The following is a 144,179-nucleotide window of genomic DNA, read 5'->3' as shown; positions in this document are numbered from 1 at the left end:
GCACTGTATATAGACTGTATTTTCTTCAAGGCCATCCTATTCAACTATTGCTGTACATATACTAGTCTATCCTACATATTCTTCAGATAGACTATGTAGTATATCTGTACTACCTATACTGTTCACAATGTCTATACATCCAATCATATACAGTACCAGTCAAAAGTTTCGACACACCTTCCATTTGGAAGACCCATTTGTGACCAAGCTTTAACTGATGTCTTGAGATGTTGCTTCAATATATCCACATATTATTCCTACCTCATCATGCCATCTATTTTGTGAAGTGCACCATTCTCTCCTGCAGAAAAGCACCCCCACAACATGATGCTGCCACCCCCATGCTTCATGGTTGGGATAGTGTTCTTCGGCTTGCAAGCGTCCTCCTTTTCCCTCCAAACATAACGATGGTCATTATGGTTAAACAGTTCTATTTTTGTTTCATCAGACCAGAGGACATTTCTCCAAAGAGTACGATCTTTGTCCCCATGTGCAGTTGCAGATCGTAGTCTGGCTTTTTCATGGTGGTTTTGGAGCAGTGGCTTCTTTCCTTGCTGAGCGGCCTTTCAGGTTATGTCGATATAGGATTTGCTTTACTGTGGATATAGATACTTTTGTACCGGTTTCCTCCAGCATTTGCACTTTTCGCACCAAAGTACGTTCATCTCTAGGAGATAGAACGCGTCTCCTTCCTGAGCGGTATGACGGCTGCGTGGTCCCATGGTGTTTATACTTGCGTACTATTGTTTGTACAGATGAACGTGGTACCTTCAGTCGTTTGGAAATTGCTCCCAAGGATGAACCAGACATGTGGAGGTCTACAAAAAAAATGTCTGAGGTCTTGGCTGATTTATTTTGATTTTCCCATGATGTCAAGCAAAGAGGCACTGAGTTTGAAAGTAGGCCTTGAAATACATCCACAGGTAGACTTCCAATTTACTCAAATGATGTCAATTAGCCTATCAGAAGCTTCTAAAACCATGACATAATTTTCTGGAATTTTCCAAGTTGTTTAAAGGCACAGTCAACTTAGTGTATGTACACTTCTGACCCACTGGAATTGTGATACAGTGAATTATAAGTGAAATAATCTGTATATAAACAATTGTTGGAAAAATTAGTTGTGTCATGCACAAAGTAGATGAAGTAGTTGAAAACGAGTTTTAATGACGCCAACCAAATGTGTGTAAACATCCGACTTCAACTGTGTGTATATATATATATATTTATATTTCTTCTCCGAACTCCGACATTGCTTTTCCTAATATTTTACTTTTTAGATACGTGTGTATTGTTGTGTATTGTTAGGTATTACTGCACTTTTGAAGCTAGAAACACAAGCATTTCGCTACACCCGCAACTACATCTACTAAACATGTGTTCCTGGCAGTTCTGCCTATGGAATAGCTGAAGGACTGACCCCTGACCTCTACTAGGGCTGTCCAAGTCTCTGCCTGACATGGATGCCTAGATCTCCTGCTAGGCTGGGTGGTCACAACAGTACACAAATATGACCCCAGCCCCACAGAGCAGATACTGTGGGAACCAAATCTTGCTGGTTGAGCTAACAGTGAAAGATAGCGCAAGAGAGACCTCAGCAAGCCATAGACCTTAGCTAGCCCCTGACCAATAGCCTACAGTATACACTATAGGGTAGATACTGTTCCATAGCCTACAGTATACATTATACTGTAGATACTGTACATATGGGCAATTCCACACCAATAAGGCCCAAAAATAGTTTTGGTATCTCAGGTTGCTGTGACAATTCTCATATAGAAACTTAATTGAGATGAAGGATGTTTGACATACCTTTTACATTTGTATAACACATATTTTTTGGGGGATGAAAGTGGATATTTTAGGTCATTTTTAGACCTATACATGGCTCCTTTAAGACCCTTATGATGCGTAAACTATACATGATGCCGACACACATAACTGCACCACATATCACACTTTCACAAAATGCTTGAAGACATGGCTAAAGGTCAATCAGATTTGTGAACATGGTCCCTAGCTGTGTGTTGCCACTCTCCATGTTGTCTGTTGTCTGTAGCTTGTGAGGTGTGGAAACACTTTGTTGCTTTTATGAATTTGGTCTTGCTGCTTTTTGTTTTATGCTGCTCTGTCTGTATGCTACGTCTTGCTTGTCCTATGTTGCTCTGTCTGTATGCTATGTCTTGCTTGTCCTATGTTGCTATGTCTTGCTTGTTCTATGTTGCTATTGTCTATATTGTAATTGTTTTTAATAACCTTCCCAGGGACTGCGGTTGAAAATTAGCCGGTTGGCTAAAACCGGCACTTTTACTGAAATGTTGATTAATGTGCACTGTCCCTGTAAATATAAAAATAAACTCAAACTCAAGATCTTGGTGTCATTTATACTCCTAGAAGGGTTGGTTGTTTATCAGCAAAACTGGTGGGTGTGCAACTACGGGGTAAGACAAACTCAGTTAGCTTAAAATTGTTGACAACATGTAAATTATATTTTGTCTCCAATGTTTATTGAAAACATATCAAATGTGCATAATGAGCACTTGTTGTCTCTCAAATACAACGCTACAGTTGTCAGTTAGTTAGGGAATTTCTGCCATATTAGCACTGACATGACATCAGTCAAAGCATTTCAAAATTAGACATAGTATCAAGAACAAGATAAAAAAAATGAACTGAAACGAGCCACCTACAATTCCCCACATGACAGATTCTTGTCATTGTTGCTAGCTACAGCACCTTCAGAAAACATTCACTCCCTTTGACTTTATCCACATGTCATTGTGTTCATGGGATTGTGTCAACAATCTACCCAAAATGCTCTGTAAACTCAAAGTGGAAGTCAAATTATACATTTTTTTATTAATGGAAAATAAAACACTAATATATATTGATTAGATAAGTATTCAACCCCTTCAGTCAATACATGTTAGAATAACCTTTGGCAGCGATTTGGGGTCTTTTGGGGTCTTTTGGGGTAAGTTTCTAAGAGCTGTGCACACCAGGATTGTACAATAATTGCATTGTACGATATGCACATTTTTGTCAATATTACTTTAGTGCCTTATTACAGACAGGATGTATGTTTTTGATTCCATTTTACAGGCCGCCTTCTCTTCACTCTGTCCTTTATGTTAGTTTTGTGGAGTAACTACAATGTTGTTAATCCATCCTCAGGTATCTCATATCACAGCCATTAATCTCTGTAACTTGTTTTAATCACCATTGTCCTGTACCTTACACCCTCTCTTGATTATTGACCCCTGACCCTGACACTGAGCCTGCCTGCTGTCCTGTACCTTACACCCTCTCTTGATTATTGACCCCTGCCTGCCTTGAACTGGCATTTGCCTGCCCCTGTTTGAGGAATAAACTTTTGATCCCTCAACACTGTCTGCACCTGGGTCATACCTTAAAACGTGATACTAGCTTAGTATCTAGTCTGAGGTCCACAGCACAACCCCCGCAAACAAAGTTTAGGATTTGCTCCATTTCCTACTGAGTCTGGACTATTGATTTGGAATATTTCAGAGACAGGTGTTGTCTTGTCCCCATGGATTGGTGTACTTACTTAGTGCCTAATAATCAATAACCTACCGAATGAGAGTAGAGTTTAGTTGCTAGCAGTACAGCTTTGTATTAGGAGAGTGTAAACAGACAGGTGTGAGTGGTCTCTACTCTGCAGATACGAGCTGGAAGGGTATGGGAAAACTCCACTTAAGACAGGGAAGATAAAGGGAAATCATTGCAGCATACAATGTCAAGTTGGAGCAGATGCAGTATACTTTAGCAGAAAGGAAAGAGATGGCACTTTAAGTTAACATCTGGTCTGTGATGTTTTTACAGTCCATTTCACTAGGTCTTAATGTATTACTGCATCATCTGGCAATCATTGCTTTCAGATCTTATAGCTACTTTCCAGATTTCACAGGGCAATTTTCTGTCTCCTACTGTAAGCCTGGGTGATCCCTGTCAGCACCCTCTCCTACTCCTCTACCCCCCCCCCTACAGCTTCACCCCCTACAGCTTCACCCACTCCTCTTCTCACAGGCCTTCACCTTTGCAGCTATGATGGAAGCCCAGCATGGCTAGAGAGCGCTCTCTCTCTCAAACCCTTACGTCCCTGCTTTCTGTATCCAATATGTTCCCAGTGGTCACAGTTTAAACCTCTCTCTGGGACCCGTTTGTCAGGGGAGTGCTGGCTGAGGGAGGGAGGGAGGGAGGGAGGGAGGGAGGGAGGGAGGGAGGGAGGGAGGGAGGGAGGGAGGGAGGGAGGGAGGGAGGGAGGGAGGGAGGGAGGGAGGGAGGGAGGGAGGGAGGGAGAAGAGGGTTGTTTTTGGTGGACACTTCTAGGGAAACTCCGAGCCAGTGGCCTTTGGGTCAGAACTCATTGAAGGAGTGAAGGAGAGATGGTATAAAAAGAGTAGACAGACAGTGAGAAAGAGAGAGAGGGGCCAATCTTTCAGAAGATTGGATATACAACCAGCTGGTGTGCCCGGAGGAACGATACTAGGATAACTTGACTAGGATAACTTGTGCGTCTTCTCAGGGCCCGTACACTCCTTCGCTCTTCAGAGTCTCCATGGCCATGCTGATGCATTGCTGGGTGTGTGTGATTGCTCTGTCACTGACGATGACCACAATCAATGCCTTACAAAGGTAACCATTTTTTTTGTGTGTCTCACTATATGAAGTCTACTCTGCAATGTGTTATGGTCATCTGTGTTATGTTCCTACGATGTAATGTTACCTACGATAGACAGCAAAGGAGGTTGAATGGATACTTGGGTGTATTTTATCCATTTAAACCAGCCTCTTTTGCTTAACTAACTCAATAGAGAATGTGTATTTTTGGCAGAGCTGTAGAAACAACAATGTCATACTGACACGAGGACACATGGTCTTATATCACCAAATGGTCCATGATTGCAGACTGGATTGTATAACCCCACCCCTGGTCACTCCCTATATATCATTCTATTGGATGGTCTTTCCTTACCATTGTCCTCTCTGATCAGGATCAGTCTGAAGAAGATGCCCTCCATAAGAGAGACTCTGCATGAGATAGGCGTGTCCCCAGCCCAGTTCTTTGCTGAATTGGCCCAGAAAAGCAAAGATGACCCCTCCACCAGCAACGGGACCACCCCCACCCCCCTCACCAACTACCTGGATGTGAGAGACCACCTGCACACATTGCACTGACAACACATAGATGCAATTGACATTGGATTAGCACATAAATGAGAGGACACGAAACCTATGCCCAACTCAGTGGTGTAAATGATTCATTGCTTCCTCTTCTCTCTTCTTCTCAGGCCCAGTATTATGGGGAGATCAGTATTGGTTCTCCTGCTCAGATGTTCAATGTGGTGTTTGATACAGGCTCAGCCAACCTGTGGGTGCCCTCTTACAACTGTTCCCCTCTCTACACTGCCTGCTGTAAGTACACACACACACACACACACACACACACACACACACACAAAACATGTATGATTGCGTCACCAGAGATGATGATGTTCCCGGATGATTATGACTCAGTGACCTTTGAACTCTCAGTTACCCACAACAGATATGATGCCTCCAAATCCCGAACACACATAGAGAACGGGACAGGTTTCTCCATCCAGTATGCCTCTGGAAACGTCAGAGGGTTCCTGAGTGAGGATGTGGTTGTGGTGAGTGTAACGCAACACCTCAACAGGAAAACAACCTTCCTTCTCTTTCTCCTAGTCTGTTTCCTATCACCTATTTGTATTGTCCTTTTTAATGATCAAATTTGGGAAATAATAGTAGACTTGCCCATAAGTAGTGGTCTACAGTAGGATCATCTCACTGGGGGAAAACCTTTATCTAGGTATTATGGAACAACATCTTACTCTGTGCTTCCTCTAGGTGGGTGGCATCCCAGTGGTCCAAGTATTTGCTGAGGTTACAGCCCTGCCTGCCATCCCCTTCATCTTTGCCAAGTTTGATGGGGTCCTGGGGATGGGCTACCCCATCGTGGCCATCGACGGCATCACCCCCGTGTTCGACCGCATTATGTCCCAGCACGTCCTCAAGGAGGACGTCTTCTCTGTCTATTACAGCAAGTAGGAGATATCACTATCACTGTTCATATACGGATTATTTCTCCACATACACAAATAAGTACTTTTAGAATCTGTGAATTAGTCCAAAATATGTTTTTCTTCTCTCAGAGACCCAATGCACAAACCAGGTGGAGAGCTAGTGCTGGGAGGGACAGACCCAGACTACTACACTGGTACCTTCAACTACATGGGCACCCGTGAGGCAGGAAAATGGGAGGTCAACATGAAAGGGTGAGATGAGAAAGTTGTATAGGTCTGTGTGCATGTTGTCTGTCGCTCTGTGTGTCTGTTGGTCTGTGCAGGTGCATTTGCATGTATGTATGTATAGGTGGAGGCAGGTAGCCTAGTGGTTAGAGCGTTGGACTAGTAACCGGAAGGTTGCAAGATCAAATCCCTGAGCTGACAAGGTGAAAAGCTGTCGTTCTGCTCCTTATCAAGGCAGTTAACCCGCTGTTCCTAGGCCGTCAGTGAAAATAAGAATTTGTTCTTTAACTGACTTGCCTAGTTAAATAAAGGTAGAAATAAACGTGTGTAATTCTCTTTCTCTACCAGGGTGTCTGTGGGGGAGGAGATGCTGTTCTGTAAGGAGGGCTGCATGGCTGTGATTGACACAGGCTCCTCCTACATTACAGGCCCTGCCTCTTCTGTGTCTGTACTGATGAAGACCATTGGAGCCACAGAGCTGGCAGAGGGAGGGGTATGTACATCACAAATTGGGCAGATTTGATTATGCTGCTTGTCACCTGTCTATGGCCCAGTGACGTGAGCCGGCAAAAGCTGTGAGGGAGGAGTACCCACCTCAAATCAAACAGTAATCTGCGCCGCTCGGTCATGTTGGCAGCATTGTGCATCGTCCATAAAATATATGTTTTTATTTTTCTATCAAAAGCAATCACCTTTGCATGTGAAAACATCCTATTCGTTACTCCACGTGCTCCTACGTCACTTCTGTTTTGAGCAGAGAGCCAACTTCTCAGTGGGCTTTGAACGGGGCACCTGGCCTGTGCTCTGGAGGCAGCCCTGTTTCAAAAAACAAATGCAAACAACCGCGCAACCGCGCAAACAACCGAGCAAAACACGCCCAGATTAATTGAATCCCCTCAGCCAGTCTCTTAAAGGGGCAATCTGCAGTTGAAACAATAATAAAGTATTTCCCTGACACTGTTTCCATAAAAAGCTAAGGGATTATCCTACAAAAATATAACCCCTCAAGTTTAAACCATGTTTTGAGTCTATACAGTGTTTGTTTACATTTAATTTATTTACAAACATTGGAATAAAACAAGGTTATATTTTGACTTCTGATGGGATATGACATGAACTAAGATCATGAGGCATTTATAAGTAAAATGCTTCAAGAATCAATGGGTAGGACCTACAAATTACTAATTTATAACTACAAAAAATGTATGTAGCAACTGCAGATTGCCCCTTTAACCTATCTTATCTTCAGAGGGGTATTCCAGAAAGATGGTTTAACAAATGCAGGATTTCCTGAACATATCCGTCTTGTCTTAATCAGCTGAGGGAGTCCCGGATTTCTTGGTTCCAGAATGGCTGCTTCTCTATTAAGTTATTAGGCCAAGCGAAGTGCAGATTGGTTGATCTGACAACTGGCAGGTTGTAGGCAACATTCAAAAAGGTCCTCATTTCGATGACAGAAAAAACGATAGAACTGGAGTCAAAAGACAGAGCCCAATATTTCACAAGTCTAGAACAAGAAACAAATGTGACAACATGCAATGAATATGATCACATATTTACCAACGAAAGTAATATATCCGCGACAGCAAAAGCCAGAGGGAGCCTCGCAGAAAATTGGAGCCAGGGTAAGTGCGCAAAAGAAGTAGCACGATTCCAATATCTAAGAAGCTTAGCTTACACACATGGGTAACATGTTTTCACTTTATAGAACACGTTTATTGTAACATTGATTCTATAGCACCAATGACGTTGGGAAAATCTGCAGGATGAATTAGGCTGTTTATCATGTTGCCTATGTTTATTGATTTTGAGATTAGCAGAGCTTCCCTGGCAGTCAGCCTACTGTACCTGCAATTCTGTAAAAGTCCTCCTTGATCATATGGACAGCTTGATGGCCAGGGAATGCAACAAAGACATAAAAAAATAGCTCAGCATCGCCCATATTGTACCTGAAACTTCCAGTGGGAAAAAAATCGCAACGCAATACACAGAGTTTGTATAGTCAAAGCAAAACAGCGTTGGGTTACATCTGCTATATATGGGTTGAGTAAATTGACCAGATATATGAGTGATTGTGCTGAAAAACGATAATATTCAAAGATAACATCTTCAGAATGATCTAAAGGATCTATTTTGAGGGCCAATAATTAATTTACTTTGTAAAGCACGGCAAACAATGCAGGCTCCGATGTCAAGTTGATTTTCAAAGAAAGGACAGGCCATAGTGACAAACAGGAATCTGATTTTACGGATAAGTCCCGTATTCGTTCACCAGCATAGGCTAAGATCACGTAACCTAGTAGGTAGCAGATTCACTTCAGCGCATTTGTTGCTATGGTCTCTGATCAGGCTCTCTTTCAAGCTCTTTCTGGAGCCGTAAATTCTGGTTTGACAAACCTCCTTAAGTCACTAATCCGGCTTTCTGGAATACCCCTCTGGAGTGGACTAAGCTGTGTTTTTTGTCCCCTTTTCAGTACACTGTGAACTGTGACCTGGTAAAGTCCTTACCCAGTGTCACCTTCCACCTGGGAGGCCATGAGTACTCACTCACTGAAGGAGACTACATCTTATGGGTAAGCAACATGGAAACGAGCACGACTGGGATACAGGTACAGGGTGATTGTCTTTGATACCTTCGCAGCTATTATGTCATGTTTATTTTGGACTTATACCATGGCAATGTTGAATACTCATTTCTGATTGGCTTAAAGGGCATTCTAGAATGTACATTATTTCCCTATAATGCACGGTATATCAGCACGGCAGAATTCAATGGCTAGTTCATTCTCACAGCAAAAATTTAATTGAAAACATTAACGTTATTGCATTGTTGAATTTGATTTTCATAATAGCAAGCTAGGACGTATGGTTTGGTTAGATGAACTCGCAAGTCTGTTTGTTTGGTTACCAAGTCAACTACTACAGTAAACTTACTAGCTACTTCATAGATGTTGAACACGCTTACAAAAACAATATTGTAGTTTTGAAACGGCAGTAAAAGTGCAGTAACTGCAGTCAACTGTGGTATTTTGGACGCGATAATAGCAGAATAGTGTAACTGCAGTTATTACTGCACTGCAACTGCACTTACACTGCAAAATTACTGCAGTAAAAAAGAACAGTTATTTTGGATGTCACGAGTCCGACCGAGGGTGGCTCACCTTCCCGGTCGGGTGGCGTTCGGCGGTCGTCGTCGCCGGCCTATTAGCTGCCACTGATGGTCTTTCCTCCCCCTACTTGTATGTTTATTGTTAGCACCTGTTAGGGAGTCATTAGTGGGGCTTTATTAGACAGCCGGCCCGCCTGTTTCTTTGTGCGGGATTAATTATTGTGACCTTCGGTTCTGTAGTAGAGGAACATGTTTGTTCCTGGTCGTGTATTCTACTGTACTATTTTCGTCCTCCGTGTTTGGGGCATTTGGTTTTGAGCACCCAGTGTTGTGGGAGTGCATTAAAGAGCACCGTATTGCACTCTCCTTTCTAGGTAGAGTGTATGTCTATGGTTGCCTAGATTGGTTCTCAATTAGAGGCAGCTGTCTATCGTTGTCTCTGATTGGGAACCATATTTAGGCAGCCATATTCTGTGGGTACTTTGTGGGTGATTGTTTCCTGCCTTTGTGTTCTCTGCACCAGATAGGACTGTTTCGGTTTTGCCACGTTTGTTATTTTGTGTTTGTGTAGTGTTCATGTTATCGTCTTTCATTAAACATGTTGAACACGAACTACGCTGCATTTTGGTCCGAACACCTGCTACACCTCTTCAGACAAAGAGGAGGAAATCAGCAGTGATATTTACATACAGTTAAATTCGGAAGTTTACATACACTTAGGTTGGAGTCATTAAAACTTGTTTTTCAACCACTCCACAAATTTATTGTTCACAAACTATAGTTTTGGCAAGTCGGTTAGGAGATCTACTTTGTGCATAACACAAGTCATTTGTCCAATTGTTTACAGACAGATTATTTCACGTATCACAATTCCAGTGGGTCAGAAGTTTACATACACTAAGTTGACTGTGCCTTTAAACAGCTTTGAAAATTCCAGAAAATTATGTCATGGCTTTAGAAGCTTCTGGCTAATCAACATAATTTGAGTTAATTGGAGGTGTACCTGTGGATGTATTTTAAGGCCTACCTTGAGACTCAGTGTCTCTTTGCTTGACATCATGGGAAAGCCTAAAGAAATCATCCAAGACCTCAGAAAATAAATTGTAGACTTCCACAAGTCTGGTTCACCCTTGGGAGCAATTTCCAAACGCCTGAAGGTACCACGTTCATCTGTACAAACAATAGTACACGAGTATAAACACCATGGGATCGTGCAGCCGTCATAATGCTCAGGAAGGAGACGTGTTCTGTCTCCCTAGAGATGAATGTACTTTGGTGCAAAAAAGTGTAAATCAATCCCAGAACAACAGCAAAGGACCCTGTGAAGATGCAGGTACAAAGTATCTATATCCACAGTAAAACGAGTCCTATATCGACATAACCTGAAAGGCCGCTCAGCAAGGAAGAAGCCACTGCTCCAAAACGTCCATAAAAAAGCCAGACTACGGTTTGCAACTGCACATGGGGACCGTACTTTTTGGAGAAATGTCTTCTGGTCTGATGAAACAAAAATAGAACTGTTTGGCCATAATGACTATTGTTATGTTTGGAGGGAAAAGGGGGACGCTTGCAAGCCGAAGAACACCATCCCAACCGTGAAGCACGGGGGTGGCAGCATCATGTTGTGGGGGTGCTTTTCTGCAGGAGGGACTGGTGCACTTCACAAAATAGATGGCATGAGGAGGTAGGAAAATTATGTGGATATATTGAAGCAACATCTCAAGACATCAGTCAGGATTTTAAAGCTTGGTCACAAATGGGTCTTCCAAATGGAAAATGACCCCAAGAAATCTTCCAAAGTTGTGGCAAAATGGCTTAAGCACAACAGAGTCAAGCTATTGGAGTGGCCATCATACAATTCACCCAACTTATTGTGGGAAGCTTGTGGAAGGCTACCCAAAATGTTTGACCCAAGTTAAACCATTTAAAGGCAATGCTACCAAATACTAATTGAGTGTATGTAAACTTCTGACCCACTGGGAATGTGATGAAAGAAATAAAAGCTGAACTCTATTTGTGTCTGCAGCAATCTCAGTTTGGAGAGGACATATGTAGCGTGACTTTTAGGGGTTTGGATGTGCCGCCCCCTACTGGCCCTATCTGGATCCTGGGAGCCAACTTCATCGCCCGCTACTACACAGAGTTTGACCGTCGCAACAACCGCATAGGCTTCGCCACAGCAGTCTGACAGGATCCGTAGCCACCAAGCTTTCACTCTCTCTTGCTCTTACTCTTTTTTTACTCGCTTTGTCTTTGTTACTGTCTTTTTCTATCAGCCTCTATTTCTCCCTTACACTCGAACTATATCATTCAGTTTTTCTTTCTCTCTTTTTCTGTGACTCTTTATCACAGAGCCTGCCCTCTTGTCCATATATTTTTTACAGTTCTTGCATTCTGCCATGTCAAGTAATAATTTTGATTTCAATCTGTGCCAATTGCACTCTTCTACATAATTGTTTTTAGTTGACGATAATTGACGTGCTGATACCAACACTGGACTTATGTTGTGTTATATACTGTATCACATGGAATGCTGACTTCACACAGTATCACATTGCAGCACAAATCCTCACTTAATGTCCGACCTCATATCTGCATTGTCATGACGTAACACGAATAAAGCTTGTTTAATGGGAAAGTCTATGTTTTTGTTGTCTGCAGTCGAGGAATACTGTTTGCACTCTATGTTATCAGAATGACTGTCTTTGTCATCATAGGTAAAAACCAGCAGACGACGAAGTGTTGCTCATTCACCGACCACAGAAACACAAGCATATTTTTGGGGAGTTTGGCACCCACATGAAAAAATAATAGTTTACTATAGAATACTACAGTACTTACTATAATTATGTAGTAAACTGTATATTACTGTACTACACACTGTAGTATCCCTCGATTATGTGTGGCACTACTATAGTTCCTTAACATTTACTATTGTTCCTCAACACAGGGTGCATGCTTTGAAATATATTTTGTATTGTGTAGTAACTACAATGTTGTTGATCCTTCCTCAGTTTTCTCCTATCACAGCCGTTAAACTCTGTCACTGTTTTAAAATCACCATTGGCCTAATTTTGAATGCCCTGAATGGTTTCCTATCTCTCCAGGAACTGAGTTAGGAAGGATGTCCGATTTCTTCATAGTGACTGGGTGTATTGGTACACCATCCAAAGTGTAATAACTTCGGCATGCTCAAAGGGATATTCATTGCAAAGAAAAAGCCATATCTCATACTGGCCAATACAAAAAAAAAGATTAAGATGGAAAAAAGAACAGACACTGAACAGAGCTATGGCTTTTTCTTTGCAACTCTGCCTAGAAGGCCAGCATCCCGGAGTCACCTCTTCACTGTTGACGTTGAGACTGGTGTTTGGCGGGCACTATTTAATGAAGCTGCCAGTGGAGGACATGTGAGGCATCTGTTTCTCAAACTAGACACTCTAATGTACTTGTCCTCTTGCTCAGTTGTGCACAGGGGCCTCCCACTCCTCCTATTCTGGTTAGTGCCAGCTTGCACTTTTCTGTGTAGGGAGTAGTACACAGCACTGTACGAGATCTTCAGTTTGGTGGCAATTTCTCGCATGGAATAGCCTTCATATCTCAGAACATGAATAGACTGACGAGTTTCAGAAGAAAAGTCTTTGTTTCTGGCCGTTTTGAGCCTGTAATCAAACCCACAAATGCAGATACTCAACTAGTCTAAAGAAGGTCAGTTTTATTGCTTGTTTAATCAGAACAACAGTTTTCAGCTGTGCTAACATAATTGCAAAATTATTTTCTAATTAGCCAAATAGCCTTTTAAAATGATAAACTTGGATTAGCTAACAACTTGGTGTAACGACGTTCTTCGTTTGTTGAGAGAGAGTCGGACCGAAATGCAGCGTGGTGGTTACTCATGTTTTTAATGAAAAAAAGGGACGATACATGAAATAACTAATAAATACAAAAACAACAAACGGAACGTGAAACCTAATTACAGCCTATCTGGTGAAACTACACAGAGACAGGAACAATCACCCACAAAAGACAAAGCGAAACTCAGGCTACCTAAATACGGTTCCCAATCAGAGGCAACGAGAATCACCTGACAGCTGATTGAGAACCGCCTCAGGCAGCCAAGCCTATACAACACCCCTAATCAGCCGCGATCCCAAATACAACAAACCCCAATACGAAATACAACACGTAAACCCCTGTCACACCCTGGCCTGACCAAATATATAAAGAAAACACAAAACACTAAGACCAAGGCGTGACAGAACCCCCCCCCCCCCCCCAAGGTGCGGACTCCCGGACGCACCTCAAAACCAAAGGGAGGGTCCGGGTGGGCGTCTGTCATTAGTGGCGGCGCCGGCTCGGGACGTGGACCCCACTTCATTAATGTCCTCGTTCCTCCCCTTCGCGTCCTGGGATAATCCACCCTCGCCGCCGACCATGGCCTAATAGTCCTCACCCACAACCCCACAGAACTAAGGAGCAGCTCGTGACTGAGGGGCATCTCGGGACTGAGGGGCATCTCGGGACTGAGGGACAGCTCGGGACTGAGGGGCAGCTCGGGACTGAGGGGCAGCTCGGGACTGAGGGGCAGCTCGGGACTGAGGGGCAGCTCGGGACTGAGGGGCAGCCCGGAACTGAGGGGCAGCCCGGAACTGAGGGGAAGCCCAGTACTGAGAGGAAGCCCAGTACTGAGAGGAAGCCAAGTACTGAGAGGAAGCCCAGTACTGAGATGAAGCTCAGGTAGGTAGTAGGCTCCGGTAGATCCTGGCTGGCTGGCGGATCTGGAAGATTCAGGTTGACTAGCAGATCTGGAAGATTCTGGTTGACTGGCGGATCTAGCTGCTCTATGCAGACTGACAGCTCTGACTGCTCCATGCAGGCTGACAGCTCCTTGCAGACTGGCAGCTCTTTGCAGACTGACAGCTCTGACTGCTCCATGCAGGCTGACAGCTCCTTCCAGACTGACAGCTCCTTGCAGACTGACAGCTCCTTGCAGACTGACAGCTCCCTGCAGACTGGCCTCTCCTTGCAGACTGACAGCTCTGACTGCTCCATGCAGGCTGACAGCTCCTTGCAGACTGGCAGCTCCTTGCAGACTGGCAGCTCCTTGCAGACTGACAGCTCTGGCTGCTTCATGCAGACTGACAGCTCCTTGCAGACTGACAGCTCCCTGCAGACTGGCAGCTCCTTGCAGACTGACAGCTCTGACTGCTTCATGCAAGCTGACAGCTCCTTGCAGACTGGCAGCTCCTTGCAGACTGGCAGCTCCTTGCAGACTGGCAGCTCCTTGCAGACTGACAGCTCTGGCTGCTTCATGCAGACTGACAGCTCCTTGCAGACTGGCAGCTCCTTGCAGACTGGCAGCTCCTTGCAGACTGGCAGCTCCTTGCAGACTGGCAGCACCCTGCAGACTGACAGCTCCTTGCAGACTGACAGCTCCTTGCAGACTGGCAGCACCATGCAGACTGACAGCTCCTTGCAGACTGACAGCTCCTTGCAGACTGACATCTCTGGCTGCTTCATGCAGACTGACAGCTCTAACTGCTCCATGCAGGCTGACAGCACCCTGCAGACTGGCAGCTCAGGCTGCTTCAAACAGGCAGGAGGCTCCGGCAGCGCTGTAGAGAAGGAAGGCTCTGATAGCGCTGAACAGGCGGGAGACTCCGACAGCGCAGGAGAGGAGGAAAACGCTGGCTGCGCTGAACAGGCGGGAGACTCCGACAGAGCAGGAGAGGCGAGGCGCACTGTAGGCCTGATGCGTGGTGCGGGCACTGGTGATACTGGAGCGAGGACACGCACAGGAAGCCTGGTGTGGGGAGCTGCTACCGGAGGACTGGTGTGTGGAGGTGGCTCTGGATAGACCGGACCGTGCAGGCGCACTGGAGCTCTTGAGCACCGAGCCTGCCCAAGCTTACCTGGCTCGATGCCCACTCTAGCCCGGCCAATACGAAGGGCTGGTATGAACCGTACCGGGCTATGCACCCGCACTGGAGACACCGTGCGCTCACTAGCATAACAAGGTGCCTGCCCGGTCTCTTTAGCCCCCCGGTAAGCACAGGGAGTTTGCGCAGGTCTCCTACCTGGCATAGCCATACTCCCTGTAAGCCCCCCCCCCAATACATTTTTGGGGCCGACTCTCAGGCTTCCATCCGCGTCGCCGTGCTGCCTCCTCATACCAGCGCCTCTCTGCTTTATCCGCCTCTAGTTCTTCCTTGGGACGGCGATATTCTCCAGGCTGAGCCCAGGGTCGTTTTCCGTCCAGTTCCTCCTCCCATGTCCAATTCTCCAAGTGATGCAGCCTCTCCCACTGCAACTGCTCTTCACGATTAGCAGGGAGAGTTGGCTCAGGTCTGACACCCGACTCAGCCACTCTCCCTCTGAGCCCCCCCCCCCCAATACATTTTTGGGGCTGCTTTTCGGGCTTCGCTCTGCGCCGCCGTGTCTTTCTTTTCTCCAACTCCAATCGCCTATAGCCCTCTTCGCACTGCTCCAGCGAATCCCATGCGGGCTCAGGCATTCTCTCTGGGTCGGCCGCCCACCTGTCGATTTCTTCCCACGTCGTATACTCCATAACGTCCTCCTTTCGCTGCTCCTGCTGTCGCTGCCTGTTACCACGCTGCTCGATCCGTATGTGGTGGGTGATTCTGTAACGATGTTCTTCGTTTGTTGAGAGAGAGTCGGACCGAAATGCAGAGTGGTGGTTACTCATGTTTTTAATGAAAAAAAGTGACGATACATGAAATAACTAATAAATACAAAAACAACAAACGGAACGTGAAACCTAATTACAGCCTATCTGGTGAAACTACACAGAGACAGGAACAATCACCCACAAAAGACAAAGCGAAACTCAGGCTACCTAAATACGGTTCCCAATCAGAGGCAACGAGAATCACCTGACAGCTGATTGAGAACCGCCTCAGGCAGCCAAGCCTATACAACACCCCTAATCAGCCGCGATCCCAAATACAACAAACCCCAATACGAAATACAACACGTAAACCCCTGTCACACCCTGGCCTGACCAAATATATAAAGAAAACACAAAACACTAAGACCAAGGCGTGACACTTGGCCATTGGAACACAGGAGTGATGGTTGCTGATAATGGGACTCTGGAAGCCTATGGAGATATTCCACCGTTTTGTAGCAACAAAAGTAATTTCCAACATTAGCAATGTCTACACTGTGTTTCAGATCAAATGTATATTTTTTTAATGGACAAAAAAAAACACTTCTTTAAAAAACAAGGACATTTCTAAGTGACCCCAAACTTTTGAACGGTAGTGTGTGTGTATATATATATATATTTCCTGAGCTTTCCTATGTCTCCTAGATATAGGACAGACACTTCAAAACCTTATTCCTTATGATACTATTTTGGTCTTTTTTGCCTTTTATGAATGTGTAAGTCAATGTTTTTCTATGGGCTATACTAAAAGCCAAATTCATATATTTTATATATATTTTTAGGATACCTAAAAAGCTTAGACTTTTAGAGGTTAAACATTATTATTGCACAGAGTGAGTCCATGCAACCTATTATTATTATTATTATCATTATTATTACTCTTGAACTTGCCATAACAAAGGGATTGAATACTTAACTCAAGACATTTCAGATTTTCATTTTGTATTAATTTGTACACAAAATCTAAATGTAATCCATATTAAATGCAGGTTGTAACACAAAATGTGGGAAAATCAAGGTGTGTGAATACTTTCTGAAGGCACTGTATACCACATAGTTGAAAACCTACTAGGCTATAGGCCTACTGCAAATTATTGTTGTTTGTTCCTGAACTGGCCGAATGTCAGAGCTATCCTTCAGCTATCCATCAGCACCACAAGGTTCTGCTTTAATTAATCATTGCACGATCCTGGTGCTATCCTTTCAGCACCACAAGGTTCTGCTTTTATTAATCATTGCACGATCCTGGCGCTATCCATCAGCACCAGAAGGTTCTGCTTTAATTAATCATTGCACGATCCTGGCGCTATCCTTTCAGCACCACGAAGTGCGCTCCAATAACACCTCATCAATTTATGTTGCATATGCCTAATAGTCATACTCATTACTTATTCTTGTAATAATAATAATATCACTTCTCACTATGGTGCTCATTTGGTAAAGTCCGATCAAAGCTGAATCAATGTCTAGCAAGATCACAGAAGGATTCATTTACATTTTACATATCAGAATATAATGTAATACCAATACCGTTAACAATACTGTTACACCAAAAACACTTAATTTCCAAATTGATTTTAGGATGGTTAGCTGAAGCTGAATAGTCCCCCAAAAATCTAATTTGCCAAAACTCAACAGAGCGTGTGACTTGGCAGGATATATGCTTTGATTGAAACAAAGTACAAGAAAGGCTAATAGTTTAACACCATCTGCTCTAATTCGCTCACGAAACAGTCATCCAAGATGATAAAAATGCATATTCCCATGAAACTGATTGAAAACAATCAAATGATTGGCATGGAGATGCATTTTGGACATTTCATGAAGAAAGTTCATTCACGATTGACAGTGATGGTGGCTTATTTTTTTTAATTAGGCCGCCTATGCCTAACTTGGTGTTTGAGTGTATTAAAAATCTAATTATTGAGACAATATGTGTGGCATAGGCAGACATTGCAACTGGAGAATGCATTTTATGCATATTCTATAGTGATAGGAAATTATGACATAATTAACTTTTTTTCTGCACTACACTGTAGATAATGACAGTGAATACTATAGTATTTCTACCATAAGATAGTATTTTTTTATGTGGAGAAGTCCCACTCCTTTAAAAAAATGTTTGATTTGTTGAAGAGATAATTAAGTGTTGGAAAGACGAGGAAGTTTAGGGGAGGGTGAGTCAAAGAGCAGTGAGCTGGATTCAAACCCATGCCGACTCTGGCATACATGTGTGCTGGGATCAGCAGCTGTAACCGCTGGACCCCACTGGCCATGAACACAAGCATAATGTCTGTACAGAAACAATCCAGACGTATTCTATTTTGAGTCCCATTATTAATATGTCTGATCTTCTGAAGTTGAGCTAGAGATGAATTGATATCAGACTGTGTCTTAGTTCTAAATTCTGGCAGCCTTAGGTCTTGCACAATGTGTTGATCTAATGTGGCACTGATGGCGTGAAAATAGCACACATTGTATGGATGTAAAAACCGGTTGAGTGATTTATCCTTGTTCCTGCTGTTCCTGCCCCTCTGAAGATGCCTTTCACAGTGTGGTGTCTGAATGTTCATCCTTATGTCATCATATTCTCACTCTATGTTCTCTCTAATTTCTCTCTCTTGCTCTCTCTCTCGCCATGCACCAGCTGGCTGGGTCATTATTCAGAAAACATATATTAGCATGTGTTTTTTCCCCCTATTTTCCCACCGTTCATGGGGGTAAGTGGGGTGAAGTAATTCAACATCAGCTAAACTTAACATCTACTGTATTGTAGAGTGATTCCTCTGAAACAAAACAGTACAAGATGGAGATGATATCCTCGTGGAAAAGATGGCCATTTCAGTGTACATCTCAACCACAACGGTCAGAGGTCATGATCAATCACAGGTCGGAAAGGTCATGCTTAGCAAACTGTCCCTGGAGGATGACATTGAAAGTGAAACATAATTACATGAAGACAGACTGTTCCTGTATTTTTAACCTCAGTTCTAGCAGAGATAAAAACAATCATTGCTGTCATATTCATTGAGAACTATTGTGGGGTTGTTTTCAGAGGGTGGAGGTATGTACAGTGATAAACTTTAAACAATGCTACCTTATAATGTTACTTACCCTACATTATTCATCTCATAGGCAATGTCTGCCTATGCCACACATATTGTCTCAATAATTAGATTTTTAATACACTCAAACACCATATACTGTACTCATCAACTGCATCCTTATGTAATACATGTATCACTAGCCACTTTAACTATGCCACTTTGTTTACATACTCATCTCATATGTATATACTGTACTCGATACCATCTACTGTATCTTGCCTATGCTGCTCTGTACCATCACTCATTCATATATCCTTATGTACATATTCTTTATCCCCTTACACTGTGTATAAGACAGTAGTTTTGGAATTGTTAGTTAGATTACTTGTTGGTTATTACTGCATTGTCGGAACTAGAAGCACAAGCATTTCGCTACACTCGCATTAACATCTGCTAACCATGTGTGTGTATGTGACAAATAAAATTTGATTTGATTTGATTTGATTTTTTTTTATTTTTATGCAGGGTATGGAGACAATAAAGATACCTAGACTGGAAGACAAACAACAGTTTCCTTGCCCTCAACCCAGCACGTCCATTGTTTAACTTTAAAAAAAGTTTTGCGGTTAAGGTGAAGATATTAGCACTGCTACTTTATAAGGCACATAACTATTCTTATTCTCTGCATGACACTACAAAACATCTACATAACACTACATTTCATTTCCCACTACATCTGTGGCTTTAGAATGGAAAGACGTGTTATGTTTGACATAATGAGGAATGAAATTGCCAAAGGTAATATACTCAGGTATAACCTGGAATATGCTGGGTTTATGTACTGTAGTCTGCATTACACATAGAAGAACAAACCATATTCCATCTCATCAATTCCCACAGTGGCATCATAAGGACTTGAACAGGAACTGTATGTAATCAATGGAATAGATACAATGCATCTACAAAACCAATCAGATTTGAACAGCGGGCTGCAAAGATGTAGTGGCCAGTCCATGGTCAGTGCAGCTTTAACACACCTGATTAAACAATCCATGGCCTAGATTATAGACCCTGATTAGTTGATTATTTGAATCAGATGTAGTGGCCGGAACACACAATGGCCCGTTCTTGGACCTGGATCGGTCACCCGGGCTCAACACCCAGAGTTAAAGCAGAGTGCTAAAGATTCTGCATGATCTCTTCCTTTTGTAAATTATATAGCATGAACTTGAGTCATTACTGGAGTGTCTCCATTGTGTTCATACATTTTGCTCTATTTTTTAAATGAGCCAAGTTGAATTTATAGAGGAATCCATAGATATCTCAGAGGAGATGATGCTTTATAACTGTTAGTAAAGAGGCCTAAAGGAGTTGTAAGTTGAAATCCAAGGAGAGTAAAGCTCTCAAGAGACCAACACCAAAAGTTTGGATGATGAACAACAGTGCCATTGGCAGACACAGCAGCTCCATTGGATTGTGTTAGAGATGTATGAGTTATCCTCTCTTTGTGACCAGAGTGTTTTTTTTGAAAGGCAATAACCTTTGAGTTCACTCGGTAGCTCTTATTTTTCTGAAGAATATGTCATTAAATGTTCGATGTCTCAGATACAGGGAAGCAGGAGACCAAAAGGAAGCAACAGCACTAAGCTCTGGTTGAAAGATAACTAACATACCCATAGGTGGCACGAAGGGCCCCCTCAGATTTGTCATGTTTTTGAATTTTTTAGATGTTAAATAAATTCCTAAACAAACATTTTAAACCGCAGTATTTTGTGCAGGGGCCAGACTGATTGTACCAAGCAAAAATAACTTCCACTTAATCTAGCTAGTAAGTGGTTCCTTCAAAGGTGCACCACAAAGTAAAGATATACCAACCAGGAAGCTAGATACTCTAGTGCGTGCAGACAGTATAGTTAGTGGAGGAGGAGAGAGATTGTAGAGTAACAAACACAGCATTTGATTTGATTTTAGCTGCCGGTGATGGGCAGGACTCGTAGGAGGTGTGTTTGTAAATGAATTTGATCAAGGTATGTAAATCATATTATTTTTTATATATTTTTTTGTATTTTACCACCTTTATCTCCCCAATTTCGATCTTGTCTCATCTCTGCATCTCTCCAACGGGCTCAGGAGGTGAAGATCGAGTCATGCGTCCTCCAAAACTTAACCCGCCAAACCATGCTTCTTAACACCTGTCCCCTTAAGCTGGAAGCCAGCCGCACCAATGTGTCAGAGGAAACACTGCTCAACTAACGAATGCAGTCAGCCTGCAGACACCCGGCCTGACACAAGGAGTCGCTAGAGTGCAGTGAGCCAAGTATAGCCCCCTCGGGCAAACCCTCCCCTAACCCGGACGACGTTGGGCCAATTGTGTGCCGCCCTATGGGGCTCCCAATCACTGCCGGTTGTGATACAGCCCGGGATCAAACCTGGGTCTGCAGTGACGCTTCTAGCACTGCAATGCAGTGTTAGACTGCTGCGCCACTTGGGAGGCCTATTGATTCCTTATTGATGTTTTGTTGTTTCTCTGTAGTACTAGCCACCTAACAATTTTATGAAGTTGGCTTTAGCTAGCCAGCTAGATAGGTTCCCAATCTCCCAACCACATAACTAGCTGCTAATCCATTTCAGGCTGTCAATCAAATTAAAGTAGCTTGTCTAACTATCTTAGCTGGCATGCCTGCTGGCAACGTTGCTAGATTTTAGAAAAGCAAGAAATTACAAAATGTACTGAATGAGACTCATTCCTTTCAATCTCTTTACACAGATTTTAACAGATATGCAGAGAAGCATATTTGATTTATAAAAAATAAACAAAAGAAACACCAGTCAGGAGGAAATAGACAGCTCAAGAGGTATGATTGGATATGCAGAAAAATACTTGGTTTAAATGTAATCTGGGACCTTATGATCATTTCATAACATTTGTGAATGAATGATGATGCCATGATATGTTGCTGTATTGATGGTGTGTGTTATGATCCCATGCACTGTGTTGTAATGTGGATGTAATATCCTCGGCATGTTAGTGCAGTATATTGATATGTGTGATTTACAGTCAGAATGACACCCTGATTAAAATGACAATGGATCAGGTAAAGAGGTATGTTTATACAAGCAAAAATGCAGGAAAAAATGTAATAATTCCACGTTGGTTAAATGTATGTAATTGAAATGACATGGAAACAATGTTGATTCAACCAGTGTGTGCCCAGTGGGTTAAACGTTTTGGCTCAACCTCAAACTCAAAGAAATGCAAACTGGCATTCTTAATGGTAAATAAATCTGAAAGGGATCGTAAAAAACACCATGTTTCAGTCAATGTACTTTCACCAGGATTTACTTTATTTTCTCTGCCAGTTTCTTTGGCATGTTAACATCTATACTGGGAGAGCTGAAATGTTAAAGAGAATTTCCAATGTCCAGGAATTTACTATAAAATATATGGCACAATGTGTGGAACATCTGTAAGGCATTATCGCCATACTCTACCTGTGTATCTGTGAAGCACTGTGTCTAAGTGTAGTTGCACAGTGGTTCCAAACGTTTATTCTGTGCAGGGAACCAAGACCACCTAAAAGCTTTTAGTTATCTAGAAAGCTAGACCAATAATTTGTCTCAGGTCATGACACACCAGTGGTTATTGGAAAACACCAAGCTGAGATATGGGGCATAGTTTCCTTTGGACCATATGAGAAAGAGCAGAAGGAGGGAGGTCTTAAAATAGTTTCTGAGTTACAGCTAAGGCAGGCAGTCACACTGTGAGCTGTAGACCTTTCGGAGGGGAGTAAAACCACATCACTCCATGCCGGGAGAACCTCGGCTCCATCCATGTCAGCTTCTCTTTTAGTGCATGCCTTACTAGAGGGATTGATCAGGACTAGAAGAGGAGAGACTCATCATCTATCTGCGCCAATGCTCCTGACAGAGGAGTCTGGTCTTTTCTATTTTCATAGTTGAGCCAGATGACCCTTCACGTGTCAGCCCACATTCAGTGCAAAACCAAGGTAAGAGATGCAGTTACTTCTCCAGGAAACAATGGTCTTGTGAAGGAAATCTGTTGTCAAAACTGCCTTTGACATTGACAGTATTCTGTTTAATTCGTCTACAGTTAAAATTAAAATAAAACAATTAAATAATCTACAGTATGCCCCTCATCTTCACTTTTTTTGTTGTTGTAACATTTAAAGATTTTTTTTTTTTTTACTGAGTTACAGTTCACATAAGGAAATCAGTCAATTTAAATAAATAAATTAGGCTCTAATCTATGGGAATACAGATATGCATCTGTTGGTCATAGATACCTTAAAAAAAGGTAGGGGTGTTGATCAGAAAACCAGTGACCACCATTTGCCTCATGCAGCGTGACACATCTCCTTCGCATAGAGGTGATCAGGATGTTGGTTGTGGCCTGTGGAATGTTGTCCCACTCCTCTTCAATGGCTGTGCGATGTTGCTGGATATTGGCGGGAACTGGAACACACTGGTGTACACGTCGTTCCAGAGCATCCCAAAAATGCTCAATGGGTGACATGTCTACTGACTATGCAGGCCATGGAAGAACTGGGACATTTTCAGCTCCAGGAATTGTTGACAGATCCTTGTGACATGGGGCCATGCATTATCATGCTGAAACATGAGTAGATGGCAGTGGATGAATGGCACAACAATGGGCCTCAGGATCTTGTCACGGTATCTCTGTGCATTCAAATTGCCATCAATGAAATGCAATTGTTTTTGTTCTCCGTAGCTTATGCCTGCCCATAACATAACCCCACCGCCACCATGGGGCACTCTGTTCACAACATGCACCTCAGCAAACAGCTCGCCCACATGATGCCATACACATGGTCTTCGGTTTGAGGCCAGTTGGACGTACTGCCAAATTATCCAAAAAACAACATTGGAGGTGGCTTATGGCAGAGAAATTAACATTCAATTCTCTGGCAACAGCTCTGGTGGACATTCCTGCAGTCAGCATGCCAATTGTACTCTCCCTTAAACCTTTAGACATTTGTGCCATTGTGTTGTGTGACAAAACTGCACATTTTACAGTGACAAGATGCACCTGTGTAATGATCCTGCTGTTTAATCAGCTTCTTGATATGCCACACCTGTCAGTTGGATTGATTGTCTTGGCAAATGAGAAATGCTCACTAACAGGGATGTAAACAAATTTGTGCAAAACATTTCAGAGAAATAAGCTTTTTGTGCATATGGAAAATTTCTTTGATATTTTATTTCAGCTCATAAAACATGGGACCAACACTTTAAATGTTGCATTTATATTTTTTCTCAGTGTAGTTTGGTTTTTCAGGCTGTACATTTTCAGATTTGTCTCCAATGGGTTTAAAATTAATAGACTAATAGATTAACTACTGTTGATCAAACACGGCATGGATGGTTAACTTCACATCATATGACTATAATGTACAGTACTGCATGAATGTGGATCATCTGTATGGAAGCTCATTGATTTCTCTGCAGGAAAGGTCTATTCAATGATCCACTGTGTAACAAAAACAAAATATGGGTTCAATATTAAAGACTCATAGAAACAAAGTCCATTACGAGCTAGGAAATGTTATGTTTAATATATTATTTAAAGCTAGATTCCGCAGTTGAAACAATAACAAAGCGCACACCCTGCCTCTGTTTTGGTAAAAAGTTGAGGGACGGTGCTGGAGAAATGTAACCACTCTCAAATTCATAGACAGAGCTATGGATACCAGGACTGACCATACATCATATAACAATTATAGTTGTGCCATGTTTTGACACTACAGTGTTTACATTTACGTTGTATAAAAAAAAGGGGGGGGCTTATTTTGGGTTCTGATGGGGTATAACACTTGAACTAAACTCATGAGGCATTTGTAAGTTATATTTTTAAAGAATCAATAGGTATATACAGGTAACTGCCTAAATAAAGTCTTAATAGGGCGTTGGGCTCCCAGAACAGCTTCATTGCCATAGATTGTCTGGAACTCCATTGGAGGGACTCAACACAATTCTTCCACAAGAAATTCCATAATTTTATGTTTTGTTGATGATGGTGTAAAAAAGCTGTCTCATTCATCACTCCAGAGACCCCCTCTTTCAAAGTCAATGAGATCTCTTCTTCATCTCTTCTTCTAACCATGGTAGCCAAAATATTTGCTGAAATAACTCAGGAACCACACCTGTGTGGAACCATCTGCTTTCAATATGCTTTGTATCCATCATTTACTCTATACTTTATTTTGGCAGTTATCATTATAAGTCAAAAAATGTATGTAGCAACAAAGGATTCTAGCTTGAACATATAACATATTTTTTTAATTCAAAGATGTCAACACATTTTTTACTCTCTTATTTTTCTGTTCACAAAGCTAATGCATTTCACCACTGGTTTCAGGTGTGTCTGTGTGTTATAGTGTTCCTGAGTCTCTCCTTGACCATGGGAGACCCTGGTCCGTGCAGACACTCCATCACCAGAGATCACCTGCTGACCATAAGACGCCTGGTGAGTAGTACAGCTGGAACGAACAATAGAAAAAAACATGAACACATTAAAGTTGTATAAAACTATTATAATATCAAAATAATTATACATAACCAAGAGTGATTTATTGGTGAGATTTCCAGAAATACATTTTTGATCAAAGTGGAAAAAACTGTGGAGAGTATATCACTGTAAGAAGCACATTAAACTCATGGCTAGAACCATTAGGCATTCATTGGGATTGTTGAATGTACAGCATATTCCTGTCATGAATACAAAATATCGAAGTTAATATATATTTAATTAATGACTTCTGACAGATATTTTGGTTTCTGTTTTAAATAGATAGAGAACCAGTTGCAGAGTGGATGCTCAATAACCTACACATTCATTGAGCGGAGAAGTTTGGTAAGGTCATTTTTATGCGTCATGTGTAGTGAAAACATGGGACATCATAGGCAAATTCACAAAGAACATTAGTTTATGCCTTATGCTATTTTTTATTGTTTTTTACTTTAAGAAAAAATAAATTATACGAAAGGTTATTTGAGAATAGTACCAAAAAGTATCCAATGTCCACCACATAATGTATCCTAAAAGGACTGTAAAAATAAGCATTACCTATTAGCATTATGGCTAGGTTAATCTCACCCACCAGCCGACTCTATGCGGTAGCAATTGCACGTGGGGATGAGGTTATGGCTAGGCTAGAAAAAGTCACTGATATCAAACATACTTCGTATCATAACTAACATGAATATTGACTGCTCTTCTTCCATTCCCTGACAGAGTAAATGTTGTTATGTGAAAGCTGCCCTGCCCTGGATCTTGGAGCTACTGACCAGCCACTTTAGATACACCCAAGGCTCAGACAACCACAGCTACGTTCTGTCTCTGACCTGTCTCATCCACAACATCTACTCTCAGAGATGTGTACCACAGATCAACGAGGAGCTAGAGGTGAGGGCCGTTTGATGCAGAAGATATCTCTTGAATAACAGCCTAAGTCAGGTGTTTTAAAGAGGATTTAAGGAACTTAATACTAAGCTCATAAAACTCTTGTATTGATAGGACATGCATCCCATGTACATTTTTACCAACATTCCTCTCTGACTCTATTGTTGACCAGGATGACCCAGTGAGCTTTGGGATGTCATTCAGCAGCTCCCCATCAGAGGCCCTGGGGAGGGTCCAGGATGTCCTGTCTGAGTACTGGGAGCTGGTGACCACCAGTGACTCCCCGGTAGACTGGAGCTGTGAGAGGGAGTACAGAGACACAGAAGAGCCCCCCACAGTCCTCCCTACAGCTTTCTCTCTGACTACAGGTGGGCAACTTCCTCAAGGTTCTTTACAGGGTCCCTGGCGAAGGCATAAAACAGGGAATTTCATTATTATAGAATATAATAATACAGTATGGTAATTTAGCAAAGTAGCTTACAGAATCAGACCCACTGTCCTCGGTTGTTGTATGCTTGAACTAGCCGAGCGATCTGATTATCTTAACCTTACTTGTCCATATTATAACTTGGCTATTATGACCTGTCTCGTCATCCACAGTCAGCACTTTTTGGGACTCAGAGAAAGCCCCTCAGACTGGTCTAGATGGAGCCCAAGTTGGAGACCTTAAGTTTGATTTCATGGTCATAACGCCATCAGTCTGTGGAGGAATGATGTTCATATTCACTCTCTATTGCCTCGTAAAACACAAGGTAATAATACATACTTACAAGTTACATATACATTGTGTTTTAGTCATTTAGCAGACGCTCTTATCCAGAGCTACTTGCAGGAGTGAGTGCATACATTTTCATACTGGTCCCCATGGGAATTGAACCTGCGCATTACAAGCACCATGCTCTACCAACTCAGCCACACTGGACCACGTGTGAGTTGAAGTTAGCCTTTTACTGCTGTGGGCTAAATCAGGGTCACAGAGTGTTTCTTGGTAGTCTTAAACACATCTACTTTGAAGCTAAAGTATACACCTCACACACAGTCTTATGGTCTTAAGAAAATAAGACACCTGTATCATGTCAGATAGAGAGTTGAAATTGATTCAATTTTGAGTTTGCATCCCCATATTACACTTTATGTAGATCACAAAAGACTGAAATATAACTCACCCATTTGACCTATGTCATTTGACCTAAACATCAGATTTTCGGCATAGAAAAATATATAATGTTTATATAATGTTTATTAATTAATTCATATTCATAACATTCCACCCATGTGATTTGGTCATTTGACTGCAGGAATTAATAAACAGCATTGAAGACCCCTTCTGTGTTTAAATTGAGTATTACAGTAAAAAAGGAATAAAAAATTAAAAGCAAATTGACACATTTGTTTATTTGTGTGATTTTGTTCCACCACAGATGTTCCACAGTACTTATCATCACACATCACAAGTGTACCAAAACTCAAGGTAAAGTGTTACACAGTATCTAGAGTAATCGAAACAATGCAAGATGATGACAAACAACACATTTATGTGACTTCTAATTCAAAGTTTTACTTGTTACTTATAGTTTGCATAAAGATATTCAGGACATTGAGATGCAGGTGCAATAAAGTGAGTATAATGTTCAGTCTATCTATCATCTGTCAGTCTGTCCATGTACAGTATCTGCTGAATACTGAATACTCCTCTTCTCTGCCAGAACGCCATAAAATACAGATTGCTACAGATGGAGGAGCACATCTGGAGATGAGGATTTACATGAAGCACTCATCTCTGATACACACAGTCCAAGAGTGTTACACATTCCATAGACAGTCTTTTTCTGGCCTGCAGGCACCATAAGCACTATCAATGGATTTGAATGGACCTTCTCTTTTAGAGAAGGCTATGCAAGTAGGCTATTCAAGCAGGGGATAGTGTGTACAGTGCATACAGTGCATTCAGAAAGTATTCAGACCCCTTGACTTATTCCAAATTTTTATGTTACAGCCTTATTCTAAAATGTATTAAATGATTTTTTCCCCTCATCAATCTACACACAATACATCATGACGACAAAGCGAACACAGGTTTTTAGACATTTCTTACTTGCATTATTATTCAGACTCTTTGATATGAGTCACGAAAATTAGCTCAGATGCATCCTGTTCCCATTGATAATCCTTGAGATGTTTCTACAACTTGATTGGAGTCCACCTGTGGTAAATTCAATTGGTTGGATATGATTTGGAAAAGCAAACACCTGTCTATATAAAGTCCCACAGTTGACAGTGCATGTCAGAGCAAAAACTAAGCCATGTGGTCAAAGGAATTGTCCGTAGAGCTCTGAGACAGGATTGTGTTGAGGCACAGATCTGGGGAAGGATACCAAAAAATGTCTGCAGCATTGAAGTTCCTAAAGAACACAGTGGCCTCCATAATTATTAAATAGAAGAAGTTTGGAACCAACAAGACTCCTTCTATAGCTGGCCGCCAGGGGGTAAACTGAGTAATCGGGGGAGAAGAGTCTTGGTCAGGGAGGTGACCAAGAACCTGATGGTCACTCTGACAGAGCTCCAGAGTTCCTCTGTGGAGATGGGAGAACCTTCCAGAAGGACAACCATCTCTGCAGCAGTCCACCAATCAGGCCTTTATGGTAGAGTGGCCTGACGGAAGCAACTCTTCAGTAAAAGGCACATGAAACAAGATTCTCTCGTCTGATGAAACCAAGATTGAACTCTTTGACCTGAATGCCAAGCGTCAGGTCTGGAGGAAATCCAGCACCATCCCTACGATAAAGCATGGTGGTGGCAGCATCATGCTGTGGGGATGTTTTTCAGTGTCGGGGACTGGGAGACTAGTCAGAATTGAGGCAAAGATGAACGTAGAAAAGTACAGAGAGATTCTTGATGACAACCTTCCAATAGGAAAATTACCCTGATCACACAGCCAAGACAACGCAGGAGTGGTTTCGGGACAAGTCTCTGAATGTCCTCGAGTGGCCCTGCCAGAGCCTGGACTTGAACCCGATTGAATAAGTCTGCAGAGACCTGAAAATAGCTGTGCAGCGACAGTACCTATCCAACCTGATAGAGCTTGAAAAGATCTGCAGAGAAGAATGGGAGAAACTCCCCAAATACAGGTGTGCCATGCTTGTAGCATCATAGCCAAGAAGAGTAAAGGCTGTAATCGTTGCCAAAGGTGCTTCAACAAAGTACTAAGTAAAGGGTCTGAATACTTCATAATATTATTTATTTTTAATATATTAAATACATTTAAAAAAAAATGCTTTGTCATTATGGGGTATTGTGTGTAGATTGATGGGAAGGAGGGAAAAATGTAATCCATTTTTAGAGTAAGGCTGTAACGTAACAAAATGTGGAAAAAGTCAATGTGTCTGAATACTTTCCGAATGCACTGCATATTATGCACATATACATACATATATACAGTAGTTGAAGTCGGTAGTTTACATACACCTTAGCCAAAAACATTTAAACTCAGTTTTCACAATTCCTGACATTTAATCCTAGTAAAATTTCCCTCTCTTAGGTCAGTTAGGATCACCACTTTATTTTAAGAATGGGGAATGTCAGAAAAATAGTAGAGAGAATGATTTATTTCAGCTTTTATTTATTTCATCACATTCCCAGTGGGTCAGAAGTTTACATACAAATACTCAATTAGTTAACTTGGGTCAAACATTTTGGCTAGCCTTCCACAAGCTTCCCACAATAAGTTGGGTGAATTTTGGCCCATTCTTCCTGACAGAGATGGTGTAACTGAGTCAGGTTTGTAGGCTTCCTTGCTCGCACATGCTTTTTCAGTTCTGTCCACAAGTTTTCTATAGGATTGTGGTCAGGGCTTTGTGATGGCCACTTCAATACCTTGATTTTGATGTCCTTAAGCCATTTTGCAACAACTTTGGAAATATCCTTGGGGTCATTGTCCATTTGGAAGACCCACGTGTCTCCAAGCTTTAACTTCCTGACTGATGTCTTGAGATGTTGCTTCAATATATCCACATAATTTCTATTCTATTTTGTGAAGTGCACCAGTCCCTCCTGCAGCAAGGCACCCCCACAACATGATGCTGCCACCCCCGTGCTTCATGGATGGGATGGTGTTCTTCGGCTTGCAAGCGTCCCCCTTTTGCCTCCAAACATAACGATGGTCGTTATGGCCAAACAGTTCTATTTTTGTTTCATCAGACCAGAGGACATTTCTCCAAAAAGTACAATCTTTGTCCCCATGTGCAGTTGCAAACCGTAGTCTGGCTTTATATGGCGGTTTTGGAGCAGTGACTTCTTCCTTGCTGAGCGGCCTTTCAGGTTATGTCGATATAGGACTCGTTTTACTGTGGATATAGATACTTTTGTACCTGTTTTCTCCAGCATCTTCACAGGGTCCTTTGCTGTTCTTCTGGGATTGATTTGCGCTTTTCGCACCAATGTACGTTCATCTCTAGGAGACAGAACGTGTCTCCTTCCTGAGAGGTTAGACGGCTGCGTGGTCCCATGGTGTTTATACTTGTGAACTATTGTTTGTACAGATGAACGTGGTACCTTCAGGCATTTGGAAATTGATCCCAAGGATGAACCAGACATGTCTTGTCGTGGAAATTTCCTCTATTTACCAAATCATGGGAGCAAACCACACACACAAGTCAGAGTTAGTTATAATTATATAAGCTCTATAGCATTTTGACTTTCAACAGTTCAGTATCTCTAACGAAAAGTTGAGTCCCCACACAATGGCAAAATGGGATCCTTTATAGCAAAGATCACACATAGTCAGACAGCATAGACATAATTCATCGTTCAGCTTTGTCTCCTTTCCCAAACCCCAGAACCATAAACCAATCCTCCAAATCAACAGGCATATATCAAATTGTCATTTAGATACAACCAACTCAAAATACAACCAAACCTGGACAAGCTCACGGAGAGGAGAGTGAGGCTATAGGTTAAGATAAAAGGGAGCATAAGAATGATTCCAGACACTGCCACCCTCCTTTACCCACTAGAAAAAGGTAGGGAGTAAAAGATATGTTTTACACATGATGACACTTTGACCTCTCCCCTCTCGGCGGCCCATGCAACTTAGTCTTGACATAGAACAGATAACTGCAACCTCGCCACAGTATTATACAAAAATACCATTCTGATGAGAATTAACTTACACACATTTGATGAATATAAAACATCTTACATATGTTACCAACAAATTCTGAATCTTCCACGACAGTCTACACTTTTTTTTGAGGTCTTGGCTGATTTCTTCTGATTTCCCATGATGTCAAACAAAGAGGCACTGAGTTTGAAGGTATGCCTTGAAATACATCCACAGGTACACCTCCAATGGACTCAAATTATGTCAATTAGCCTATCAGAACCTTCTAAAGCCATGACATAATTTTCTGGAATTTTCCATGCTGTTTAAAGGCACAGTCAACTTAGAATATGTAAACATCTGACCCACTGGAATTGAGATACAGTGAATTATAAGGGAAATAATCTGTCTGTAAACAATTGTTGGAAAAATTACTTCCGTCATGCACAAAGTAGATGTCCTAACCGACTTGCCAAAACTCTAGTTTGTTTCGACACACCTACTCATTCAAGGGTTTTTCTTTATTTTTACTATTTTCTACATTGTATAAATAATAATGAAGACTTTAAAACTATGAAATAACACATGGAATAATGTTAAGTTTTAAACAAATCAAAACATATGATATATTGAGATTCTTTAAAGTAGCCACCCCTTGATGATATTCTTTGCACACTCTTGGTATTCTCTGGACCAGCTTCACCTGGAATGCTTTTCCAGCAGTCTTGATGGAGTTCCCACATTTGCTGAGCTCTTATTGGTAGCTTTTCCTTCGCTCTGTGGCCCATCTCATCCCAAACCATCTCAGTTGAATTGAGGTCGGGTGATTGTGCAGGCCAGGTCATCTGATGCAGCACTCCATCACTCTCCTTTTTTGTCCAATAGCCCTTACACAGCCTGGAGATGTTTTGGGTCATTTTCCTGTTGAAAAACAAATGAAAATAACCAAACACCGTCACACCTCCTCCATGCTTCACGGTTGGAATTACACATGTAGAGATCATCCATTCACCTACTCTGCGTCTCACAAACACAGCGGTTGAAACCAACATTTTCCAATTTAGACTCATCAGACCCAAGGACAGATTTTCACCGGTCTAATGTCCATTGCTCGTGTTTCTTGACCCAAGCAAGTCTCTTCTTATTGGTGTCCTTTAGTCGTGTTTTCTTTGCAGAAATTTGCCATGAAGGCCTGATTCACGCAGCCACCTCTAAATAGTTGATGTTGAGATGTGTCTGTTACTTGAACTCTGTGAAGCATTTATTAGGGATGCAATCTGAGGTGCAGTTAACTAATGAATTTATCCTCTGCAGCAGAGGTAACAGTGGGTCTTCCTTTCCTGTGGTGGTCCTCACGAGAGCCAGTTTCATCATAGCGCTTGATGGTTTTTGAGAGTGCACTTGAAGAAACTTTAAAAGTTCTTGAACTTTTCCACATTGACTGATCTTCATGTCTTAAAGAACTGATGGACTGTCATTTGTCTTTGCTTATTTGAGCAGTTCATGCCAACATATAGACATGGTATTTTACCAAATAGGGCTATATTCTGTATACCACCCCTACCTTGTCACAACACAACTGATTGGCTAACACACAATAGAATATAAACTTTTAACAAGGCACACCTGTTGAAATTCATTCCAGGTGACTACCCCATGAAGGATGTTGAGAGAATGCCAAGAGTGTGTAAAGCTGTCATCAAGGCATTGGGTGGCTACTTAGAAAAATCTCAAACTTAAAATATATTTTTATTTGTTTAACACTTTTTTGATTACTAGATTATTCAATATGTGTTATTTCATAGTTTTGATGTCTTCACTATTATTCTACAATGTCGAAAAACATAAAAGAATAAAGAAAAACCATTGAATGAGTTGGAGTCCAAACGTTTGACTGGTACTGTAGATGTGGTAGTGGCCTGGAAACTCACTGAGTCCTTTATACACAGTTGCATAGCACTTGAGTAGCTCTTCCTTGAAGCATGGCGGAGCATGGCATGCAACTGTTACAACTTTTCTGATGAGGTCAAGCTACACACAGGCCTCTCTGCCTAGTAGTGGTGTGTCAGTTGCATCTGTAACATAGAACTAAAGATGGGCTTGTTTGTGCCGTGTGTGCACTTGCAATGTCATGATGCCCTTTGGTTAAATTTGGGTGCCTCCATAGGCTATGAGTACAGTATCAGTCTCTCACTTTGAATTGCTTGGGCAATTTGTCTGCTATTGCTTGTTGGGAACACATTAGCTTCAGTTCCTGTGTCTAACTTAAAGTTGACCGTCTGTATCCCTTATACACAAGTTTGTGTGCCAGCCAGCATCTTATTTGTGTGCTTGTATCACTGCATTTATGTAACAATCTTTTGGTTGCTATATGATTCCATATCTGTTATTTCATAGTTTTGATGTCTTCACTATTATTCTACAATGTAGAAATTAGTAAAAACAAAGAAAACCCTTGAATGAGTAGATGTGTCCAAACTTTTGACTGGTACTATATATATATATACACTGTCTATATAACTTGACTTAAAACCCATATTTTCTAATAATGTCTATGGTGATTGATGTGCCTTTGTCCACTATATAAAAAAAACTATTTGTTGTTTCAAATCAATTAAATAAATTGTACCATTATATTGCTTCCAGTTTTTTGATTGTGGGGGGATTGATGTCAGGTCATCCAGAATGTTGCGAACTTGCTTCAAAACAGCCAATCAACGAGCTCATTGACACTTTAAAAGCCATTTCATAGCCACTAAATCCTTTTGGTCTCACCACTTTATGTTACCTATTTAAAAATGTTTAAGCCTAGCCAAGGGCAGGCTTAGTGATTTGGAGGCCCCAATTTTAATGATAGCGTTCACATAGGAACTCACTTGGTGAAGGCCACAGGACTGAAAATGAACAAATTCAATAACCAATGTCTCTGTCACTAACTAATACAGTCATGGGTGGTAACTCTACACTTCACTCGAAAAGGCTAGGCACACTGGGAAATATGTAAATTAGGTTTTACACCATACAGTTTAAAACAACACCCCAAAACAAGTTACTGTAACACTACAGGTGTTACCTTCCTTACACTGACAAATTGTAACAACTCAACCCTAAACCAATGTTAATTTAACACTGAAAGTGTGGACCCATATAGGCACTGGATCAGTGTTAAATGTAACACTCTTAGTGCTGATTGCAATCAGAGAGAATTTGCTGGATAACTGAAAAGACTTGAAATGCCCTTCACTCGTAAATGTCTTTGCATCCCCACATAGAACAGGGTTGGGCAATCATTTTGACTTGAGAGCAACATCAGGATTTCGGAAGAACGACCAATTCTTAAATAAAAGTTTTTCATTGTATGACCTTTTTAAACACAGATATAAACTGCAACCAAGTTTCTATTTTCATAAGGCTAATTCGAAAATATGTCAAATGACTTGAACATGGGAAAGGTGTGACAATTTCAATTTGCATCAAAAAGTTTGTGAAATGCCTCAAAAAGGTAGGCTAATGGAAAGTTAGGAAAGATCAAATCAAATTTCAAATCAAATGTATTCATTAAGCCCTTCTTACATCAGCTGATAGCTCAAAGTGCTGTACAGAAACCCAGCCTAAAACCCCAAACAGTAAGCAATGCAGGTGTAGAAGCACGGTGGCTAGGAAAAACTCCCTAGAAAGGCCAGAACCTAGGAAGAAACCTAGAGAGGAACCAGGCTATGAGGGGTGGCCAGTCCTCTTCTGGCTGTGCCGGGTAGAGATTATAACAGAACATGGCCAAGATGTTCAAATGTTCATAGGTGACCAGCAGGGTCAAATAATAATAATCACAGTGGATGTTGAGGGTGCAACAGGTCAGCACCTCAGGACTAAATGTCATTTTGCAACATAGCCGATCATTCAGAGTATCTCTACCGCTCCTTCTGTCTCTAGAGAGTTGAAAACAGCAGTTTTTGGGACAGGTAGCACGTCCGGTGAACAGGTCAGGATTCCATAGCCGCAGGCAGAACAGTTGAAACTGGAGCAGCAGCACGGCCAGGTGGACTGGGGACAGCAAGGAGTCATCAGGCCAGATAGTGTCACGTTCTGACCTTTATTTCCTTTGTTTTGTATTTATTTAGTATGGTCAGGGCGTGAGTTGGGTGGGCAGTCTATGTTTGTTTTTCTATCATTTGGGTATTTCTATGTTTCGGCCTAGTATGGTTCTCAATCAGAGGCAGGTGTCATTAGTTGTCTCTGATTGAGAATCATACTTAGGTAGCCTGGGTTTCACTGTGTGTTTGTGGGTGATTGTTCCTGTCTTTGTGTTTGCACCAGATGGGACTGTTTTAGGTTTTCTCACATTTGTTGTTTTTGTTATCTCTTGTGTAGTTTCTTTATAAATTAAAGAATATGAACAACCACCACGCTGCGCTTTGGTCCGCCTCGCCTTCAGATGAACAAAACCATTACAGATAGTCCTGAGGCATGGTCCTAGGTCTCAGGTCCTCCAAGAGAGAGAGAGAGAGAAAGAAAAAAAGAAAGAGAACATACTTAAATTCACACAGGACACCGGATAAGACAGGAGAAATACTCCAGATATAACAGACTGACCCTAGCCCCCCGACACATAAACTACTGCAGCATAAATACTGGAGGCTGAGACAGGAGTTGTTGGGAGACACAGTGGCCCCATCCGACGATACCCCCGCACAGGGCCAAACAGGCAGGATATAACCCCACACACTTTGCCAAAGCACAGCCCCCTCACCACTAGAGGGATATCTTCAACCACCAACTTACCATCCTGAGACAAGGCCGAGTATAGCCCACAAAGATCTCCGCCACGGCACAACCAAAAGGGGGTGCCAACCCAGACATGAAGATCACATCAATGACTCAACCCACTCAAGTGACGCACCGCTCCCAGGGACGGCATGGAAGAGCACCAGTAAGCCAGTGATTCAGCCCCTGTAACAGGGTTAGAGGCAGAGAATCCCAGTGGAGAGAGGGGGACCGGCCAGGCAGAGACAGCAAGGGCGGTTCGTTGCTCCAGAGCCTTTCCGTTCACCTTCACACTCCTGGGCCAGACTACACTCAATCATAGGACCTACTGAAGAGATGAGTCTTCAATAAAGACTGAAAGGTTGAGACTGAGTCTGCGTCTCTCACATGGGTAGGCAGACCATTCCATAAAAATTGAGCTCTATAGGAGAAAGCCTCAGTTAATAATTGTGTGTAGAAAAAAAGATATGCATTGTTTTCAATGGCAGGCATTCACACCATTGTTTTCAATGGCAGACATTACATACCTTTCAGACCTAGACCGTAGCAAACAGTTTCAAAACTTATTGCAATGGAAACCATTTACTCCACGAGTTTCTATTAGGCAAATTCAGGTAGGTCCCTCCCGATTTCGTTCTGTTTGCTCCTGTTTGGTTTGTTTGGTTCCTAGTGGATTTATGCTTAACGGTTCCACGGAACAATAGACTGTTAGCCAGCACTTCTCGTAGATCAGTGGTTCCCAACTTCAGTTGGCCTACTGGCTGTGCTGTTGTACTACTGGCACTAGTTTCCCCCGAACACTTTTTCAAGAAGCCAAATACGTTTTTATTTCTCCATTGCCTGCTGCTTACATGCCCCACTAAAACATGGTTGAGTGCATTTCACACACTATCATAGAAAAAAGTCTTCTGTTCTGTACTGTAATGCAGTGTGCCCCCCCCCCCCCCACCTGGGGACCAGGACCGAATTTGGGAAACCCTACTATAATGTGTGGTACAAGTGTATAACATATTGTCAGTGTGCATGCCATGGTATGAGTTTTGTGATGTGTCAATAATCTCTCCATTCCTGCTCCGTTATGAGTAGTGGGAAAGCATTCCTATAATTTGTTATGGCACTGCTGTGTGTTAGAGATTTAAAGCAGCTGTTAAAGATGAAAAGAAGAGCCTTTGACAGTCCCAATATGATTTAGTTCAAATATGTGGAAATTGGTCCCAGAATAAGAGAAGTATTGTCTGGAGAGCTGCCCACCCTCTGAGTGAGCGCTTTAAGGGGAAGCATGAAGGAGAAGGCAGAGTAGCAACATGGGGCTGGTTTTGATTTCTGCAAACAATGAGCTGGTAGAAATCTAATTCAATGTGACAGGCAATTAAGTGTTTTTTAAATTTCTATATGACTCTACTAAACACTGTTTAATTGCATTACCCTGGGTTGGTCAGGCTTAAAGCATGTAATTATGTTTCATTACTTTAAGATCCAAACATGTTTTTTGTCTCTGATTATCCATCATCGCATATCTGGTGAATCCATTATTATCAATGTGGACACGTTGTAGACCTCGAGACCTCTCTGAATCATGCTGGAGATATACAACACGATGGAAATCACATATGCCGACCCAGAAAACAAGACACTGGCCGAGGTGATGAAAACTTTTGAAAACTGCTGTGCACCACGCAGGAATACTGTGTTAAATGAACGGGCAGGTATTGACAAGTTTGTAACCGAACTGAGACTGAGTGCAGCTCTGAGTTCAGACACTGAGGATCTAATGCTAATGGGCAAAATTGTGTTTAGCGTCACAAATTTAGCCGGCAGCATACCACCCTGCAAACCACTGCTGGCTTGCTTCTGATATGCTAACCAGGGTTGGGTCTGGATGGGAGACCAGATGCTGCTGGAAGTGGTGTTGGAGGGCCAGTAGGAGGCACTCTTTCCTCTGGTCTAAAAACTATCCCAATGCCCCAGAGCAGTGATTGGGGACACTGACCTGTGTAGGGTGCCATCTTTCAGATGGGACGTTAAACGGGTGTCCTGACTCTCTGAGGTCATTAAAGATCCCATGGCACTTATCGTAAGAGTAGGGGTGTTAACCCCGGTGTCCTGGCTAAATTCCCAACCTGGCCCTCAAACCATCACGGTCACCTAATAATCCCCAGTTTACAATTGGCTCATTCATCCCCCTCCTCTCCACTGTAACTATTCCCCAGGTCGTTGCTGTAAATGAGAACCTGTTCTCAGTCAACTTACCTGGTAAAATAACGGATAAATAAAGATAGTGGACTAAGAGAGAAACGTACTCCCCATTTCAGATTTAACCCTAGCTAAGGCCATAGATGTTTGTTGTGCAAAATAAGTTACATCAGCTCAGGCTAAAGCCAAGTCAGCTATCAATAGCACAGAGCAGTTTCTGCATGCTATGGAAAAAAAGTTCAGCCATTTTTAGCAGTCACGGGCACATTCAGAACAAAAGCAGGCCGGGCGGCAGACACAGACTCAACCAGCGAGCAGCAGACAAAGACTTGAGTCCTGCATTCAATGTTGAGTGTAAAAAATGTGTGAAGAGAAATCACTTTGCAGCTGTGTGTAGGTCAGGGACAGAGGTTGTTCCCGTTGAAAGATGTCAAGGAAGTGGACATGTTGTTCATAGGTGCAGTAAAACAAGCACACAAATGAGATGCTGGCTGGCACACAAACTTGTGTATAAGGGATACAGACGGTCAACTTTAAGTTAGACAGGAACTGAAGCTAATGTGTTCCCAACAAGCAATAGCAGACAATAGCACCCAAATTAAATCAAAGGGCATCATGACATTGCAAGTGAACACACGGCACAAACAAGCCCATCTTTAGTTCTGTTACAGATGCAACTGACACACCACTACTAGGCAGAAAGGCCTGTGTGCAGCTTGACCTCATCAGAAAAGTTGCAACAGTTGCATGCCATGCTCCGCCATGCTTCAAGGAAGAGCTACTCAAGTGCTATGCAACTGTGTATAAAGGACTCAGTGAGTTTCCAGGCCAGTACCACATCTACAGTACCAGTCAAATTTTTGGACTCTTAACAAGAAATTTGTGGAGTGGTTGAAAAACGATTTTTAATGACTCCAATCTAAGTGTATGTAAACTTCCGACTTCAACTGTATATATAGTTTGGACACACCTACTCATTCAAGGGTTTTTCTTTATTTTTATGTTTTTCAACATTGTAGAATAGTAGTGAAGACATCAACACTATGAAATAACACATATGGAATAATCAAAAAGTGTCAAACAATATATATATTTTATATTTGAGATTCTTCAAAGTAGCCACCCATTGCCTTGATTACAGCTTTGCACACTCTTGGCATTCTCTCAATCAGATTCAGATTCCTTCATTCTTGAAGGAGTTCCCACATTTGCTGAGTTGGCTGCTTTTTCCTTCACTATGGATTCCAACTCATCCCAAACCATCTCACTTGGGTTGAGATCGGGTGATTATGGAGGCCAGATCATCTGATACAGCACTCCATCACTCTCCTTCTTGTTCAAATAGCCCTTACACAGCCTGTGTGTTTTCAGTCATTGTCCTGTTGAAATTCAAATGATAGTCCCACTAAGTGCAAACCAGATGGGATTGCATGTAGCTGCAGAATGCTGTTGTAGCAATGCTGGTTAAGTGTGTCTTGAATTCTAAATAAATAACCAGCAAAGCACCCCCACACCTCCTCCTCCATGCTTCACGGTGGGAACCACACATTGAGAGATCATCTGTTAACCTACTCTGCGTTTCACAAAGACACAGTGGTTGGAACTAAAAATCTCAAATCTCAACAGACCCAAGGACAGATTTCCACCGGTCTAATGTCCATTGCTCATGTTTCTTGAGACTAACAAGTCTCTTCTTATTATTGGTGTCCTTTGGTAGTGGTTTCTTTGCAGCAATTCAACCATGAAGGCCTGATTCACTCAGTCTCCTCTGAACAGTTGATGTTGAGATGTGTCTGTTACTTGAACTCTGTAAACCATTTATTTGAGCTGCAATTTCTGATGCTGGGAACTCTAATGAACTTATCCTCTGCAGCAGAGGTAACTATGGGTCTTCCTTTCTTGTGGTGGTCCTCATGAGAGCCAGTTTCATCATAGCACTTGAAGAAACTTTCAAAGTTCTTCAAATTTTCCACTTTGACTGACCTTAATGTCTTAAAGTAATGATGGACTGTCGTTTCTCTTTGCTTAAAAGCTGTTCTTGCCATAATATGGACTTGGTCTTTTAACAAATAGAGCTATCTTCTGTATAACACCCCTTACCCTTTCACAACATAACTAATTGGCTCAATTGCATTAAGAAGGAAAGAAATTCCACAAATGAACTTAACAAGGCACACCTGTAAATGTAAATGCATTCATGAAGCTAGTTGAGAGAATGCCAAGAATGTACAAAGCTGTCACCAAGGCAACTTTGAAGTATCTCAAATATTAAATATATTTTGATTTGTTTAACACTTTTTTTTGGTTACTACATGATTTCCTATGTGTTATTTAATAGTTTTGATGTCTTCACTATTATTCTACCACCCTTGAATGAGTAGGTGTGTCCAAACCTTTGACTGGTACTGTACATTGTTCCAGAAGTCCCTCCTGTTGTTCATGGATGGAGGAAAATCCCATAGGCTGTGCTTGACAGGCTGAAAGAGATATTGGACCATCAAGAGCAGAGGGGTGTGGTCAGCAAAGTAACAAAACCAGCAGCGTGGGTGAGCAGCCTAGCCATAAGAGGGAAAAAAAGTATCTTGTAGGGTGTGTTTGGATATTTACGGCCCGATCAAGGTTATACAGCACCAGCACCTGTCCATTCCCACCACAGAGGATGTGCAATGCAATCTAGCAGGCAAGAACATCTTCACTCTCCTAGATGAGGAGGGGTATTGGCAAATCAAGCTGGATGAAGAATCAGCTGATCTCTGCACTGCCCCAGAAGACAGAAAAGGTCTACAGAGGTTACTGGGTATGACACGTTTCCTATCCCAGTATATCCAAGATGAAGTCACACTCACTGCAACACTCAGAATGCTCCTCGGGAAGGACATGGCATGGCAGTGGCACCCAGAACAACAAGCAGCACTGGAGGGACTGGAAAAAGACTTCCCCACTTTCGCCGCTGCTGAAATTCTTCAACCCACAGGAAGAGATTGAAATACAAGCTGATGCATCCAAAGATGGACTTTGAGCTGTTCTGATGCAAGGTAAACAGCTTATAACCTTTACATCCAGAGCTCTGTCTGGGGCAGAACAAAATTATGCCCAGATAGAAAAATATCTCCTGGCAATCGTTTTTGCACTGAAGAGGTTTCACCAGTATGTCTATGGTATCTCATTCAAAGTTCAATCTGACCACAAACAACTTGAGGCTTTAATCACCAAGTCCATTGGAAAGGCACCTGCCCGTTTTCAAAGGATGCAGCTTCAAATACAGAGACGTGACATTCACATCATCTACACCCCAGGTATAGACATGAATAGCAGACATGCTATCAAGGGCTGTACCCCAGATTGCCACACATGAAGTGTGACCTCAGTGACGAGAAAGCCATTTATGCAGTGTCCACACATCAGCCACTGGAGGGTGGTGTTACGCAACAGATGAGAGCAGTCACTGACACAGACAGTGAGATTCAGCTGCTGAGGAACCTGCTCGAAGATGGATGGCCAGACAAGAAGAAAAGTGCACCACTGAAAACACAACTCTACTGGCACATCAGATACTCTTTACATTGAAGATAGACTACTCATGGTAAACAAACGTATTACCATTCCCAAAGACTAGAGCTGAGGTCCTTAAGAGGCTCCACATTGCACATCAGGGCAATCAATGCTCTTTAGCGCATGGCAGAGCTCTCATGTATTGGCCTCACTGATGATGTACGAATGATGGTCGAATCTTCCTGTCAAGAAAAGCTGTCCAACAACAAAAAAGTAACCACGGCCTACCACACAAAGTGCATGAAACTTTATGGCTGAAGAACATTGCCGCTGATATCTTTCAGGCCACTATCAGGTGCTGAGTCTGTCAGACAAGACATCAGGTACTGTCATAGCAAAGTTTAAAGCTGTGTTTGCTAGGCATTGTACTGCAGTTGAACTGATTGCAGACATTGTACCCTTTTCAAGTGCTGAGATGGCTCAGTTTGCAAAAGAGGGGTTTCAAAATCCTTACTTCTAGTCCAAGGCTGAGAGGACCATTCAGTCAGTGAAAAACATCCTCAAGTTGACAGCACAGACAGGTGTTGACCTTCACGCAGCTTTCATGAACCTGAGAAACAGACCTGTCACGGGTCTGCAGTACTCCCCTGCTCAGCTACTCATGGGACATGTCCTACGCTCCAACCTAGCTACAAGTAAAGCAGCCCTTCAGCCAGTGACTCCCAAAAATGTCTAGCCTGGCTTGAAACGCAGACAGCTGCCGCAGAAGACAAGCTATCAGAAAACGGCGTCACCGCTTCCTTCGTTTCGGGAGGAAGAGAGAGTGTGCATGGGGACGACAAAAGGATGGCAGCCGGCAACAGTGGTGAGAATCAGAGATGAACTGAGATGGTACGATATCATCACACCCACAGGTGCATGCTACAGAAGAAACAGAAAGCATCTCAGACCTGGCAAAACAGCGAGGTACAGGGACAACGAAGAAGTCACAATCACTGACTGATTCAGGCCAGGAGGTTGAAGAGGCGACACAAAGAGACACAAATGAACACAGACAGATCCTGACAAATGACAGAGCACCAGAACCGTCTGTCATAGAGACTCTCACCAGAGTAGGTAGATGTACTAAACTACAAGCGAGGCTACAGGACTATGTGCTAGAGTGAGTCAGAGGTAAAGCCTGGTATTGTAAGTGAAACTAGAGCACCAGCTACCTTTGACTCTACAGCAGTATTAAAAATAATATATTCTTGTAAGCTCTAGTTAAGAAGGGGATGTAATATATGGAGTTTAACAGACAATCAGTATCACTCGAGGTTGAGGGTCAAGGGATATGTAAATGAGCGGTCTTGCAGTTTGAAGTGTGCCTGTGTGCACAGTGTTAATTCATGAAGTTGAGTCTGTGACAGTAGGAGTGAAGCTTTTGGAAAAAGTGGACACACCCTTGCCTTTTGGCTGATCCATTTGTGGTTTCAGGGACAGTGAAACAGAGTTAGGTGCTGTGGAATCTGTGAGTGTAACCAGAAGTGGTCTTGTGATAACTGTTTTTGTTTCTGCTCGTCAAGGCACTCCGCGTTAATCGAATGGGGGCAAGACATGTAAATTGTTTTGCTCTCAAGAAAAGGGTGCCATTGAAAGGAGTGATTACTGGGGTAGCAGTAAATGTAAAAGTTGACCAACTGATGGGGAAGATTCCCAGTGTTTGTGATGCTCGTCATTTAGTGCGACGCAGTCAGGGTGGCGTAATTGGGCAAACAGAAGAGTCATTGCCTTTTCTTTTGAGTTTTGATGTTGAGTCTTTGCCCGACAAAGTGATGTTAGGTGAAAATAAAAACCTAATATAACTCAAACGGAAAGCATTTGCATTTTTGCGCAGTCCTGTATAAGTTATCCTGTATGAGCTTTTGTGCCGAATGCATTACGTTGTTACAGGTGTCAAGCTTATGGGAATGTGGCAGCAGTGTGTAGGAGGGAGATTACTAGGTGTGAAGGGCATGAGAAGGGCATGAGACAAGGGAGTGTGTAGCATTGGGGAAAGTAGTGGAATGTGTTAATTGAAGGGGTGCCCATGCGAGAGAGGCAGGTTGAGGTTTCCAGGGTTACATTAGTGCAGACGTTGTCATATCCTGAGGCAGTGAAGAAAGTAGAGGAAGACGGGTCAAAGGGAGGGATCCTGAGAGGAGTGGAGTGAGAAGTAAACTCAGCAAAAAAAGAAACGTCTTCTCACTGTCAACTGCGTTCATTTTCAGCAAACTTAATTAACATGTGTAAATATTTGTATGAGCAAACCAAGAATCATCAAGTAAGACAAACTGAACATGTTCCACAGACATGTGACGAAAAGAAATGGAATAATGTGTCCCTGAACAAAGGGGGGGGGGGGTGTCAAAATCAAAAGTAACAGTCAGTATCTGGTGTGGACACCAGCTGCATTAAGTACTGCATTGCATCTCCTCCTCATGGACTGCACCAGATTTGCCAGTCCTTGCTGTGAGATGTTACCCCACTCTTCCACCAAGGCACCTGCAAGTCCCTAGACATTTCTGGGGGGAATGGATCTAGCTCTCACCCTCCAATCCAACAGGTCCCAGGTGTGCTCAATGGGATTGAGATCCGGGCTCTTCGCTGGCCATGGTGGAATACTGACATTCCTGTCTTGCAAGAAATCACGCACAGAACGAGCAGTATGGCTGGTGGCACTGACATGCTGGAGGGTCATGTCAAGATGAGCCTGCAGGAAGTGTACCACATGAGGGAGGAGGATGTCTTCCCTGTAATGAACAGCGTTGAGATTGCCTTCAATGACAACAAGCTCAGTCCGATGATGCTGTGACACACCGCCCCAGACCATGACGGACACTCTACCTCCAAATCGATCCCGCTCCAGAGTACAGGCCTCGGTGTAACGCTCATTCCTTCGACGGTAAACGCGAATAAGACCATCACCCCTGGTGAGACAAAACTGTGACTCGTCAGTGAAGAGCACTTTTTGCCGGTCCTGTCTGGTCCAGCGACGGTGGGTTTGTGCCCATAGGTGACGTCGTTGCCGGTGATGTCTGGTGAGGACCTGCCTTACTACAACAGGCCTACAATCTTTTTCCAGCACCAGTCTAGTAGGTAGCAGTAATGCAAAATGTATTGGACGCCAACTGCCATTAAACCTCAGAAGAAGAAGAGTGTCAATTCTTCTTAGACCTGGATGATTTCCTTCACTGGTAGGCTTACAAGGTAGCCCCTTCACCCACAACAAACTGAGCGCTATAGTTTTGAATTGTGGTGTTATGGTTTACAAGTTAAATCAAATCAAATGTATTTATATAGCCCTTCGTACATCAGCTGATATCTCAAAGTGCTGACCCAGCCTAAAACCCCAAACAGCAAGCAATGCAGGTGTAGAAGCACGGTGGCTAGGAAAAACACCCTAGAAAGGCCAGAACCTAGGAAGAAACCTAGAGAGGAACCAGGCTATGTGGGGTGGACAGTGCTCTTCTGGCTGTGCCGGGTGGAGATTATAACAGAACATGGCCAAGATGTTCAAATGTTTACAGGTGACCAGCATGGTCCAATAATAATAAGGCAGAACAGTTGAAACTGGAGCAGAAGCACGGCCAGGTGGACTGGGGACAGCAAGGAGTCATCATGTCAGGTAGTCCTGAGGCATGGTCCTAGGGCTCAGGTCCTCCGAGAGAGAGAAAGAAAGAGAGAAAGAGAGAATTAGAGAGAGCACACTTAAATTCACACCGAATAGGACAGGATAAGTACTCCAGATATAACAAACTGACCCTAGCCCCCCGACACATAAACTACTGCAGCATAAATACTGGAGGCTGAGACAGGAGGGGTCAGGAGACACTGTGGACCCATCCGAGGACACCCCCGGAGAGGGCCAAACAGGAAGGATATAACCCCACCCACTTTGCCAAAGCACAGCCCCCACACCACTAGAGGGATATCTTCAACCACCAACTTACCATCCTGAGACAAGGCTGAGTATAGCCCACAAATATCTCTGCCACGGCACAACCCAAGGGGGGGGCGCCAACCCAGACAGGATGATCACATCAGTGACTCAACCCACTCAGGTGACGCACCCCTCCCAGGGATGGTATGAGAGAGCCCCTGTAAGCCAGTGACTCAGCCCCTGGAATAGGGTTAGAGGCAGAGAATCCCAGTGGAAAGAGCGGAACCGGCCAGGCAGAGACAGCAAGGGCGGTTCGTTGCTCCAGAGCCTTTCCGTTCACCTTCCCACTCCTGGGCCAGACTACACTATATCATATGACCCACTGAAGAGATGAGTCTTCAGTAAAGACTTAAAGGTTGAGACCGAGTTTGCGTCTCTGACATGGGTAGGCAGACCGTTCCATAAAAATGTAGCTCTATAGGAGAAAGCCCTGCCTCCAGCTATTTGCTTAGAAATTCTAGGGACAATTAGGAGGCCTGCGTCTTGTGACCGTAGCGTACCTGTAGGTATGTACAGCAGGACCAAATCAGAGAGATAGGTAGTAGCAAGCCCATGTAATGCTTTGTAGGTTAGCAGTAAAACCTTGAAATCAGCCCTTGCCTTGACAGGAAGCCAGTATAGGGAGGCTAGCACTGGAGTAATATGATCAAATATTTTGGTTCTAGTCAGGATTCTAGGAGCCGTATTTAGCACTAACTGAAGTTTATTTAGTGCTTTATCCGGGTAGCCGGAAAGTAGAGCATTGCAATAGTCTAAACTAGAAGTGACAAAAGCATGGATTCATTTTTCTGCATCATTTTTGGACATAAAGTTTCTGATTTTTGCAATATTACGTAGATGGAAAAAAGCTGTCCTTGAAACAGTCTTGATATGTTCTTCAAAAGAGAGATCAGGGTCCAGAGTAACGCCGAGGTCCTTCACAGTTTTATTTGAGACGACTGTACAACCATTAAGATTAATTTTCAGATTCAACAAGGATCTCTTTGTTTCTTGGGACCTAGAACAAGCATCTCTGTTTTGTCCGAGTTTAAAAGTAGAAAGTTTGCAGCCATCCACTTCCTTATGTCTGAAACACATGCTTCTAGCGAGGGCAATTTGGGGCTTCACCATGTTTCATTGAAATGTACAGCTGTGTGTCATCCGCATAGCAGTGAAAGTTAACATTATGTTTTCGAATGACATCCCCAAGAGGTAAAATATATAGTGAAAACAATAGTGGTCCTAAAATGGAACCTTGAGGAACACCGAGATTTACAGTTGATTTGTCAGAGGACAAACCATTCACAGAGACAAACAGACAGATAAGATCTAAACCAGGCCAGAACTTGTCCGTGTAGACCAATTTGGGTTTCCAATCTCTCCAAAAGAATGTGGTGATCGATGGTATCAAAAGCAGCACTAAGGTCTAGGAGCACGAGGACAGATGCAGAGCCTCGGTCTGATGCCATTAAAAGGTCATTTACCACCTTCACAAGTGCAGTCTCAGTGCTATGATGGGGTCTAAAACCAGACTGAAGCATTTTGTATACATTGTTTGTCTTCAGGAAGGCAGTGAGTTGCTGCGCAACAGCCTTTTAATTTTTTTTTGAGAGGAATGGAAGATTCGATATAGGCCGATAGTTTTTTATATTTTCTGGGTCAAGGTTTGGCTTTTTCAAGAGAGGCTTTATTACTGCCACTTTTAGTGAGTTTGGTACACATCCGGGGGATAGAGGGCCATTTATTATGTTCAACATAGGAGGGCCAAGCACAGGAAGCAGCTCTTTCAGTAGTTTAGTTGGAATTGGGTCCAGTATGCAGCTTGAAGGTTTAGAGGCCATGATTATTTTCATCATTGTGTCAAGAGATATAGTACTAAAACACTTGAGCGTCTCTCTTGATCCTAGGTCCTGGCAGAGTTGTGCAGACTCAGGACAACTGAGCTTTGAAGGAATACGCAGATTTAAAAAGGAGTCCATAATTTGCTTTCTAATAATCATGATCTTTTCCTCAAAGAAGTTCATGAATTTATCACTGCTAAAGTGAAAGCCATCCTCTCTTGGGGAATGCTGCTTTTTAGTTAGCTTTGCGACAGTATCAAAAAGGAATTTCGGACTTCCAGTTTGGTGTGGCGTCATTCCAAATTTCTGGAAGCTTGCTTCAGATCTCGGGTATTTTCTGTTGTACCAGGGAGCTAGTTTCTTATGAGAAATATTTTTAGTTTTTAGGGGTGCAACTGTATCTAGGGTATTGCGCAGGGTTAAATTGAGTTCCTCAGTTAGGTGGTTAACTGATTTTTGTCCTCTGGCATTCTTGGGTAGACAGAGAGAATCTGGAAGGACATCAAGGAATCTTTGTGTTGTCTGTGAATTTATAGCACGACTTTTGATGTTCCTTGGTTGGGGTCTGAGCAGATTATTTGTTGCAATTGCAAACGTAATACAATGATGGTCCGATAGTCCAGGATTATGAGGAAAAGATCCACAACATTTATTCCATGGGACAAAACTAGGTCCAGAGTATGACTGTGACAGTGAGTGGGTCCAGAGACATGTTGGACTAAACCCACTGAGTCGATGATGGCTCCGAAAGCCTTTTGGAGTGGGTCTGTGAACTTTTCCATGTGAATATTAAAGTCACCAAAGATTAGAATATTATCTGCTATGACTACAAGGTCCGATAGGAATTCAGAGAACTCAGTGAGGAACGCTGTATATGGCCCAGGAGGCCTGTAAACAGTAGCTATAAAAAGTGATTGAGTAGGCTGCATAGATTTCATGACTAGAAGCTCAAAAGATGAAAACGTCATTTTTCTTTTGTAAATTGACATTTGCTATCGTAAATGTTAGCAACACCTCCGCCTTTGCGGGATGCATGGGGGATATGGTCACTAGTGTAGCCAGGAGGTGAGGCCTCATGTAACACAGTAAATTCATCAGGCTTTAGCCATGTTTCGGTCAGGCCAATCACATCAAGATTATGATCAGTGATTAGTTAATTGACTATAATTGCCTTTGAAGTAAGGGATCTAACATTAAGTAGCCCTATTTTGAGATGTGAGGTTAAGACTTCTGTTTATACATTTATGAAGCCCCTTTAGGATTTTCCTTTCTATTTTGTATATATGACTTGAAGTTTATATCAATCAATGCCAGGGGGATAAGAAACCTGTTGAAGAGGAAAGCTTTTTTGTTTTGTAAGCACTGCAATGCAGAGCTTGTATCCGTTCAAGAAACGCATCCATGCAAAGACAACTATAATTTTGGGAAAAATCAGTCGGCCAATGACATTTTCTTTGTCCACGGGACAAATCATTCAGCTGGAGGTTAACATTTTAGCACACAATTTCAAAGGGAAATGTTTGTTTACTCGAATGAACACCAATGAACATTGGCTAGTAGCAGTTATCAACCACGTGTAATGTATATGGAGACTGTTCTAGTCCTCCAAATGACTTACTTGGTCCTGGTCAGTCACTGGATAGGAGACCAGATGCTGCTGGAAGTGTTTTTGGAGGGCCAGTAGGAGGCACTCGTTCCTCTGGCCTAAAAAAATATCCCAATTCCCCAGGGCAGTGATTGGGAACATTGCCCTGTGTAGGGTGCCGTCTTTTGCCGTCTTTTTTTGCCAAAGCCAGGACATAATTGACATAAGGAGTGTTAAACCCCTGGAGAGAAATAGAGATCATTCACTACAATCACAAATTTACTTGTGGGTGATAACCTCTAGCCTTAAAATACTGCCTGCAGTCCTGACAGATCATAAAGTCGTATGGCTGACTGTAAGAATTTGAAGTAATGATGATAAGAAATACTCTGGTGGTTATTGGAAATTGAATAACTCATTTTTATTGCATGATGATTTAAAACATGATTAAGAATCTCATTTCTATTTAATGGAATTTAGCTACCTCTAATGCAGAATATGGAAATATTGGGAACTGCTGAAGTTTTTTATCCGCTCAGCCTGTATTACTTATGGGAAACAGCTTGCTTTAAGAAGGAGATGTGAGGTAGCAGAGCTCTCTAAGAAAATTGCTGATATCACAGAGAATGAACACCTTGATGTTAATGAGAAACCTAAATTGAACCATTTACAGAATCAACGAGATACATTTTATGAGGAAAAGGCTAAATGAGCTTTTATAAGGTCCAGAAAACAATGGTTTGAAAAAGGAGAAAAGAACAGTAGATAAAAAAAATTTGGGAAAAGAGCATAGGGGAACTCAACACACTAATTGAAGATTATTGGGCTAACCGCTGAGGATAGAGAGTTGTTATCAGACTTTACCACTAACTTTTATGAGAATCTTTACTCCATAGATATCAATTTAGAGTGACTCTAAGGATCTCCTTGATTCTACAGAGAATGTAAACTCGATTAGTGAAGAATTCAATTGGTCTTGCTGTCAAGATTTAAACACTATTGACATCCAATATGGGATTACTGTCATGATTACTCAATTCAAAAATGTAAAATCTCCAGGCTGTGATGAATTAACCTCTGAATATTACAACATTTTATGGAAATAGCACAATTTTTACTTGAAACCTTTGAGGCTATAAAGAAGAGAGCTGCCTCTCTGAAGCATGGGGCTATTAGTCTTATACCTAACCACACAAGGATGAATTATTGATCACTGGCGTTCAATCACACTCCTTAATAACGACTACAAAATGATTGCCTCAATATTCGTGAAAAGGTTAGAGTCAGGCTTGAATGATCTGATTGATGAATGTAAATCAGGGTTTATGAAAGGGCGTCATATATCTAATAATCTGAGGCTGGTGTTAGATTTGGTTGAGTATTGTGATCTATTGCATGACTTCCCTGTTATCTTATTTTTGGATTTTCAGAAAGTCACAATTTTATCTTTGATTGTCTTAAGCATTTGAAGTTTATTTTTGTTGTTGATCCTATTAGAACTCTGTATAAATCCTCTCTAGGGTACAACATCCAGTGAGATTGCATAGCGACAAATTCAAATACAGAAATACTCATTATAAAAATTCAGAAAACAAGACATATTTTACATAGGTTTAAAGATGAACTTCTTGTGAATCCAACCACGGTGTCAGATTTAAAAAATGCTTTACGGTGAAAGCATACCTTACGATTATTTGAGAACATAGCCCAGCAGACAAATCATTACAAACATTAACCAGCCAAGTAGAAGAGTTACACAAGTCAGAAATAGAGATTAAATTAATCCCTTACCTTTGATGATCTTCATATGGTTGCACTCAGAAGACATTCATTTTCTCAATAAATGTTCCTTTTGTTCAATAAAGTCTCTTTATATCCAAAAACCTCCATTTTGTTTGCCTGTTTTCTTCAGTAATCCACAGGCTCAAACGCAGACAAAAAAATCAAAATTGTATCCGTAAAGTTCATAGAAACATGTCAAACAGTGTTTATATTCCATCCTCAGGTTGTTTTTAGCCTAAATGATCTATAATACTTCAACCGGACAATAACGTTGTCAATATAAAAGGTAAACAAGAAATGCACTCTCTCGGGATTGCGCATGAAAAAGCTCTGTGACACGTCAGGGTCCACTCATTCAGACTGGTCTTACTCCCTCATTTATCAGAATACAAGCCTGAAACAATGTCTAAAGACTGTTTACATCTAGTGGAAGGCATAGGAACTGCAATTTGAGTCCTGCGTCAATGGATACTGTAATGGCATTGAATAGAAAACTACAACAACAACAAAAAAATACTACTTCCTGAATGGATATTTCTCAGGTTTTCACCTGCCAAATCAGTTCTGTTATACTCACAGACACTATTTTTAACAGTTTTGGAAACTTTGGAGTGTTTTCTATCCACATCTATCTTATATGCATATCATATCTTCTGGGCCCGAGTAGCAGGCCGTTTAATTTGGGCATGCTTTTCATCGAAAATTCAGAATGCTGCCCCCTACCCTAGAGAAGATAATGGTGGAAATAGCTGTATCAAATTCTGTCATGGAACATCCTCAAGGTTTAACATTTACAAAGGAATAAAACAAGGTTGTCCAATCTCACCTTTTTTGTCTATCAAATAAGGCTGTGGCAGTCATGAAATTTTGTCAGCCAGTGATTGTCAAGCAAATAATTGTCGAGCTCACAGTAATTGTCTGGTAATTAACATAAACACATTTAGTATCTCCTGGCTTCCACACATATCCTCCAAGCCATTGAGGCTATTTCATCACATTATAAGCGCAGCAATGCACACATGGCAGTACACTATAAGCGCAAATGTTCCATTAGGGGGAAAACACAATTATCAAAAGTGACCGCAAATGCCTTTATGCATGTAATGCTTTGATTATAAAAGTTGCATTTTTATGGTGAAAATGATCTTCCCCAAACTTGTTTATGTACGCCAGTTACACTCTAAACCTATTGTAAAGTGTATTAATGTGCTTAATTTTAAGAAGTTATTTGGCCACTATAGTTGTGATACAAACCTTATCAAAACATATAAGGCTATGCATCATGAGGTGTGCGACTATGATTAAAAGTCACCAAAAAAAAATCTGTCTTATGCTGGGCTTCATTCACAAGTGACAATATATAATTCACAAGTGATAGGCTAATATTTTCCCCCATCAGACTATTGAATTAATCTTGTCTTTATATATACTAAATAATATATGTCTAAAATTTGTTTTGAAATTAGAATGGACCATTATCATGCACCTGTCTCGAAACAGGGGCAGCATGAAAAAATACATATCATCTAAGCACTTAAATAGTGAATGGAGGACACTTTTCCCGTGTTTAATTTTCATGCCAACCAGGTAGGCTGTATTCCTGTTGTAAAGATTAGCAATGTGCTTCATATTAGGAAAGTTGAAAAATAAATATACAGTAGTAGGCCTAGCCTATAGAAAGCTGATGGGATCTTCCTCTTTTTAGTAGAGGCCATCACTGTTTTCTTGCACAATTGCATAGACTATAGAAATGTTGCCCAACATGAACTCATGGGCTCTCATGAAGTGTTTGATTAGATTTTCAAACATATTTACAGAGGGACAATAAAGCGCTGAGTACCAGGCAGTTAGCAAGTTTGGTAGGCTACTAATGACTGTCAGCAGCATCAGAGCTTGGACTAAACAGTCACGTGGAATTCGACTTTGATCTCAGGCCCTTCCTATGAACAATTATATTTTCTATTAAAAAGTCTTAAAAATTAATACATTCTTTCTACAGTTTATCAGCGTACACCCAATGTGTTCTCCCTCTTGATGATGCTTATTATGCATTACGGTTGAACCAAAAGATTACATGTAACGAAAATGTTATGAAATTGGAAACAATTAAATATGTTAAATTATTTAAACAATCATGTATGCTGATGCTAATCTTACGCTAATGCTAACAAGAGCCTATAATTATGAAACACCACTCACTATTTTCATTGGTTTGTCTACATAACCTGGTTCAAGCATTCATGACATTATTCTGAAGAAGGCACAGTGATGCCAAAACGTTTTACCAATAAATTAGAGTAAGTTCAACAAAAAAAGAAACGTCCCATTTTCAGGACCCTGTCTTTCAAAGATAATTCGTAAAAATCCAGATAACTTCACAGATCTTCATTGTAAAAGGTTTAATCACGGTTTCCCATGCTTGTTCAATGAAGCATAAACAATTAATGAACATGCACCTGTGGAACGGTCGTTAAGACACTAACAGCTTACAGATGGTTAGCAATTAAGGTCCCTGTTATGAAAACTTAAGACACTAAAGAGGCCTTTCTACCGACTCTGAAAAACACCAAAAGAAAGATGCCCAGGGTCCCTGATCATCTGCGTGAACGTGCCTTAGGCATGCTGCAAGGAGGCGTGAGGACTGCAGATGTGGCCAGGGCAATAAATTGCAATGTCCGTACTGTGAGCCACCTAAGACAGCACTACAGGGAAACAGGACGGACAGCTGATCGTCCTCTCAGAGGCAGACCACGTGTAACAACACCTGTACAGGATTGGTACATCTGAACATCACACCTGCGGGACAGGCCAACAACTGCCCGAGTTACACCAGGAACGCACAATCCCTCCATCAGTGCTCAGACTGTCCGCTGAGAGTCTGAGACTGTCTACTGTAGGCTGAGAGAGGCTGGACTGAGGGCTTGTAGGCCTGTTGTAAGGCAGGTCCTTACCAGACATCACCGACAACAATGTCACCCTTGGGCACAAACCCACCATCGCTGGACCAGAAAGGACAGGCAAAAAGTGCTCTTCATTGACGAGTTGCGGTTTTGTCTCACCAGGGGTGATGGTCGGATTCGCGTTTATCTTCAAAGGAATGAGCGTTACACCGAGGCCTGTCCTCTGGAGCGGGATCAATTTGGAGGTTGAGGGTCCGTCATGGTCTGGGACGGTGTGTCACAGCATCATCAGGTCGCAATTGTAAATGAGAACTTGTTCTCAACTTGCCTACCTGGTTAAATGAAGGTGAATTTTTTAAAATTTAAATCATCGGACTGAGCTTGTTGTCATTGCAGGCAATCTCAACGCTGTGCGTTACAGGGAAGACATCCTCCTCATGTGGTCCCTTCCTGCAAGCTCATCCTGACATCACCCTCCAGCATGACAATGCCACCAGCCATACTGCTCGTTCTGTGCGTGATTTCCTGCAAAACAGGAATGTCAGTTTTCTGCCATGGCCAGCAAAGAGCCCGGATCTCAATCCCATTGAGCACTTATGGGACCTGTTGGATGGAGGGTGAGGGCTAGGGCCATTCCCCCCAGAAATGTCCAGAAACGTGCAGGTGCCTTGGTGGAAGAGTGGGGTAACATCTCACAGCAAGAACTGGCAAATCTGGTGCCTCCATTAGGAGGAGATGCACTTGATTTTGACCCCCCCTTTGTTCAGGGACACAATTATTCAATTTTTGTTAGTCACATGTCAGTGGAACTTTTTCGGTGTATGTCTCAGTTGATTAATATTGTTATGTTCATACAAATATTGACACATGTTAATTAAGTTTGATGAAAATAAATGCAGTTGACAGTGATAGGCCGTTCCTTCTTTTGCTGAGTTTATATGTATACAGAGTGTGTGACTTTTTGTTTTCATATCTTACAGTTTATTCGTCATTTGTCAGCAACTCTACATTAAATAAGTTTCTCTGTGTGTGCGCCAGCTCGTGCTCTTTATTAGACAATAATCCAGCTGATTGTAACATCTCTGAAATTTATACTGTAACCTACATCGGTGTAAAGATCACCAAAAATCTCAAGACTGAATTATCTTAATTTCAATCCTGTAACTGACTTGATAAAAAATAATATTTTCCTCATGGTTAGGGAAGGGGCTTTTAGCCAAAGCTGAGGGGCTATCTCGTGCATTCAATCTTTTTTCATCTATTGACATTCCCAAATCCACTTGCTGTACCTTAGACAGGCTATTGTACAACTTCATATGGAAAAACAAGCCACATAAGAAAAATTTCGGAGGGCTTCATTGTTTACGACAATGTTTTACATAAGACCAAATCCAGGTGGTGAGTCACATAAATCGTACCATACACGCTTTGCCTGCACCCCTTTCCTGAAAGCCTTCAGGTAGAAACATCATGGCATTGCCCGTTGCTGATCTAAAGCAAATAAGGCACAACAGAGAGGGGGAAACCAGGACAGATCGGACCCTTTTTTTGCCTTCAATTTTTGCCTAAAATGACATGCCCAAATCTAACTGCCTGTAGCTCAGGACCTAAAACAAGGATATGCATATTCTTGATACCATTTGAACGGAAACACTTTGGAAGTGTGTGTAAATGTGAAATTAATGTAGGAGAATACGACACATTAGATCTGGTAAAAGACAATACATTTTCTATATAAAAAAAACTATCTTTGAAATGCAAGAGAAAGGCCGTTATATCACTTAGGAGTCCAAGTACAATTTCTATTTTGGCCACTAGGTGGCAGCATTACATGTGCAAAGTTTTAAGACTGATTCAATGAACCATTGCATTACTGTTCAAAATATTGTATAAGTCTGCCAAAATGTACCAAATTGGTCAATTGATACATTTTCAAGTACATAACTATAGACAACACACAAAAATGATAAGGTAATACAACATTTAAGTTTACACACTCCCAAGAATTTCATAAATTATGGATAATTAACTTCCCTACATAAAAGACGAATCTTCGCACATCTAGATGGGGTGGGCTGGCCAGACATACCAGGGGTTCAAACTGTAGAACTCATTTTTTAAATATTTAAAAAATATATATATTTCACCTCTATTTAACCAGGTAGGCTAGTTGAGAGCAATTCTCATTTACAACTGCGACCTGGCCAAGATAAAGCAAAGCAGTTCGACACATACCACAACACAGAGTTACACATGGAATAGACAAACATACAGTAAATTATACAGTATAAAAAGTCTATATAGTGTGTGCAAATGAGGTAAGATAAGGGAGGTAAGGCAATAAATAGGCCATGTTGGCGAAGTAATTACAATATACCAATTAAACACTGGAGTGATTGATGTGCAGAAGAAGAATGTGCAAGTAGAGATACTGGGGTGCAAAGGAGCAAGATAAATAAATAAATACAGTAAGGGGATGAGGTAGTTGGATGGGCTATTTACAGATGGGCTACGTACAGGTGCAGTGATCTGTGAGTTCCTACATTTGAAAATAAAAATGGATTTAATCAAACAAAACTATGCTACATTTTATCTCTGGGACCCTCAGGATGACAAATCAGAGCAAGATTACTGAATGTAAGTACATTATTTACCTTCAGAGGGGAATGTATCAAACCAGTTGCCGTGATAACAGTTTTTTGTTGTTGTGTACTCTCCTCAAACAATAACATGGTATTTTGTGACTGTATAGCTACTGTAAATTGGACAGTGCAGTTAGCTTAAATTCTTGTTAGTATTTCTGCCCATATAAGATATGTCTATGTCCTGGGACATGTTCTTGTTACTTACAACGTCTTGCTAATCACATTAGCACACGTTAGCTCAACCGTCCCGCAGGGGACGGACGGACAGACAGACACACAGCGCCGCCAACACACAGATGGGATTTATCGTCTTGGCTAGGGCTGATATGATGTATTACATGGTTGTGGAAAGTTTTTTTTGTAATGAGAGAGTGGCTGGGCTGCAGCTGGGGAGGAAGAGAGGGGGATGACCGAGAGAGGTAAGAGGGCTATTTACACCATGCAAAAAAATAATAATCTAAAACCCCTCTACAGTTCAGTCTGAAAGAAACACTGCAAAAGAGACTAGGGAGGGAGGGACTGCCTCCAAATAACAGGCTGGTAGGTTACTGTATTTTAATGCATGTTTATTTCCATTCATGAAAGTATGTATTTAAATGAAAGTGATTGTTTGTGGATAAACATACTTGGAGAGTTAGAATTTTCATTGAGCCAGTGAAAGGCTTTCAGAATGTGAGTAATGGGCAACATTCAAGCTTTATCAAATCTTGATTTTACGGTCCTGTCTCAGGTAATTCGTTATTTACAAGTGAATACCACTATGTATTAAGTACCAACAGATACTTTCTAGACTACAGTTCAAAACAATTGGTTTCAACACAATTGCTAAGTATTTGGTGGAAAATAATGGTGTTAATTTCAATCAATAACAAAGAAAAAAATATATTAATGGATGAAGTGCTTTTCCTTCACTCTGCGGTCCGACTCATCCCAAACCATCTCAATTGGGTTGAGGTCGGGTGATTGTGGAGGCCAGGTCATCTGATGCAGCGCTCCATCATTCTCCTTGGTCAAATAGCCCTTGAGGTGTGTTTTGGGCCATTGTCCTGTTGAATAACAAATGATAGTTCCACTAAGTGTAAACCAGATGGGATGGCGAACCGCTGCAGAATGCTGTGGTAGCCATGCTGGTTAAAGTGTGCCTTGTATTCTAAAGGAATATAAGACAGTGTCAACAGCAAAGCACCCCCACACCATCACACCTCCTACTCCATGCTTCACGGTGGGAACCACACATGCGGAGATCATCCGTTCACCTACTCTGCGTCTCAAAAAGACACGGTGGTTGGAATCAAAATTCTTACATTTGGACTCAACAGACCAAAGGACAGATTTCCACCAGTCTAATGTCCATTGGTTGTGTTTCTTTGCCTAAGCAAGTCTCTTCTTATTATTGATGTCCTTTAGCAATGGTTTCTTTTCAGAAATTCGAACATGAAGGCCTGATTCACGCCTGATTCACGCAGTCTCCTCTGAACAGTTGATGTTGAGATGTGTCTGTTACTTGAACTCTGTGAAGCATTTATTTAGGCTGAGGTACCCCCCCACAATTGCAGTGCAACTTCACTATTATTCCACAATGTAGAAAATAGTAAAAATAAAGAGAAACACTTGAATGAGTAGGTGTGTCCCAACTTTTGACTGGCACTCTAGGTCCTGGATGGCAGGTCAGATGCTGAGCAGTTGCCATACAAGGTGGTGATGCAACCAGTCTCTCGATGGTGCAGCTGTATAAAGTTTTAGATTTAATTTCCTGCAATTCTACACATTTTGCCATAGGGTTTAGACAAAATATTGCAGTTTCAAAGCAAATTTCATGCAATTCTACTAAATTTGCCATGGAAAAGAGAAAACATTTTTCAGTTTTACAGGTAATTTCCTGCAATTCTACACATTTTGCCATAGGAAGGAGACAAATGTTTGCCGTTTTTAATATGATATCAGAGTGAGTGACTAACAAAATCAACGGGGCCCCCCCGTCGACCATGATTACTACAAGTTTAGTTAGCTGGATAGAATAACTTACCAATCATATTTTTTTTGCTGACGTGTTAATTGAGTGTCAGTGACTGGCAAGAGGACAACTGCTGATGCAAAACCAAATTTCACCTTGGTGTATTTCTACTATTCTAACTCCCAACAGTAAGTTGGGGGAGAAGGGGGGTATTGATCCGCAGGCCTACAAAAGGGGTCTGGATGTAACCACACATCAGGGGACATGGCAATAATGACATGGCCAAATGCAACAAACATCTTATTATGTAAGCCTCTTGCTTGAAGTGTTGAACTGCATTACATTACAAAAGGATTCACACACCTTGAATGTAAAAATGTTGCGTTAAAGCCTGAATTTAAAATAGATTACATTTACCTTTTGTCACTGGCCCTCACACAATACCCCATAATGTCAAAAGTGGAATTATGTGTTGAGAATTGTCGTTGTCAGTAAGTATTCAACCCCTTTGTAATGCAAGCCTAAATAAGTTCAGGAGTAAAAATGGGCTTAAGTCATATAAGTTGCATGGACTCTGTGTGCAATAATAGTGTTAAACATGATTTTTGTATGATTACCTCATCTCTGTACTTCACACATACAGATAATTGTAAGGTCCCTCAGTTGAGCAGTGCATTTCAAACAGATTCAACCACAAAGACCAGGGAGGTTTACCAATTCCTCGCAAAGGGCACCTATTAATAGATGGGTATAAAAAAAAGCATAGATTGAATATCACTTTGAGCATGAAGTTATTGATTACACCTTGAATGGTGTATTAATACACCCAGTCACGAGAAAGAAACTCAGTTGCCGGAGAGGAAGGAAACAGCTCAAGGATTTCACCATGAGGCAGATGGTGAATATAAAACAGTTTAATGGCTGTGATATAAAACTGAGGATGGATCAACATTGTAGTTACTCCACAATACTAACCTAATTGACAGAGTGTAAAGGTGGAAGCATGTACAAAACATAAATATTCCAAAAACATGCATCCCGTTTGCAATAAGGCACTAATGTTATAAAGCAAAAAAAATGTGGCAAAGCAATTTACTATTTGTCCTGAATACAATGTGTTGTTAATGTATTGGATTTTCCCCAAACAACATGAGTACCACCCTCCATATTTTCAAGCATAGTGGTGGCGGCATCATGTTATGGGTATGCTTGTAATCGTTAAGGACGGGGGAGTTTCAGGATAAAACAGAATGGAGCTAAGCACAGGTAAAATCCCAGAGGAAGACCTGGTTCAGTCTGCTTTGCACCAGACACTGGGAGATGACTTCACCTTTCAGCAGGACAATAACCTAAAACAAGGCCAAATCTACATTGGAGTTGCTTACCAAGACAGTGATTGTCCCGAGTGGCCGAAAATGATCGTCAAGCACTGATCAACAACTAACTTGACAATGATTGAAGAATTGAAAAAATAAATAAATGTGCAAATGTTGGAAACCTCTTAGAGACCCACCCAGAAAGACTCACAGCTCCAATTCCTGCCAAAAGAGATTATAAAATAGAAACAGGGGGTGAATACTTATCTAATCATATATATTTTTTTTTACAAGTGAGAATACTGCTTGCACTTTGACATGTTTTGACATGATTATTTTGTGTTGGCCAAAAAAATCAAGGATTGTGAATACTTTCTGAAGACGCTGTATAAGAGGTTGTCTTTCCATCTCCATGACAGCAGATGGTGGTACAGGGCTGCACAAACAGGATAATGTCCTGCATTGGCACAGTTTGACATCAAGGCTACTTTAGGATTGTGGCACAACACCACCAGTCACACATCAATCAACACATTTGAACGGATAAGGGATTTTATACAAGTTTTAATCCAAAAGACAGCCAGTGCTACATGTCATATGTGTACTGCCATACCACTATGCATTACAATGGTGCCCTTACACTCAGTGTTCCCCATCACCTAACACAGCAGAAACCCAAAACATTATTGCTGCTGCGTGGAAACTAATAGTGACACTTGTGTTGCATAGTTCATTAGTGGGAATTCACTGAAAATATATTTAAACAATTGCAATCAGGATAATTGTGAAGTAGGCTACAACATCTGTGGGATGTGGTGATTTTGTGATCTCATGGTTTGGATATTTGATAACAATGTACATTTGCTACAGCCAAAGTGGCTTGAATATTCCCCCACTGTCATCACACTGGGAAAAATTTAAATTTGAGATTAGTGCACAGACCTTGAACTTGTGTCAATCATGCATAACCTCAATGGGAGATAGATGTGTGTGAAAAGTTAGGCTCACAAATATCAAGTAAGGATTTTTCCCAATGTCCTCAAGGCACAGTCTTTCTAAACAGTCAGTCCACTCTAAAAAAAAATATGGTGACTATAACTTTGGCTATGGGTGCGTTGGCTAAGAAATCAAACCCAACCAACAATGAAAACACAGTCAACTGCAGTCATACAACTTAGAAGTCCAATCAAAACAAAATCAGAGAGTTCAGGGCAACAAAAACCCCACACAACAAATAGAACATGTATATTGTTGGTGTGAGGTGTTAATAAGTATATAAAATGAATGACAACTAAAGGAAGAAGAAACTAAAGGGCATCCTATTAAACAAAGAAAAGTGATGCTTCCTCCATTGTGTAGAGTTAACCAGTGCAAAGCAGAAAAATATTATGGATCCACAGTATAACTGGAGAAGCATTCAATGTTTTCATGGCAGTATCATCTGAAGACCCACAGATAAAGTTAGAAAAACATGTGGCCAATACCGAGGGGAATCAACAATGATAAAACACAGAACAGAGCTGGGTCAAGATACTGGATTAGTTACAGTGCAGTCAGCTTGCAGTGATCAGCAACAACGACAGAAAAACCCAGTACATCACCGAGACGTGACGATAAACATCTGATCTCTATGTGGACAAAAAAGCAAATGAACAAAATGGTTCTTTACCTTGAATGGCAAGGTGGGGGAAAAAAACAACATTAAAATGGGGTAAAACGATGAGAATAAAACAACTAAAAAGGAAGTTCAAAAAACTGGAAAAGTAATATTTCTGGAGATTCAGACTTTCACCCTTTAAATAATCCCTGTTTGCCCTATCAGCTCTCTTTCACCGCATGGAAGGGCATGTGCGGTGTAAGTTATTTTGTTTCATAGGCCCGGTGGTTTAGTGGCTGCATTGTTTGCTTTCTTCCTTCTCTTAATCAGCAGCGGATTGGTCGAATCCTCGATGGTCTTGATTTTGATTTGCTCATAGTCCACTCTCATGGTTGCCAGGGCACTTGTCATTTCCTCCTAGTAACAACAATCACACCATTAGCAAATCACATAGAAACAATTATACATAATGTGTAAAGGACCAAGAACATCCAAAGGAGCAAATGTGCAATTATGTAGATAGAAGCAGACCAAAACACTGTATTTTGTACAGTCTATAGTAGGATATTGTTGTTTTCCAAGTTAGATGCAGAAAGAATGCATTCACATCACTGCAGTGCCAGTGCTCACCTTGACCTCCTCCCAGACGTCCTGCTCCTCCTGCAGCACGCGACTGGTATGGAGAGGGGTCTGAGGGACCTCCATAGACTGCTGTAGGGAGACCAGCTTAAGTTAGCGCATTGCTTTGGAAAAAGCATTGTGTCCAATCAAGGAACATGAATATAGGATCAAATTGGAAATGTGAAAAGTATTCAGCAACTCTAGGGAGGTCAATTATTACAAAAAAACATGTTGTAAAAGAATATCCTGGTCCCATACCGTATGTGGTTTTATGGTTGCCAAGTTACCATTACTGTGAGGCAAGTTTCTTTGGTATGTCAAAGAAGCGAAACAGAGAGGAGTTAGCACAAACAGACTGGACCACCAGGCAAGAAAAGGATGTGATTGCAGCAACATAATATGCTACAACAGCAAATGTGTCGTGTTGACATCACATGGCCAGTTTAGTTTAGTTGACTGAGGAATGTGATTGTCATTAGGACTTCATGCGGTGGTACTTATGATTAACTTCATCCATGACGCTTGTATGTTTCTTTTTATTTGATTTATTTATCCATTATTTTACCAGGTAAGTTGACTGAGAACATGTTCTCATTTACAGCAACGACCTGGGGAATAGTTACAGTGGAGAGGGGGATGAATGAGCCAATTGTAAACTGGGGATTATTAGGTGACCGTGATGGTTTGAGGGCCAGGTTGGGAATTTAGCCAGGACACTGGGGTTAACACACCTACTCTTACGATAAGTGCCATGGGATCTTTAATGACCTCTCAGAGAGTCAGGACACCCATTTAATGTCCCATCTGAAATTAGTATTTTTTTTAGACCAGAGGAAAGAGTGCCTGGCCCTACAACACCACTTCCAGCAGCATCTGGTCTCCCATCCAGGAACTGACCAGGACCAACCCTGCTTAGCTTCAGAAGCAAGCCAGCAGTGGTATGCAGGGTGGTATGCTGCTGGCAATTGTAATGTACAGTGGTGTAAGAATATTTTAGGATAATACACACAACACAGAGGACTAGAGGTCAATAGGAAATTAACGCTCAATGGAAATAGTTGATTTTCAATTCAACATCTGGTTAGAATCTGTGTAGGGGTTTCAGTTCTGGATTCATGTGGCAAGATCTCATTGGTCAGAATCGTCCATACATTGAGCCTATAACAGAATAACTTGTTTTTTGGCCATTGGCCCAATTTTACTGCAAGGAATTCTAATTGGTCAATCAAAGGCTCAGGTTAAGGGTTATAAATTACCTCCTGTGTCTTTGTTCTGTGGAGAATCATTGAGGACAGGGAAGAATGAACATCGACCATCTATTTCCCAGCATAACATCTATGATTTTCTCCCCCTGATTTGCCTTGGGGGCTGTGTTATTGAAGAATAACATCAACTGCTAACAGTGGGTATAGAAAGTCACCACCACCTTTCAAAATGTTCACCTTTTTTGCCTTACAGCCTGAAATTTACAACACAAAATGTGACTTTTTCCAGCTTTATTTACACACAGTAACCCACAAAATCCAAGTGATTTATGTAATTTTTACTCTGAAAATTAATCACTTGGATAAGTGAACACCACCCCCTTAGAATTGCAATTGCAAACTTGAAGTATAACCAACCATCTTCCAGATCACAAATCAAGCTAATTGGCTTCTGTGGTCAATTGTAGTGACGTTGATTAGTTCAGAATAAAAGGAGTTGTTCATAGAGGACTCCACTGCTTAGTAGTACAATTCAAAGCAAAGAATCCACTATGGGCGAAAGGTACTTTCAAATGATCTACGAGATAAAATTGTGGAAAGTCGGGATTGATATAAAAAAAGTCAAAGGCTTTGTCTATCCCTCGGAGCACAGTTAAGACCATTAGTAAGAAGTGGAAGGCGTATGGCACCACCCAGACCCTACATAGTTCAGGCTGTCCCTCCAAACTGAATGATCGGGCAAGGAGGAGACTGATCAGAGGCTACCAAGAAGCCAATGGCGACCTTGAAGGAGCTTCAGGTCTTTACGGCAAAGACTGGTCAACGTGTGCATATGACCACAATATCACAAGCGCTCCACAAATCTGGCCTCTATGGGAGGGTGGCAAGAATAAAACCCTCCTCAAAAAAAGCCACATCAAGTCTTGTTTGAGCTTTGCCAAAAAGCACATTGTAGATTCTGAGGCCAAGTGGCAAGAGGTGCTAAGGTCAAAACCCAACATCTTTCCACCCAAACAACCCCATGCCTAGAGTAAAGCTTGGCGGTGGCAACATCCTGTTGATGGGGTGTTTCTCTTCAGCAGGGACTGGAGCACTTGTCAGAATAGAAGAGAAAATGGACAGTACAAAATACCGACAGATTCTTGAGGAAGAACTGCAGCCCTCCGCCAAGAAATTGAATATGGGAAGATGGATCGCATTTCAACATGACAAATGGCCTAAAGCACACTGCCAAAGTAACAGTACAGTGGCTGAAGGACAAGAAGGTGAATATCCTTGAGTGTCCTAGACAGAGCACCGACCTAAATCCCATTGAAACTCTGTGGAATGACTCGAAGAGTGTAGTCCGTGAACGGTCACCATGCAATTTGTCTGAGTTTGAACAACTCTACAAGGAAGAATGGGCAAATATTGCACAGCCTACGTGTACAAAGTAAATAGAGGCATATTCAAAAAGAGACTCGTGGCTGTAATTCAAGCAAAAGGTGGTTCCAAGTATTTACTCAGGGGGGTGTTCACGTATCCAAACAGGGTATTTTACTGTATTCATGTCAATACATTTTCTAGATTTTTCCCCCCACCTCGATATTGTGGGTTACTGTGTAAAAGCCGGAAAAGGTCTCACTTAATGCATTTTCATTTCAGGCTGTATGGCAACAAAAAGGTTGAAGATTTTGAAAGGGAATAATAAATATCACCAACAATTTTAAATGTGGTGTAAACCAAATGGTAAGGAATAATTGTTTCCCTCTGCTGCTGTCTTGGTTGGACCAGGCCCCTCTGAAAAATATATGTTTAACTCAATGAGACTAACCTAGATAAATTAAGGTTAAATAAAAATGTAATATGATAACTTTTGAGAATTGTGAAATTCCATTCAGAAAAAAACAACCATTTATTGCACTCTTCTGTTGTCTTCTTGTGGTCTAGTTGCATTGAAAGTTGCTAGTGAATAATCAGTATGCATCTTCATAACAATCGACAACGACTGCATCATGGTCCAACTGCCTGGACTATAGGGATAACAGAAGGGTGGTGTGATTACATTGATCCAGGGGTGGTTCATGAACTCTGTGATGCTCATCCTCTGGGTGGGCTCAGTCTTCAGTAAGTGACGGATCAACTGTTTGGCTGGGAGAGAGAAAACACAGGAAAACAGTTAGTTAAGCAATTCAGGTAATTACCATCAAAGTCAAGATATCATTTTGAACCCAGCCCATATACAGTTGAAGTCAGATAATTACATACACTTAGGTTGGAGTCATTAAAACTAGTTTTTCAACCACTCCACAAATTTCTTGTTAAACAATAGTTTTGGCAAGTCGGTTAAGACATCTACTTTGTGCATGACACAAGTAATTTTTCCAACAATTGTTTACAGACTAGATTATAGATTTACAGACAGATTATATCACTTATAATTCACTGTATCACAATTCCAGTGGGTCAAACGTTCATACACACTAAGTTGACTGTGCCTTTAAACAGCTTGGAAAATTCCAGAAAATGATGTCATGGCTTCAGAAGCTTCTGATAGGCTAACTGACATCATTTGAGTCAATTGGAGGTGTACCTGTGGATGTATTTCAAGGCCTACCTTCAAACTCTTTGCTTGACATCATGGGAAAATCAAAAGAAATGAGCCAAAACCTCAGAAAAAAATTGGAGACCTCCACAAGTCTGGTTCATCCTTGGGAGCAATTTCCAAATGCCTGAAGTTACCACGTTCATCTGTACAAACAATAGTACGCAAGTATAAACACCATGGGACCACGCAGCCGTCATAACGCTCAGGAAGGAGACACGTTCTGTCTCCTAGAGATGAACGTACTTTGGTGCGAAAAGTGCAAATCAATCCTAGAACATCAGCAAAGGACCTTGAGAAGATGTTGGAGGAAGCAGGTACAAAATGATCTATATCCACAGTAAAATTAGTCCTACATCGACATAACCTGAAATGCCGCTCAGCAAGGAAGAAGCCACTGCTCCAAAACCGCCATGAAAAAGCCAGACTACGGTTTGCAACTGCACATGGGGACAAAGATCGTACTTTTTGGAGAAATGTCCTCTGGTCTGATGAAACAAAAATAGAACCTTTTGGCCATAATGACCATTGTTATGTTTGGAGGAAAAAGGGGGAGGCTTGCAAGCCGAAGAACACCATCCCAACCGTGAAGCACGGGGGTGGCAGCATCATGTTGAGGGGGTGCTCTGCTGCAGTAGGGACTGGTACACTTCACAAAATAGGTGGCATCATGAGGTAGAAAAATTATGTGGATATATTGAAGCAATATCTCAAGACATCCGTCAGGAAGTTAAAGCTTGGTCGCAAATGGGTCTTCCAAATGGACAATGACCCCAAGCATACTTCCAAAAAATGGCTTAAGAACAACAAAGTCAAGGTATTGGAGTGGCCATCACAAAGATATGACCTCAATCCTATAGAAAATGTGTGGGTTGAACTGAAAAAGCATGTGCGAGCAAGGAGGCCTACAAACCTGACTCTGTCAGGAGGAATGGGCCAAAATTCACCCAACTTATTGTGGGAAGCCTGTGGAAGGCTAGCCAAAACATTTGACCCAAGTTAAACAATTTAAAGGCAATGCTACCAAATACTAATTGAGTGTATGTAAACTTCTGACCCACTGGGAATGTGATGAAAGAAATAAAAGCTGAAATAAATCACTCTACTATTATTCTGACATTTCACATTCTTAAAATAAAGTGGTGATCTGACCTAAGACAGGGAATTTTTACTAGGAATAAATGTCAGGAATTGTGAAAAACGGAGTTTAAATATATTTGGTGCATGTAAACTTCCGACTTCAACTGTAAATATCTGTCTTCTCTCTCTCTTACCGTCCTCTGACACGTCAGACCACTCTGGGTTGGGGAACTCGTACTGTCCGTTCCTGATGCGCTTTTTCATCCCAGGGGAGATGGCCAGGCCGTGGTTAGAGTAGAAGGGAGGATATCCACACAGCCTAGGTGGTAGGAGGAGAGGAGAATATATAAGAACCACGTAAGGTCGTACATCTTGTACAGCGCAGTTATTGGGAATTGATTCATGCTGTCAAGCTATTTTGTATCACTTACAGGATATACATGATAACACCCAGAGACCACATATCACAGGATTTGTCGTACTTCTCTGGACCAAGAACCTCAGGGGCTGAGATCAAGGAGAGGAAATACAGACTCAAAATACATTGAAGCCTTATATTTTATGAACTTAATAATCAATGCCACTGAAATATTCACAAATAATTATACTAACAGGGTAGGCTGTACTATTAAACCAGTCAGTAAGACTGAGTTGCGTGCCCTTACCAACATAATAGGGTGTGTAGCATGGCGTTGCCAGGGAGTTGAGTGTGGTGATTTCTTTGGCAAACCCAAAATCGGTTAGTTTGAGGAGTGCATCTGGTTTTTTGGAAGTGTACAACAGATTTTCTGGCTGATGGACGAGAAAATAGCATAATTATTTATTGGACTGAACATGTACGCAAAATAAGAGATGTTTAGTGTAATTCTGTTCATTTAATCACCAGAGTCTTTACCTTAATGTCTCTGTGAGCGATGTCAATGGCATGCAGGTACTGGATAGCTTCTCCTATACTCTTCATGATGTCAGAGGCCTCTAGACGGGGTGGGAGAGAAGAGAAAGACCGAGTTAGAGGCATAACTGAGAGAGTGAACAGAGTTGAATACCAGCGGAGTGAAGGGATTAGAGGTCGGCCGACTGATTTTTAAACGCCGATACAAATTGGAGGACCGAAATAAGCCAAAACCGAATAACCCAGACGATTTTACATACATACATACATACATACATACATACATACATACATACATACATACATACATACGTACAATTACAAAAATACTGAATGAACAATGAACACTTTATTTTAACTTAATATAATACAGAAATAAAATTAATTTAGTCTCAAATAAATAATGAAACATGTTCAATTTGGTTTAAATAATGCAAAAACACCGTGTTGGAGAAGAAAGAAAAAGTGCAATACGTGCCTTGTAAAAAAGCTAATGTTTAAGTTCCTTGCTCAGAACATGAGAACATATGAAAACTGGTGGTTCCTTTTAACATGAGTCTTCAATATTCCCAGTTAAGTTTTAGGTTGTAGTGCAGAAAGCAGAGATTGTCTGCATGCTCCACTGTCAGTCATAAAATTATCCCCACCTCACTGAACACTCTCTCGCTTGGGACCGAAGAAGGTGGGGGACAGAGAAACTTCTTTACCAGTGGAGCGAGTGATTGAAGTCTGTCCTCATTCTGCTTCCGCCACTCCAAAGGCAAGCCACTCTTTCTGTCAATGACAGGCTCTGTGAGGTAACGCTCCAAATCCATTTCAAAACTTCACTGGACTGTCCTATTGACTTCCAACGATTCTAGTGTAGAGGCTGTCCACCAGACGGACTCTTAGCACCTGGATCTGGGTCCTCCTCTTCACTAGTCCCTTCTGCTGTGGCTCTGGGATTTGGTTTCTTAGAAGGTCAGATTTGTTCTTCAGCCACTCTTTTGCTTTCCCTGAGGTGAAGGCGAAGCTCTAGTAATGTGGATCCAGGACAGTTGCCATCACCAGGGACTTGGTCTGCTCGGCCTTGGAGAAGCACCTTGTCAGACTGTCCAACATGGTCTTCCGTAAAGTTGATGCCTTGCAGCTTCAGCACCAACACACCGGGGATGATCAAATCAAATGTATTTATATAGCCCTTCGTACATCAGCTGATATCTCAAAGTGCTGTACAGAAACCCAGCCTAAAACCCCAAACAGCAAGCAATGCAGGTGTAGAAGGTGGCTAGGAAAAACTCCCTAGAAAGGCCAAAACCTAGGAAGAAACCTAGAGAAGAACCAGGCTGTGGGGTGGCCAGTCCTCTTCTGGCTGTGCATGTGGCTGCATGCGGCTGTAGAGTTGGAGTGGCACATCTCCAGTGTCACCTCCTCCATAGGTGCCAGAGTCTTAATTAGGTTAGAGACAATTTCCCACTGTGCAGCAGACAAACTGCTGATGTGTCCGTATTCACCTGCATACACATTCAGTGCACGCCTCTGTTCAAACATCCTCTGCAACATGTGTAGTGTTGAGTTCCAGCGAGTTTGAACTTCTTGGATGATGCTGTGTTTGGGAAGGCCAAGCGCTTCCTGAATGACCCTCAGCCTCTGTTTGGCCAGTACAGAGTGGTCAAAGTGAGTTGCACAGCTCTTCAACATGGCAATAAAGTCTAGCACAGCTCTGACTGGATAGGCCATCATTGATTACAAGCTGTAGGGTGTGTGCACTGCAGCTGAAGTCTGGAAGCTCTGCCAGTCTCATACCTTTCACCATGTTTGCCCCACTGTCCCTGAGGACCAGCACTACACGTTCTGTGTGGATTTCACAGTATTACAACATGGTCAAAAACATCTCTGATGTAGTTTCCTGTGTGTGGTCCAATCGTAGTCTTGACATTCAGCACAACCTGCTTTCTTGTCCAGACATTGTCAATAAAATGTTGAGTAAGGCTCATCAGGGATTCTGTAGTGCCTGACCCGCAGTCAGTTGTGAATGCCATGTGTGGAGCATTCACTGGTGCCACCAGATTCTTCGCAACTCTTTCATGCGTTTTATCTAGCATTTCTGTGGAGGTAGAATCTTTCATCTTTGATCCTGTGCCAGGGTTCAGCAAGAGTAATCAGCCACTGAAAACCATCATCTCAAAAATGGCTTCATCCATCTTCTTGGCCCTTGGGTCTTTTGTCTTGCCATTTTGTTTGTTTATTAAAAAGTTGTAATATTGTAGCCTGCGATGTGTCTATCACCTTTTCCTTGTGAAGAATTTGTATTTGCTTTTTTCATCACTGCTTCCTTATGAGCATTTGGATGAGTGTTCTTAAGGTGATTCCAGTTTGGTGGTATTCTTTGACCTACATCTTTCTCACAAATAAGACACCTTGGTTTCCCTGGTGCCAATTCAATGTAAAAGTCCCACACTGGTGCTCTGCTTTTCTCTGCCGCCTGTAAAATTAATATAATCGTACACACACGCACAGTCTCTGCAGTGACAAGGATACTGAAGAGTCTGCTTAGGAGATACAAATACTCTCAACTGTTTGAATAATAAAACTATAGTTTAAGTTACCTGTGGATGAATGTTGAAAACAAAAACTAATTTCTATATGCACGAAATCCTATTTTAATAATAATAATAATAAGAAGAAGAAGAATTGACTACAAAATTGTGACTCATAATTCCCATGACACCTTCCAGCAAAATCTTCATTCATTTATTCCATAGGATATTTTTAGATTCACTTCAAATAAGGTCTGTGTTTCTTGTAGGCTTACACCACCTTGCCAATTTGATAACTGTGTAGATATCCATAGGACAAGGTAACTCTGATCAATATTGGCTAAATATAAGCAAAGATATTTTTTTTTTGTAGAGTGGAGTTTATGAAAACATAATGACAAACGTTACCTTATATTTGCGAGATTTACACGAGCATCAACATGCTGAGGTGGTTTAAGCCTACACGAAACACAGACTGTAATTGAAGTAAATCAAGACATTCCCCACAGAAGGGATGAATGGTAAAATAACAAAGGAACCCCTTTCAAGTTCAGCTGCAAGTTACTATAGGAATTATGACATGTCAACTATTTCTCTCTATACCATTTGTATTTTATATACCTTTGACTATTGGATCTTATAGACACTTTAGTATTGCCAGCCTATTCTCGGGAGTTGATAGGCTTGAAGTCATAAACAGCGCTGTGCTTCAAGCATTGCTAAGAGCTGCTGGCAAATGCAGTAAAGTGCTGTTTGAATGAATGCTTACGAGCCTGCTGCTGCCTACCACCGCTCAATCAGACTGCTCTATCAAATCATAGACTTAATTATAATATCCTAAAACACACAGAAAAACGAGCCTTTGGTCATTAATACGGTCAAATCCGGAAACTACCATTTTAAAAAGAAATGTTTTTTTCTTTCAGTGTATTACCGAAGCGTTCTGTATTTTATCGAACGGGTGGCAACCGTAAATCTAAATATTTCTGTTAACATTGAAGGTTGTGCAATGTATGTCATAAGTACGTAAAATTCTGGCAAATGAATTACGGTCTTCGTTGGGAAGAAATGGTCTTCACACAGTTCGCAATGAGCCAGGTGGCCCAAGCTGCTGCATATATCCTGACTCTGCTTGCACTAAACGCAAGAGAAGTGACACAATTTCACTACAAGTTAATATTGCCTGCTAACATGAATCTTTTAACTAAATAAGCAGGTTTAAAATAATATATTTATGTGTATTGATTTTAAGAAAAGGTATTGATGTTGATGGTTAGGTACATTAGTGCAACGATTGTGCTTTTTTCACAGATGCTCTTTTGTGAAATCAGCACCCGTTGAGCGAAGTTGAAGTAGGCTGTGACTCGATGATAAATTAACAGGCACCAGTGATTATATGCAACACAGGACAAGATAGTTAACCTAGTAATTACATCAACCATGTGTAGTTAACTTGTGATTATGTGAAGATTGATCGTTTTTTTATATAGTTAAGTTTAATGCTAGCTAGCAACTTACCGTGGTCCTTTTGATGCTGCACTCGCAAAACAGGTGGTCAGCCTGCGTGGATTGCAATTTAATCAGCGTCCAAAAAGGCGATTACCAATTGTTAAGAACACTTGAAAATCGGCCCGAGTTAATCGGTCGACCTCTAGAAGGGATACATTATTCATATGGTCAGAAATTAGAGAAAATATTTTTCATTACTAGGGCAGTGGGGGTCATGAAATAACTGCTCGTCTCACGGTAACTGACCGTTAATTAACATACACATTTAGCATCTACTAGCTTCCATGCATAGCCTACAAGCCACTGATTAAGACCTTTGGAACATCTACCTTTTAAAAAGTCTAATAAAGCCATGTAATATAGCCTACACAATCACAATCAATCCGTTCTTTATTTTAGACAGGTCTAAAGAAACATGATATTAAAAAAATAGTATATTTCAGATTAACAGAATAGCATACTCCTGAGTTGTCCTTATGTTAGGCCCTGATCTGCCTATGCCATATGGCTGTGGGCAACAGTAGTTCATGTAGCAGACATTTGCCTAGAACACATACAGTGCCTTGCGAAAGTATTCGGCCCCCTTGAACTTTGCGACCTTTTGCCACATTTCAGGCTTCAAACATAAAGATATAAAACTGTATTTTTTTGTGAAGAATCAACAACAAGTGGGACACAATCATGAAGTGGAACGACATTTATTGGATATTTCAAACTTTTTTAACAAATCAAAAACTGAAAAATTGTGGCAAAAGGTCGCAAAGTTCAAGGGGGCCGAATACTTTCGCAAGGCACTGTAGATGAATACAATGAGGGAGTGCACTCATGCAGCTATTCTGTGTTGAGTGGTTAACAAAGAAATAGGTACTCCTATATTCTTAATGTAGAGTTATTTACGTAATTTTAGTTGGGCTACAGTTGAAGTCGGAAGTTTACATACACCTTAGCCAAATACGTTTAAACTCCGTTTTTCACAATTCCTGACATTTAATCCCAGTAAAAATTCCCTGTTTTAGGTAAATTAGGATCACCACTTTATTTTAAGAATATGAAATGTCTGAATAATAGTAGAGAGAATGATTTATTTCAGCTTCTATTTCTTTCATCACATTCCCAGTGGGTCAGAAGTTTACATACACTCAATTAGTATTTGGTAGCATTGCCTTTAAATTGTTTAACTTGGGTCAAACGTTTTGGCTAGCCTTCCACAGGCTTCCCACAATAAATTGGGTGAATTTTGGCCCATTCCTCCTGACAGAGCTGGTGTAACTGAGTCAGGTTTGTAGACCTCCTTGCTCGCACAGACTTTTCCAGTTCTGCCCACAAATGTTCTAGATTATTGAGGTCAGGGGCTTTGTGATGGCCACTCCAATACCTTGACTTTGTTGTCCTTAAGCCATTTTGCCACAACTTTGGAAGTATGCTTGGGGTCATTGTCCATTTGGAAGACCCACTTGCAACCAATATTTAACTTCCTGACTGATGTCTTGAGATGTTGCTTCAATATATACACATAATTTTCCTACCTCATGATGCCATCTATTTTGTTAAGTGCACCAGTCCCTCCTGCAGCACAACACCCCATAACATGATGCTGCCACCCCCGTGCTTCATGGATGGGATGGTGTTCTTCGGCTTGCAAGCCTCCTCCTTTTTCCTCCAAACATAATGACGGTCATTATGGCCAAACAGTTCTGTTTTTGGACATTTCTCCAAAAAGTACGGTCTTTGTTCCCATGTGCAGTTGCAAACCGTAGTCTGGCTTTTTCATGGCAGTTTTGGAGCAGTGGCTTCTTCCTTGCTGAGTGACCTTTCAGGTTATGTCGATATAGGACTCGTTTTACTGTGGATATAGATACTTTTGAAGATACTTTTGTTGTTCTGGGATTGATTTGCACTTTTCATACCAAAGTTCGTTCATCTCTAGGACACAGAACGCGTCTCCTTCCTGAGCGGAATGACGGCTGCATGGTCCCATGGTGTTTATACTTGTGTACTATTGTTTGTACAGATGAACGTGGTACCTTACGGCATTTGGAAATTGCTCCCAAGGATGAACCAGACTTGTGGAGGTCTTTTCTGAGGTCTTGGCTGATTTATTTTTATTTTTCCCATGATGTCAAGCAAAGACGCACGGAGTTTGAATGTAGGCCTTGAAATACATCCACATGTACACCTCCAATCGACTCAAATTAAGTCAATTAGCCTATCAGAAGCTTCTAAAGCCATGACATCATTTTCTGGAATTTTCCACGCTGATTAAAGGCACAGTCAACTTAGTGTATGTAAACTTCTGGAATTGTGATACGGTGAATTATAAGTGAAATAATCTGTCTGTAAACAATTGTTGGAAAAATTACTTGTGTTATGCACAAAGTAGATGTCCTAACCAACTTGCCAAAACTATAGTTTAACAAGAAATTTGTGGAGTTTTAATGACTCCAACCTAAGTGTATGTAAACTTCCGACTTCAACTGCATGTTTAGATTTTTAATACATTCTAAGGCTGCATGAAAGGCATGAGCTCTGCTGTTTTTTTGCAAGGCTGTACACACTTCATCTGTCTCTCATTCACAATATGACAAGCACTTGATAATGCCTCGAATTTCCCAGCTACATTGTAATGCCCCCTAAAAGAATCCATGCATTTTGCGGCCAGTGGCCCTTGGGCATTATAATTATTATATTCAGCACTTCTTCCGGCTGAGTGCCGAAGCACCGCTCACTCACATGGCTCTACGTCATGTGATCAAGTCTTTCTCACAGGCTACAAGTGAACAGACACATTGGGGACGCATCCTTATCCAATTCCGAGGTGCATATTAAAGATATTGGAAGAACTGTCCATATTTACGTTGTCTGCCAACAAGATGAGTCGGCCTAACAAACAGCAAAAGCAATAGCCTATGTCAATCTACTATCCCCCATAGTTCGAAGGTTGACCTACCCCATTCTTTGCGAGAAATAAATATTCCAAACATAGTCTGGGACAGCTGTGAGATGCAATAGATCCCAAATTAATACAACCACTAGCCTCAAAAAACCTGTTTTAAGCAATGAACCTAACTGAACAGATGAGAATGTTTAGCTTAAAATGTTGATCAACTATTAGGCTATACGAGCGAATGTTCCATTAGCAGGAAAACACCATTCTCAAAAGTGCATGTAATGCTTTTATTATAAAAAGGTGCATGTTTATGGTGAAAATGATCCCCAAACTTGAAATTCACGCACTGTGTGTATGCATGTCAGTTAGGCTCTACACCTGATGTAAAGCAGATTCATGTGTTTCATTTAAAGAAGTTATTTGCCCACTTTAATTGTTATACAAACCTTACCAGAACATATAGGCCTATGGGCTAGGCTACATTAGGTGTGCGACTATGATTTGGAAAAAGTCACAAAAAAGCATGCATCATTCACAATCATTCACAAGGCTAATATTGTCACCCATCACACTATTCTTGATTTAAAATTGTCTTTCCATATCCTAAATAATACACGTGTGAAATGTGTTTTGATTTAGAATGGACCATTATCCTGCACCTGTCTCGAAACAGGGGCAGCGGAAAAAAATATGTCATCCAGGATTGGGTAATCAGTCACAGTTACGAGATACCTGTCCAAAATTGTAATCATCAACGTCACTTTTGGATTACCGAAACTCAGTAATCTGTTTACATTCAGTTACTTTTAGATTACTTTCCCCTTAAAAGTCATTAGAAGGCAAAAATGTATGTTACCAATTGAACGACATCTATTGCAGGATAAATAAATCAATGTTAAAGTTTACATAGCTGGCCATATATGGATCTTACATTTTACTTTATGGATTGGTTATGTAAGCTTCTTCTAACCCATTGCTTTCTGCTACATATAATAACATTAATATATATAATTTATGTAAATATAATTTAATTGAGTCCAAAAATGGATGTAGCAACTACAGATTGTCCCTTTAAGTCTATCAAAAGTCTGCAAATTAGGCCTATTGATAATTATTTTCCTTATTTGCATGAATTAGATTGAGCAATAAAAGCCCCACTTTTATTTCATAGGCGGGGATCTGCTGTTGCAAGAGCACATTTTCCACTGGTTTCAAAAACAATGATTGATAGGCAGCTTAAACTTCTTGAATTCAACTATTATTCACATCAATGCGCTACGTAGATATCAATAATAAGTGATATCCGTATCGCCGTAGACTTCACCACTGCTGTCATCCTTGCCTACAAGCTATTATTAAAGTTGGGTAATCTTTGGATGGCGACAGCAGTCGCACCATTGAAAGACATAGCTTGGACTGTAAAGCCTACACATTTGGCATGTCATCATAGTAGACTCACTCAGGTGGAACAAACTTAACAACTTGCACATTTTTTCAATGCTTATTAGAGAAGTGTCAAATATTTTCTTACGCAAACATCCTTTCTGAATTTAAAAAGTAATCCTCGATGTAATTCTCTAGTTTATCAAAAGTATCTGTAATCTGATGACAATATTTTTGCTGGTAAAGGATTAGTTCGCGGTTTTTTTTTTTTTTACCGCTTAAATAGCGAATGGAGGACGCTTTTCCCGTGGTGCCAGCCAGGTAGGCTATACTCCTGTTGTAAAGAGAAGCAATGTGCTTAATATTTGGAAGGTTATGAAATAAATATAGTAGGTAGAGTCTATAGAAAGCTGATTGGATCCTCTTTTTAATAGAGGTCATCATTGCTTTCTACCACAATTGCATAGCTATAGAAATGTTGCACAACATGAGCTCATGGGCTCTCATGAAGTGTTTGATTAGATTTGAGATCACATTTGCATTGATGTCAGAGTAACTATAGGGACGATAGAGTGCTGAGGACCAGGCAGTTAGCAAGTTTGGTAGGCTACTAATGACCATCAGCAGCATCAAAGCTTGGAGAAGCCCAACTACCGTGACTAAACGGTCACATGGAATTTGACTCGTTACCGCCGGTGTGGCGGTAATACGGTCCCCGTAACAGCCTTACTCATTACCTCTTTCTGTGAATGCCTGGTTCCCCCGGTCTTGAATATGGCTGAATAGCTCACCTCCATCCATACTGAAATGGAGAGAGAAAACACTGAATAACATAGGCTAAATGTGCATGTGTGTGTGTGTGTGTGTGTGTGTCAGTCACCCACCACTCCATGACGATGAGCAGGCACTTCCTGCCTTGGTAGAGGTTTTCGTAGATGTCCATGATGCGTACGATGTGAGAGCAGGGCGATGCCCTCCAGTGGAGCTCTACCTCCCGACGAGCCTTTGCACAATCCTGCAGAATCTGGAGAGAGGGGGCAGAGTAGATGAGAAGAGTAAGGAGGGAATCAGAGGCTAAATCAGATCTTCATGGCTTCCTTTCCTGCTCTCCTTACCACCATTAAAATCAAATCAAACTTTGTCACATACACAGAATACAACAAGTTAAGACTACCGTGAAATGCTTACTTACAAGCCCTTAACCAAAATTGCAGTTCAAGAAGATTACCACTGATATCAAAGATAACAGGTTTAAATAAGTGAAAGAAATATGATGGAAGAGTGAGAGACAATTACCAGCATGAGCAGGGGCGGTCAATGAGGCAAGATTATTGTAAACCACACAGAGCTGAGCTGCTGACTAACATGTCTTTCAAAAGGTTACGTCTAGATGTCTCCCCAACGTGTCTAGTGCAGCCTACCTTCCCTGCTATTGATTGTACATCAGGCCAGGGGTCTCAAACATGCAGTGTCTAACTTGTCATTGTTTCTGAATTAGAAAAACAATGTAGAAGATTTTCCATCCTCAGTTCATTCCAAGTTCAGAGGCCTCCAACCACGACGGAGCAAAAGCCATCCAGAGGTAGTCACTTCCCAGATTTTGACATTCAGATCTGATTATGGCAGTCTCAGACACATCATAATACAATTTCCCTCCTTCCCAGATGGAACAAGCCTAATGGAACCTAATGACAATACTCATCAATTTGGGAGTTCAAGAACAATACCACACAAAAGACCAAGCTGGTTGAAAAGGTAAAGGCTTAACCCTTGGCCTGCCTGACGTGTGGCTAGTAAGCAAACACACATTGACAATCAATCCACCAATGGTGGCCTTCCGCATCCGGAGTGGAAGGTGCCAAGCTACAGCGGTGTTTGTGAGACCATGAGGCATCCCGAAAATCTGTAGGGTTCGAACAGTTTGGCCCAAGATCTACTCTGGAAAGATGAGACTCATGAATGTGATGGTGTTCTCAGTGTCAAGGGAGTCGTCTGAAGTCGGTACAGCCAATCAATCTGCCCACTTCTGTCTGTAGCATCTGAACAGTTTAGGCTACACACTAATATGACCCCTCTATGGAAAGGTGACTCGGGAAAACGTACAAATAATAAACTCTGCAAAAAAAGGAACATCCTCTCACTGTCAACTGCATTTTTTTTCAACAAACTAATCATGTGTAAATATTTACATGAAAATAACAAGATTCAACAGACAAACTGAACAAGTTCCACAGGCATGTAACTAACAGAAATGGAATAATGTGTCAAAATCAAAAGAAACAGCATCTGGTGTGGCCACCATCTGCATTAAGTACTAGATTTCCTCCTCATGAACTGCACCAGATTTGCCAGTTCTTGCTGTGAGAAGTTACCCCACTCTTCCACCAAGGAACCTGCAAGTTCCTGAACATTTCTGGGGGGAATGGCCCAAGCCCTCACCCTCCATCCAACAGGTCCCATAAGTGCTCAAAGAAAACCGGGTTCTTCGCTGGTCATGGCAGAACAATGACATTCCTGTCTTGCAGGAAATCACGCAAAGAATGAGCTGTATGGCTGGTGGCATTGTCATGCCTGGAGGGTCACGTCAGGATAAGCCTGCAGGAAGGGTACCACATGAGGGATGAGGATATCTTCTCTGTAACGCACAGCGTTGAGATTCCCTGCAATGACAACAAGCTCAGTCCGATGATGCTGTGACACACCGCCCCAGACCATGACGGACACTCCACCTCGATCCCGCTCCAGAGTACATGCCTCGGTGTAATGCTCATTACTTTGACGATAAACACGAGTCCGACCATCATCCCTGGTGAGACAAAACCGCAACTCGTCAGACAAAAGCACTTTTTGCCAGTCCTGTCTGGTCCAGCGACGGTGAGTTTGTGCCCATAAGCGACGTTGTTTCCGGTGATGTCTGGTGAGGACCTGCCTAACAACAGGCCTACAAGCCCTCAGTCCAGCCTCTCTCAGCCTATTGCAGAAAGTCTGAGCACTTGTGGGATTGTGCGTTCCTGGTGTAACTCGGGCAGTTGATGTTGCCATCCAGTACCTGTACCTGAGATGTTCCGATACTGTGCAGGTGTTGTTACATGTGGTCTGCCATTGCGATCAGCTGTCCGTCCCGTCTCCCTGTAGCGCTGTCTTAGGCGTCTCACGTTCACAAAGATGAGCAGGGACCATGGGCATCTTTCTTTTGGTGTTTTTCAGAGTGAGTAGAAAGGCCTCTTTAGTGTTCAAAGTTTTTATAACTGTGACCTTAATTGTCTACCGTCTGTAAGCTGTTAGTGTCTTAACAACCGTTCCACAGGTGCATGTTCATTAATTGTTTATGGTTCATTGAGCAAGCATGGGAAACAGTGTTTAAATCCTTTACAATGATCTGTGAATTTATTTAGGTTTTTAAGAATTATCTTTGGTCCCGAAAAATATATATTTTTAAGAATTTGGATATGGTCCCGAAAAAGGAAAGTTTTTTGTTGTTGTTGCAGAGTATATATTATATACACATACAGTACCTTTCGAAAAAAAAGCAAAGCCATTTTATTGTCCATTAAAATAACATAAAATGTATCAGAATTCCAGCAGACATTGCTATTGTTGTAAATGACTATTGTAGCTGAAAATGGCAGATTTTTTATGGAATATCTACATAGGCCCATTATCAGAAACCATCACTCGTGTTCTAATGGCGCATTGTGTTTGCATATCCAAGTTTATAATTTTAAAAGGCTAATTAGAAAACCATTTCGCAATTATGTTAGCACAGCTGAAAACTGTTGTCCTGATTAAATAAGCAATAAAACTGGCCTTGTTGAGTATCTGGAGCATCAGCATTTGTGGGTTTGATTATAGGCTCAAAATGGCAAGAAACAAAGACCTTTCTTCTGAAACTCGTCAGTCGATTCTTCTGCTGAGAAATTAATGCTATTCCATGCGAGAAATTGCCAAGAAACTGAAATTCTCGTACAACGCTGTGTACTACTCCCTTCACAGAACAGCGCAGACTGGCTCTAACCAGAATAGAAAGAGGAGTGGGAGGCCCCGGTGCACAACTGAGCAAGAGGACAAGTACATTAGAGTGACTAGTTTGAGAAACAGACACCTCACAAGTCCTCAACTGGCAGCTTCCTTAAATAAATGTCACCAGTCTCAACATCAAAAGTGAAGAGGTGACTCTGGGATGCTGGCCTTCTAGGCAGAGTTCATCTGTCCAGTGTCTGTGTTCTTTTGCCCATCTACATTTTTTCTTTTTATTGGCCAGTCTGAGATATGGCTTTTTCATTGCAACTCTGCCTAGAAAGCCAGCATCCCAGAGTCACCTCTTCACCATTGAGACTGTTTTTTTGTGGGTACTATTTAATGAAGTTGCCAGTTACAGCCTAGTGTCTTCTTGGATATGACGCTACAAGCCTTGGGGATCTTCTCTGCAGATCCTCTCAAGCTCTGTCAGGTTGGATGGGGAGCGTCGCTGCTCCGCTATTTTCAGGTCCCTCCAGAGATATGACAGGATTCAATTGCGGGATCTGGCTGGGCCACTCCAGAACATTCAGAGACTTGTCCCGAAGCCACTCCTGTGTTGTCTTGGCTGTGTGCTTAGGGTCGTTGTTCTGATGGAAGGTGAACCTTCACCCCAGTCCGAGGTCCTGAGCGTTCATGAGCAGGTTTTCTTCAAGGATCTCTGTACTTTAATCCGTTCCTCTTTCCCTCAATCCTGACTAGTCTCAGTCCCTGCCAATTAAAAACATCCCCACAGCATGATGCTGCCACTAGCATCCTTCACCATAGGGATGGTGCCAGGTTTCCTCCAGATGTGACGCTTGGCATTCAGGCCAAAAAAATCAATATTTCTTTCATCAGACCAGAGAATCTTGCTTCTCATGGTCTGAGAGTCCTTTACGTGCCTTTTGTCAAACTCCAAGCGGGCAGGCTGTCATGTGCCTTTTACTGAGGAGTGGCTTCCGTCTGGTCACTCTACCATAAATGCCTGATTGGTGGAGTGCTGCAGAGATGGTAGTCCTTCTGGACAGATGAACTTTGGAGCTCTGTCAGAGTGACCATCGGGTTCTTGGTCACTTCAATGACCAATGCCCTTCTCCGATTGCTCAGTTTGGCCAGACCGCCAGCTCTAGGAAGAGTCCTTCCATTTAAGAATTATGGAGGCCATTGTGTTCTTGGAGACCTTCAATGCTGCAGAATATTTCTGGTACCCTTCCCCAGATCTGTGCCTCGACACAATCCTGTCTCGGAGCTCTATGGACAATTCCTTCGACCTCATGGCTATGTTTTTGCTCTCATATGCACGGTCAACAGTGGGAACTTTATATAGACCAACTGTGTGTCTTTCCAAATCATGTCCAATCAATTGAATTTACCACAGCTCCAATAAAGTTATAGAAACTTCAAGGGTTATCAATGGAAACAGGATGCACCGGAGCTCAATTTTGAGTCTCATAGCAAAGGGTCTGAATACTTAAGTAAATAAGGTATGGATATTTTTTATGAATGTGAATTTTTGTTCCTAAAAACCTGTTTTCCTTTTTTTCATTTTGGGGTATTATGTTTAGATTGATGAGGGGAAAAAAGACTAATCAATTTTAGAATAAGGCTGTAACATAACAAAATGTGAAATAAGTCAAGGGGTCTGAAAGCACCGTATTTCTCTCACATAGAACACACAACAAGCCGACTAGATAAATAGATCAACTATTCTACTATGGCAGGGGTGTTAAACTCATTCCATGTAGGGCATAGTGTCTGCTGTTTTTTCCCTTTCAATGAACCCCTAGACAACCAGGTGAGGAGAGTTCTTTACTAATTAGTGACCTTCAATCAAATACAAGGGAGGAGCGAAAACATGCAGATACTCGGCTCTCCGTGGAATGAGTTTGACACGTGTACTATGGGCTTGTCTGATTTTGTTTTAATACACTAGAAGGTCCTACTCACATTGGCTACAGAGATCGGGAGCCCGCAGTCCTCGTGAGCAGCGGAAGCCCATGTCAGTGGCGCTGTGTTGTTCTCCTCGAAGCTGGCACAAAAGGTGTTTAGCATGGTTGGTTTTCCCTTTGTAATCCATGATTGTCTGAAGTCCACATGGGTCTCGTGTCTGAGCCGTTGAATTGCGATTCCACTTGTAAGGTCTTTGTGTCTCGGATTGTCTTGCGGAGGTCATAGGTGGTCTGTTTGTACTCGGCAGTGTTTCCAGTCAGTGTTTCCAGTTTCCAGCGTTGAACAGACCTTACCACGGGTACTTCCAATTTGAATTTCTGCCTATAGGCTGGGAGGAGATGGAGAATGAAGGCGTTGTCTAGGGCTGGGCGGTATACCTTATTTTACTATATACACCAGTATTGATGCAAGAACCAGTTTGGGTTTTTACTTTACCTTCTATAACAGTATTTAAATGTTTGGTTTGTTAAATGTTACAGGCCGTGTGTAAAGTAAATTTTTGTAGTTTACACCGCTACTTGAGTCATCCCTCTCCACTCTCACCATGCCACTTTCCACACAGACCTAGCCCCGACCCGTCAATCAAGGAGCGCATTTTTTGTTACTTGACCTCGCGACACTTGCGTTCAGTCTGCATGGTCAATCGGGGCACATGAAACAATGTTGATGACAATGACGTTGTTTCCACTTTGCTTCTTAATATAACTCCACATGTGTTCTAGAATTACACTACTAGTTTGTTTCTCTTACATCTGCAAAAATCTAGTTTGTTTTTTCTTAGCAAGGTTTAGCTAACTCTTGTTCGCTGCTAATGCAAATTGATAGTTAGCTGGCTAGCTAGCTAATAAATATACTGAGTTAGAGCAAACTATACAGCCCAATACCAAATCAAATCAAATTGTATTTGACACATACACATGGTTAGCAGATGTTAATGCGAGTGTAGCGAAATGCTTGTGCTTCTAGTTCCGACAATGCAGTAATAACCAACGAGTAATCTAACCTAACAATTTCACAACAGTTACCCTTTACAAGGGTAAAGGGATGAAGAATATGTAAATAAAGATATATGAATGAGTGATGGTACAGAACGGCATAGGCAAGATGTAGTAGATGGTATCGAGTACAGTATATACATATGAGATGAGTAACGTAGGGTATGTAAACATTATATTAAGTGGCATTGTTTAAAGTAGATAGTGAAACATTTTTTACATGCATGGCAGCAGCCACTCAATGTTAGTGGTGGCTGTTTAACAGTCTGATGGCCTTGAGATAGAAGCTGTTTTTCAGTCTCTCGGTCCCTGCTTTGATGCACCTGTACTGACCTTGCCTTCTGGATGATAGCCTTACGGTTGTGGGCGGAGCAGTTGCCTTACCAGGCGGTGATACAGCCCAACAGGATGAAACAGAATGGAGAAAGACCCATTGAAATCACTTAGAATGTATGTGTTGCCTCCGTAGGGTCACTCACTACTCATAAAGCAAAGGAGGGGTTTGTACCGGTCTCGGTAAGGAGAATAACAATGGTCCAGCGGGTGAAGCAAGAGATGTGTTGGTGGAATTTAGGGAGAATTTTCCTAAAACGTCCTTTATTAAAGTACAACGAATACAGCCTTGGGATATGCTGTTTTCAATTTGTTCCAAGTCCCGTGTGTAATTCCTTGAGTGCCAGCGTGGTGTTGGATTGTGGGACAATGTACACAGACATGACAAACAGCTGTGAATTGTCTTAGGAGATAATGGGGTCAGCATTTGATTGCGAAGTATTCCAGGTCAAGGGAACAGAAATTCTTAAGGGTTTGTACATTCCTACAACCACACCATGAGTTGTTGATCATGAAACGACAGTAGCAGGTGACCCAAAAGTGGTTTGAGACTACTATGATTTCCCATTGGAGTCAATTAAATTGTAGCAATTCTGGTAACAGAATTACGAGATTTATTCACTTAATAATTCATATAAACAAATTTAATATCAGTAAAAACACGACAACTAATTGGTACGTTTACTTTTACTTGTTACTTCTGTGAATTTCCATTATTGTCCCTCAATATCTTAAAGATACAGTGCATTCGGAAAGTATTCAGACCACTTACCCTTTTCCACATTAAAAGCCTTATTCTAAAATGGATTAAATAGAATAAAAAGTCCTCAATCTACACACAATACTCCATAATGACAAAAGCAAACAGGTTTCTAGAAATGTTTGCTAATTTATAAAAAAATAATTTGAGCTGTCCTCTTGGTCAAACTGAGCAATCGGAGGAGAAGGGTCTTGGGCTGGGAAGTGACCAGAAGGACAACCATCTCTGCAGCACTCCACCAATCAGGGCTTTATGGTAGAGTGTCAGACTGAAGCCACTCCTCAGTAAAAGACACATGACAGCCGCTTGGAGTTTGCCAAATGGCAACTAAAGGACTATCAGACCATCAGGCCTGAATGCCAAGAGTCACGTCTGGAAGAACGAAGCAAAGTACAGAAAGATCCTTGATGAAAACCTACTCCAGAGTGCTCAGGACCTCAGACTGGGGCGATGGTTCACCAACCAACAGTTCTATAACCTGAAAATAGCTGTGCAGTGACACTCCCAATTCAACCTGACAGAGCTTGAGAGGATATGCAGAGAAGAATGGGAGAAACTCCCCAAATACAGGAGTGCCAAGCTTGTAGCGTCAAACCCAAGAAAACTCAAGGATATAATCGCTGCCAAAGGTGCTTAAAAAAGTACTGAGTTAAGGGTCTGAATACTTATGTAAATGTGATATTTCTAAAAACCTGCTTTTGCCTTGTCATTATGGGGTATTGTGAAGATTTAATACATTTGGAATAAGGTTGTAAAGTAACATTTGAAAAAGGTTTTTTGTAACGGAATTACAAGGCACAAGGCAATGTTTCTTAAACTTAGAGAAGGCAAATCATTTCTACCAACCTAAATATAAAAGTGCTGATATTAGGGTCTTCACTTCAATATTGTGTTTTTACATATATAGCTTTTAAAAGACTATTTCTGGTAGATGTCCAAAATCCCTTTTCCATCTGTTTGACCAGAAATCAAACTCTTTGCTTATTCCTAATTGTTAGGATGGCAAATGGTAATAAAATGTATATATACTTTCATTTCAACAACAAAAACATTTAAACTCTTCGCTTTCATTTGACATGCTCCCATGAACTTCACATTGGTGCTCATAGGTACTTTACATGGAAATGCCCAACACACACAGAGACAGATAAGATGTTCTCCTCATTAAAGTATTGTATACATTTGGAAATACCCAGTACAGTTGACTCCTGATATCATCTCAATGTAAATAAATGCACTAAACCAAACATGCAGAAATCCAGAGCAACTAAAGAGTAGGCCAACTGAATTTGAACAGGGGAACCAGCATTAATATGAATAAATAGCACTTAATCTATGTCGGAGGTTTAAGGCGCAAGGTGTCAGCGATGTTATGTCCTCCTGACCCTGCTTACTGAGTGTAGCCTACCCACTTCCACATCAGCAAACATGAGTCACTCCCTGACGTCATTCAGTATTCACGGGAAGAAGGGGCGCCGTACAGCTGCCACAACCATTGCCTCAGCATGACACACACCAACCACACATACGCGCGCGCATGCGCACACACACACACACACACACACACACACACGTCTATGGACCACCTAAGCATCGTCACGACAGCAGGATGTGATCATCACAACTTTTATCAGGGAGAACGCTACTAGCCCAGTCAGTTTTAATGATAAAGTGATTCCAGTGGGACGGAACTACAATTTGATTAAGATTTTTCACTTTCAAAAAAATGTATGCCAAACAAAAACACTGATTTCAAAAAGTTTAACAAACCACACAATCTCTATGCACAATGACTTCTTTGTACAATTTAGACAGACAAGTTCACAAAAACACATTTACTGGATGAACTGTCCAAATGGAAAGTTTGGTAACAGAATTACAGTAAAATCTCCTTCAGTTTTTATGCGACCACATTATCCAAAAACTCTTAAATATCTGCGGCAGGCTGCAACACAGCCCAGGATCAGCCCCGGATCTGTAATGATACCTCAAGCACTGCAATGTAGAGCCTTAGACCGCTGCGCAACTTGGGAGGCTATTGGTCAAATTTTTTAAGACCTTTGAAAACTGAAGAAGAAAATGTATATAAATTAATGTAATACTTTAAAGGACCCACAGACACTCTGACAGTAGTTGAGTAGAGTTCAGTACAGTACAATACATTATACAGTACTGTTCTGTACTCTACTTTCTTTACTGTATTGTGGGGTGGGAAAACAATTTCGGTATGGTAAAACATTTTCAGTGTAAACTTAAATGACTAAAACCAGATATAAAGTATACAGAAAGTACTGTAGAGTACAGTATAACGTACTGTATTGAACTCTTCTCTACTACTGTCAGGGTGTCCACGGGTCCTTAGAAGTATTACATTTATTTATATAAATGAAATGCCTTAAAAGTAATCTCAAGGGAGGGGTACTGTATGAAATACACTCCCTTCTAGATGTGCTGGGTGGTGCCACCTCAAGGCTTACTATAAAAGCAAGTGACAGCGTGCCTTATTTGGCAATGGTCCTGGTAAATGGAGTGTGCCAATATATTTTACATGGTGTTTCCTTGACTAGACGTTACACAATTTTCAAAAGCCAGTAAGGCACATTTCCGTACTTCCGTGTTTTAATTTTGATTTTTTTTATTAGGTGGATAGCCACGGGCACAAATTAAGCGTGTGTGTTTAGTGAGTCCACCAGATCAGAGGCAGTAGGGATGACCAGGGATGTTCTCTTGATAAGTGTGTGAAGTACATTTGGGTGTCAGGGAAAATGTATGAAGTAAAAAGTAAAAATTTTTCTTTAGCAAAGTAAAAGTTGCCAAAAATCAAAATAGTTAAGTACAGATACCCCAAAAAACTACTTCAGAAGTACTTGAAAGTATTTTTACACCATTGGTCCACGTTTCAAAAAAATGTTTTGCGTGCAATTGGGGGATTTCAAACTTACACCGCAAGTGGAAATAGATGTCAGGAACTTGGTGCCTTACCCCTGTGAGCCAACTGTCCTGGGCCCGCATTCCCAAAAACATTTAAAGGCTAAGTTCATTGTTAGGCAGTCATTGTAAATAAAACATGTGTTCTTAACTGACTTGCCTAGTTAAATAAAAAATAAAAATATCGTTAGAACCTACATAGGAGCATCGTTAAAATATCCGAGGGGCTTACTAAAACCAATGTTATTAACGCTGCACTTAAACTCTCATATTCTAACACCAGCCTCAAACCACTCATAGAACAGCCACGTTGCTAGAAGCTTTTTGCCCTCCTGCATCACTTTATAAAGAGAAGATCTCTGCTAAACATAGAAGAATAACAGTGATATCTGTCTCTCCATGACCGCCGATAACTGACTACATTTTGTCAGCGGGGGCAAATTTCATGTTCATTCAGTTGAGTTGTATTTAGCTACTGTCACATTTTTGGCCTTAATATATTTCATGATGAACGAAGCTACTCAGTGCCACGTCAATTTTACAACAGGAATGTCTTCAATTGGGTCATACACCTAACATGTGCGCAATGATGTGCCAAATATTAATTTAGTGCATTATAGGGTAAGCATTAGATAAGCTGCTCAATATTTACAGCCATAGGTGATAATCTCTCTCCAGGAGCTGATCTGTCGTCAGTATTTCAGAATAATTCTAAATGTTAAGGTATTATTTGAAAGGAGAAAGCTGACCAGAGAGCACCGCTGCCATTCTTTTGAACCTATCAGTATCAACACATGCCTCAACAACACACTTAGCAAAAGTATCTTTGGCCGTGGTAAGAAAGATAAAAAAACACTTGTAAGCTTAAGTTTCATCGCTATTGGGAAACCGGGCCCAGAGCCATATTTGCTTGCGGTGCACATAATTTAATTAGTGCCATTGGAATTCTGGTAAAAATACTTTAGAGAAAGTGTTGTGATCACCCACCCCCAAAATTAATATTTATGAGCAATTCCCCAACTTCTCATCTAAACACTTTTTTTTTTTTACTTGTTACAGTAAATTGAAAGAGGATCGGTTGAAGGTATCATGGTAGGAGTCAGTAAGAGCCGGGAGAGGTGACATTAACTGGAGAGAGAGAGAGGAGACAGCAGACGGCAGAGAGGAGAGTAAAGGGGTTGTCCAGACTGTTTTCACAGTCTTGCTTTGACCAACAGATGACAGAAAGAAAACAGTTCTTAGCTGAACATAACAGTATGCCAGTGGAAGGGAGGACAGTAGAAGGTGCCCCAACTGTGGATTGTGACTACTATGATTTCCCCATTGTAGCCAATTCCGATTTGGTAACAGAATTATGAGTTTAAATCACTTAATATTTCATAAAAACAAAACAAATAGACTATTCCTTCTTTTAGGAAGTGTTAGCCGGCAGGCAAAGATCATTGAAAACCTCCCCTGATATTTCCTCCGTCTGGGATCTATTATCAGCCCTGATGCACGTGTACCCCTCCTCCTTTATATTGGCAGGTCTACCTTTACCTTGTCACATCTGATAACTTTCATTATCCTCCCTCCTCATGGAGAGAAAACTATTTTTGGTAGAGGAATTACAAGACACAAAGCAATGTTTCTTCAATTTATAGAAGGTAAATAATTTTTCCAAAACAAAATATTTTTAAAAAAAAGTTTATATTAGTTTGCAGGGGTCTTCACCTCAACATTGTGTTTTGTCATATTTTTTTTTTATACCTCTGAAGAACTCCTGATTTAGTCCAGAAAGTAAAGATTTTTTGGGATGGGAAATGATTGAAAAATGTATTCAAGATCCTGCTACATTACATTTGCCTTATTCTTAAATGGATTTTTTTTTAAACTCTTCAACACACAAACACCCCATAATGAAAGAGCAAAGAGGTTTTGACATTTTTGCAAATGTATTAAGAAATTAATTTAAAAAAAATTAAAAACGACTGAAAAATCATATTTAAATACAGTTTAAATACAGTTGCATACACCTCAGACAAATACATCTAAACTCAGTTTTTCACAATTCCTGCCATTTTATCCCAGTAAAAATTCCCTGTCTTAGGACAGTTAGGATCACCACTATTTTAAGAATGTGAAATGTCAGAATAGAGATATTTATTTATTTCAGCTTGTAATTCTTTCATCACATTCCCAGTGGGTCAGAAGTTTACATACACTCAATTAGTATTTGGTAGCATTGCCTTTAAATTGTTTAACTTGGGTTCAACATTTTGGGTAGCCTTCCACAATAAGTTGGGGGAATTTTAGCCCATTCCTCCTGACAGAGCTTTTTCAGTTCTGCCCACACATTTTCTATAGGATTGAGATCAGGGCTTTGTGAGGGCCACTCCAATACCTTGACTTTGTGGTCCTTAAGCCATTTTGCCACAACTTTGGAAGAATTTTTATTTTTTTATTTCACCTTTATTTAACCAGGTAGGCTAGTTGAGAACAAGTTCTCATTTGCAACTGCGACCTGGCCAAGATAAAGCATAGCAGTGTGAACAGACAACACAGAGTTACACATGGAGTAAACAATTAACAAGTCAATAACACAGTAGAAAAAAAAGGGGAGTCTATATACATTGTGTGCAAAAAGGCATGTGGAGGTAGGCGAATAATTACAATTTGGCAGATTAACACTGGGGTGATAAATGATCAGATGGTCATGTACAGGTAGAGATATTGGTGTGCAAAAGAGCAGAAAAGTAAATAAATAAGAACAGTATGGGGATGAGGTAGGTGAAAATGGGTGGGCTATTTACCAATAGACTATGTACAGCTGCAGCGATCGGTTAGCTGCTCAGATAGCAGATGTTTGAAGTTGGTGAGGGAGATAAAAGTCTCCAACTTCAGCGATTTTTGCAATTCGTTCCAGTCACAGGCAGCAGAGTACTGGAACGAAAGGCGGCCAAATGAGGTGTTGGCTTTAGGGATGATCAGTGAGATACACCTGCTGGAGCGCGTGCTACGGATGGGTGTTGCCATCGTGACCAGTGAACTGAGATAAGGCGGAGCTTTACCTAGCATGGACTTGTAGATGACCTGGAGCCAGTGGGTCTGGCGACGAATATGTAGCGAGGGCCAGCCGACTAGAGCATACAAGTCGCAGTGGTGGGTGGTATAAGGTGCTTTAGTGACAAAGCGGATGGCACTGTGATAAACTGCATCCAGTTTGCTGAGTAGAGTGTTGGAAGCAATTTTGTAGATGACGTCGCCAAAGTCGAGGATCGGTAGGATAGTCAGTTTTACTAGGGTAAGTTTGGCGGCGTGAGTGAAGGACGCTTTGTTGCGGAATAGAAAGCCGACTCTTGATTTGATTTTCGATTGGAGATGTTTGATATGAGTCTGGAAGGAGAGTTTACAGTCTAGCCAGACACCTAGGTACTTATAGATGTCCACATATTTAAGGTCGGAACCATCCAGGGTGGTGATGCTAGTCGGGCATGCGGGTGCAGGCAGCGATCGGTTGAAAAGCATGCATTTGGTTTTACTAGCGTTTAAGAGCAGTTGGAGGCCACGGAAGGAGTGTTGTATGGCATTGAAGCTCGTTTGGAGGTTAGATAGCACAGTGTCCAAGGACGGGCCGGAAGTATATAGAATGGTGTCGTCTGCGTAGAGGTGGATCAGGGAATCGCCCGCAGCAAGAGCAACATCATTGATATATACAGAGAAAAGAGTCGGCCCGAGAATTGAACCCTGTGGCACCCCCATAGAGACTGCCAGAGGACCGGACAGCATGCCCTCCGATTTGACACACTGAACTCTGTCTGCAAAGTAATTGGTGAACCAGGCAAGGCAGTCATCCGAAAAACCGAGGCTACTGAGTCTGCCGATAAGAATATGGTGATTGACAGAGTCGAAAGCCTTGGCAAGGTCGGCTGCACAGTACTGTCTTTTATCGATGGCGGTTATGATATCGTTTAGTACCTTGAGTGTGGCTGAGGTGCACCCGTGACCGGCTTGGAAACCGGATTGCACAGCGGAGAAGGTACGGTGGGATTCGAGATGGTCAGTGACCTGTTTGTTGACTTGGCTTTCGAAGACCTTAGATAGGCAGGGCAGGATGGATATAGGTCTGTAACAGTTTAGGTCCAGGGTGTCTCTCCCTTTGAAGAGGGGGATGACTGCGGCAGCTTTCCAATCCTTGGGGATCTCAGACGATATGAAAGAGAGGTTGTACAGGCTGGTAATAGGGGTTGCGACAATGGCGGCGGATAGTTTCAGGAATAGAGGGTCCAGATTGTCAAGCCCAGCTGATTTGTACGGGTCCAGGTTTTGCAGCTCTTTCAGAACATCTGCTATCTGGATTTGTGTATGCTTGGGGTCGTTCAATATATCCACGTAATTTTCCTCCCTTATGAAGCCATCTATTTTGTAAAGTGCACCCGTGCCTCCTGCAGCAAAGCACCCTCACAACATGATGCCGACACTCCCGTGCTTCAAGGTTGGGATGGTGTTTTTCGGCTTGCAAGCCACCCCCTTTTTCCTCCAAACCCAATGATGGTCATTATGGCCAAACAGTTCTATTTTTGTTTCATCAGACCAGAGGACATTTCTCCAAAAAGTACGATCTTTGTCACCATGTGCAGTTGCGAACCGTAGTCTGGCTTTTTTTAATGGCGGTTTTGGAGCAGTCGCTTCGTCCTTGCGGAGCGGCCTTTCAGGTTATGTCGATATAGGACTCGTTTTACTGTGGATATAGATACTTTTGTACCCGTTTCCCCCAGCATCTTCACAAAGTCCTTTGCTTGGTTCTGGGACTGATTTGCACTTTTCACACCAAAGTTCGTTCATCTCTAGGAGACATAACGTATCGCCTTCGTGAGCGGTATGACGGCTGCATGGTCCCATGGTGTTTATACTTGTGTACTATTGTTTGTACAGATGAACGAGGTACCTTCAGGCATTTGGAAATTGCTCCCAAGGATGAACCAGAATTGTGAAGGTCTACAAAAAATTCTGAGGTATTGGCTGATTTCTTTTGATTTTCCCATGATGTCAACCAAAGAGGCACTGAGTTTGAAGGTAGGTCTGGAAATACATCCACAGGTACACCTCCAATTGACTCAAATGATATATATTAGCCTATCAGAAGCTTCTAAAGCCATGACTTCATTTTCTGGAATTTTCCAAGCTGTTTAAAGGCAGTCAACTTAGTGTATGTAAACTTCTGACCCACTGGAATTGTGATACAGTGAGTTATGAGTGAAATAATACGTCTGTAAACAATTGTGGGGAAATTAAAAACTATAGTTTGTTAACAAGAAATTTGTGGAGTGGTTGAAAAACTAGTTTTAATGACTCCAACCTAAGTGTATGTAAACTTCCGACTTCAACTGTATGCATTCAAACCCTTTACTCAGTACTTTGTTGAAAACCCTTTGGCAGAAATTACAGCCTCAAGTTTCTTCCCTTTCCCTACAAGCTTGGCACACCTTAATTTTTGGAGTTTCTCCCATTCTTCTCTGCAGATCCACTGTCAGGTTGGATGGGGAACATCCCTGCACAGCTGTTTTCAGGTCTCTGCAGAGATGTTTGATTGGGTTCAAGTCCGAGCTCTGGCTGGGCAGCTCAAGGACATTCAGAGACTTGTCCTGAAGCCACTCCTGCGTTGTCCTGGCTGTGTGTTTAGGGTCGTTGTACTGATGGAAGATGAACCTTCACCCCAGTCCGAGGTCCTGAGCACTCTGGATCTCTTTGTACTTTTCCCTGTTCATCTTTCCCCTCTATCCTGACTAGTCTCCCAGTCCCTGCAGCATGATGCTGCCATCACCATGCTTCACCATAGGGATGGTGCCAGGTTTCCTCCAGACGTGACACTAGGCATTCAGTCCAAAGAGTTCAGTCTTGGTTTCTTCAAACCTTCAAATAATAGTATTTGCCAGGAAGAATGACATCTTTTGTTGTATAATTCCTCCTAATGTGTAAAATACACTGGATCAACAAACCACTGATCAATGAAGCCCATCTACTGTATATAAGCTTAAGTGGCCTGACACAGAGCCAAAGCCACGGACACAATATAGCATTACAAGCTGCTAAAGGGTGATCGATGAGTACGGGATAAACGGTGACGTCCTGTATATTTATTTGGAAAATATGGACAACACAGCACCTCGTCCCTTTGCGGAGTTCATATTTCCAAGGTAATGTACAGAACGGAGGTGTTTATCCTGCTTATACCACAGTTGGCAAATAAAACAATAGTAAAGCACAGTAGGAAAGAAATGTAGGTTGATATTTTCATTCTATAAGCAAAATCATACTTCCGCATGTTTTGGTTGCTAGACACGCGACCCTGTTTGTTCGATTAGTTCTAGATTTATGGTTGGCGACCCAGTTGTTCGTTCTATATGTTCCGTTGCCATGCTCGCTTGCAACATTCTTATCCTTTGCTTAATTGCTAGCCAACTAGCTACGTCTAAAACAGTAACGACCACCGCAGCCAGAATAACAGCAAAGTAGCTGCATTTTCTATTGACATTCATTTGGATACATCAATAAAAAGTGAACTAATGATGCCCAATTTTGCATGGCATAACTAGAAAATTTTGCCTTATCATCAGGACACGCAACACTGTTCCTTACGAGGAGATCGCATTGCATATCAAACATTAGGCTAGAAGCTAGCTAAATACTTTGTTACTAACAAACCTGCCAATATGACAACCGAATGTTTTTAAATCTGTTGCTGAAAAGTTTTTTTTTTATTAAAAATAAATCGCTGGTCAAAACTAGAAACATGTGGGAGGATGACAGCTTAGTGCCACTTGTGTCATGACTGCAGCAGTAGGGACTGGAGAAATTCATGTTCATCATTAGATGCTCCCAAAACAAAATTTCTCTCCAAAAACAAATCAGCTAGCTAGCTAGCTTAGTTTTGCATTTTTGGTACTGCATTTACAATGTATTCAATTCTGTTTGTGTAGTTATTGGTTTAGCTTTCTGTAACTTTGTAGCAAGTACTGTCTGCATGTGTAGGTGCATATTGTTTCAAGATTGCAAGGTGTCCTGATTTATTTTCCAACTGTCCATTATCTGGTTTTAATGCCCATTCTAGAATGCCCTTCTAGAAACGAGTAGTCAACAATGCTGTGGTATAGGGCTGGGCGTTATACCGGTATTGATGCAGGGACTGGTTTGGGTTTTTACTTTACATTATATACCGGTATTTGAATGTTTGGTTTGTTAAATGTGATACGCCATGTGTAATGTCAATTTTTATAGTTTACTTTGCTACTTGAGTCATCTCTCTCTGCACCACTTTCCACACAGACCTAGCCACGCCCCCTGTCACTCAAGGAGCGCATTTGATATGCCTTAATATAAATCTACTGGCAATCTATAATGAAACTATTAGTTTGTGTTTCTTACATCAGCAACCAGGTAGTTTGTCTTTTCTTAGAAAGTTCAATCTTAAAAACCCTAAATCTTGTGAAATGCTAATTGTTAGCTGCTAATGCTAATAAATGTACTGAGTAAAAGCAAACGTAGCTAGCTAATACAGCCTGATAATACCAGTGATGGTGTAGCCCTAAATCAGCATGTTGTTTGTGCAACAGTATCTTCTAAATCAAAGAGGAATATGCAAAGAAAGAATATGTAAGCTACATGAAGTAGATAAGCTTTGGCAACATTGCATGTTCTCTTAAAGGGTCCCCTAGGAAACACTTATCAACACTTCAGTTCTTACCCTGTCACAATAACTCCCTGGCATTTTCATTTGTCATCATCTCAAACACTGTATTCAATGTGCCCACTATTATATTCTAACTGTAGAATTAGAATAGTAATTATATTTCCATGATTCCAACAGTTTTGCTCTAATTCAAAAGTCAAAAATCGCAATTACAACATTTGGCTAAAAATAAGTCCTAGATTATTTGCCCATATCGTGCAGCCCTACATGGCAGTGTGGAAATGACCTCAATTGAGCAGTGGTGTAAAGTACTTAAGTAGAAATACTTTCAAGTACTACTTAAGTAATTTTGTTCTTCGTGTCTTGTACTTTACTTTTATTGACAACTTTTACTTCCTATATTCCTAAAGACAATACTGTACTTTTTACTCCATACATTTTCTCTGACACCTAAAAGTACTCGTTACATTTTGAATGCTTAGCAGGACAGGAAAATGGTCCAATTCATGCACTTGTCAAGAGAACATCCCTGGTCATCTACTGCCTCTGATCTGGAGGACTCACTAAACACAAATGGTTTGTTTGTAAATTATGTCCGAGTGTTGGTGTGCCCCTGGCTATCCATAAATGTTGTTTTTTTTAAACAAGAAAATGGTGTCATCTGGTTTGCTTAATATAAGAAATTTGAAATGGTTTCTATGTTTTACTTTTGACACATAAGTATATTTAAAGCTAAATATTTCTATACTTTTACTCAAGTAGTATTTTACTGGGTGACTCACTTTTACTTGAGTCATTTTCAATTAACGTATCTTTACTCAAGTATGACAATTGGGTACTTTTTTCCACCACTGCAATTGAGTGCAGGAAACAGAAGTTATGAAAGTGCTGATATTGTTTTGGTTGAAGTTGAATTGAATCAGTATAAACCAATCAGAATGGAGAAAGACTCATTGAAATCACTTAGAATGTATGTGTTGCCACCCTAGGATCACTCACTACTCATAAAGCAAATGAACTTTTATTATTCAAAAACTAAACTATACCGTCATACAGTCCATTTTTTTTTTATAAATACAGTGATATAATATTTTGGCCATATCGCCCAGCCCTACTGTGGTATAAATGCATATACACATCATCCTCACACTCATCTCCACTTCAAAGTCAAGCTGTGCTCAGCATTCCAAAGCTGCAACCCTGGTCCCCCAAATACAGCAGGTGTCCAGGAGGAGGACACATGCATTAGGGCTGACTAATAGATCCCAGAGGAGCAGACTGAGGCACTATCAGGAAGTGATCCATTGTCAATGATCTCTGCCTGCCTACTAACACTGGGGCTTGCAGGCAGAAACACTGCACTGAGGAGTAATGAAAGGAGGAAGAGTGTATCTGTGACATCAGAGGAAGAGTGTGTGAGGTGAAAGGAGACAGGAGGGGGTGGGATGCTGTTATTGGTTAAGGCTTATCTGAGAGATCTAGAAAACAGCATGGGACATTGTCTATTTCAAGTCTGTCAATGATCTAGAACAGGGGTATTCAACTCTTCCCCGACAAGGTCTGAAGCCTGCTGGTTTTCTGTTCTACCTGATAATTATTGCACCCACCTGGTGTCCCAGGTCTAAATCAGCCCCTAATTAGAAGGCAATTTTTTTTTTTTTTACGCAGTGGAACTGACTTCAAGGTCCACGGTTGAAAAAACGCAGGTGGAACTGACTTCGAGGTCCATGGTTGAATTTGAGGGATCTAGAAGATCTTAGGGTTGACTATGAACAAAGGAGTTATAGTGGACGCTTACAACAACGCAGTGAGTGAAGCAAACAAATTAGTGGCATATCAGTTACTTAATTTCTGATTTGAAAAAACAAACAATTTTGGTGTACAGTATTTAAAAAATATTGTCCCTTTTCTAAAAATGTTTCCTGGAAACCTCTTATAAAAATCTGTGGAGACAAACGGTTTAAGTTTAGCCTTGAATATAACTGTTACATAAATAGGCCTATAGATATGATAATGTGTTAGAATCATTGCTTTCATTTTTGAGTATTTAAAAAACAATGTCAGAATAGATACAGAGGAGGCCTAAATGCAGACATATTCAAACAAGATCAGAAAGTTCACCCATTTTAAAATGAGAGGAGAGGCTGACCGTAATGCAATCAGAAAAGCAATGATTTGCTCTATCAACAGCCCTGATGGTTAGATTTGAATCATAGGATTTCTAGTGTATAGTCAGGGCCTCAGAGAGAAAGTAGCACCCACAAGAGACTAACTGGGTATTGGTGGGACTCTCGTCTGCTCTCTTATGAGTAAACAGATTTTTCACCCCAAATTAAAAAAAGAAAAAAAAAGGAACCTATTGTGCTTCAAATCATCCATATCACACAGTACTAAATAGAGCCATGGCTATATGGAACTCGATTCCACATCAAGTAACTGATGCAAGCAGTAAAATCAGATTTTTTAAATATTTTAAAATACCTTATGGAACAGCAGGGACTGAAGCAAAACAGCAGTTAATGTGGATCCATAATAAATACAAGTACAAATCACATTGAAAACATTATATGGTAACAAAGTTGCAAGTGAGATTTATTAACTTATTCAACTTCCAGTCTGGAAATGGAATGTGCTTTGAAAAGTGTGGGTATGTCTTAAGGAATTAATTTGCGTTTTTGCTGTCAAAATAATATTTCTGCCATTGCACATGGAAGTGCACTACCATAATTGATCATTCATCAGTGGGACGGTAAATATACTCATACTCAATTGTTTACAAGTATGCAGGGCTATAGAAGCACCCTTCCTCAAAATGTAAAATGGTTCCACTTTCTTGACCACTTTAGACAGTTTCACTTGGTAGTCTCAAATAAAAAGAATAACACAACATTGTTTCAAGTCGAGTGATACACAAAACATGTATTTACCTTCAGAGCGTATTTATCTCCACTTCCTTTTTGGAATATTTCCAATACTTTCCCATTGATGCCCATACCAAGGACTTGATTTGTAACTTTGTAGTCGTCAGTTATGGCATTCTTTTTTATTTGAAGAGGGTTGTGTGGTTTGGCGAAAAACGGAGGAAAGGGAGCAGAGTTCAGATTTGGCACTTGCTGTTGTTGATGGTTCGGAAACGCCGGTTGGTTCTGGTTCTGAGGATTCGACCACATTTTTCTGATTTGGTTTGAAAGCGCGGATTCACTGATAACAATTCAAATTTTTCCGCCGTGAAATCCTCAGTTAAGATGGAAACAGTGGCTTCCTTAATAGTTCGCTAATGCTAGCTACCTACCTGCTGATGTGTGGTTGCACTAGCATGCTAACGATCTACCAATATCTCAGTGCTACAGTACCCTTATAATTACTTTAGATAGATAGCAAATGAGCAAGCTAGCTAATCTACTTGCTTATGAACCGTCGAGTGATATTCATAGCTTGCAAAGTTATATCAACTTATCTGGCGGCGAAGCTAGCTGGCTACGTTGACTCGTTCCGACTCACTCACTGCCACCTGTATTAATAAAGTCACCACCAGAGAAAGGAGGAAGGGTTATTCTTCGTGAAGCGGACACCACAGATAGAACAATGAGACAGACATTTCACTGGATGTATAAATATGAAGCATCCGCTTGGTGTTTCCTCTCACTACCACATATGGTAGTGAGAGGAAGGCCGGCAGTGGGAGAAGTTGAAAGGAGATGGAGTTTGGCCTGGATTCTGCAAGTCTTCTCATCGATTAATTAAACAATTGATCTCAATCCAATATTATTTTCCCAAAACTAGAATATGTTATGAACAGAGTGGACTAAGTTTTGTAGACTTTACCCTTTGACAAAGTTAGACAAAATCACGATGTCTAGGAGTGCAAAGCCGAGTTGAGTTATTGTACACGAGTAGTGCATAGGCCAAAGGATCTCGCTAGCTCGTGTTTGGCTCTGCCCACTTCCTTGTTTGTTCTGCCCACTATGACTAATCTGTTCCGGTTGGAAACGACAGGCTGTGGTCTCTTGTTTTAGTTCTAAAAAAAATCTTTGCAGACGCTTTCCTGTCATTGACTAGATGTTATCATGTCTTCGTCGCTTCTCTGTCTTTACAGGGTAGCTCCCCCTGCTAAAAAAATCCCCTGACTTCAGTATCGAATGGGCCAGACGTCACGACTTCCCAGGTTGTCTGTTGATCTCCCCCCCGACTCTCGCTTCCTATGAGCTCACACTTGTGAGGCTCGAATCGTGGAATGGCAGGCATCAGAGAGCGGTCTCTGGACATGGTGGGCAAATTAGCTAATTTCCCCAATAACAAAAGCACATGTTGGTAGAGATAAAAGTAATCATTCTTCCAATATTTTAAACATGGGAAGATTGATCATTGCTGATCAAAGGCCAGACAACAGATCTAATGGTAGTGATGAATGGTGCATGATCAATAAATGAGGTATTATCGCCACTGACCCCCACACAGTTAAGTGTATCTTTATTGTTTTAAAATAATAATATAGGTTTAATCCTGTTCCTGTCTGCACAGTAAATTTCCCAGTGGAAGAATAAAGTTTGACATTACATTTTGACCTGACTTGATTGTACAGTGCAATCAATGTCCAGTATGTCCCTCAGAGGGCTTTTTTTATTGCTTCAACACTTCACCTCTTGAGCCAAAAAATGAAAACTTGAACTTTTCTTATTCTATTGTAGCAATCCTCACTGTATGAGCTACGTTAAAATGCCCTCTTCTCTCTCTCTCTCGATTAAATTCAAGGGCTTTATTGCCACGGGAAACATATGTTAACATTGCCAAAGCAAGTGAGTAGATAATAAACAATACAAATTTGCAGTAAACATTACACTCACAGAAGTTCCAAAAGAAAAAAGACATTTCAAATGTCATATTTATGTATATATACAGTGCTGTAATGATGTGTAAACAGTGAAAGTACAAAAGGGAAAATAAATAAACATATTTAGTATTTACAATGGTGTTTGTTCTTCACTGGTTTCCCTTTTCTTGTGGCAACAGGTCACAGTAGATATGGGAGTTTATCAAACTTGTTTTTTTTCTTTGTGGATCTGTGTAATCTGTGGGAAATATGTGTCTCTAATATTGTCATATATTTGGCAGGAGGTTAGGAAGTTCGGCTCAGTTTCCACCTCATTTTGTGGGCAGTGTGCACATAGCCTGTCTTTTCTTGAGAGCCAGGACTGCCTACGGTGGCTTTTCTCAATAGCAAGGCTATGCTCACTGAGTCTGTACATAGTCAAAGCTTTCCTTCAGTTTGGGTCAGTCACAGTGGTCAGGTATTCTGCCACTGTGTACTCTCTGTTTAGGGCCAAGTAGCATTCTAATGTTGCTTTCCTGGGGCTCTGTGGGTGTCTGTTTGTATTTGTGAACAGAGCCCCAGGACCAGCTTGCTTAGGGGACTCTTCTCCAGGTTCATGTTTCTGTAGGTGATGGCTTTGTTCTGAAAGGTTTGGGAATCGTTTCCTTTTAGGTGGTTGTAGAATTTAACCTCTCTTTTCTGGATTTTGATAATTAGCAGGTATCGGTCTAATTCTTCTCTGCATGCATTATTTGGTGTTTTACATTGTACATGGAGGATATTTTTGCAGATTGGTGTTTGGGCTTGCTCGTCTGTGGGGTTGTTTAGTGAAGAGGTCTGGTCTGACACACTCGGGGTGGGAGTATCTTTCTCAAGAGAGAGCTTATCGTACTGAGCTATATCTGTGATAATGTGAAAGTCCAGCTGAAACTGTTTTGGGTTTCCCTGTACCATTACTGTTCCAGATTTGTACACATTCACTGACTCCTCCTCATTGTCTAATTTCCTATCTCTGCCCCCTCTCCCAGCTCGTACTGACACCTACCCATGAGCCCCACCCTCTCCATTTACTGTAACCAGCATCCCCACTCAGTGAGCTCCGACACCGGACGTCGAAAAGTAGTTGACATTTGGGAAGTCGCCCTGCCCTTGATTTCAACGTCGGTTTTGGGTCCGGTCTGGACCGGCCTTGATTTCAACATGGAAAAGGTTATACAGACACTCCTGACTGCAAAACACTATTTCATTTTAGAATTGGTTAAAAATTAGGTTATGGTTAGGGTCAGTTTGAGATATTGGTTAGTCTTTTTACAGGTCAATAGTGTCCTTTCAAGGTAGAGTTTTGGGCCTTCATTTTGGCCCAAACATAGACGTCCATGATTGGTTCAGATTTGGTCTGGTCCGGACAGCACAGTTCACTACTGTACAGTAACGTAAATAATAGTACAGTATAGTTCAGTACAGACAGCACAGTTCACTACTGTACAGTAATGTAAAGTATAGTACAGTACACTAGAGCACAGTTTACCCACATATTATTTTTACCACTACATCACTGCTTGGCGTACCTATTCAGGATACATTACCATGAAGAGAAAGACATTCATATCCCTAATGATGCATTTCTGTTTAATTCAGATCAGGGACCCATGATGTAAACCCATTACCATAATTATGTTACCAGGTGTAAATCCACTTCACTTACTGTAGTTGAATAACCAAGAGATTTTTTCAAATGCAAGGTGTCATGTCATAGCTGACACCCAGTCTTTCTGCAGATATATTTTAAACTAAATTCGGAGCCGAGATTTGTCACATAACAAATTGAGGGAGATTTTTCTGTAATTCTATGACCAAACTTTGCATCTGCACAGTTCTTCCAGTAAATGTGTTTTTGTTAAAATGTAACATTTTGAAATCAATACATTTTAAAGTGAAAAAAAACGGAGTCTCCGTGTAATTCCATTATTGTGGAATTGCCCTAATGCAAGTCAATAAAGTCCTTATCATCCACTCTGGTCAGCTAACACCCCAATGGAGACAGGTTTCCTGATTTAAATATCACAATACAATTCCCTAACCATGTCAAAGTTTTCCCTCAAACACACTTGGATACTTACGGTTGGTGCCAATTTTTATACAAGGGTGATATTGAGAGTTCCTTTAAGCATACATACATATATGTGTATGTACACACACACACACACTTGAAGTCGGAAATTTACATACACTTAGGTTGGAGACATTAAAACTAATTTATCAACCACTCCACAAGTATCTTGTTCACAAACTATAGTTTTGGCAAGTCGGTGAGGACATCTACTTTGTGCATGACACAAGTCATTTTTCCAACAATTGTTTACAGACAGAATATTTTACTGTATCACAATTCCAGTGAGTCAGAAGATTACATACACTAAGTTGACTGTGCCTTTAAACAGCTTTGAAAATTCCAGAAAATGATGTCATTGTTACGCACGCCTCTGTGAAGAGGGAACGCAACACCCTGCTACAACTCAACTCCCCATGAAGTGAAAGAGGTATGGGACTGTAGGTATGAGTAAGGATGACAAAGGCAGAGAGAGTGGTACAAGTAATGTATTCCGTCACACGGTAATATGGGGAAAAGGGGCTGGACGGAACCAAAGCAAAGAAAGTAAATCTCAAAGCCCCCTCTCCTACCTTACCTGCCTACCAACTACTCACCTAATTTAGCACCACCTGGTGCCCTAACCAAAATACAGAGGGTGGTCCGCCCAGGTCTTACCTAGTGTGCCAAGACAGTGAATATACTATGGGTATATGTATGCCCGCGGGCCTCTTGCCTAAGCACTATTGCCTTCCCCTTCCCCCCTGGGAACAAATGAAACACAATAATAAACTTCACAACAAAACCTGAGACAAAACTAACTCAGGACATTAAATAAGCTCTGACAAAGCAACAAACACAGAACATACCAAAGCTGCTCCCAACAACAACTAACATAGTACATACTAACTCTGTTCGCAACAACCAACATGATATAACCCTCAGCCATCAACCTCCTCTCTCAGCAATCATCTTTCAGCAATGACGTCCCACTGAGAATAACCAACACAGTATATAACCCATAGCCATCAGCCTCCTCTCTCAGCAATGAGCTTTCTCTCAGCAATGAGCTTTCTCTCAGCAATGAGCTTTCTCTCAGCAATGACCTCCCAGCAATGATCTCTCTTCTGAACGGAACACACATACAGCTGTACATGCAAATACACAAACCACAACACAGAAACTGGGGAACGTAACAGTCATGGCTTTAGAAGCTTCTGATAGGCTAAACAATAATACGCATGTATAAACACCATGAGACCACGCAGCTATCATACCGCTCAGAAAGGAGACACGTTCTGTCTCCTGGAGATGAACGTACTTTGGTGCGAAAAGTGCAAATCAATCCCAGAACAACAGCAAAGGACCTTGTGAAGATGCTGGAGGAAACAGGTTTAAAAAAGTATCTATATCCACAGCAAAACGAGTCCTATATTGAAATAACCTGAAAGGCCGCTCAGGAAGGAAGAAGCCACTGCTCCTAAATCGCCATAAAAAAAACACGGTTTGCAACTGCACATGGGGACAAAGATCGTACTTTTTGGAGAAATGTCCTCTGGTCTGATGAAACAAAACAGAACTGTTTGGCCATAATGACCATTGTTATATTTGGAGGAAAAAGGAGGAGACTTGCAAGCCGAAGAACACCATCCCAACTATGAAGCACGGGGGTGGCAGCATCATGGGGGTGCTTTGCTGCAGGAGGGACAGGTGCACTTCACAAAATAGATGACATCATGTGGGAGGAAAATTATGTGGATATATTGAAGCAAAATCTCAAAACATCACCAAGTTAAAGCTTGGTCGCAAATGGGTCAACAATTTAAAGGCAATGCTACCAAATACTAATTGAGTGTATGTAAACTTCTGACCCATTGGGAATGTGATGAAAGAATCATTCTCTACTATTATTCTGACATTTTATATTCTTAAAATAAAGTGATGATTCTAACTGACCTAAGACAGGGAAATGTTTCCTAGGATTAAATGTCAGAAATTGTGAATATAATATATAATTTTCTTAGTTTTAATCAACATAAATACTTTTCTCATTTTGTCAGGAACCATAAACTGGTATTGGTTGTGACCAATTTCAATCGACAATACAGGGATTTTACTCTGTTTGCCCAGAACACCTTCTACAGATGTATTTACATAAAACATTTAATTTTAGTTTAAAACTTTATGAGAAACACAATGGGTTTTTTGATTATTTGATTTATCTATCACATTAAGAAAATTATTTTAATCCATAAATATCCATAAATATGGGCCTGTGCTGGCTGTGCTTGTATTCCTGCACAGAGGCTACCATCAATTAAATTTAAATTAATTTTTTTTATATACAGTGCATTCGGAAAGTATTCAGACCCCTTCCCTTTAACCACATTTTGTTACGTTACAGCCTTATTCTAAAATTGATTAATTTAAATGATTTCCTCATCAATCTACACACAATACCCCACTATGACAAAGCAAAAACAGGTTTCTAGGAAGGGTACCAACAAATTTCACAGCCGAGGCTGTGCAAGAAATCCTGTCGGTGGATGTTACCCCTTCACAGGACCCTGAGGCTGTGTAGGGATTTATTTTGGATAATTAACTGGGTTGTTCAAGCCCTGGATGCTGATTGGCTGACAGCCGTATACCATAGGTATGATAAAGCATGTATGTGGTATATGGCCAATGCCTATATCCAGGCACTCTGCGTTGCGTCGCACTTAAGAAAAAACGTTAACTGTTGTATATTGGCCATATACCCCCCCCCGTGACTTATTTGTTAAGTGGACTGATTGAAGTGGAATGGGTTTTGTTAATTTTAGTGTTTAATTTTGTATGATGCCGTTTTTTTAGTTTGTTATTAAAAACTCCGTCCAGCTGGTGGCGGTAATGCATTGGATGCCAACCACCGATAAACCCCATCGAAGAAGGTTGCGATTTTAGGATATATCCTAGGAACAAACTAGCAGCAATGGCAGAGTCTTGTCGGACGTATTTTAGGATGCACCAAAATGGACACGCTGCTTTCCATTTCTAGTACTGTATTTTTTTTTACGAATGAGCTTGCGAAATGCGGATTTAAACTGAGTAAATATTTTAACACATCTCAGGAGTAAGAGCTTGAATTAACGACGGTACCATTTACGATGTTTTCGAAATCGTTCCGTGTCAAGTCCAACACAGTGATCAAAGGATCCGACAGGTGAGGAGAGTCCCTTGTTCCATTTGCCAGTTATAGGCTGGCAGGGCAAACTCGTTTTAGGTTTATTTCAGAATATCACAGCAGGTTTTTGGACTCGGTCGGCGGTTTCTACCTGATTAAGTACAATACCATTGGAAATTAATGTTGACAGTTAGATTCCTAAAACTGAAGTTAAATGGTTTTGCTGCTTCCAGTTGAGACAACATTTAGATAAATGGCACAGTTACGTGTCCAAATCAGTAGCCAATATGCAGAAACAGTTCGTGATATTAAAGACTTAAAATGTACCATCTACACATACATGGGGATAAATAGTAACCGTATTACTTGTATTTATTAACTGCACACGCACCAAAACTGTACGGGTTTTGGTTTTAATACGTTCCAGTTGTTAATTGGAACAACATCCTCTATTCACTTCCTGATAATACCATTCTCAGAGGCGAGAATTCACTGGTATTTACAGTGCATTCAGAGATGATTCAGACCCCCTGACTTTTTCCACATTTTGTTACATTACAGCCTTATTTCAAAATGGATTAAATTACATATTTTCCTCAATCTACACACAATACCCCCAGAATGACAGTGAAAACCAGTTTAGACAGTTCAGCAAATGTATTAAAAATTAACATACCTTATTTACATAAGTATTCAGACCCTTTGTGATGAGACTTGAAATTGAGCTCAGGTGCATCCTGTTAACATTGATAATTCTTGAGATGTTTCTACAACTTGATTGGAGTCCACCTGTGGCAAATTCCATTGCTTAGCCATGACTTGGAAAGGCACACCTGTCTATATAAGGTCCCACAGTTGACAGTGCATGTCAGAGCAAAAACCAAGCCATTAGGTCGAAGGAATTGTCCTTAGAGCTCCGAGACAGGATTGTGTTGAGGCACAGCTCTGAGAAAGGGTATCAAAAACAATTCTGCAGCATTGAAGGTCCACAAGAACACAGTGGCCTCCATTTTTAAATGGAAGAAATGTGGAACCATCTAGACCAGGGGTTGTTAAACTTTTTCAGCCTGGGACCCAAGTGAGAAATTGTGTTTTCCTGTGACCGAAGCTTAAGACACCTGTAACTATACGTAAACATCAGTACTTTTCATTGCTGTCATGCCTAAAACAAATGCAATATAGACAAATAACAATGAAATATAAATGGCTATTAATGTTTACCCCCCACCCCCATTAAAATCACTCTTGAAGTGCATTCTATAGTTTTCAGACCCCTTGACTTTTTCCACATTTATGTTACAGCCTTATTCTAAAATGGATTAAATTGCATTTTTTCCCTCATCAATCTACACACAATACACCATAATGACAAAGCACTAATACATTTTTAGAAATGTTTGCAAATGTCAATGAAATATCACATTTACATAAGCATTCAGACCCTTTACTCAGTACTTTGTTGAAGCACCTTTGGCAGTGATTACAGCCTTTACTCTTCTTGGCTATGATGCTACAAGCTTGGCACACCTGTATTTGGAGAGTTTCTCACATATTCTCTGCAGATCCTCTCAAGCTCTGTCAGGTTGGAGGGGGAAGAGAGAGGGGTGGTGTCGCTGCACAGCTATTTTCAGGTCTCTCCAGAGATGTTGGATCAGGTTCAAGTCAGTACTCTGGCTGGGCCACGTAAGGACATTGACTTGTCCAGAAGCCACTCCTGCGTTGTTTTAGTTGTGTGCTTAGTGTTGTTGTCTTGTTGGAAGGTGAACCTTCGCCCCAGTCTAAGGTCCTGAGCACTCTGAAATAGGTTTTCATCAAGGATCTCTCTCTACTTTGCTCTGTTCATCTTTGCCTCGATACTGACTAGTCTCCCAGTCCCTGCCGCTGAAAAACATCCCTACAGCATGATGCTGCCACCACCATGTTTAACTGTAGGAATGGTGCCAGGTTTCCTCCAGATGTGATGCTTGGGATTCAGGCCAAAGAGTTAATTCTTGGTTTCATCAGACCAGAGAATCTTGTTTCTCATGGTCTGACAATCCTTTAGATGCCTTTTGGCAAACCTCAAATGGACTGTCATGTGCCTTTTACTGAGGAGTGGCTTCCGTCTGGCCACTCTACCATAAAGGCCTGATTGGTGGAGTGCTGCAGAAAGGGTTGTCCTCCTGGAAGGTTCTCCCATCTCCACAGAGAAACTCTGAAGCTCTGTCAGAGTGATCATCAGGTTCTTGGTCACCTCTCTGACCAAAGCCCTTCTCCCCCGATTGCTCAGTTTGGCCAGGTGGGCAGCTCTAGGAATAGTGTTGGTCGTTCCACATTTCTTCCATTTAAGAATGATGTGGAGGCCAATGTGTTCTTGGGGACCTTCAATGCTCCAGACATTTTTTTCGGTACCCTTCCCCAGATCTGTGGTGCGACACAATCCTGTCTCGGAGCTCTACAGACAATTCCTTTGAAACTCAGGGCTTGGTTTTTGCTCTGACATACACTGTGAACTGTGGGACCTTTTTATATAGACCGGTGTGTGCCTTTCCAAATCATGTCCAATCAATTGAATTTACCACAGGTGGACTCCAATCAAGTTGTAAAAACATCCCAAGGATTTTCAATGGAAACAGGATGCACCTGAACTCAATTTTGTGTCTTATAGCAAAGGGTCTGAATACTTATGTAAAAAAAAAAAAAGTTTTAATTAAATTTGCCAACATTTCTAAACCTGCTTTCGGTTTGTCATTATGGGGTATTTTTTTTTAAATCCAGCATCCTGAGTGGCGCAGTGATCTATGGCACTGCATCTCAGTGCTAGTGGCGTCACTACAGACACCCTGGTTCGATTCCAGGCTGAATCACAAGCGGCCGTGATTGGGAGTCCCATAGGGTGGCGTGCAAAACCAGCGTCGTCTGGTTTTGGCCGGTGTAGGCAGTCATTGTAAAGAAGAATTTGTTCTTAACTGACTTGCGTAGTTAAAGGTTCAATAAAAAAAGAATGAAAAAAAGACTTGTGTGTGCTGTTGAAACTACCACAACTCAAAAACCACATTGGGGCCTCCCAGGTGGCGCAGTGGTCTAGGGCACTACATTGCAGTGCTAGTGTGCCACCAGAGACTCTGGGTTCGCGCCCAGGCTCTGTCGCAGCCGGCCGTGACCGGGAGGTCCGTGGGGTGACGCACAATTGGCCTAGCGTCGCCCGGGTTAGGGAGGGTTTGGCCGGTAGGGATAACCTTGTCTCATCGCGCACCAGCGACTCCTGTGGCGGGCTGGGTGCAGTGCACGCTAACCATGTCGCCAGGTGCACGGTGTTTCCTCCGACACATTGGTGCATGCTGTGCTGAAGCAGTGCGGTTGGGTTGTGTTTCAGAGGACGCATGGCTTTCGACCTTCGTCTCTCCCGAGCACGTACTGGAGTTGTATATTATTGTAGTAACAACATACCACGAAAAGGGGGTAAAAATTCAACATCAAAAAAACACATTGAAACTGGAGGTATTTTTACAGCACTGGTTAGAAAACAACCCGCAGAAGACCAACCGCTATGTTTTGTAAAGTACGGGGTCACCAAAACATAAAGAGGAACTCAACACGTCAATTATTAATTGATTATCACTTTAAATTAAATAGCGTGAGAGGGGGGAGATGAGGTTGCACATCCTGTTTTAAAACTAACACTCCTCCAACACCACACATAATATGTACATCACCGGTTAGAGGACAACTTGTAGAAGACACACCTTTGCCTTCAATTCACAGGTGTCTTCTTGGGTAAGTCTAAGAGCTTTGCACACCTAGGTTGTGCGATATTTGCCCATTTTATTATTTTCAAAATTCTTCAAGCTCTCAAGATTTTTTCGGATCATGGCTAGACAGCAATTTTCATGTCTTGCCATAGATTTTCAAGCAGATTTAAGTAAAAACTATAACTTGGCCACTCAGGAACATTCACTGTCTTCTTGGTAAGCAACTCCAGTGTAGATTTGGCCTTGTGTTGAAGGTTATTGTCCTGCTGAAAGGTGAATTCCTCTCCTAGTCTCTGGTGTAAAGCAGACTGAAGGAGGTTTTCCTCCAGGATTTTGCCTGTGCTTAGCCCATAACATGATGCAGCCACCATCACTGAGGAACTGCCTCATTTCCATGATTTGTTGTTGGGTTTGCCCCAAACATAAGGCTTTGTGTTGAGGCCCAAAGTTTTTTTCTTTTTTTTAAAGAACTGTGCAATCCTCAACATAGAAATGCTACCAAAATGTTTTTATTGAAACTTGTTACAAATGATGGAGTCACACATGATTCACCGAACAATATTTTGAAAGGGGAAGTAAACTACTTCAATGTTTTTGTTTCAGTCTCCATCTCCACCAACCGACGCTAATTGTATGGATTTTTTTCCCTCTGTTAATAATGTAAAATTAACATCTGTACAGAAAGACTCATGTGAACGCCAAATTACAGAGGAGGAACTTCTTGATGCAATTAAAGCCTTTTAAGGCTGGGAACTCCAGGGCTGGAATGCATACCAGTGGAAGTATACCAAACTTCTGATATACTCAGAGGACCATTATTAGCATGTTTAAACCACTCCTATATAAACGGTAGATTATCAGACACTCAACAAGGTCTGATTTCATTATTACTGAAACAGGATCCAAGTTGTGTGTGTGTGTGATATACACTGCTCAAAAAAATAAAGGGAACACTCAACTCCAAGTCAATCACACTTTTGTGAAATCAAATTGTCCACTTAGGAAGCAACACTGACAATAAATGTCACATGCTGTTGTGCAAATGGAATAGACAACAGGTGGAAATTATAGGCAATTAGCAAGACACCCCCAATAAAGGAGTGGTTCTGCAGGTGATAACCACAGACCACTTCTCAGTTCTTATGCTTCCTGGCTGATGTTTTGGTCACTTTTGAATGCTGGCGGTGCTTTCACTCTAGTGGTAGCATGAGACGGAGTCTACAACCCACACAAGTGGCTCAGGTAGTGCAGCTCATCCAGGATGGAACATCAATGCGAGCTGTGGCAAGAAGGTTTGCTGTGTCTGTCAGCGTAGTGTCCAGAGCATGGAGGCGCTACCAGGAGACAGGCCAGTACATCAGGAGACGTGGAGGAGGCCGTAGGAGGGCAACAACCCAGCAGCAGGACCGCTACCTCCGCCTTTGTGCAAGGAGCAGGAGGAGCACTGCCAGAGCCCTGCAAAATGACCTCCAGCAGGCCACAAATGTGCATGTGTCAGCTCAAACGGTCAGAAACGGCCTCCATGAGGGTGGTATGAGGGCCCGACGTCCACAGGTGGGGGTTGTGCTTACAGCCCAACACCGTGCAGGACGTTTGACATTTGCCAGAGAACACCAAGATTGGCAAATTCGCCACTGGCGCCCTGTGCTCTTCACAGATGAAAGCAGGTTCACACTGAGCACGTGACAGTCTGGAGACGCCGTGGAGAACGTTCTGCTGCCTGCAACATCCTCCAGCATGACCGGTTTGGCGGTGGGTCAGTCATGGTGTGGGGTGGCATTTCTTTGGGGGGCCGCACAACCCTCCATGTGCTCGCCAGAGGTAGCCTGACTGACATTCGGTACCGAGATGAGATCCTCAGACCCCTTGTGAGACCATATGCTGGTGCGGTTGGCCCTGGGTTCCTCCTAATGCAAGACAATGCTAGACCTCATGTGGCTGGAGTGTGTCAGCAGTTCCTGCAAGAGGAAGGCATTGATGCTATGGATTGGCCTGCCCGTTCCCCAAACCTGAATCCAATTGAACACATCTGGGACATCATGTCTCGCTCCAAATAATGGCTACATATCAGAACGTTGTTTAAACTGTCAAAAGGAGGAAAACAAGGTTGTCCACTACCGGCATATCTATTTATTATTGCCATAAATGTTAGAAGTTAAAATTAGATCCAACAATAATATTAAGGGTTTAGATATCCATAGCGTAAAAACAAAGGTGTCATTGTATGCTGATGAATCATGTTTTCTTTATAAACCACAATTACAATCCCTCCACAGCTAACCTTTCTGGATTAAGTGTACCAATGTATTGGGTCACAAAAAAAATGCTACATTTTCATTACCGTGTAGTTTATCAATAAAATAGTCTGACGGGGATGTGGACATACTCGGTATACATATCCCGAAAGAAAGGATCTCACTCCAATACATTTTTATAGAAAGTTAGCAAAAATAGATAAGATCTAAGAATTTGTGGAAATTCACCCTGATTTAACTATTTGCTTATGGTTGACCTGCCTTTTTAAATAGTATGAACAAAAAATATAAACATTTATTTGGAATGGCAAGCCAGACAATTAAAAGGGCATATTTTATATAATGAATATGAATTCGGGGGGCAGTGAAATAATCTGTCAGTAAACAATTTTTGGAAAACTTGCTTGTCAGGCACAAAGTAGATGTCCTAACCGACTTGACAAAACTATAGTTTGTTAACAATAAATTTGTGGAGTGGTTGAAAAACAAGTTATATTGACTCCAACCTGTATGTAAACTTCTGACTTCAACCGTATTTACCCCAAAAATATATGGGGTTTGGAAAGGATGCAGACAATTACATTGTTGCGTCCATCAATCTGTCTGCAATATTAAAGCTGATCCACCTCCTAACAAGAAAAAGGTGAGCAGGGTGGCAGATTTCTTGTCGCCACAGAAACCATCCCCTGGGAGAATGGAGACTTCACCCACAAGTAGTGAAGAAGATTTGGCAGCGGTTCAGAACAACACATGTGGACCTGTTCTCCTCAGAGCAAACATCCCACTGTTCCCTCTGGTAGAGTCCAGGAGCCCCCTTGGCCAGAGGGCCTACTGTATGTTTGTGTATGTGGACCTGCTCACACAGTTGGACAGCATAATATGGCATCCCAGACCAACTACAGCTATGGGTGTGGCCTCTAAAGTACCCAACCCTCTACTGATCTGTTGCGATCCTGCTATTATTGAGACGTTAAAGAGCGCCAGAGCCCCAGGATGATGTATGCTGGTCGCTGGAAGGTGTTTACCGAATGGTGCTCTACCAGGGCACTACAGGAAGTCAGACCGGCTGTTTTTGTGCTTCGGTGGGAAGTCAAAAGGCCTTGCGTTGTCCAAGCAGAGGATTTCACACTGGCTTGTGGATGTCCATATATGGTACCACAGTTGACTGTGCATGTCAGAGCAAAAACCACGACATGAGGTCAAAGGAATTGTCTGTAGAGCTCCGAGACAGGATTGTGTCGAGGCACAGATCTGGGGAAGAGTACCAAAACATTTCTGCTTCATTGAAGTTCCCCAAGAACACAGTGACCTCCATTCTTAAATGGAAGATGCTTGGAACCACCAAGACTCTTCCTAGAGCTGGCTGCCGAGCTAAACTGAACAATCGGGGGAGAAGGGTCTTGGGTCAGGGAGGTGACCAAGAACCCGATGGTGACTGACAGAGCTCCAGAGTTCCTCTGTGGAGATGGTTGTCCTTCGTGAAAGTTCTCCCATCTCTGCAGCACTCCACCAATCAGGCCTTTTATGGTAGAGTGGCCAGATGGAAGCCACTCTTCAGTAAAAGGCACACAACATCCCACTTGGAGTTTGCCAAAAGGTACCCAAAGGACTCTGACCATAAGAAACAAAGTTCTCTGGTCCGACAACTATGATTGAACTCTTTGGCCTCAATGCCTAACTTCACGTCTGGAGGAAACCTGGCACCATCCCTACAGTGAAGCATGGTGGTGGCAGCATCATGCAGTGGGCATGTTTTTCAGGGGCAGGGACTGGGAGACTAGTCAGGGTCAAGGGAAAGATAAATGGAGTAAAGTACAGAGATCCTTGATGAGAACTTAATCCAGAGTGCTCGGAACCTCAGACTGGGGCGAATGCAGGAGTGGCTTCGGACAAGTCTCGGACTATCCCTGAGTGGCCCAGCCAGAGCCTGGGCTTGAACCCGATCGAATATCTCTGGAGAGAACTGAAAATAGCTGTGCATCGATGCTCACCATCCAACTTGACAGATCTGCAGACAAGTATGAGCGAGACTCCCCAAATACAGGTATGCCAAGCTGGTAGCGTCATACCCAAGAAGACTTGTGGCTGTAATCACTGCCAAAGGTGCTTCAACAAAGTACTTTGTAAAAGGTCTGAATACTTATTTAAATGTGATATTTTCAGTTTATTTTTATACATTTACAGAAATGTCTAATGTCATTAGACATTGTGTGTAGATTGAGGACACTTGTTTCATCCATTTTAGAGGAAGGCTGTAATTTAATTAAATGTGGAAAAAGTCAAGGGGTCTGGATACTTCATGGATGCACTGTATAGTCAAAGGACCTTAAATGTTCTGTTTAGATGTGAATTTGCTCTGGAAGCCAAAACAACCGAATACTGTCTTAATGGGAATCAAATTGCTTCTCAATTACGGTATGTACGGTTCTTGAAACCTAAAGACCTCTACTTTCATATAATATCAAAATATACACTTACTGGACACTTTTTAAATGGTTTTAACACAATTGCAGCCGACAGTATTTTTCAGTGACCACACGGTTGTGGCGTCAGTCTTCCGTTTACACACAGGTGTTTGGAGATGCAGAAATCTAATTAGCGCTGGTATGCCTGTCTTCCATCTCTTTTCCGTGAACAAGTGCTATAACATGGAAATATGGCTGTGTGGTAACCCTATGAAGGTGTGTAGTAATTAAACATTTTGTTTTTTGAAAATGATTTCTCACTGATATTGTGTTCCTTGTGTTTCAAAACAACACTACTGGAAGGGATGCCTGTTCACATTTAGAGAACGCCTCGGGGCTCTTAACAAAAGTCCCCCATGAAATGCGTATTGAGCCCCCTTCATCAATAGATGCTAAAGATAGTTAGCGTCTATGATTAGTGTAGATGGGTAGCTAGCTGCTATTATTAGCAACGCTGGCATATTACACTGCAGCGTTGCTCGCTCTTGTATTGGGTTGCACAAAAACTGTCGGTGGGAAGCCAGAAGTTAAATCAAATTACGACTTACTGTGCCGGCAGATGGCGATGAGGCGAATAAATATGGCCATCTGCCGGCCTTTGGACTACTGGAGATTAGATAAATCTAGGTTTTGGATATCTGACCTGTTCCATTTCCTACTCACAGAACTAAGATGCAGGTGGTGGTTGTGATTCAGTCATTATAGGCTTGTGGAAATGAAAGCATAACAATTTCAGATAACATTTCATATCATCTCTCTACCCACCTTAGGAGGAAGTTGAAAGCGGACATAGCCACAGCCTTTCCCTCTCTGTCTGTGGAGGACCTGTCCGAGTTGGTCCCAAACAAAGAGGAGCTGAATGTCGTGAAGATTTATGCCCACAAGGGAGATGCAGTGACCCTCTACGTGCTTCATAAGACCCCAGTGTTGTTTGAGCTGGAGAAATGTCTCTATCCCACAGGTAGGGTTACAGTCAAGTGGCAGATGCACTGACCATATAATTCAGGAAAAAAAAGTGAAATCTTGACGGTACAGTATGTCTTGTTGTTTTTCAGTGTATACGCTTTGGCGTTATCCCCATGTCTTGCCAACATTCACAACATGGCCTCCAGTGCTACAGAAACTGGCTGGAGGGGCAGGTACGGTTATTTGTATTATGTAAAACCTGGACTAATATTAATCAATGTATCAGTCATTAACATGTCATTAACATAACATCTTCAACCGATCGCTACCTGCACCTACCCGCCTGTCCAACATCACTACTCTGGACGGCTCTGACTTAGAATACGTGGACAACTACAAATACTTAGGTGTCTGGTTAGACTGTAAACTCTCCTTCCAGACCCATATCAAACATCTCCAATCCAAAGTTAAATCTAGAATTGGCTTCCTATTTCGCAACAAAGCATCCTTCACTCATGCTGCCAAACATACCCTTGTAAAACTGACCATCCTACCAATCCTCGACTTTGGCGATGTCATTTACAAAATAGCCTCCAATACCCTACTCAACAAATTGGATGCAGTCTATCACAGTGCAATCCGTTTTATCACCAAAGCCCCATATACTACCCACCATTGCGACCTGTACGCTCTCGTTGGCTGGCCCTCGCTTCATACTCGTCGCCAAACCCACTGGCTCCATGTCATCTACAAGACCCTGCTAGGTAAAGTCCCCCCTTATCTCAGCTCGCTGGTCACCATAGCATCTCCCACCTGTAGCACACGCTCCAGCAGGTATATCTCTCTAGTCACCCCCAAAACCAATTCTTTCTTTGGCCGCCTCTCCTTCCAGTTCTCTGCTGCCAATGACTGGAACGAACTACAAAAATCTCTGAAACTGGAAACACTTATCTCCCTCACTAGCTTTAAGCACCAACTGTCAGAGCAGCTCACAGATTACTGCACCTGTACATAGCCCACCTATAATTTAGCCCAAACAACTACCTCTTTCCCAACTGTATTTAATTTTAATTTATTTATTTATTTTGCTCCTTTGCACCCCATTATTTTTTATTTCTACTTTGCACATTCTTCCATTGCAAAACTACCATTCCAGTATTTTACTTGCTATATTGTATTTACTTTGCCATCATGGCCTTTTTTGCCTTTACCTCCCTTCTCACCTCATTTGCTCACATTGTATATAGACTTGTTTATACTGCATTATTGACTGTATGTTTGTTTTTACTCCATGTGTAACTCTGTGTCGTTTTATCTGTCGAACTGCTTTGCTTTATCTTGGCCAGGTCGCAATTGTAAATGAGAACTTGTTCTCAACTTGCCTACCTGGTTAAATAAAGGTAAAATAAAAAAAAATGTATTGTGAAACTCTCTCCTCCCTGCTCCTCCACAGATCTCATGCTGCCTGGAGTGGTGGTGCCTCTAAGTGGGATCCCAGAGGTGAAGAAGGGGGACTGCTGTGCTGTTAAAGTTGTTAGCAACAGGTAGGGCTAAGCCATACATCAGAAGGAAGTTGATTGACTGAAGCCGTTTGTGGCTGTTACCGCTGTCTATAATGAACACATAGAATATGAAGCCTGTCATTCTCACAATGTCCTGGTTGTTTCCAGGGCTCCCATGGCAGTGGGCACTGCCACCATGTCCAGTGCTGAGATGAGGAGCTTGGGCATGAAGGGCAGAGGGGTGTCAGTCCTCCACACCTACATGGACAGCCTGTGGTGAGTGCCTGGTCAACCTCAACACACACACTGAGGCATGGTCAGACTGTCAATTACTATAACCCTGACGCATTTGTTTGTCAATAACTAGTTTTTTTACCCAGTTTGGGACAGTCTGACTCTTAAAGGGAGTGCTCCTAATCTCAGTTTTTTACCTGTATAAAAGACACCTGTCCACAGAAGCAATCAATCAATCAGATTCCAAACTCTCCACCATGGCCAAGACCAAAGAGCTCTCCAAGGATGTCAGGGACAAGATTGTAGACCTACACAAGGCTGGAATGGGCTACAAGACCATCGCGAAGCAGCTTGGTGAGAAGGTAACCCTTCGGCCTGGGACTCCATGCAAGATCTCACCTCGTGGAGTTGTAATGATCATGAGAATGGTGAGGAATCAGCCCAGAACTACACAGGAGGATCTTGTCAATGATCTCAAGGCAGCTGGGACCATAGTCCCCAAGAAAACAATTGGTAACACACTACGCCATGAAGGACTGAAATCCTGCAGCTCCCGCAAGGTCCCCCTGCTCAAAAAGCACATATACATGCCCGTCTGAAGTTTGCCAATGAACATCTGAATGATTCAGAGGACAACTGGGGGAAAGTGTTGTGGTCAGATGAGACCAAAATGGAGCTCTTTGGCATCAACTCAACTCGCCGTGTTTGGAGGAGGAGGAGGAATGCTGCCTATGACCCTAAGAACACCATCCCAACCGTCAAACATGGAGGTGGAAACATTATGCATTGGGGGTGTCTTTCTGCTAAGGGGACAGGACAACTTCACCGCATCAAAGGGATGATGGATGGGACCATGTACCGTCAAATCTTGGGTGAGAACCTCCATCCCTCAGCCAGGGCATTGAAAATGGGTTGTGGATGGGTATTCCGGCATGACAATGACCCAAAACACACGGCCAAGGCAACAAAGGAGTGGCTCAAGAAGAAGCACATTAAGGTTCTGGAGTGGCCTAGCCAGTCTCCAGACCTTAATCCCATAGAAAATCTGTGGAGGGAGCTGAAGGTTCGAGTTGCCAAACATCAGCCTCGAAACCTTAATGACTTGGAGAAGATCTGCAAAGAGGAGTGGGACAAAATCCCTCCTGAGATGTGTGCAAACTACAAGAAACGTCTGACCTCTGATTGTCAACAAGGGTTTTGCCACCAAGTACTAAGTTATGTTTTGCAGAGGGGTCAAATACTTATTTCCCACATTAAAATGCAAATCAATTTATAACACTTTTGACCAGCGTTTTTCAGGATTTTTTTTGTTCTTCTGTCTCTCACTGTTCAAATAAACCTACCATTTTAAAATTATAGACTGATCATTTCTTTGTCAGTGGGCAAACGTACAAAATCAGCAGGAGATCAAATACTTTTTTCCCTCACTGTATATCAATATTTGTGCATAAAGTTATTATTTCCACCACCATTTATTGCATAATTAATTTTACAGACACAAAAAGATCCCTACATGTCGAATGAACAGATTATCTGTCGACATTTATAAAATTGTAACGCAACTTCCTGTTTCCATCACAGTTGTCGTGATTTTTATACGGTATGACTTTACACGCATAAAAACTGTGGATGGAAACCTGGTTAGTGTTACACAATTTTATTTTTAGGGCATTTGGAGACAAGTCTGGTCCTCCCTCCATTCCTGATGTGGACACTGAGGGTGTCGAGGCAACCTATGAAGAAGAAGAAGAGGAGGATGATGATGAGGCAACAGAGGGGGGTGAAGAGGAACCCTGTCCCAACCGTGTCCCAGATGCCCCCTGCCCTGGTATCCAGGAGCTCAGCCTGGCTGACAGGGAGGAGGGAGAGCACGGGAAAGAGGAAGGAGAAGACCCAGAGGACCTGAGAAGCCCACAAGGTAGCTATTACTGCTCAACTGGAGATCCAGGGAGAGTAGAGTTTGGCAGTTTATTATATGTGTCCATGTGTTTGGGTCTAAGGGAATTGAGAAGAGTTCTGTCAATATGTAATTCCAACCTAATTACGTTGTCCTTAATAAATCAAAATCCTTAAAACAAAGAGATTGATGGCAAACATATTTGATATTAAGTGTCTTTCATTGAAAGCAGGCATCTTATTGCATATGAGTCATGAATTGACAAACCAAAAAAAGAGACAGTTCCATGATATCTCACAAACATAGTCCTGTCCTTACAGAGCAGATGGATGCCCTGCTACTGCAGTGTTTCCTCCAGGCGCTCAAGAGCAAAGTGAAGAAGTCAGAGCTCCCCCTGCTGACCAGTAGCTTCCTGCGCATCCACATGTTCTCCTGCTGGTAAACACGACTCGGGAACATTGAGTTTCCCACTGACATCCGTGCATAAATACAAGAGTTCTGTGCATCTGGCCTGTCTCAAGTTAGGATTCTGCTTAAAAGAAGTAGCTTTGAATTGAACACTCATATGAATTGTTGTTTTTACAGTCCAAGTGGAAAGCAACTTGACATCAAGAAATCAAGCTATAAAAAGGTAACCTCCGTCTTAGAATAAGTAGTCCTCGACATTTCACAATGCTATGATGTTTCTAATAAACTTGAATTTTGGAGAACGGATGGCAAAACCCAGACATTTTTAATTTGACTATCCATCAATGATCAATGAATTATCCTTTTAAATCCTAAATCTAATGTTTTGTCCCCAGTTATCCAAGTTCCTTCAGTGCATGCAGCAGCAGCACAGCCTGGTGAGGGTGAAGGAGCTGAGTAAAGGGGTGGAGAGCATTGTAGAGGTTGACTGGAAGAACCCAGAGTGAGTATAGCCTCTTCCACCTACGACATTTATGAAGGGACTTGAGATTAGCAATAGTGAAGTGTTTTACTACTGTCTTTTCTGCTACATCTAGACTGCGCTCCTTCCGCACCCCGAAGGATCCTGGGATAGAGGAGGCCTCAGTGGAGGTGGGAAGAGCAGAGGGGGAGAAGCCCTACCATCCCCCTGAGATCACTACCCTCTACAGTGTGTCCTCTCGTCTGGAGCCTCTGTTTCAAGATGCCAAGAAGAGGTGAGTCTGGGTACATGCTTGCAAGCGTTCGTGTGTTTGTAGTCTTTTTTTTTTTCTGTTTTAATTTTGTGTTATACTGACGTGTGTGTGTGTGTGTGTGTGTGCTCAAAGGAAAGGAACAGTACTCCAACCAGCGGAAGTGAGAGCAATCATCACAGATTATGTGAAGAGGAACGAGCTGGTGGATGAGAATAATAAAAAGTGAGATGATTGTGTGGTTTCAAAGCTCACACTTTCATTCATTATTTGAGACATGATTTTATGTTTTGAGACGTCAATATCCAGGTGTTTGGGAGATGCACTGCCAGCGCAAATGTGCCCCGAGAGAGTATCTGTTCAAGGTGGTAGCTATCAACAATCCTATATTAACAGTCTGTGTGAACTCTCCATCAGTTATGTCATCATTAACCCGATCCTATGTGACTGCCTACTGGAGAAGTCAGAGTACCAGGAGGTGGAGGCACTCAAGTGGGATGACCTCTTCAGCAGGTAAACAGCTATGGGTAGTGAAACATTGGCCTGAAGTCATGCTGCATCACTGGCCTTGGATTATGACTTAACACCACCATCTTGTGTCCACAGGACGCTATACAAAATGCAGCACTGCCACCAGCTGGTGTTCCCTGGCCAGCCACCCATAGTAAAGAAGGGCCACATTGAGCCCATAGACATCTCTGTGGCCTCCAGGGGCTCCAACAAGAAGGTACACCCATGACGACATGTTTACGAAACGCATGTTTTAAAGCAACACTCCTCAATCTTTGTGATTTAAAAAAATTATAATATCCTTCCTTCCCTCCCTCCCTTTCTCCCTTCTATTTAGGTGACAATGATAAAGAACCTGGAGGTGTATGGTCTGGACCCCATGGCTGTGTCAGTCGCCCTGCAGCACAGAGTCCAGGCCAGCTCAGCCCTGAACCCGGTTCCCGGCTCCAAGGACCGAGTCCTAGTCCAAATACAGGGAAACCAGGTCCAACAAGTCTGCAAACTTCTACTAGGTTGGCAAATATGGAAACCTCTGTCTTGTACTGTCTTGATTCCGGCTCTTGATTTAACAGGTGTTTATGTGCATAATTTCTAAGGCTTTTTCACACTTTATTTTGCAGATAAGTATCAAATTCCCTGCAAGTACATCCAGGGACTAGACAACAAAGTTCAGAAGCCTGGGAGGAAGAAATAGTACATCTTCAATCGTTCATCAACGAGTATGTATAGGTGTGCAAAAAAGCAACAAAATGTTTATCATTCATGAAATAAAGTCTACTCCAGGATTTGGCTAAATTGGTGTTATTCAGGTTACATGATGCCTGTTCAGTAAGAATACACTACAGTTAGAATATGACCTGGCCAAGCATCATCCTCTGGGTCTGTGGGTGGGGTTAACAATACCTAACATTGGGCCTTCTGTGACCATGGTTGCTTATGACATAATGACCAAGTCATTAAAATATGACCGTAGAAACAGCCCTCATTAACGATACAATGCCCAGGACAAAATGACCAAATCATTAAAATATGACCGTAGAAACAGCCCTCATTAACAATACAATGCCCAGAATTTCTTTGACAGAATTACCAGGCTGAGAAAGTGAAGCAAGTCTCTGACTTGCATCCAGGCTAATATTGTGCTCTCTGTAGCCTTAAAATAGCATATATCTGTCATTAAAACCTGTTTCAATGAATAGGTCTTATTATTGTACATATAACAAATTGGTAAGGAATGGGTTGATATTATTTTAGGATCTTTATTAATTAAAAAAAACTATTATGCAGTGGAGATTTTGCCCTACATGTGTATATGTCATCTGCTTTGACTACATGTTCTACTGAATGACTCTGTGTGGGATGCTACATGTAAGTGTCCACACACACAATTCCATAGTGACAGACCGAATGCAATAACCTCTCTGACAAAGTGTAGGTTGTTAGAAGTACTGGGTTTGTAACTAATTACACTGCAAAATCAGTAGTTAAGCAGTAAACATGTCATTTACACTGTTGGAAAGTTTGAATCATGGAAAAATACTGGTCAAGAGATGGAGCGTTGCCCCCGAAACCTACCATCACATAGTTCTGTTATTGAGTCACTGGTGAACTTCCATCAAAGGCTTTACAGAGGTGAAAAGTTATCAGGTTAAATAGATATCCTATTATTATACCTTATCAGATTAAATAGCTTTGATTTCCTTTAAAAAAAAAAAACATTTGTTATTAATGTATTGGTAATGTCCTTCCAAATGTGGTAGTTTAAAGCAAAACAATTATAGCCCATTTGAAAAATAAATATATTGAAGAATTGTATTCAACTTTGAGTCACAATATAAGCACATTTAATACAGTAGTACCTAACATGTTTTAAATGTGTTTTGCCCAATTCTATACAGTATATTTCATATTTACAGTGCGTAGTGACGGTCTACACACCCATTGCACAGTTCACATTTTGCGGCCTTAAAATTAAATCTAAAAAGGATATTTTATATTTTTCTTACCGCTCTGTTACATTCTCAAAGTGAAGGAAAATGTTCCAATTTTTTTTTTTAAATGGAACAGCTGTGAATCGTTTTGAATAAGATTCCACAAACCTTGCACAACTCTTAGGGCAACATACAGGTAATTGCCAAAATAAAGAAAATACCAACATAAATTATGTTAGTAGGGTGTTGGGCCACCATGAACTGCCAGAACAGCTTCAATGCACCTCTGGAACTCTTGTTGGGATGTGACGCCATACTTCCACAAAATGCTTTCTCAGGCCCTAAGCATGATGAGATTTTAAGTGAGTACTTATTAACTCCAGGACCACACCTGTGTTGAAGCACCTGCTTTCAATATACTTTTTATCCCTCATTTACTTGAAGTGTTGCCTTTTATTTAGGCAATTACCTTTATTTCCATTGTTTTTGTCAATTGCCGTAGTTCAGTAACTTTGGTTGGGAATCATTGGAGAGCAATATTCAAACATTGTCTCAGATTTGTTTAAGCAGCTTAAAGTCAGGACTGAGACTGGACCGTTCAGGAACACTCAACACCTCTTGGAAATACATTCTGGTGTGTCTTTGGCATAAAAATGTGTGTAATTGTCCTGCAGAAAATCTCTCCCAGGATTATGTTTTCAGAAGACTGAGTATGGTTTTCCTCTACATTTTTACCTGGGCTTTGCTCTGTTATTTATTTTGATCCTGACAAACTCCCCAGCTCGACGTAAACAATCACACAGAATCTGATGGAGACAGACCGGTCGAGTGGTGAATGAGGTGAGGCCCTCTCCTCCATAAAGGGAGTCACTCGCCTGCCCAACTGGTCATTCTCGCCTGTCTTCCTTGCGGAAGTTGACTGCGTACACTAAAGCACTCTTCAACTCGACTGGATTTCCTTTTTTCTTACTGAACCTTTCTCAGGAGAACCGTGAGGTTAACACTGCCAAACGCAGGACTTCAACTTGAAAGGTTTTGCTTCGAGTAGAATTAATTAGTATAATTAATTTTCTACTCGTCAGTCTCCGTTTTAGCTAGCTATTGGTATTTGTTTAGTCATCGGTGCTGCAAGGCTTTAGCCAACCAGCTGCAAGGCTAGCTAACAACACTAACAAAGGACTAGCATTCATCACAAGGCAAGCTAACCGTACTAGTACTACACAGCAATGGTAGTGTTGCTAGCTCTGGTCTCTCACCTAGCTAGCTAGAAATGACACTACAAAGATTAGCTTTAGCCTGTTGCAAGGCTAGCTAACAACACTAACAAAGGACTAGCATTCATCACAAGGCAAGCTAACCGTACTAGTACTACACAGCAATGGTAGTGTTGCTAGCTCTGGTCTCTCACCTAGCTAGCTAGAAATGACACTACAAAGATTAGCTCTTGCCGTAAGGCTTAGCTATCGCAGGTAACTCGCCGGAAGGCTAACTACCCCAAACTAGCTTTTTCACCCGTAAGTGTAAAATTGCTAACTCGCCTCTCGCATTTAGCTCAAACCACGTTCACCTAGGGCTGGGCGGAATAAGAACATTTTGAAGATAAATACACAACAGAGAGGATGAGAGGACTTAACTAGATTACTAGACTAAATATAGTACTAATAGGGAATTATCAATGTAAATAGTTGGTCTTCAGTTCAACCGCTGTTTAGAGTCTGTGGAATGTCACTCCTGAACTCAGAGCTATGTGTGCTACGTTCTGTGCATTGAGTCGGGAGCAGGATACTTGTTATTTGGCCATTGGCCAAGTTGTACTGCAAGGACTTCTGATTATGGTTATAAATGTCATCCTGTTCCTTTGTTCGGTGGAGGAAAGCTGACGACAGATCTACCTCCCAACATCTTGATTTGTCCTTCTCAAATAAACCTATTTTTCTCCCCCTGATTTGCTTCGGAGTTTGTGTTACTGAAGAATAACAAATTGCTAACAGCGGTAAACCATACAAAAAAAAACTATACCTGTATTCATTCACAGACTGGTTTGGATTTTCATGTTTGATTTGTTTCCATAATTATTTACATCTGTTTTTATAGCCAGCAAGAAACTGCTAAAAAATGAGAACTGTTGTACTTGCTAGCACAAGTCAACTTCGGGAGGGAAACCATGCCAAATAGAAAATTCTCAGTCGTCTTACTACCTCTAATGGGGAAAGTAAGGACTGTATTTGAAGATGAAAATGCACAGCCAGAAAAACCATTGGAAAACCATTGGTCGAGTACCATAGTTACAAAAGATGATTTTGATTCTTATACAATGTTCTAGAAATAAGACAACTGACAGTGAAGGATTGTCCTACTTGTTTTTGGTTGAAGTTTGGTTGAACAGTATACAGCAATCAAATGGATAAAGCCCACAGTAAAACCACTTAGAATTAAGTTGCCATCCTAGGGTCATGCACGTCCCAAAAAGCATACTTAGAACGTTTTATTATTCAGAAATGTCAAAAGTGAGATACTGTAATATGATATTTGGGCCATATCGCCCAGCCCTACATTCACCGTATCGTGTTGACTAGACTGATCCCCCTATCTTCACAGCTCGACGGTCGAGAGACACATTTTGTTTGTCGTGAGACCAGGGAACCCCAAGCTTCTCTCCGAATAGCAATATGCTAACTAGCTAGGCTAGTGCCATGAGCCCTGTGGTGGTCAGAGAGAGAGCCGTGTGGCTCAACTTGTCTAGACTCTGTTGGGGATTAATCAGAATAGTTGGGTAACATATATAAGATGTTTTATTTTTATTGCATGCTTATGTGAGATATGTCATTAGAATGTCTATTTTTGGATAATACTGGTGTCCATTTGCAGTTATCTGTTCTCTGTCAGGGTTCAGTTACTTGGGCTGCAGAGAGGGGAGAGGTCAAGCTTGTCTTCATATGTAAACATATCTTTTTAACCATGTTAATGGATGATTGAGGGGGAACCAATTATCTCTTGGCTCCACAATGTCTGTGTGCCAGTCACTGTCTGTGATCTTGTCCAGGATGGGTGTATTTGATATATGCTAGTTTTTGGTCCTGAGTGGTGCCAAGAGTGAGATAAGAACATAGTTTAAGAGACAAAGCTGAATGATAATTTATAGCCAATGCTGTCTGGCTATGTGTGTCTTTGCTATAAAGGATCTCAGTTGCAATGTGTAAGCACTCTCAAGAGAATTCATTTATTCATTTATAGACACTGAATTGATCTGAGAGCTCATATAATTAAAGATGGATTTGATGGATGGATTAAACTCTGATTTGTGTGTGGTTTGCTCTCATGATTTGGTAAATACAGGAAATGTCCACTACAACTCACAGTTTTTTCAAAGTATTTATAGAGCAAGCTGTATTGTTCCTTAAGTGTCAGAGTAATGGCGAATTACTCTGAAGGTAAAAAGTTCAAGGAAAAGGTGTCGTAGTCTTCGCAAATATCTAACCCTGGGATGAAGTTGTATTTTTCAGCTGGACAATTAAACATTTTAATGCTGAAGACAGACCAGTATGACTTTCCAAGTGGTGTTGAGGGTTCCTGAATGCTCCTGAAATAAATCTGCTTGAAAATCAGAGAAGGTTTGATTACTGCCTTCCATCAATGATTCTCAAGAAAATATACTGAGCTTGAACAACTTTGACAAACAATTGATATATAGTACACTTGGAAATTTTTCAGACCCCTTGACTTTTTCCACATTTTATTACGTTACAGCCTTATTCTAAAATTGATGAAATTCTTTGATAATAAGACAATCTACACACAATAGCCCATAATAACAGAGCATGTCATCCATTTTATACATGTCATCCATGCTAGATCAAACAATTATGGGGTGGTGTGCAAACATGCAAAATTCTACCCCCCCCCCCCCATCAATGCGGGTCCCCCGGTCAGTAATTCCACCATGATAACTACAACTTTAGATTGATCATTTAGCTGGCTAGACTATCTTAAAAATGTTAGCTGACATTGGCTAATTTAGTGACTGTCAGAGGAAACTGCTGATGCACAACCAAAATTCGAACTTGCACTGTAGACCACAAATGTTCCCTCCCAAAAACAAACACAATTGCATTTTATCGATGCCAATTTGAATGCATAGAGATACCGTGACAAATTCCTGAGGCACATTGTCGTGCCGTTCATCCGTCGCCATCACCTCATGTTTCAGCATGATAATGCACGGACCCATATCGCACGGATCTGTTCACAATTCCTGGAAGCTGAAAATGTCCCAGTTTGTCCATGGCCTGCATACTCACCAGACATGTCACCCGTTGAGCATGTTTGGGATGCTCTAGTTTGGGATGCTTTGCACAGCCATTGAAGAGGACAACACTACAGGCCACAATCAACAGCCTGATCAACTCTATGCAAAGGAGATGTGTTGCGCTGCATGGGCAAATGGTAGTCTTACCAGACACTGACTGATTTTCTGATCCACATTGTTAAGGTATCGTGACCAACAGTGCATATCTATATTCCCATTCATGTGAACTCCATAGATTAGGCCCTAATTCATTTATTCCAATGACTGATTTCCTTATGAACCGTAACTCGGCAAACCCTTGAAATTGTTCCATGTTGCGTTTTATTTTTCTTCAGGGTAATAGAGTTTGAATTCAGGCTGAAACACAACAAAATGTGGATTAAGTCGAGGGGTATAAGTGCCTTCAGAAAGTATTATCTGTTTCCATCACAGCTTGAACAAAATGACTTTACTCGCATAAAAACTGGATGGAAACGTGATTAGTTATGACATAATACTGTGGTTGAAATTTCACCCTCTAAACAACAGTTTACATTGACTGCTTTTTTCAAAGCCAATGTATTTTCCACGTACTTTCCACATCACAATGCGTTGACAAATGCCCTTGATTCAACCATTTTGTGCCCAATACACAGAAAAGCATATTTCCATCGTTTTACTCAAACCTGGGAATTAGCACACAAAAATACCTTCCTCTGATATTGTAGATCCCGTCTTACTACTTAGAAAATCACTTCTGAATAATAAGCACTTTACCTTGTGAGCATCTGACATTCTGGGGCAGAGATATTGGGACTCCATTTTTGAGGTAACAATAGATTTTGACCATTGGGCACCAGATTGCTATGATGTGGTTAGCTGATACGTACATTACCTATCCAGGCGGCTTAAGATCTGGCATGCGTCAGCTATGTCTGAGCAGGGGAACACGACCTGAACCTACCATCCTATAAGTAGTTTGTGCTGACTTCAAAATGGCGTGATTAATGTAGGCCGGCTTCTGGCTCAACCTATTGATTTTGCCCAACAGCACAGTCGTTGATGTGGCACGCAGTCATTGGTTGATGCATGCAACGTCTGAGCAGGGGAGGTTAAACTCATTGGGTATGTTCCAGTTGTAAGGCTACTGAAGGCGAATATTGACCCACTGTAGTAGCTTTCCATCTGCAAGGCTCAGATCAGTATGGCCGTGTGAACACAGCTGCCGTTGTTAAATATAAAAACAACTCTTTCAAGCAGGCTTAAGCAGACAGCAGACAATGCTACCACTCCAAAATATTTGTTGACAAAACAATCAAGATAGCATTTCTTAATCCCAGGCAGCTGTTTTAGGAAATGAAAAATGTTACAGCCAGGAACAGAGCTCTCCCTTTCTTGTACATCCGTCTCCTTTTGTTTGCATTCTAACTGGAAACCTATTAAAGGAAATTAATTCTGACTGCAGGGGCAAACATTGCAGGGTGAAGTTATCCTACTTTTACAGAGCAAAAAAAGGTGTAAAGTTCACAAATTTGACCTTTATTTAACTAGGCAAGTCAGTGAAGAACTAATTCTTATTTACAATGACAGCCTAGGAACAGTGGGTTAACTGTCTTGTTCAGTGGCAGAACAACAGATTTTTTACCTTGTCAGCTCGGGGATTCGATATAGCAACCTTTCTGTTACTGGCCCAACGCTCTAACCTACTACCTGGGTGAGAATATTAAACTGAGTTCCTAGTTAACTATAGATTTCTGGAGAAACGGTAACCATATATGAATTTGTGTTATGAGAACTAATCCGTTTTCCATTGTTCTGAGAAACTAGGGTTTAAACAGTCTCACTAACCCCAAGTACCTTCAGCTTGATCCAGACCTGGACAGGGCTAAAGTGTTATAAATGGTAAATAGCTGGTCTACTGCTGGGCAGGGTTTTGTTAGTCTTGCAATGGGACAAAACCTGTCTGACACAGGTTATGAATACCTGACGGAACTTGGCCTGAGTGCAGGCATACAGGTACGTGTTGATGGCTGCATTACTGAGGCTCAGCATGCTACCAATGTCAGCCGCCACATTGATCTGCAGGTTGCAGTCGTTGCGATCCTGGCCGTAGAAGAAGGTGGTGCGTATGATGATCTGGGTGATTGCGCGGGTGACGGATAGCAGCACAAAGCTCATGGACACAGTCACCAGGAGCACTACAGACTTCCTCTTTCTGGAGCGCAGCAGGGGTGTCACCCTGTAGGCCCCTGAGGTTAGGTTGGCAGCTGTCAACACATGGACCCTGTTGCTAAGGGAGATCTGTCGCAGAGTCAGCCCGTTGAGGGTGAGGATGATGAGGAAAGGTAGGACGTAGGCCACTAAGGTCTGGGCCCCCACCAGGGCATGCACATAACCATGAGGGGCCTCAGGTTTGTATATACAGGCCCATTTGGTCTGGTTGTGGTCATAAACTGAGACATTGAACCAGTAGTAGGGTATTGCCATGAGGTGGCTGAGGAGTAAGATGGTAGTGATGGCTGCTAAGGCACTGCGTGGGGTGCAGAGTTTGGTCTTGATGGCCCAGGTGTGGATGGCAATGAAGCGCTCTGCGGTGAAAACCACCACCAGCCAGGTTGAGGTGTTGTAGGCCCCGTAGCTGAATATGTCTCTCAGGCGGCACCAGGGCTCACGGCTCCTCAAATCAAATCAAGCCTCATTTAAAGTGCATTTAAAATGGAGGGAACAGTTCCTAATGCCATCAGTGTAATAACAACAAACACTAAAATCCATTACAAAGAAATGACAAAACAATTAGTAAAGCAGGCCAGGGTTTCCCAAACTCGGTTTGGGAAGCCCTGAAATAGGCTACTGGGTTAATACAATGCTGTTTGCTGTTACTGTAGTAATTACAGCGTTACTATAGAAATCCAATGTAAACTTTTACTGACAGAACAAGAAATGAAAAGAACAGTGACATTTCTGATGAAATAAGTACCTCGTGGTAAAATTTGACAGTGATCTCCAGCACCACGATGAAGATGAGGACCAGAGTGTCAGCTACAGAGATGGCCATCGGGTAGAAGGTGCTGGACTTGGACAGCAGGCAGTTTCTCCGCCAGAAGATGAGAAAGGTAACAATGTTGGCTGGTGGAGGGATTTGTGTCATTAGGGTTTTTCCATTGGAAACAAATTAAGCATTTAATCATACATGCATAGCCTATACCAAGCTTATATCAGCCTTTGCTTAAATTTACTATAGCCATATAAACTCAGCAAAAAAAAAAGAAAGAAAAAGTCCTCTCAATGTCAACTGCGATATTTTCAGCAAACTAATCATGTGTAAATATTTGTATGAACATAAGATTCAACAAATGAGACAAACTGAACAAATTCCACACACATGTTGACTAACAGAAATGGAATAGTGTGTCCCTGAACAAAGGGGGGTCAAAATCAAAGGTAACAGTGAGGATCTGGTGTGGCCAACAGCTGTTTTTTATTTACTTTTTATTTCACCTTTATTTAACCAGGTAGGCTAGTTGAGAACAAGTTCTCATTTGCAACTGTGACCTGGCCAAGATAAAGCATAGCAGTGTGAGCAGACAACACAGAGTTACACATGGAGTAAACAATTAACAAGTCAATAACACAGTAGAAAAAAAGGGGAGTCTATATACATTGTGTGCAAAAGGCATGAGGTAGGCGAATAATTACAATTTTGCAGATTAACACTGGAGTGATAAATGATCAGATGGTTATGTACAGGTAGAGATATTGGTGTGCAAAAGAGCAGAAAAGTAAATAAATAAAAACAGTATGGGGATGAGGTAGGTAAAAATGGTTGGGCTATTTGCCGATAGACTATGTACAGCTGCAGCGATCGATTAGCTGCTCATTCAGCGATTTTTGCAATTCGTTCCAGTCACAGGCAGCAGAGAACTGGAACGAAAGGCGGCCAAATGAGGTGTTGGCTTTAGGGATGATCAGTGAGATACACCTGCTGGAGCGCGTGCTACGGATGGGTGTTGCCATCGTGACCAGTGAACTGAGATAAGGCGGAGCTTTACCTAGCATGGACTTGTAGATGACCTGGAGCCAGTGGGTCTGGCGACGAATGTGTAGCGAGGGCCAGCCGACTAGAGCGTACAAGTCGCAGTGGTGGGTGGTATAAGGTGCTTTAGTGACAAAACGGATGGCACTGTGATAAACTGCATCCAGTTTGCTGAGTAGGGTGTTGGAAGCAATTTTGTAGATGACATCGCCGAAGTCGAGGATTGGTAGGATAGTCAGTTTTACTAGGGTAAGTTTGGCGGCGTGAGTGAAGGAGGCTTTGTTGCGGAATAGAAAGCCGACTCTTGATTTGATTTTCGATTGGAGATGTTTGATATGAGTCTGGAAGGAGAGTTTACAGTCTAGCCAGACACCTAGGTACTTATAGATGTCCACATATTCAAGGTTGGAACCATCCAGGGTGGTGATGCTGGTCAGGCGTGCGGGTGCAGGCAGCGAACGGTTGAAAAGCATGCATTTGGTTTTTACTAGCGTTTTAAGAGCAGTTGGAGGCCACGGAAGGAGTGTTGTATGGCATTGAAGCTCGTTTGGAGGTTAGATAGCACAGTGTCCAAGGACGAGCCGGAAGTATATAGAATGGTGTCGTCTGCGTAGAGGTGGATCAGGGAATCGCCCGCAGCAAGAGCAACATCATTGATATATACAGAAAAAAGAGTCGGCCCGAGGGTTGAACCCTGTGGCACCCCCATAGAGACTTCCAGAGGGCCGGACAGCATGCCCTCCGATTTGACACACTGAACTCTGTCTGCAAAGTAATTGGTGAACCAGGCAAGGCAGTCATCCGAAAAACCGAGGCTACTGAGTCTTCCGATAAGAATATGGTGATTGACCGAGTCGAAAGCCTTGGCAAGGTCGATGAAGACGGCTGCACAGTACTGTCTTTTATCGATGGCGGTTATGATATCGTTTAGTACCTTGAGCGTGGCTTAGGTGCACCCGTGACCGGCTCGGAAACCAGATTGCACAGCGGAGAAGGTACGGTGGGATTCGAGATGGTCAGTGACCTGTTTGTTGACTTGGCTTTCGAAGACCTTAGATAGGCAGGGCAGGATGGATATAGGTCTGTAACAGTTTGGGTCCAGGGTGTCTCCCCCTTTGAAGAGGGGGATGACTGCGGCAGCTTTCCAGTCCTTGGGGATCTCAGACGATATGAAAGAGAGGTTGAACAGGCTGGTAATAGGGGTTGCGACAATGGCGGCGGATAGTTTCAGAAATAGAGGGTCCAGATTGTCAAGCCCAGCTGATTTGTACGGGTCCAGGTTTTGCAGCTCTTTCAGAACATCTGCTATCTGGATTTGGGTAAAGGAGAACCTGGAGAGGCTTGGGCGAGTAGCTGCGGGGGGGGCGGAGCTGTTGGCCGAGGTTGGAGTAGCCAGGCGGAAGGCATGGCCAGCCGTTGAGAAATGCTTGTTGAAGTTTTCGATAATCATGGATTTATCGGTGGTGACCGTGTTACCTAGCCTCAGTGCAGTGGGCAGCTGGGAGGAGGTGCTCTTGTTCTCCATGGACTTCACAGTGTCCCAGAACTTTTTGGAGTTGGAGCTACAGGATGCAAACTTCTGCCTGAAGAAGCTGGCCTTAGCTTTCCTGACTGACTGCGTGTATTGGTTCCTGACTTCCCTGAACAGTTGCATATCGCGGGGACTGTTCGATGCTATTGCAGTCCGCCACAGGATGTTTTTGTGCTGGTCGAGGGCAGTCAGGTCTGGAGTGAACCAAGGGCTATATCTGTTCTTAGTTCTGCATTTTTTGAACGGAGCATGCTTATCTAAAATGGTGAGGAAGTTACTTTTAAAGAATGACCAGGCATCCTCAACTGACGGGATGAGGTCAATGTCCTTCCAGGATACCCGGGCCAGGTCGATTAGAAAGGCCTGCTCACAGAAGTGTTTTAGGGAGCGTTTGACAGTGATGAGGGGTGGTCGTTTGACTGCGGCTCCGTAGCGGATACAGGCAATGAGGCAGTGATCGCTGAGATCCTGGTTGAAGACAGCGGAGGTGTATTTGGAGGGCCAGTTGGTCAGGATGACGTCTATGAGGGTGCCCTTGTTTACAGATTTAGGGTTGTACCTGGTGGGTTCCTTGATGATTTGTGTGAGATTGAGGGCATCTAGCTTAGATTGTAGGACTGTCGGGGTGGCCCCACATGTCCCCTACATGGCCCCACATGTCCCTCTAGGGGTACCCTCCCCCACTGCTCAACTGACACAATGGCGCACAGAACGCAAAAATATTCTTAGAAATATTTAACCTCCACACATTAACAAGTCCAATAGCTCAAATGAAAGATAAACACCTTGTTCATCTAGCCACCAAGTCAGATTTCTAAAATGTTTTACGGCGAAAACATAGCACATATTTATGTCAAACCATCACGGAATACACACCGAAGACACAGCTAATTTCCATAGCCAAATTGAACAAAATATGCAATCACCAAACGCAGGATTAAAAGAAAATAATTTCACTAACCTTTTGAAATCTTCATCAGATGACAGTAATATAACATGTTACACAGTACATTTATGTTTTTTTCAATAATATGCCATAAATATCCATAAATCTCTGTTTACAATGACGCATTGTTAAAAAAATGCTACTCAAATGTCCGGAGAAATGACGATGGCTTCTGCACATGCCGTCAGCTAACATGGAATACACAACATAAACTTTGACTAAATATGCATGTTCTACATATATATAGAAAGATACACTTCTTCTAAATGCAATCGCTGTGTTACATTTATTTTTAACTTTACAGATTTCGTTCACTAGGCTATAATGTGAGTCGGCGCTCAGGAATTAGCATTTTGGCTCCTCTATCTCGGAGTCCACAGAAACCCAAATTTAACACATAAATGTTCCCTTACCTTTGCTGTTCTTCCATCAGAAGACCTGGAAGGGCTTTAGTTTTGAAGTCTGTGTCTTTCGGTTATCAAACACGACATATTTCGGTTGAAATGCAGCCAAAAAGTAAAGTTAGTTCGCACCAAAACGTCGAAATTACATATTATATGTCGACTAAACTTGTCAAACTTGGATCAGAACACAGCGTTAGCATGTTATATAGCTTCACAGCAATTCTCAGGACAAAGAGAAACACACGCATCGTTTAATCAATCTTGGAAGAAAGACACCACAGGAGCAGAATGCGCATGAGAGTAACCTGTTTTCCGCGCGCGACCGAAAGGTTTTGGCCCGTCATTACTCTCGTGAGCACGCGAATCACACAATGAGAAGCCCCATTGAAAGCGGACACCGCGCTGAAGGCATAGGAACTGTTCCCAGGACTGTAGGTGCTTGGGAAGGGTGGGGGCGATGACGTCAAAGTTGGGCCAACTTTTTGGATGACAAGAGAGAGTTTGGGAGAATGAGTGCCCTGAGAGTTCTGCTTTACTTACAGACATAATTTAAACGGTTTTAGAAGCTTTAGAGTGTTTTCTATTCAATAATAATTTTTAATTGCATATATTAGAAATTTTTGACAGATTTCTTTTCTGTTTACCATGGGCACGCAATCACCCCAAAGGGGGCAGCAATCAGCCCTATCCCTATCAGGTTTTAAGCATATCCCAGTTTAGGTCACCTAACAGAACAAACTCTGAAGCTAGATGGGGGGCAATCAATTCACAAATGGTGTCCAGGGCACAGCTGGGTGCTGAGGGGGGTCGGTAGCAGGCTGCAACAGTGAGAGACTTATTTCTGGAGAGAGTAATTTTCAAGATTAGTAGTTCGAACTGTTTGGGTATGGACCTGGAAAGTATGACATTACTTTGCAGGCTATCTCTGCAGTAGACTGCAACTCCTCCCCCTTTGGCAGTTCTATCTTGACGGAAGATGTTATAGTTGGGTATGGAAATCTCTGAATTTTTGGTGGCCTTCCTGAGCCAGGATTCAGACACGGCAAAGACATCAGGGTTAGCAGAGTGTGCTAAAGCAGTGAGTAAAACAAACTTAGGGAGGAGGCTTCTGATGTTGACATGCATGAAACCAAGGCTTTTTCGATCACAGAAGTCAACAAATGAGGGTGCCTGGGGACATGCGGGGCCTGGGTTTACCTCCACATCACCCGCGGAACAGAGGAGGAGTAGTATGAGGGTGCGGCTAAAGGCTATCAAAACTGGTCGCCTAGAGCGTTGGGGACAGAGAATGAAAGGAGCTGTATTAAGTACTGCAGTGCATCTCCTCCTCATGGACTGCACCGGATTTGCCAGTTCTTGCTGTTACCCCACTCTTCCACCTAACCCGGACATTTCTGGGGGGAATGGCCCTAGCCCTCACCCTCCAATTCAACAGGTCCCAGAAGTGCTCAATGGGATTGAGATCCAGGCTCTTTGCTGGCCATGGCAGAACACTGACATTCCTGTCTTGCAGGAAATCACACACAGAATGAGCAGAATGGGCTGGTGGTATTGTCATGCTGGAGGGTCATGTCAGGATGAGCCTGCAGGAAGGGTACCACATGAGGGAGGAGGATGTCTTTCCTGTAACGCACAGCGTTGAGATTGCCTGCAATCACAACAAGCTCAGTTCGATGACGCTGTGACACACCGCCCCAGACTATGACGGACCCTCCACCTCCAAATCGACCCCGCTGCAGAGTACCGTGACTCATCAGTGAAGAGCACTTTCTCCCAGTCCTGTCTGGTCCAGCGACGGTGGGTTTGTGCCCATAGGTGACGTTGTTGCCGGTGATGTCTGGTGAGGACCTGCCTTACAACAGGCCTACAAGCCCTCAGTCCAGCCTCTCTCAGCCTATTGCGGACAGTGTGAGCACTGATGGAGGGATTATGCGTTCCTGGTGTAACTTGGGCAGTTGTTGTTGCCATCCTGTACCTGTCCCGCAGGTGTGATGTTTGGATGTACCGATCCTGTGCAGGTGTTGTTACACGTGATCTGCCACTGCGAGGACGATCAGCTGTCCATCCTGTCTCCCTGTAACGCTGTCTTATGCGTCTCACAGTATAGACATTGCAATTTATTGCCCTGGCCACATCTGCAGTCCTCATGCCTCCTTGCAGCATGCCTAAGGCACATTCACGCAGGTGAGCAGGGACCATGTGCATCTTTCTTTTGGTGTTTTTCAGAGTCCGTAGAATGTCCTCTTTAGTGTCCTTAGTTTTCATAACTGTGACCTTAATTGCCTATCGTCTGTAAGCTGTTAGTGTCTTAATGACCGTTCTACAGGTGCATGTTCATTAATTGTTTATGGTTCATTGAACAAGCATGGAAAACAGTTTCATTTTTATAATTTATTTTATAATTTTCTCAAAGAAAGATTCATTATAACCATTAAATGAATTATCCATTAAATGCGGAATACATTAGATTTGTCAAATATATTTGTTGGAAAAAAATAACATGCATATTCTGATGTGTGCTGAACAAATGTACCAGTTTTCCTACAACGCCCCTAGTCATTGTACTCATCCATCTGTATAAGACAACCATAAATTGCAGCAATTAGTCCTATAGGTTTAGGTATACTCACAGGGGATGCCCACTATAGCCAAGGCTGGGTAGAACACAACCTGCAGAGTGACCATCCAGTGTTCCTCTTGGGGGTTCATGTCTTTACCCACCAGATATCTTGTTTACTATTAGCAGAAACAGCATCCAGGAGAGTCCCTCTCCTCTCAACATCACAGCACATATCTGTGCTTTTGTCATATCACTAAGAGTTAACCCCTCACAAGCACAACCCACACAGACATGCAAACGTGCACACGTGTCTTTATTTACCTATTGTTAATCATTACTCTGTGAGGATCTCAGAGGCACAGACAAGCTTATTGGTTGGACTACAGAGGTTGGATATTCTACTCACCTTGTGTGCATCTAAAGAACCTTCTTCCTCTCATTGATCTACTTTTCTTGCCTCATACTGACAACCAAGTTAACAACTCTAGGGAGAGAGAATGTTTTTGTAATGTCCGTAAATGTTCCTCTGTTGTTTGAGTGTCCAGTTTTCCGTTAGATCAGGGAACAACAGCAAAACCTCCTGAGAACCTATTTAGCAGGTATTGTTGTTAGAGTTAGGAGAACATTCAAACAAAACTTAGCCAGAACATGGTTAATGTTCTCTGGACAATGTCCCATGAAACATGTCGAGAACATTAACATTGGATATTCTGAGAACATGTTTCATGGGACATTGCAAGAACATCCGTGTCCAGTTTTCTAAAGGTTAGGGGAATATTTCATCAATGTCACACAAAACATACACAGACCATGGTTGCCATGTTCTCAGAATAAATATATTAATGTTCTGGATAGAGGTGTGAATGTTTAAATTAACAAATGGAGAAATTGTACAATGATTGCTCTGCAAGTACAAAGCACGAGCTCTCAAACACCCCATACGTAGCGTTAACAACAGATTGTTTGACATCTATGAACGCGATGTCATACATCACTGCAGTGAGCCATCACATTGATGAAAAGTGGGACAGGAAGTCCCATGAACTGACCACTGAGAACATGGAGGAGAGGCACACAGAGGAATCAAATACCTGCATCATTGCTGAGTGAGAGGGGGGCAGCAATAAGGTGAGCGCCGTCTGGTAGCCATGACCGCGGTAGATGGAACTGCATAGCCACCTAGCGGTCATACGCAGGACCATACCTGCATTGTGAATTCATAAGTAATTTTATGATTTATTTGTATAGTTTAAATATTTAAACAATACAAAAAGTAACCAAATTGCTACGTGATATTCCTGGATTTTATATGTACTGTATTTCCACCCTATGAGGTTGGAATAATATTTGAAATTGTGAAAATGGTGATAATGCCCTTTTAGAGTACAACATTTCAGCCTGTTTTGGTGGTATGGAGTTTTGGCCTGTCTGGTGACATCAACAGGTGGTAAATTAGTTAATAGACCAATAAGAAAAAGAGATCCAAACCTCTCTGCCAATAACAGCTTGTTTCTAGTTTTCTAAGGATTAGAAGAAAATTCCATTAATGTCACACCAAACATACACAGAAAATGGTTGCCAATAAATTAATATTTTACACACATTTCATTGGAACATTGCAAGAACATTCCTGTGTCCAAAGATGTTTAACCATAGTGTTAATACATTATATTCAGAGAACGTGGCAATATTTTCTGTGTGTGTTTGGTGTGACGTTGATGGAATGTTCTCCTGAACCTCAGAAAACTGGACGTTCAATTGTCGTGTCTAGAATATTAATATTGAGTGTTATGAGAACATGGTAACCACTGTCATGACTGGCCTGTTCGGGTCAGGTTACCGTGGACCATAATCCTACAGAGATATCTCTCACAACCACCAGCGGGGGAGAGATCGAGAGGTATGGAGGTGGGGGGTTTAATGACAACTCCCACCCATTGTAAATCTTATGGCAGCAGACAAAATCCCTTTTGTCCTCTCAGTATGGAGGGATGGAATGTATGATGGGCCTATGGAGAATCTACCTCTGAACAGTAACATGCAATAAATGGACTTTGGGACAATACGTTTCATCAGCCAAAATGGTATTAGTGTAGATAGATGGAACATGAAAATGAATGTCCTATTGTCATGTTATTAAAGGTGAAATGACCACGTTATAACGAAAACATTGTGACTTGAAGAGTTCTCCCACTATTTACTTGAGGTTTGCACACTGTACGTCGTGTGGAAAATGTCCAGATCAAAGAGCATGTTTTGTAACGATGAAATGTGAAGTTTGTTGTCTAAATTGGATCTGAGCAAAATCCAGACCTTGCCTCGTAACTAGTTACACCCAGAGAACTTGCCCTAAAGGCGGAAACGCCCATTTCTGACCCGAGGGTATATAACATGTATGATAAGAATTATCCACAGACTAGGTGACCCTGCGCTACAGCCACGGTCTGAGTAGTCAGCAACCCCAAAATGCAACACGAGGTTGAAGAAGACAAAGGAACCTTTTATATTCTGACCCATAAGAGTTTGGGGCAAGGTTAGGGTTAAAATAAGCATAGTTGAGAAATGTACCCAAGTGTGCTTTTTCTCTCATGCACTCTCTTTCTTTCTCTCTCTTTTGAAATCCCCATTTTGCCATGTTGCGTTGGCCCGCATGGGACCTGTTTCATTGTACAAGTTCAGATCAATAGCCTCAACTGTGTGTTTGTGTATGTGTATCTTATAATTTTAGCTTGTTAGTAAATAAATAATCAACTCAATTGGTGCGATACGGACTCATTTAGTGGGACTCGGGTTTGTACAGATTCCTGGATTATGCGACATTCAGAATGAGATTGTAGAGGAAATTAATTAATTAGCGACTGTTGTGAAATTGATATTCTGATATTCTTTGAGTTCATTTGGGAAATAGAAACTCAATAAAGCCAATACTTTCCAATGGTGCCCCCGGTCAATTAGTTAATAATTAGGTGATTCATTTAATCACTTCATTATAGACCGTTAATCATTCGATGAGCAGCAGTCGTCACATTAATCAATACCACGTGACGACACCATGTTCTGGGTAAGTTCCGTTTGACATTACGGGAATGGTCTCTTGGAAAAAGTCCTTGACATTACTGGCACATTGCTATGAAAACATTGGATAATCACCGAATGAGACTTAAGGTGGCACATCTACACCCGCTCCTCCCCTCTGGCGTTCAACATCGTTGGTATACTAACCACCAGTCCTGGGATCCATCATTACACGCACCTGCAGATCATCGTGATACTGGACTCCATTACCTTCCTGATTACCTCCGCTATATCTGTCACTCCCTTGGGTTTCTTCCTCAGTCAGTATTGTTCCTGTGTTCATGCGTAAATGCCACTGTAATGTTGTCTCGGTTGTTGTTTTATTAAATGTTTCTCCTGCTTCTCGACTCACAGCGTCATCGTTACATTCGACACTCGACACTGACTCAAACAATGGAAGCAGCAGGAAAACCGAATATCTCCCAGACGGTCAACAAGCAGGGTTATCTTCTACGTCAACAACATGACCAGCTGGCACAGCTATGGAAGAGGCTCTTCACAGTTTGCAAGCCTCAAACATGCCCTGGAGGCATTGCATTCAGCTAGAGGAGGATACTCTACAACCAGCCGACACAGCAAGCCAGCTCAGCAACCAGCTCAGGTCAGTAATGCCCGTTTGTCATTCCCAGATAAATGACGGGACCCCATTTAAATGCTGTGGCTTCCTATTTCAGTGCTCCCTCTACTTTACACATCAGTTGCAAGCCTCCACCACCGAGAGGTCAAAGCTTGCCACGGTTATTTCTCTACTGACTGGGCGGGAGTTGGAGTGGGCTACAGCTGTCTAGGAGAGTGGAGAGGATGATCTAGATTCCTGTGAGGGGTTCATGGCTCTGTTTTTTAAATGTACCTTCGCTCATCCCCTCCGGAAGGCAGAGAGGGGGGGGGGGGGGGGGGTGAGCGTCTACTTCCATTACAGCAGGGTGACCAGACGGCTGCCGTGTAGCGCTCACCTTCCGGACAGTAGCAACAACCAGTGGATGGACTGAGCCAGCGCTTCGTAAGCTATTCAGAAGAGGTCTGCATGAGGAGGTCCAGATGGAACTGGCCTATTGAGATGTCAACCTCACCTTGGATGCACTCATTGTGATGGCCATCCTTCTGGATAACTAACTTCGGGATCGTTGGTACTAAGATGCAATACAACAAGGGTTCATCCACACATCCACTTCTCCTGCATCGTCTGGTTTCTTCTTTGTGGCCAAGAAGGTTGGAGGGTTACGTCCATGCATTGACTACAGGGACTCAATAAGATTACACGAAGTATCGGTACCCTCTCCCATTGGTGCCGGCAGCCATCAAACCGCTACACTGGGCCCGGTTCTTTACCAAACTGGACCTGCAGAGTGCTTACAATCTGCATCCGGGAGGGGGATGAGTGGAAGACTGCTTTTAGCACGATGTCTGGTCACTAAGAGTACTCAGTGATGCCACTTGGCATAGCCAAAGCCCCGTCAGTGTTCCAGGCATTCATTAACGAGGTGTTCAGGGACATGCACGAACGCCAGGTTTTTGTGTACATCGATGATATCTTGATCCATTTGGCTACCCTGGCGGATCACATTTCTCACATTCGAGCAGTCCTGGAATGCCTCCTGGCTAACCACCTGTTCATCATGGCTGAGTAGTACCAATTTCATCAGAGGGCTGTCTCCTTCTTAGGCTACCAAATCAGTGCGCAGGGAGTGAGGATGGACGACAAGAAGGTAGATGTGGTCAGGTAATAGTCAGTCCCAACCACCATAAAGGGGTTACAAAGGTTTTGGGGTTTTTCCAACTTCTCCCGCTGATTGATCAGGAACTTCAGCTGTCGTCGCTACTCTTACCTTTCTCCTTAACTTCTTATGGGCAGGTGGGACGGTAGCGTCCCACCTGGCCAACATCCGGTGAAATTGCGGTGCACGAAATGACAAACTACAGAATTATAAATATAAGTGTAATACATCAAAGTAAGCTTAACTGCCTGTTAATCCAGATGCTGTGTCAGATTTCAAAAAGGTTTTATGGCGAAAGCACACCATGCGATTATCTGAGGACAGCGCCCCGCATACAAACACATGAAAAACATAGGCAGGTGCGATATGAAAGTCAGAAATAACCATATAATAAAGCCTTACCTTTGATCTTCTTCTGTTGGCACTCCAAAAGGTCCCAGTTACATCACAAATGGTCCTTTTTTTCAATAATGTCCTTCTTTATATCCATAACTCAGTTTAGCTGGCACGCTTCAGTTAATAATCCACCCAGTTTCCCTCCATCAAAATTAATCCCAAATGCCCTCTCATTCACGCGCTTGGAAACACTACAGCCAAAATGGGAGGCACCTAGAAAAATGACAACATTTTTCAAAAAATCAGCCTGAACTCTTTCTAGAGACTGTTGACATCTAGTGGAAGCCCTAGGAACTGCAATGTGGGAGGACTTGTCCTTATAATAAAAGTGACAGCTATTGAAAATAGTGGTAGGCTGAATTTGTTTTTGTTTTGGGATGGTTTGTTCCCTGGGTTTCGCCTGTTATATTCACAGACATTATTTTAACAGTTTTAGAAACTTTAGAGTTTTCTATCCAAATCTACCAATTATATGCATTTCCTAGCTTCTGGGCCTGAGAAACGGGCAGTTTACTTTGGACGCGCTTTTTATCCTGACGTGAAAATACTGCCCTCTACCTAAGAGGTTAAGGGAGGGCCCCATAGGTTGGTGTGGAGCCCAGCGGCTGATGACGACTTCTGTCTACTCAAGGGACATTTCACCTCCACCCCATTGCTCGAACATCCAGATCCCAGGTAGGAGTAGAGGCAGTTCTGTCTCAACGACAGTGTAATCCACAAAAGTTGTACCCGTATGCATATTACTCTAAGAACCCTGCAGAGAGGAATTACGACATCGGTGATCGTGAGCTCCTAGCAGTGAAGTTGGCATTAGAGGAGTTGACACACTGGCTGGAGGGTGCCAAAGAACCATTTGTCATTCTCAAGGACCATCGCAACCTGGAGTACATACGGACAGTGAGGAGGCTGAATCCGTGCCAAGCATGGTGGGCCCTTCACAAGGTTTGACTTCACGCTGACCCATCACCCAGGTTCTAAGAACACCAAAGCCGATGTCGTGTCTCTACGATTCGGGAGAGGGTCCTGTCCAGAATGTGTCCATAATACCATCTTCCCATGTCTTAGCTCCTTTAGTCGGGGAAGTAGATGTGGACATCCGCCAGGCTCTTGAGAGGGAGCCCGCACCCAGTAACTGTCTTCCCGAGCGCATCTACATCCCTAGAGGGTTAAGGGACCGGCTGCTTACCTGGGCACACACAGCTGTTGTCACTGGACATCCAGGTATTTCTCGCACTACCAAATCCAACTCTGACAAATACTGGAGGCCCACCTTGGCGCAGGATGTCACTCGCTACGTCAAATCGTGTTCCGTATAGACCCAAACCAAATTTCCCTCCGGAACACTCCAGCAGGGAAGCTCCTTCCCCTTACCATGCCTCAGCGTCCCTGGTCCCATCTATCCATTTATTTTGTTACTGATCTCCCCTCCCCTGGTTGTGGATAGATTTTCAAAATCCTGTCATTGAAATCCCTCTTTCTGGTGTCCCTACTGCTCTCCAGGTCGCTGAGGCACTCTTCCAGCAGGTCCTCTGGAATTATGGCCTTCCTGGAGGACATTGTCTCTGACCGTGGGCCCCAATTCACATCACGGGTATGGAAAGCCTTTATGGAGAAGCTCGGTGTCACGGCCAGCCTCCGTTCTGGGTACTGGCCTCAGTCCAACGGGCAGGTAGAGAGGATGAACCAGGAGCTTGGGAGGTTCCTGAATCACTGTCAGGACTGGCAGGTAGAGTGGGCTCGATTCCTTCCATGGGCAGAGTACGCCCGGGAACTTGCTATGTCACTCCTCCTCTGGGTTGACCCCCTTCAGTTTGTTCTGGGTTTTCAACCAGCCCTGACTCCGTGGACCCTGGGTAAGACCGACGCTCCTGCGGTTGATGAGTGGTTCTGGCGCGCAGAAGAAGTGCGGAGTGATGCTCACGTGAGACTTCAGTGTGCCGTCCACTGTCAGAAGGTCCAGGAAGACCATCACCACAGTGCGACCCCTGTGTTCCACCCTGGGGATCATATCTGGCTTTCTACCAGGAACCTCCCACTCTGCCTGCCCTGCCAGAAACTGAGCCCCCGAGGTCACGTATAGGTTACCGCTTCCCAGTCACTACCGTATCTCACCTTTTCATGTTTTCCTTCTCAGGCCCGTGGTTCCTGGTCCCCTAGCTGATGCTGTCCCCCATGACTCCCCCTTGGACATCGAGGGGAGTCCAACATATGCTGTCAGATCCCTACTGGACTCCCGACATCGTGGGGGTTGGCTCCATCCAGTACCTGGTAGACTGGGAGGGGTATGGCCCAGAGGAGCGGTGTTGGGTTCCAGTGGACATTCTGGATCCCAACATCACCCGTGATTTCCACCTTCGCCACCCGGACCGGCTCGCTCCTCGTCCACGGGGTCATCCCTTTGGTCAGTGTTGTACTGCGGCGGAAGCTGAGCGTCGCATTTACTCCCACTCCTCCGGCATTCAACGTCGCCGGTATACTAACTACCGATCCATCATTACACACACCTGGCATCCATCATTAAGCGCATCTGCAGATCATCATGTTACTCACCTGGACTCCATTACCTTCCTGATCACCTCCCCTATATGTCACTCCCTTGTGTTCCTTCCTCAGTAAGTATTGTCCATGCGTAAACGCCACTGTTATGTTGTCTCGTTTAATTAAACATTTCTTCTGCACCTGCTTCTCGACTCACAGTGTCATCGTTACATAAGGGAACGTTCTCTTACGTTGTGGGAAAGTTTGTTGTTAGCTGGAATGGTTCGATGGACATCGCTCATAATATGAAGACCTAAGGGTCTTTCATGCTGGTAAACATTTACTTTGACATCTAGCACCTTTTATTTGTTTTGATTTAACTAGGCAGTCCGTTAAGAACAAATGTACAAATACTGACTACCCCGGCCAAACCCTAGCCCGGATGATGCTGGGCCAATTGTGCGCTGCCCTATGGGACTCCAATCACAGCCATTTGTGATACAGTTTGGAATCGAACCAGGGTCTGTAGTGATGCCTTTAGTATTGAGGTGCAGTGCCTTAGACACTTAGTGCCTTAGACACTGCACCACTCGGGAGCTCTGCTCAAAGACAGTGGATGTGTACAGTATATGTTCTATCTCTTCTCATTTAAATTATAATGGCCCAATGCATTGGCCTGTCAGAATGGGAATAACGTCTCTCTTTGGGTAATATCTGCTCTGCTGTTCCATCTCCACTGTGACATGACAGTAAGCACTTCAGACTAGAGGCAGGGGCTGGAAAGAGTAGACCACGGAACTCCATTACTGCAGTTGTCTGCACTAAGGGACTGTTTGTCTCTAGACAGTGTCTGTTCTCTTTTCCCAATCCCTTTTGAAGTGATACTGAAGTGAAAATAAAAATCAGGCTCTGACTGGAATATGGCTTGAAATAGAACATTAATTAAATGAATGAGAACATTTTTCATAACTCTCTCTGATTCATTGTGTGTTTCTGGACATGTTGCCTCAGGGTAGAATATGCAGACGCACCCCTTTCTCTCCTCTCATGGCTGACTGAGTTTGGGGAGACAACATCCATCTGTGTATGTGTGTAGTGGTGCAGAATGAAGCACTGTTTCCCAGGCAG

General features: G+C 42.0%; 5 protein-coding genes across 6 annotated transcripts; 3 read left to right on the top strand and 2 right to left on the bottom strand.

Moving 5' to 3' along the window:
* The first annotated feature begins 4,429 nt into the window (after positions 1-4,429).
* On the top strand, positions 4,430-12,043 carry LOC109907734 (renin-like). Its single transcript, XM_020505900.2, has 9 exons — positions 4,430-4,656; positions 5,016-5,169; positions 5,313-5,436; positions 5,557-5,675; positions 5,893-6,089; positions 6,198-6,320; positions 6,642-6,786; positions 8,768-8,866; positions 11,429-12,043. The coding sequence occupies exons 1-9, from the start codon at positions 4,580-4,582 to the stop codon at positions 11,588-11,590; spliced, it is 1,200 nt and encodes a 399-aa protein (XP_020361489.1). The 5' UTR covers positions 4,430-4,579; the 3' UTR covers positions 11,591-12,043.
* An 11,059-nt stretch (positions 12,044-23,102) lies between these two features.
* Positions 23,103-28,195, top strand: LOC109908240 (uncharacterized). The gene is made up of 8 exons (XM_020506823.1): positions 23,103-23,156; positions 25,535-25,642; positions 25,967-26,029; positions 26,411-26,581; positions 26,751-26,946; positions 27,179-27,330; positions 28,000-28,049; positions 28,153-28,195. Exons 1-8 carry the CDS (start codon positions 23,103-23,105, stop codon positions 28,193-28,195), a joined length of 837 nt encoding a protein of 278 aa, XP_020362412.1.
* Positions 28,196-60,629: 32,434 nt separating this feature from the next.
* On the bottom strand, positions 60,630-98,932 carry LOC109907733 (MAP kinase-activated protein kinase 2). Of its 2 annotated transcripts, none has more exons than XM_020505898.2 (10): positions 97,924-98,932; positions 77,247-77,386; positions 77,100-77,164; positions 68,068-68,147; positions 67,838-67,964; positions 67,604-67,679; positions 67,367-67,491; positions 65,553-65,638; positions 62,313-62,393; positions 60,630-62,099 (listed from the first exon to the last, which is right to left on the bottom strand). In XM_020505898.2, exons 1-10 carry the CDS (start codon positions 98,164-98,166, stop codon positions 61,956-61,958), a joined length of 1,167 nt encoding a protein of 388 aa, XP_020361487.1. In that variant the 5' UTR covers positions 98,167-98,932; the 3' UTR covers positions 60,630-61,955. The 2 variants fall into 2 exon arrangements, with proteins under 2 accessions (XP_020361487.1, XP_031649757.1); XM_031793897.1 differs by lacking the exon at positions 97,924-98,932 and adding an exon at positions 82,309-82,625.
* Positions 98,933-104,784: 5,852 nt separating this feature from the next.
* On the top strand, positions 104,785-120,482 carry eif2d (eukaryotic translation initiation factor 2D). The gene is made up of 15 exons (XM_020505897.2): positions 104,785-105,097; positions 114,280-114,470; positions 114,565-114,648; positions 115,869-115,959; positions 116,086-116,193; positions 117,819-118,069; positions 118,369-118,486; positions 118,634-118,679; positions 118,852-118,958; positions 119,053-119,211; positions 119,323-119,412; positions 119,605-119,700; positions 119,794-119,914; positions 120,035-120,209; positions 120,318-120,482. Exons 1-15 carry the CDS (start codon positions 105,042-105,044, stop codon positions 120,389-120,391), a joined length of 1,767 nt encoding a protein of 588 aa, XP_020361486.1. The 5' UTR covers positions 104,785-105,041; the 3' UTR covers positions 120,392-120,482.
* Positions 120,483-126,255: 5,773 nt separating this feature from the next.
* On the bottom strand, positions 126,256-129,061 carry LOC109906957 (probable G-protein coupled receptor 139). The gene is made up of 3 exons (XM_020504771.1): positions 128,871-129,061; positions 127,897-128,590; positions 126,256-126,291 (listed from the first exon to the last, which is right to left on the bottom strand). The coding sequence occupies exons 1-3, from the start codon at positions 129,059-129,061 to the stop codon at positions 126,256-126,258; spliced, it is 921 nt and encodes a 306-aa protein (XP_020360360.1).
* Positions 129,062-144,179: the final 15,118 nt, after the last annotated feature.

This window comes from Oncorhynchus kisutch, linkage group LG17 (genome assembly GCF_002021735.2).
Source record: "Oncorhynchus kisutch isolate 150728-3 linkage group LG17, Okis_V2, whole genome shotgun sequence".
Lineage (NCBI taxonomy): Eukaryota > Metazoa > Chordata > Actinopteri > Salmoniformes > Salmonidae > Oncorhynchus > Oncorhynchus kisutch.
This window is presented reverse-complemented; position numbering and strand designations above follow the sequence as displayed.

Coding starts and splice junctions, on each gene's coding strand:
- LOC109907734 (XM_020505900.2), top strand. CDS start 4,580: ATGGCCATGCTGATGCATTGCTGGGTGTGTGTGATTGCTCTGTCACTG. Junction 5,676..5,892: donor TGAGTGAGGATGTGGTTGTG/GTGAGTGTAACG, acceptor TGCTTCCTCTAG/GTGGGTGGCATCCCAGTGGT. Junction 6,321..6,641: donor TGGGAGGTCAACATGAAAGG/GTGAGATGAGAA, acceptor TTTCTCTACCAG/GGTGTCTGTGGGGGAGGAGA.
- LOC109908240 (XM_020506823.1), top strand. CDS start 23,103: ATGACCCTTCACGTGTCAGCCCACATTCAGTGCAAAACCAAGGTAAGA. Junction 26,947..27,178: donor AGCTTTCTCTCTGACTACAG/GTGGGCAACTTC, acceptor CGTCATCCACAG/TCAGCACTTTTTGGGACTCA. Junction 27,331..27,999: donor ATTGCCTCGTAAAACACAAG/GTAATAATACAT, acceptor GTTCCACCACAG/ATGTTCCACAGTACTTATCA.
- LOC109907733 (XM_020505898.2), bottom strand. CDS start 98,166: ATGTGGTCGAATCCTCAGAACCAGAACCAACCGGCGTTTCCGAACCAT. Junction 68,148..77,099: donor CCAGGCATTCACAGAAAGAG/GTAATGAGTAAG, acceptor CACCCCGTCTAG/AGGCCTCTGACATCATGAAG. Junction 65,639..67,366: donor GTCTGACGTGTCAGAGGACG/GTAAGAGAGAGA, acceptor TCTCTCTCCCAG/CCAAACAGTTGATCCGTCAC.
- eif2d (XM_020505897.2), top strand. CDS start 105,042: ATGTTTTCGAAATCGTTCCGTGTCAAGTCCAACACAGTGATCAAAGGA. Junction 118,680..118,851: donor AGAAATCAAGCTATAAAAAG/GTAACCTCCGTC, acceptor TTTTGTCCCCAG/TTATCCAAGTTCCTTCAGTG. Junction 119,915..120,034: donor CCAGGGGCTCCAACAAGAAG/GTACACCCATGA, acceptor CCTTCTATTTAG/GTGACAATGATAAAGAACCT.
- LOC109906957 (XM_020504771.1), bottom strand. CDS start 129,061: ATGACACAAATCCCTCCACCAGCCAACATTGTTACCTTTCTCATCTTC. Junction 128,591..128,870: donor GTACTTATTTCATCAGAAAT/GTCACTGTTCTT, acceptor ATTTGATTTGAG/GAGCCGTGAGCCCTGGTGCC. Junction 126,292..127,896: donor CTCAGGCCAAGTTCCGTCAG/GTATTCATAACC, acceptor GTTGTGTTTCAG/CCTGAATTCAAACTCTATTA.